Below are 143,612 nucleotides of genomic sequence, written 5' to 3'. Positions count from 1 at the left end.
AGGAGGAAGAAGAAGCAAATGCCATTAATTAAGTGGAATTTCTAAATTCTTCTTGAAACTCTCCTCTCAGTATTTGGGAAGATAAGATGTTTGTATTAGAAAAATTAGAGGAAATTTATTAAATACTTCTTTCTTAAAAATATCTTAAAAGTGGAAATATTCCCCCAGGGTGTTCGGACGTGCTTATTAAAATTTCAGTGATTCATACATATTGGAGGAGTTGACAAATGACCCTAAATTTGAATTTTAATTACTCATAGTGTCGATCAAAGAAGCCAGCGCCCCTTCATTAAAGGTGATCACAGACACACTTCCCACCGGCACCTCCAGTGCGTTGACCTGTAATATTTTGGGTGTGGGTTTATGCTGCACGTGCAATGATTCCCTTGGAATCTTTTGTGGTGTGGTTCCTGCTCTAGTACTTTTTTTCATCTTATACACCTTGTTATTTGCAAATATTTCTAGGACACACTCTCATCCTTAATTATGGAAATAGCAATTCAAGGGGGAATGCCTGAAGTTCTGTTCAGTGAAGATGTGGTTTTTTCCCTGTTTTCCCAGAGAAGTGCGTATTCCTGGAGTGGAGGAAGACACTGGGTGTTTTCCCCCAGGCAAGAGGAGACTTGTTTTCTAGGTGTGTCTGGAGCAAAAGAACATGTAAAAGAAGAAAATAACAATTCTTCCCTAGGCTAGAAAATCTCCAACATTAAGTAGAGTAGTGGTTATAGTTATTACCTCTTGGGTTATTACCATGAATAAACAATTAGTTTGAACCATATGAAATTTTGACAACTTTTGATTTACAAAAAGTAATTTCATATGGTTCAACCTAATAAATTGCTGTGTATGTGCAGGTTGAGAGATTTTTTTTTGTCCAGGTGTGTCTTCAAACAGATCCTTGAGAGTGGCGCACAACCATTATCGCATCCTGGGGTCCTCCTGCAGAGGGCAGGTGGTGGGCTTCAAACAAAGGCTGATGATACCTTAACCTACATGGTCGTGGTAGAGAAAACCCACTTAACATGGTGTGTGGCAAAGAGAGTGGACTTTGGAATAAGACAGTGTTCAACTTGTTATTCTCTTCTTATGAGCAAGTCATTTTACCTTTCTGAGTTTGTTTCCTCATCTATAAAATGGAAAGAAAATAATAGAATGAAATGAGATAATGCACATGGAGAAAAACTAGCCCAGGGCTTGTGGTATAGTTGGCAGTTAATAAGTGTCCTTGACCTTCCACTTCTCCTTTGAGAGATGGAATCAGTGCTGCCTTGTGTGATGGAAAAAGTGATCTTGCATGAGTTGTCCTTGGTGAGAGCAAGGGCAGCCTCTCTGCCTTTGTGAAGGCCCTTTGCCCACATTGCAGCACAGAGATTTCCCTTCTAAATGTGCTTCTCTCAGCCACTCACTCAGGTTTTACTGACTCCTTTGGGAAAGGCAGTTGGCCTATATTTAGAATAGCCTCAGCTGCTTTCTTAAGCATTTGAGCTAATGCTTACTTACAAGTATTAATCAAAAACATTTTTAAGCATTGGCTATACGTCCACATTTTGTTTCAAACAATCTTTTAAATATCTCTAGGGTCTTTTTACATTTGGTTTGAAGGAGGAGGATATAAATAGAAGTATATGAATCTATATGTCTGAAAACAAGCCTCTTTATAGGGAATTCAGTTGCTACAAAATATACCTTATAATATATAGAAATAATTATTAGTAAATGAGTCATATTAGTGGGTTTCGCCTTCAACTTTGAACAGTCCAGTGAGGTAAGGATATCAGGTCAGGCATTCATATAGTTCACTGAGTAAAAATTGGAAGTTCCAATTTCTTGTTCTTATGTTCCAAGGCATCTGTGAGTTGGCCTTAACCTACATTTCTGGCCTTAATCTTCCCTGCTCCCCTATTCCCCAGGTGTTATGGGCTGTGTCCTCCCAAAATTTGTATGTTGAAGTCCTAATCCACTTCAGAATGTAATTGTATTTGGAGATAAAGCCTTTAAAGAGGTGATGAAGTTAAGGTTTTTAGGATTGTCCCTAATCCAATCTGACTGGTGTCCAAAGAGGAAATTTGGACACACAAAGAGATACCAGTGCAGCTCGTGCACAGAGAAAAGACCATGTGAGGACACAACAAGAATATGGTTATATGCATGCTAATCTTGGACTTCCAGCCTCCAGAACTGTTGAGAAATAATTCTCTGTTGTTTAAAACACCCAGTCTGTGGTGTTTTGTTGTGGTAGCCTGAGCAGACTGATACAGCGGATAACTAGACTACTCATCAGGTCTCATAGACGTGCCAGACTTTCCTTTCCCTGTGATTTTCCTTTCACCTACTGTCTTAGCCCATTTGGTCTGCTGTAAGAGAATGCCATAGATTAGGTGGCTTATAAACAACAGAAATTTATTTTTTTAACAGTTTTAGAGTCTGGGAAGTCCAAGTTCAAGGCTCAGCAGATAAGGTATCTGGTGAGAACCTGCTTCTTGGTTCACAGATGGCTGTTCTCTTGCTGTGTCCTCACAGGGCAGAAGGGGCAAGGGACCTCTGTGGGTTTGCTTTTATAGGGGCACTAATCTCATTAATAAGGGTTCTACCTTCATGATCTAATTACCTCTTGAAGGACTTACTTCCTAATACCAATCACATTGGGGGTTAGTTTTCAATACACGAATTTTGGGGAGACACAAACGTTCAACTTACAGAACCTACCTACCCTAAACTTCCTCTTCCTGTATCTCTAGCTTGGAAATCCTCCCTCCAATGCTTCATATATACCCCAGATATTTTCTTTTTTCTTGAATTATTCTTCCTACCCACCTTCACTCCTCCAAGGTAGAAAAGATCTTCCTCCCAATTCGATTCATGCATGTTTATTTTATAATTTTAAGTCATTATTCTTGAAAATAAAGACCAGAGTTTCCAGAACATGTGCTGGAGATGAAAAAGATGAAGGGGCCATGGGATCATTGGAGGTAACTGTGGCTTGCTTTTAGGATGAAGGAGGCTTATGCATGATTTTAGACTGGGGAAATGATTCTAGCGGAGAAAGAAAGGTTGAAAAATTAGAAGAAAATTTGCTGGAACCAGGTATCAAAGGAGACAGAAGAGGTGGTCAAAGAACAGACAGGGAAGTGTTGACAGTGAAAGGAGAACCAGCTCCTGTTCTGAGACTGGAGGAGAGGATGTGGGAAAGAGGATGGTTTTGCTAACTTTGTAGTTTGTCATTTCTAAAATCCTTGAGAGTATGAGCTCCTGAGCCGGACTCCTGAATTCCTCCTGAATTCCTTACCCATTATGCTGGATCTATGACCTGGATGGCTTTTAAATTTCATTCAGTCTTAGTGTTTTCATGTCTACAGTGGGTAAAATCATCAGTCATCAAAGAATTAAAGGGATCACACATGTAAAGCACATGTTAGCACAGAAACTAACAAAAGTGATAACAATAAATCTTATTACTGTTGTCAATGACAAAGACCAGCAAGGATATGCCTGTATTTGAACAATTTGGGGTGATTGTTCCTTGGAGAAAGAAGGCACTCCCGTGGGGAAACATGGAGTGTTTCAGGAAAAGAATGTTAGAAAGGATTTATTATAAAATTTGGCCTGTGTTAGGTTCTTTTGGGAAGTGTTAAGGGACTTTTCTCTAGATTGGATGCTGTCAGGAAGTGGGGTAATTCTATGATTGGATATCTTCATAAATTTTATGCAAGGCTAAAGTTGTAATTGGTAAAGGAGCAGCTGTCATTCACATAACCTAGGAGAAGGGGACATTTGGTTTTTACCACATTTTTGTGGGTTGAACAATGCTCATATTTTTTCTGTGTTCAGACAAAACAGAGTAGTTTTGTTTTTTTTCATGATCCACCCTGAACACAGAGTGGCCTTTTCCGATGTCGATGTTCTGTGAAGTTGTTTATGAGAACAACAAGGCCTGGCTGTGAGTGTCAGGCAGTAGCAACACAAAGACCTAGCTGATTAATGCCTAATGATCTTGGTTCCTGTAGGGCATCTGCTGAAAATGAGGTGCTTAGAGATGGATGTTGACAATTTTTTTTTTTTTTGGATAATCAATGAAGAGACTCACAAAGGGCTGGTGGGCAACACTGAAAGCCGAGGTCGGAGACGGTGGATTTGTTGTAACCATTTGCATTGTGATTGTGTGATTCTCACCCTTGGTGCTTGGCCACACAGCACAGGTATGCAGAAGGCACATCCTAAACTGGTCCTGGCCTGGGGTTTGCAGAGAGACCAGGACACAAGAACAGGAGTTCAAACTCAAGAATGCAAGCGAAAATAATTGTGTTGGTTTGCTGTGAGGTATGGGCAATGCAATGAATAAAGACAGACGATGAAGAAATTAACCACCAAGAGAAGAGAAAACTGAAAGTCTTTTAGAGGACTTTCTTAGTAGAAGACCTTCTGGGTAGTGAGAAGATCTTTGGCTGGAAAGAGTCCAGGGTGTTGGAAATGAAGGGGTTGGGAAAAAAAGCGGAAAGCCTGCACTTCAAAATAGACCAAGCAAGTAGACTTTAAAGTCTCCTTGGGCCATTTTGGATTTGTCAGACTTTCTGCCTCTTTCAAGACAGGATGCAGGCAAGGTAACAAGTACTCCTGCCACCATGACTCTCACCTTTCTCTCATCTGATAGATGACATTCTTGTATATCCCATTTTTAGAATCTGTTCCACTTCACGTGAAGATGCTAACTTTTGGCACTGCCTCTGTGTTGCAGTTTGCAGCGTGGGCTATGAAGCAGCTTTGCCATTGCCCCAGTGTTTTAGATATTTCTGTGACGGAGCACTTTATTTTTGCCTCCTCTCCCCAGGGCTCTGGTACAAGTTCAAGGAGGAGAAAAATCTAGTAAGCACAGAGCCACAGTTTTTACAAAACTCTGTCTCTATCAGAGACAGATTGTTTTTGGAATAAACCTCAAAGTCCTTGGAAGGCTGCCTCTTAGGACCTTAGTCATGCCTGGAAAGATCTCAAGCTGTTTCCACCACCAGAAGACAGGTCTGTGTTCAACTCTGAGAATCTTGAGAGTTTCAAGGCAGGGCTTTGGGGTTGGTACATTCAAGGGGGTGGTAAGAGGAAAAATTGAGGGCTCCCTCATGGTTAAGTTTGTGCATCCAATTCAGTAGAATAATAGCCAGTAGCCCATGTTTGTTGAGCACATGCTAAAGGCCAAGCCCTGTTGAAAGCACTTTACATCCACTAATGCAGGAAGTAGGCGTGAACTGCCTTTTTGTATTTGCTTTAATTTCCCCTGAGTACACTTTACTGCTTGAAACTCGATTTTGTCTAGACTTTCCCTCTTTGGTCTTTTTTTCTTTTTAATTTACATTATGAACTTTGCTTTGTCTGCCAGTCCCTTAAATATCAATTTCTACCAAAGCGTGGTCCACCACTAATTCTAATTCTACTTATACTCCCTGGACAACCTCATCCAATATCATAACTTCGATTCTTAATCATACGATGGTATCTCTATATCTCTAGACTGGAATTGCATTTAAAGCATAGGAAAAGAGGCAGAACGTCAACAACTATGCACTTGGCGGAAAAGGGCGTATGCGTTTTTTCCTGAATATATTCAGGAAAAAACGCATACGCCCTTTTTGGCCAACCAAGCAAGCTTGCAAAGGAAATCTGCACTGCTTCTCCAGAATGTGGTGTAGTAGAGTGCTCTAAACAGTTAATGACTGATTGATCATTGACTGATTAATAGAGTGAATGAAGACTGATATGGCCAATTACTTTAACACTGATTTTCAGTTGATGTTTGTGGAACATTAGTCGTTCTTTAGAGGTTCCTTAAAGGCATCCATGCCAGTGAGCAAGGAGCTGGGCACACAAAACCCTGTCTTCCACATCTTTCTGTAACCAGTCTGTTTTTTCATTAAAAAACAGACTCACATAGAGAACAGACTTGTGGTTGCCAAGGGGGAAGTAGGTGGGGGAGGGATGGACGTGGAGTTTGGGATTAGCAGATGCAAACTGTTATATATAGGATGGCTAAACAACGAGGTCCTACTGTATAGCACAGGGAACTATATTTAATATCCTGTAATAAACCATAATGGAAAATAATTTTAAAAACCACTGTTTTTCTTCCTGATTTTAGCCTACAAGTAAAGTGCATTTGGAGAAAGGTTTTCTAATCTTTAAGGGAGAGAGAGAGATCATCAGCTGAAAGAATAAAGTTCTGCATTTAATCATGGAAATCTGGTCATGATCTATTTTTCAAAGCTCATGTTCATCTGTTGCTTACATGAATTCTTTGTCTAGTCCAGCTCATCCAATGTATCTGAATATGCCATTTCCAGTCTTTATACTTTTGCTGCCCCGATCTCCAACCTTCAAAATCAGCTCATTGCACATCTTCCCTGATCTCCATGGCGGGATGTTCCTGCTCCTTGGGCAGAATTCCACAGCCTTTATTATGCTTCATGGTCCACTCTTTATGTTGCCTGCTTTATTTCTCCAACCATATCGTTCATTCATTCAACAAGTGTTCATTGGTGCCTGTTTATGCACCAAGCATGGTGCTAGGTGCTGGGATTCATAATGAATAACACAGATACCTCTGTCTGTAGAATATACAATTTAATGGGACTTGGGGAGTGTATTAGTCACAGTTCAACCAGTAGGAGATATATATGAAGAGATTTATTACAGGGAATTGGCTTATATGATTGTGGTAAGTCTGACATCCTCAGGGCAGAGCGTAGGATGATCAGGGTGAAACTCTCAGGCACAAACTGAAGCTGCTGTTCACAGGCAGAATTTCTGCTGCTTCTGAGAAGCATCAGTTCTGCTCTTAGGGTCTTCTAACTGATTGAATCAGGCCCATTCAGATTATTTAGGATAACATTCCATACTCAAAGTCAGCTGATTGTGTCTTTAATCACTTCTACAAAGTACCTTCACAGCAACTGCTACATAGTGTTGGATTAAATAGCTGGGGACTGTTGCCAAGCCGAGATGACACATAAAACTGACGGACCATCACAGGAAAGAACAGGAGACAAATCACTGAAAAGTATCATGATAAGATTCAGGAAGGAGAAAAAAAAATTTCTATATTCCTTTGTCTAGCTGGAAGCTTAGATTTCAATTTAATATTTAATTTTAAGGCTGAACTTAAAAGACAGCCTACCCCAGGAGCTTAATCAACTATCAAATTCTTGAGTGCCACACTCAGGCTCTTTAAAAAATACCAATGACTGGGCCCTCCTATGGACCAATTAAATCAGAATTTCTGGAGATTAGGGCCCTGGAACTGACGTTTTGAAAATGTCCTGCCAGGCGGTTCTACTATGTGGCCGGAGTTGAGAAAAACTGCTCTAAATAGATTTGACTTTTTTAGCTGTCCTGTTTTATATGTGTTTTGATATTGAAATGATCTTTTCATCACTTTTGGAAGTAGAAATAATAAATTAGAAAGAAATAATTATTTTAGTTAAAAAAATGGGATCTTATTAAAGCCACTGAAATACTTGACATCACCTTCCTGGACTGCAAGCCTACTGAGGGCAAGTATTATGTGTTAATCATTAATTAGAATTGATACCGGTGAGCTACAATGAAACAAAACCCCTCACTTCTCAGGAAGTTAATAAAACAGAGATTTATTTCTCACTTATGCAAAGTCTGCTATGGGTCTAGGTGACTCTCCAGGGCAGCTGTTCCCTTTGGATGGCTCATTAATAAGATCTAGTCGATTTGGTTTCCTATCCCTGCCCTGAGCCCAATAACTGGCATATAGTAAGGACATACTAAATATTCAGAGAGGTACTTCCCTGACAGTCCAGTGGTTAAGACTTCACCTTCCAATGCAGGGGGTGCAGGTTTGATCCCCGGTCGGGGAGGCAAGATCCCACATGCCTTGTGGCCAAACAGCACAACATGAAAAACAGAAGCAATATTGTAACAAATTCAACAAAGACTTTAAAAATGGTTTGGAGAACTCACATACCACGTTTTCTTTGTTTTTCAATGTGTGTGTGTGTGTGTGTGTGTGTGTGTAGTGGGTCGAATCCTTCTATCTGGGCAGGTGCTTCTCAGCTCATTAGCTCTGCAGGTCTATAGCTCCACGGACTTGTGACTTCTGGGTTGTAGGAGCAGAGCTGGGACACCCACATCTGCAGCCATGAGAGCTTTGTAATTCCAACCACAATGATAACATCAGTAAAGAAAAGCTCCTTTGATACCACAGAGTACCACTGACCCTCACCTCTTCAGACCCAATAAAAAAGCAAAAGGACCTTTCAGAGATTACCCAGTTAAAAAGTCAGTTTGCAAATAACCTGGCCAAGTTCTGTGGCGAATCACCAATGCAGTTCCCTAGTCAGATAAATACCACTGGCCAGCCCTCTCCCGAGCAGGTCCCAGATCTGCATAGCCCTGAAGAATGGAGGCTACCTGGGAAAGGGAAGATAGCCCTGAGGTCAGGGCCTGTCTAGGATCTTACCAGTGACCTGCGAGCTTCTGCAGGTCTCAAACCCAGCTGTGTGAGGTGTCATTTAATAGTATGTTTTCCCTTCAAGATAAACTCTTTTTCCTTTGAAACTACCCATCCTATATGGAAATGCTCGTGCTGTAGATGTTTGTATACTCAACCGAGTATCTGTTATCAAACATTTTTCCTAAGCCTACATTAATAATTCCCATTATAAAAAAGCATTCTTCTTTGAGTTCAGAATTTCATTAATTGAGGGCATTTTGAGAGGGTAACTTGAAAAATGTATTTTTCAGTATTTAAGGTGTATTCTAATTCTAATTCTATTTCCAGGGATGCCGGCCAAGCACCACATGTGGTATTGCAGACGTAAATTAAAGCACTATTGTTCTAGGAAGATTTGTTTTGTGAATTATGTTTTCACCAGTGATTATTAATAAATATGTCTGAACTGGTTAGAGTGGGAATATAGGAGAAAATTATATTCATATTTTGTCATTTGTGTCATCTCTAAACAATAAAACTTTTTGATCAATTATGAATTGATCAAAAAGAATCAGAGAATTACCTACTTTGAGGATATGGAAGGATTATCTTTTCCATTGGTTATTAAATAAGAAAAAAAATTATTAGTTAATTATCCCAAGTCTGTTTATGTCAACTTTGGAATGGTGTGACCAAGTAAGTCACTGCTCCCAGCCTGGTGCATCAGTTTTCTAAAAATGGAGTGAAGAGAAGAAAGAGAACTTACATTTCCAATTGCTTTGAATTCTCATGCAATAGTGTTGTCGATTTTCTGAGCAACTCTTGTCCAAATATTCCAGATCGTTTATCATCACAATCCTAATTGGATTGTGATTGGGATTCAGCTATATTTTTAAGTTACTGGTAATAAGGGAAGGAAAAAAATAAAGATATTTAAAATTGTTATTAAATATCTAATATGTGGCAAGTAATTTGTAAAGGTTGTTGCTTTTAGTCTTTACAGACTCCCTGGAATTTATGAAGCTAAATAACTGGCCCAAAATGACCCTGCTAGTAATGACAGAACAGGGATTTGAACACAAAAAGGCCTGCTTGGGCTTCCCTGGTGGCGCAGTGGTTGAGAGTCCGCCTGCCGATGCAGGGGACACGGGTTCGTGCCCCGGTCTGGGAGGATCCCACATGCCGCGGAGGCCCGCGTACCGCAAAAAAAAAAAAAAAAAAAAAAAAAAAAAGGCTTTCTTAACAATCTTGTATACTTTCCATTACACCATACTACCCCCATTAGTTAAGAATTACCCCTCATTTTGAAATTTTATATATATGGCCTCTAGATGCTAAAAAAGGTTTCAGATAGATAGATATAGAAATAGAGATATCTCAAAAACCTCAGTGTTAATAGTAATTGCTCAAATTCCACTGCATTTTTAAAAATCTTATATAGAGCTTGCATTTATTATTTATTTATTTATTGGCCACACTGTGCAGCATGTGGGGTCTTATCTCCCCAACCAGGGATCGAACCCGCACCCCCTGCAGTGGAAGCGCGAAGTCTTAACGTCTGGACCGCCCGGGAAGTCCCTCCACTGCAGTTTTAATCTTCATTTGAATCTTGAGTGACCTCCATTTAAAAGTTATCCTAATTATTTCTAGGAGTCCCTGGAAGTGTTTCTTGCCAGCTGAATTTACTCATGGTGTTCTGTTCTGGACTGCCTTGAATATGTCCTTGAACTTGAGGGGAGCCATCCACTCCGCAAATCTGCCTCCTTGGTACCAATTAGTGAGGACAGGTCACAGGTTGGTTTCCCAGAGCTTCCAAAGCTGCGAGGCCTGATAATGACAAATGGCCTTCTGCTTATATCCCCACGCCTCACATAGTTCCCTGTGGAAACAGTTCCTTCAACTTTAATCTGCAGACTCACCCTCCACAGGCTTCGACATCTGATTGTGGGGCTTAGTGTGCGGACAGATATCATACTACTCTCTGTTCTCTTTCTCAGACCAACTCATAAACCTCTTACTTCTTGCAGATCATTTTTACTGAAATCAGAGTACTGCTGAGAGGACTACTGCATCAGGTGCTGTTGAACATGCCCCAATTTCTCCAGTACCTGTATAGCTAATATATTATAAAGGAAAGGTTCAAATATGTTTGATTTTGGCAGCTTCTTGTTTAAAGAATACATTTGGAATGTTCAGTTATGAGTTTTAATCTTCCCAACTCCCACTCAATATTCCTATCCAGCTTTACGCATGTTATGTAACTTTTTTCTGTTCAAATTTTAGCATCTCCATCATCTGGAAACTTGTTAAAATGTAGAATTCTGGACCTTACCCTAGGCCTACTGAACCAGAATCTGCATTCCTGTTGAAAATCCCACCACTTAACAGGGTACCAGATGAGTTGTATGTGTCTTAACGTTTGAGAATTCTGACCTCTCTTAGTCTACCATCCCCTGAATTTATGATTTAGGTAATGGTGAGCTGGGTAGTTTGAACAAAACCACCACTGAAATAAATAAAAAGAAATGGATAAGATACAAAGTGAACTTAAGGCAGGCTGGACTGAAAGACTTAGAAGTCTGACAGAGCAAGAAACAAATGCTTAGTGAACAAGCTAGAAAAATGGAAAAATAAAAGCAAATAAGCCCATTTATCCTGATACATCTAGAGTAGTTAGACCTTAATAGTCAATCAACCCTTGATTAACTGTCTAGGCTCAGTTGTATTTCAACCCCTAACTCAACCACTGGTGCCGATGAAATAGAAAGCAGTGATTGGTTTAGCCTAGGTCATATGCCAACCCCTGGAGGCTGGGCAGGTATTAGTTTCCCTTTAAACAAGCAGATACAAGGAAGGAAATTGGGAGTCAATGGCATGGGAAAAATAGAGGCTAGAAGATCCACTATCAAGAATTCATGATGGGAGAATGTATGTTCCAAACAGAGAAAACAGCTGGTGTAAGCTTCTCTAAGATCATGAATCACTTGTGGGGTAATGGAAAGGAACTGTTATGGCTGGAGTAAATAGTGTCTAAAAATTCGTGCCCACAAAACCACAGGAACCAGACCATAGCTGTGTCACACTGAAGGATGATTACATAACTGCTTCATTATCAACTTTCTTTCAAAATAAAACAGAAACCTGTATTTTCATGGAGCTGAGATATGAGACTTGGAAAATATAGGGAATAGGAGAGTATAAATGCAGAAATGTTACATAAAAGTTTTATTAAAAAAACTTGGAGACTTATGCTCTCCAAGATCTTAGCAACCGTACTTCAAGCTAAAGTTGACTACCCTCAATTACGGGTTCTATTCATGGGCCCATGGACTTGACAGTTGAAAGCTTCCCCTGAGAATCACCTGTCAAAGTATACTTTGCCCAGCTGAAAACTAGATTTATAAATACTTTAGCCTGTTTTAACTCTGTCTCAGCAGACTTCTATGTCATTTTCAAGCAGGCATCAATTGGTGCGACCTTTGCGAAATAGAATCAAGGATTCAGGAATTACATTGACACTGTACCTTGGATAGAGCCTTGCTGCTTACAAAGCGTGTTTGCGAGTGTTGTCAAATTGAATATTTACAACAACCTTGTGGTGAGTGTATATTGATGCTCATTTTATAGACAAATAAACTGAGGCTCAGAAAGGTTAGTGATTTTCCCAAAGATACACAGATGATCAGTGACAAATGAGTCTCAAGTCTAGACTCCCTTATTCCAAATCCAGCAGCCCTTCGGCTGTTGCCCTTTCCTATCATGAATAAAGCAGGCATTACCAGAAGCTTGTCATTTATTAAAGTATGACTTGAATCACAGAATCCATATCTTGCTTTAAGCAACTGGAATTTCAGCAATAATTTGCCTATAATCAGAATACTAGGATAATAGAAAATACAAGTAACCTACTTTCAGAACAAATGCACATAAAACACCACCTTGCTTCAATGGATCCTACATCTTAGTTGTACATTCAAGACCTTCCAACTTTTGGCTCCAACCACTTCCAAATCATAAGTACTCCATTCACCCATCTCTGTGTCCTATATTGTCTTGACTTTGAGACCCCATCCCATTGCCTACTCTCTTCCTTTTGCTTAAAATTATTTTCCCAACACCACTTCCATTTCTGCTTTTCCAAATCTGATCTGGGATTTAAGGCACAGGCCACATGGAACCTCAAAGTCATTATTCTCCAGCTGAACCCTCAAGCTATCTCACTGTAACTCTATGCCTATCCAATGCTATCTCTCTTTCTCAAAATGTGTGTGTGAGTGTGATGATAGAAAGGCAGATGGGAGCATCAAAGTTCTCTGAAGTTGTATTAGTCAGCTTGGGCTGTTGTAACAGAATACCATAGCCTGTGGGGCTTAAACAACAAATATTTGTTTCTCAAATTCTGGAGGCTGAAAGTCTGATATCAAGGCACCAGCAGGTCTGATGTCTGGTGAGGGGATGCTCCCTGGTTGGCAGATGGCCATCTTCTTGTTATATCTTCACATGGTTGAGTGCAGAGAGAGAGATTATCTCTCTCACGTCTCCATTATAGAGACACTAATCCCATTCATGAAGGATTCATCCTCATGATCCAATTAGCTACCAAAGGCCCTGCTTCCAAGTAGCATCACATTGGGGATTTAGGCTTCAACATATGAATTTTGGGAGGACAAATATTCAATCTGTAGCATTTTGCCTGTAGCGTCCCCAAATTTATGTCCTTTTCTCATGAAAAAAGATATCCATTCCATCCCAATAGACCCAGAAGTCTTAACTCATTTCAGCATCAACTTTAAAGTCAAAAGACTAATATCTCATCTAAATATCATCTAAATCAGATATGAATGAGACTTGAGGTAAGATTCATCCTGAGGCAAAATTCCTCTCCAGCTGTGAACCTGTGAGACCAGACAAGTTGTATGGTTCTAAAACACAACGTTGGGACCTGTATAGTATAGACATTTCTGTTCCGAAAGGGGGAAATAAAAAAGAAGGAAGGCGTGATGGGTCCCAAGCAAGGTCAACACTTAACAAGGCAAACCCCATGAGATACTAAGGCTCAAGGATGGTCCTCTTTGGCCTAATGCTCTGGCTCTGGATGCACTGGATCATGTAACCTGGGCAGTCACACAGGCCTCACACTTAGAAAGGACCTGCACTTGGTTTAAGGCTCTGCTGTTGCAATCTTGAAATTTTTAACGATTTTTGAACAAGGTGCCCTGCATTTTCAGTTTGCACTGAGGCTTGCAAATTATGTAGCTCGTCCTGCTTCTTTGGTTTTAATTATTCCAACAAGTTGGTGGAAGGGAGGGAGAAGGAAAGGAACAGTCATCTCCTGCTTAACTGGCCAATTTTGAAATCCTGTCTCTAGAAATGAGAAAAATTGATCTCTAGAAATGAGAAGAACATGGCTTCAGAGCTGTATTCCTCAAGCCACTTCAGCTACCCCCCCTCTGTTCTTGGCTGCATGACTAATGGGTCATCAGCCTGTGCTTTTTTCGATGTCCCACTTGTGTGGGGGGGTATTTTTCCTTCCCTTTCCTTGAAATCACAGGAGGGGGCAGCAAGACTAACCAAGATCACCCTGTAAGGAAGGGATTCTGATTTACTTACTTTTGAATGGCTGCCTGTTTGGAAAGCTGATTAGATGATTTTACCCAAAGCACATCTGAATGAAGAAGAAAATTCCAGAAAAGACTCAGCTTAGATGAGAGAGGAAGAGGAACAGCTTCGGTGCAGATAAGGTTCTTACTGTTCGGCATGATGAGTTTGCCTAAGTTTATTGCAGACATAGTGGTAGGTGACTGTGCTTGAGCTGTTTTGATGGTACCCTACCCATGGGGTTGTCTATTGGGTAAGAGGTATTGGGAACCAAGAGCAAGAGGCTTTGATGGGGGCCGGGAAGAGAGAGGGAGAGGGAGAGAGAGAGAGAGAGAGAGAGAGACAGATCACATGGGGGAAGGCCACTGGCTGCAGGGAGAAAAGGTAAAGCTGAAATTATAGTTGTGTCTTCTATTCAGAGGCATATTCACAGTGACCCCACAGGGCTCTCCAAAACACTCACATATGTATCCCATGGGGAGAGGAGATGTTTGTGTTCCTGCCCCAAAAAGGGTATTATCAATAGGGTGATATTAACTAGAGAAACAATCATAGTCAACAGAGCGTTGCAGTTGAACTCCAGATAAAGAGAGAAACATTTGCCCTGCTTCCTTTCCATCCCCCAGTGCCCAGCATTGGCAAAGACAGAACCAGAAAAAGTAGGGGAGGAAGAACAAAAAAATAGCAGACACTGTCTGTTTTCTAAATTCAAGCTCCTCAGGCCAAAGCCTAGCTGGGGCTTAGCAGAAGGGAATAAGAGCTTTAAATCACACACAAGAGCCAGGCTACAAATTGGATTAGACTGGCTGGAGATTTTAGTAATGAAAGAGAACAGAGACTGTGGGATCTGCCCTAGATTTGTAATAGGATGGCAAAAAGATATTTGACAAAACACAGTTGGCCTAGTAGTTGAAGAAACTTAAAAATGCATCATGTTTTTGTTTGTCTCATGTAATTCAGATTGTTTAATAAACCATTCACATCGGCAAGTTGGCTGCCAGAAGCAGCCAGGGAAATGCTTTCCTGTTCAGTTTTTCTTGGGAGCTGGAGAAAGGTAGAGAGAGACAGAGAGAGAGAGAGAGAGAAAGAGAACCCTCTATACAATTGCTTCCCTTCAGTTTAGGCAATTTAGGTCCCAAATCTACCCTTGAACTGATAAGGATTCTAATAAAGGAAGGCTGGCCCCAATGGACTGTCAGGCTTGCATTCATCCAAGCCCTGGGGTGGAATGTGGAGGAACATGAATTCCTGCATATGGTCAGGTAAGAAGGAGAGGAAGGCTGCTGACTAGGCCACCAAAACTCTCCACTACATTGGGGCCACCATATGTGATAATCATCTCCTTCCATTTGGCGATGACCCAGGTTGCCCTGGGCGGTGTGGACAAGTTTTCTCTGGGCTGCTGCATGCCAAGGATCTTCTCCATTCCTCACAGTCAGTGGAAGTTGCTCATGCCCAGATAAGGAAAGGACAGGTGTCACTTCCAGCATGTAATGGGTGACCAGTAGGACTGTATGCTGTGGTCACTCAATCATGCCTACCCTTCTCCTCACGGCCTGCGTTAAGAGAGGTTCCTCTAACCCCCAGACCCATCATGAGTCAGCCTTGGCATCTGTTTCTTTGAAAACACTCTTATTTTTTTTCTTGCCATCTTCTGGAGTCAAGCTCTAAAAACAGAATTAAAAATTCATCTCCCAGTGTGTCTCTGTGATGTTCATTCTATCCATGCTGAAAATGTGGCTGGCACGCAATTCCTCTGGGCTCCATTGAACAATTCTGCTCGTTAGCTCACTAACTTTTATTTTGAACAGATGAATCGTATGGCATTATTGGTTGAGAATGTTTAATATAACATTTTAAAAAGTTAGCTATAACATAACATTTAAAAAATGCTTCTGAAAGCGCTGTGAGAGAAGCCAAATACTTTTTGTTTTTCTTTTTGGTGGTTGAAGAGAAAATTTTATTGCCATTTTAAACTTTTGGAAAACATCTTATAACCTGGTGTTTATCCAGATTGAGGACATCTTTACATTTTGCAGTTACGTGACGTCTTTACCTGGAGGAAGCTTGTGTGAATGATCTAGAAGTACAGTCTCCTTGCATGGGGTACTCTAAATAGTTAACCCAGATTCTTGAATAGTCATCAACTCCACTTTCCCAGCCTTAATTTCTGTCAATGTCAAGTAAGTAACACGGAGTTTTGTTCGTTTGTTCTCTCTTTATTTGGGGGGCATAATGGTAGCTGAGAAAATATATGATTGAACCGACAAAGGATGACTAGTGGTTTGTGACTCTGCTTCTTTTTCCCTCTGCCTTGTCCGTCTTTTGACCTTTCTCACTTCTCATGCCTCCAATTTATGCCAATTTAAAACCTTGCAGCAGAAGTTGAGTGCAGGCTCTGGAGTTAATCTGACTGGGATGAATCCTGTTTCTAGTTCTGTGACATTAAACAAGCTAATTCTTCTTTCCATGTTCCAGATTCTTCAATAACGAAATGATAATAACAATACCTACTTCATACGGCTGTTGAGGAGCTTAAATAAGTTAATATACGTAGAGCACTTAATGTGTGTCTGGCACATGGAGCAAATGCTATTTTTCTTATTATTCTTTGATACCTTGATTAGGTCCCCTCACACCTCTGAATCTCAATTTTCTCACCTGCAAAATTAGGGCCATAATTTTTTTCCATGCGCAAATGATTTACATGGACCTGAACAAGAAAGAGAGAGGGAGTAGTCATTAGTAAAATGTTGGTGAATTAGCACCGGGGAGCTTAATGCCAAGGCTGCCCTCTGTTTCGAGAATCATAAGTTGAGGCTCAGACTTCAGTCAGATGCTAGTGGACGTCTATCCTCCAACTTAAGGGCTTACCCAGACCTCCAATGTTGAGTCTGGAAAATTTATTTTCTCCCAAGGATAAATTCATTTATTTTTAAATGTTATATATTCATTAGTCAGGGAGTTCTGAGGATGACGGTATTGCCCTTGACATTCTAAAAGAGGAGGCTCCATGCCTCAGGCAACAGTGTGCTCACGAGTCATCCACCCATGGGCTGAAGGGCAAGTAAATACAACAGGTCGGGATGGGGGTGGGCGCAGCAAGAGCTGGACACAGGTCAGAAAACGCCAGGGTGGCATGTACTGAGATCTTAGTTGAAAGTGGAAAAATCGTAGTCTGAGAAACATGGGGGTGAGAGGAAAAACTCCCCAAAGAATAGGGATATATTGGCTCCCGTCAGACTTCTCCTTTTAAAAAAAAAATTTTCTTTTTAAAATTTTTGTTGAAATAGAGTTGATTTACCATGTTGTGTTAGATTCAGGCATACAGCAAAGTGATTCAGTTATACATATATATGTATATATATTCTTTTTAATTCTTCTTATTTTTTTAAATTTAATTTTATTAAAAAAATTTTTTTTTGGCTGTACCACCTGGCTGGTGGGATTTTAGTTCCCCAACCAGGGATCGAACCTGGGCCCTCAGCACTCAGCAGTGAGAATGCAGAGTCCTAACCACTGGACCTCCAGGGAATTCCCTATATATTCTTTTTCATTATAGGTTATTGCAAGATATTGAGGATAGTTCCCTGTACTATACAGTAGATCCTTGTTGGTCATCTATTTTATATATGGTAGTGGTATATGTTAATCCCAAACTCCTAATTTATCTCTCCTCCCCTCTCACCACCATGCTATCCCCTTTGGTAACCATAAGTTTGTTTTCTGTGTCTGCGAGTCTGTTTCTGTTTTGTAAATAATTCTGCTCTTTGGAGTAAAGTTAACTCTTCAACCCTGTTCTCACCGTCACCCAGTAGAGGCATTTGTCAACGTTGTGATGGTGACAGGTTAGCTCAGTATCTCTCAGTTGCTGAAGTGTAGACAACAGCTGACTTTGTCACAACCTCCTTACTTAGTACAAAAATTATGTGTTTATATTGATCAGTGAGTAAATAAATGGTGAGGAAACATTTCAAGTGATAATATTCAACTTCTTTAAAAACTTGCAAATTTACCTAAAGAGGAACTTGGAACCTCTGGGGTTAGGCATGCTCTAAACGGATACTTTCCATCACTCTTTAACTCTCACTCTGCTTTTTAATTATGTTTTTCTGGCACTTTTCACTGATGTTATATGCTCAATTAAATTTATTTTATATACTTATTTTTTTAAATTTTTTTCTTTTTCTTTTTTTTTTTTTGCGGTACGTGGGCCTCTCACTCTTGTGGCCTCTCCCGTTGCGGAGCACAGGCTCCGGATGCGCAGGCTCAGTGGCCATGGCTCCCGGGCCCAGCCGCTCCGCGGCATGTGGGATCTTCCCGGACCGGGGCACGAATCCGTGTCCCCTGCATTGGCAGGCGGACTCTCAACCACTGCGCCCCCAGGCAAGCCCTCTTTTTAAGAAAATTTTTGGCTGCTTTGGGTCTTTGTTGCTGTGTGCCGGCTTTCTCTAGTTGTGGCGAGCGGGAGCTACTCTTTGTTGCGGTGTGCGGGCTTCTGATTGCGGTGGCTTCTCTTGTTGCAGAGCACGGGCTCTAGGGCGCACGGGCTTCAGTAGCTGTGGTGCGTGAGGGCTCAGTAGTTGTGGCGCACAGGCTTAGTTGCTCCGCAGCATGTGGGATCTTCCCGTACCAGGGATCGAACCTGTGTCCCCTGCATTGACAGGGGGATCCTTAACCACTGCGCCACCAGGGAAGTCCCAATATATACTGTATTTTTATTATGGCTTGTCATCTGTAATCCTTGCTAGAATGGAAATTCTAAAATGCCAAGGAACTAGTCTTTCTCTGTTGCATTTCCTTGTGTCATGTCTAGTCCCAAATAAATATTCGTGGAATGAACACCTATCAGAATGCCAGACATTCTGCTGGATTTCTTTTTCTTGGCTTTCTTTTCTGTGAGTTGGATACTGGGCCTAGAAAGGCCTATGATGGAATGTCAAGAAATGCTTAGTTCGATACTAAGAGGCTGTTACGGGCATAAGAAGTTACAGCTTATTATTTTTTCAGAGCTATGAATAGGAGTTCTGTTGTAACTGATGCATTTTTTGAATGGTTTTTTTATTATGGTAAAAAATATTAAATTTACTATCTTAACAATTGTAATTGGTGCATTTTTAATGAAAAGTAATACATTACATCTGCTTTGAGTGGCAGGTGGTTAAAACTGTGATCACTGTTTTCAGCAAATCTACATGAAGGAAGAACAAATTCACATGATTTGATTGGGGGATTAACATCAAGCAATCATCCCGTAGGAGCCGAGGAGAAACTAGAAGCTCTTGGAGTTGAATGGACACCTCTTTAGGAGCCATGAATGGGGCCCAGGGTTTTCGCTGAAGCGTTAAACAGCCAGTGTGAACATTTATTTTGTTGTGTATTAGCCATGACATATGTTATGTGAACTCAACTCTGTACTTCTGCTGGATTTAGAATTTTACTACTTTAAAAGTAGTAGATTTCTTAAAGAGTTATATAGATTTTTAAATTCATTTTCTCTCCTGTCCTTCCCCTTCTTTTCCCCTTCCTTCTTCCTTCCTCCCTTCCTTCCTTCCCTCCCTTCCTCTTTTTCTTTCTTTCTTTCCTTAACGTGCACATATTCCATACAAAAAATGTCTTTAAATAACATTTTCTGAGGTTAGAAGCTGAGTCTTTTATGGGTTTTTTCTCAAAATACATGAGTTCCTAGAGGATGGGGTTTCTTTAAATGAACGTGTATTAAGGATTGCTTAGACACCATGATAGATTAGGCACCAGAGGGAGGGTCTAGAAGCTGACAGCAAATGGAGAAGACATGAGCTCTACTTTCTAGACATGTGGAGTCTACAGCAGGATTATGAAAACTGCATCCCCCCAAACTGTGCAGGTCGTTCATGCATTGTGTATGTGCACTTTTCCTCAGATTTTCAGAGAAGCCTGTACCACAAAAATGTTAAGAATAGGGCTTCCCTGGTGGTGCAGTGGTTGAGAGTCCGCCTGCCGATGCAGGGGACACGGGTTCGTGCCCCGGTCTGGGAGGATCCCACATGCCGCGGAGCGGCTGGGCCCGTGAGCCATGGCCGCTGGGCCTGCGCGTCCGGAGCCTGTGCTCCGCAGCGGGAGAGGCCACAACAGTGAGAGGCCCGCGTACCGAAAAAAAAAAAAAAAAAAAAAATTTTAAAAGGAGATGCTGATGTCAAAAATTAAGAAAGAAGGAAATAAGTGAACTAATTTGGTGAAGCTTTATTAGACATCTCTGTGGGTGTCACGAAAGGTCAATATGTGGTCTACTGCCTTTTTCACTAAAAATGTTGCTAGGTTTAAATTAATTGTCCCGTTGTTTGAAAGAGTAGGCGAGAGTAACCTTCACAAATGGCATACGTGACCATGGAGAAGAATCCAGTGCACTGAAAACTAGAGGCCCTCCTGGTACCATCCATCTTTATTCTATCTCAACAAATGGTGATTTGATTCATTCTGCTTTCCTCTGTAAGAAGGAAAACAGAATGTATGCTCCTACGTTATCTGTGCCACATGCTACTGTTTGTGATGTGACAGAGAAGGAAGGGTTGTGTGTGTATAAGGATTTGGGCCAGGGGTTCAGCTCAGACACAACACAACCTGCTGTGAAACAATCTTTGCACCTGGGTTTTGTGGCGCTCAGAGCATCATGGTAGAATCTGGAGTTCCTGCAGCATTCTGTACCAGAAACAGGCAGAGCAGGGAGTAAAGCAGAAAACGGGACAGAGTTCAACAAAGCAGTGGGAACCTTCCAAAGGCAAACAAATAATTGTTGATACATATTAAATGAAAAGCCATTCTGAAGGACAGAAGGGGAAGAAATAAGAAGGAGATATGAAAACTGAAAAGAAGTGAAACTGGGTATGAGGCTTTGAAGGGGCATTTCTGAGGGGATTATTTCAGAAAATGAAAAATTTAAGTGGTCAAAGGATTCTTGCAACAATAACAGTGGATTAGCACTTTTTTTTTGTTTGAGCGCAGACAGTATTTCTTGATAGGAAGGGAGGTCCAAAGATTCTTCCTCCTGTGCATTTTGTTCAGATCTGTCTGCACTCAATTGGCCTTCAAGTCTTGCTGATAATGTCCTGGATATCACTTAAATTCATCCCCAAACCACAGAAGGAAAACATTCTCCTTTCTCTGATCAAATGTTCTAATGCAACTAAAATAAAAGGCAAGTATTTTTAGAAAGTTTCACTTGCATGAGTCCAAAAGTAATTTTATAAAAAGTCTTGAGACTCTTAATAAACCAGGTCTCTGGAAAACTAAGGAGAACATTAAAGTAAAATTGTATTTCTTGAACTAATGGTTGAACATCACTAGATGTAAACCAAAGCCTCAGTTACCCAAGGCCCATTAGCTTTATCAGTTCAATTAGACATCTGCCTTGGACAAGGCATTGTGTTAGAGACTCTGACCAAATCCACAGGTGAGTTAAAGATGGCTCCATCCTCAAAGAGCATACTGTCATCTATGGAGACACAGGTATTCAACTTACCATGCTAGAAGGCAGATGGCGATGTGCTAGTACAGGGAATGGTTAACCTGGGAGGCCTGGGTGCTCACACCCTGCACACCTCTTCCTAAAAGAGGTCTGTTTTCAGGTCTTGCCTTTGACTGGCTCCTAGGAGTTGAGCTCTGAGCCTCGGACTCATGGATGCCCCCTTTGTTCACAAAGACCCTCCAAATTTCCATTCTTTGTCTCATAAATGATTAGCTGAAATATTTGCACCCACTGGTCAACTAGAGCAAAACGCTTGTTAACCAAACTTTAGTTAAGTTTCTCCCCTTTCTCCAGGCTGCTGAAATTTAACCCATCCTCAGCTTGGTCCAGCATACAGCCTCTCCTTAAAGAGCCCCTTTGGGAATAGGCTGAGCCCAGGATAACATGTTCTCTGATCTACTGTCCCATCGTGCCCGCCACCTGCACTGGTTCACCTTGTTCATCTCACTTTCCACACCTGGTTCTCTCTAGTCCTTTACTCTGCTCTGTGAAAGAAAACCGCTTTTTTGCCAACCCCCGAGACACTCTTAGATCTCCCAGCTGGAGCTTATCTTTACAATAGACACCAGTCCTCCTTCCTTCCTGCTGCAACAGTCCCTTTCCCCTTCTTGTAATAATGCTTTCCAATAAAGTCTCTCCTTATTAATGTCCAGAGTTTGTTTATTTCTTTTTATTTATTATTATTTCTGGCTGCGCCAATGCGGCTTCCCCGACCAGGGATCAAACCACTGAACCACCAGGGAATTCCCAGAGTCTTATTTTTATTTGACATTGTCCTCTGGCTGACTGGAGAATCCTTTACCTAAGCATATCCAAGCCTTCTTATTAGTGAATAAAATAAAGTGCTCAGGAATCTCAATACTTTCTATAAAATCTAATACTTTTTGAGATTGAATATGTTTTTATTTATGTGGGCTGGTGTTTATAATGAGTGTTTCTGTTTGCAAGCATAATTATCCTATAGAAAAAAGAAAATATATTTGTTTTATTGTCTAAGTTTCTGAATATCAGTACACACACATGCTTATAGTCTCATACATAAATTAATCTCAATAAAATAATTTTGATTTTAAGAGATGCATTGTGATTTTTACCGGATATGACTTTGTACTTGGAAAACATCAGATTGTAATTAAAATATTGACACAATTGTTCAGCTATGTCTATGCTATCGTCCAGTTTTCATATAGATATTAGGAAAACAGACTCCACTTTTGCCACTCATTGTTTTAAGCATTGTAGGGATGATTTAGGTTCTCTGTATTTTAGTTCTCCCTTTTGGAAAATCACCATAAAAATGGCAATTAATGAAACTGTTAAGAATAGTAGATGTGTTATTATCCTTACTGTTAATTACCTGAATAATATTCCTTTTTTTCTTTTTTTGCTATACAATATATCCTTGTCGTAATAAATTCTATTGAGTTCAAAGAGCACTGGTCCATTTACTTCTAAGACTGAAAATTTACCTCTAGTTTACTTGCATCTAGGTTGGTTTACCCCGGGTCTGTAGACTCCTTTTTGTCTTGTGACTCGTTCTCCTGTTGTTAAGACTTACTGTAAAGGCCACAGACCATCAGTCTTGGGAGGGTAGGGGGAGAATGCCTGGTTCTCATGTTCCTACTGGGGTTCTCCACACTAGGGGCTACAGAGACCTCGTCCTTTACCTTAACTCCTCCTAGAGCCTCAGGCTCTGCCTCTTCAAGGCATTATTTACACTAAAGGTCCTCAACCTGTGGTGATTTTGCCCCACAGGAAATGCTATATTAGGAGAATTTTAGAGACCCGTGAGGGGGAGTTACTAAACATCCTACAATGCTCAGGACAGATCCCCACAGCAAAGAATTATCCAGCCCCACATGCCAGTAGTGCTAAGATTGAGAAATGCTGATTTACATAAATATTACTGATCCTAACTAACTTGGTCAAAGAATATTTTCTTTTTTCATTTGTTAGTTCACTTTATTATTCATTCAACAAATATTTATTGAGTACTATGTGCCAAACACTCTTCCAAATGCTTGGGATACACGTTATTTACACAATGGACAAAATTAAATTTCTTCACCCACTATGCCTAGGTGGTAGCATGCCTCAATACAGTGGGGTGAAATATTCTGCTAAGTGGTGTTCCTGCTATCAGTTTTGCACAAGATAACCCAATGCCCACAGAACAGAAAAAGTAAGTTTTAAAAGTCAAATTTAAAAAATATTAGTCCTTTGCTACCTTCAACTGTAACTTAGCCATCTACAAAGCTCCCAATAATTTGGCCCTTCTTAGCTCTTAGCCTTACTCTTTTTTTTTTTTTTAACATCTTTATTGGAGTATAATTGCTTTACAATGGTGTGTTACTTTCTGCTTTATAACAAAGTGAATCAGCTATACATATACATATATCCCCATATCTCCTCCCTCTTGCGTCTCCCTCCCACCCTCCCTATCCCACCCCTCTAGGTGGTCACAAAGCATGGAGCTGATCTTCCTGTGCTATGCAGCTGCTTCCCACTAGCTATCTATTTTACATTTGGTAGTGTATATATGTCCATGCCACTGTCTCACTTTGTCCCAGCTTACCCTTCCCCCTCCCCATGTCCTCAAGTCCATTCTCTGCATCTGTGTCTTTATTCTTGTTCCGCCCCTAGGTTCTTCAGAACCATTTTTTTGTTTGTTTTAGATTCCATATATATGTGTTAGCATACGGTATTTGTTTTCCTCTTTCTGACTTACTTCACTCTGTATGACAGACTCTAGGTCCATCCACCTCACTACAAATGACTCAATTTCATTTATTTTTATGGCTGAGTAATATCCCATTGTATATATGTGCCACATCTTCTTTATCCATTCATCTGTCAATGGACACTTAGGTTGCTTCCATGTCCTGGCTATTGTAAATAGAGCCACAATGACGACTGTGGTACATGACTCTTTTTGAATTATGGTTTTCTCAACGTATATGCCTGATAGTGGGATTTCTGGGTTGTATGGTAGTTCTATTTTTAGTTTTTTAAGGAACCTCCATACTGTTCTCCATAGTGGCTGTATCAATTTACATTCCCACCAACAGTGCAAGAGGGTTCCCGTTTCTCCACACCCTCTCCAGCATTATTGTTTGTAGATTTTTTGATGATGGCCATTCAAAGAATATTTTCTTATTCAAAAATTGAAAGTGGAACTGTAACACTTGTCTAAGGGATAAATCTACCTTCACCCAATTTCACTGTGACTATTTTTTTCTCTGAGGCGCTTAAGCTCTTGGAGAAAAAATGATCAACCATTTGGCAACAAAAATTTATTGATTAGTTTGCAACTTTAGGTACAACAAATATAATTTCATCACATGATTACAATTCAGTATTTGTGCTTTGTAGGATAAGTAAACATTCATTTGAGCACAACAAAAATCTACACAGAATATTCTGGGGTTGTGTAAAAAATAAACATATCCTTTTCCATTTAATACCATGAAGAACTTTCAGTTTGAGATGGTGGATAAATGTTAAGATTTGACATTTGTTTAATGTGTCAAATTAAACATACAATCTAAATTTGGACTATTTTTAATAATAAATGCCTAAAGAGTCCTGGAAAGGATTCCTGGCGTGGGTGGTAGGGAGGAAATAGAGTTTCCAATGAAGCTTTCTTGACATTTCAAGAAATGTCAATTTCTTGTCAATGTGGATGACACACAAGGCCAGCATTGATGGGGTGGGGTCTTGTTCACATTTAAAATTACTTCACAATCTTAAAAATAGTGTAAGAGCATAGTATCTCAGGAAATCTTTAATAAACACTTTCTTTGATCAAGAAGATAAAAGCCAGTCTAGCTCATTTAGTTGAAGGGAAAGAAGACTTACTGGGGAGAAGTTAGATGCCTTTATTTTTCAAAAGAGTAAATCCCTGTTTTTAAAATACTTAAATGTGATAATATTTTCTTTCTCTCAAATTAAATGCTAGTATCCTTAAATCAGGAAGTCTATGATCCTAACTGGTTATGTCGAATCCTGCATCCATCATTATAAATGTCATAAGACTAGCAAGTCTGCCATACGGGTACTTTTATAATGAAACCACAGAGCTCAAGAGTCAATATATGACTTAAGACAATAATCTCTTCATATTTTATGAACCTCTTAAGGTTAGCTCAATATATTATTTAAGATAACAATCTCTTCATAATTTACAATAAAAATAAAATGAAAGTTTAGATTTTATATAATTTAATATACAAGCAGATTTAATCTCAAAAGATGCTCTTTTGTAAGAAAGCTTCTTCCCTTTGGGTAAGAGTTCTGTAATCATTTTACTCATGTAATATATAGAAGGAAACAAGACAATCTTTGATCTTTCTCTCTCTCAGCTGAACACCAATCGTTTTCTGATTAGCTAGGAACCCAGATATTATTGGGAGATGTGGAATATTTATCAGTGGGCTGTAGTGGATAAATGAAATCACCTTGGTAGAGGACACTGATAATACTCTTGCATTTCTGTTAATAACCACTGATAATGGTCTGAAGCTGGAAAGCTTTTATATCAAAGTTTTGGAAATGTCTTGCTCATATCTTAAGTATTTACCTGGGCTGACAGACCCCTTAATCTGCTCAAAAGAGTAAAATAAACATTACAGCAGAGTTTATAAAATGATTTTGACCAGTGACTTTGTTTCCAGTCGATTCACATAATTGGAGACATTACATAACATTTTATATTATTAAAAATATGTAAGTGCAACTTTCCTGGAGTTTGGGCCTAGTTATAAGTTTTTCATTTGGGCCCATTAAAATTCTGTTTTTTTCCAGCCATTCTAATACAAGCTCCTTTGAACTCACCCACCGGTTGTATTGATTTGTACAGACTGGTATTTTGCTTTTCCTCAGATTTATTCGCTGTGCAGCAGACCTGAACAGCAGATTTTTTCATAGCTCTGTTAATGTGATGTGATGTTTTGAGAAAATTTAGAGCAAACCACTGTGATCTAAGCTGGAATGAAGGAAGGGGTACCCTAAAGGCAGAGCCGCCTTATCCCAGTTCCAAGAGCCAGTCAAAGAGACTCGGGGTCCCATCCTTCTGCTCCTCACGCATTTTGTAGTACTGAACAACTGCATGAAAGATATCTCCCACTTTCCAGGCCTTCTGATGAACCAGCTGCACGACATCTAGAAACTAAAGTAAAGCACAGGGTTAGGCTCACATATCACAGAGGGTCCTCAAAGTTATATCGTTCAAACGCTCTTCCAAAGCCAGTGGCTCTCCAGGTTATTTTTTAATATCTCTAGTGACAGCACACTATATTCTAGGACAGTCTATTTTCTTTTTAGACAGTTCAGATAATTAGCGAGTTCTTTCAACTGAACTGAAGTGTTCCTCACAGCAGTTGCCATCTTTCGATTTTGGGAGACTACATGGAATTCTTCTTGCCACGGTCTATCTTTTAGATATTTGAAGAGTTTCCTCAGATCTGCTTTCCTCGGGGTTGGACTCTCTCTAACAGGACTGTAGAGCATGGTTCCCAGTCCCTTCTGTCGGTGTCACAGATAAGTTCTCATTGGATGTATACATTTAGGCCAAATAAACTGTGTTACACTTTTGGGTAGGGTTATTTACCGGTCCTCAGTCCATCTTGAACATTGCCCTCCCTCTTCATCAAGTTTCGAGAGACACTGGCTTTCCATTGGAACAGGAAAAGCACAGATTGAGGAAACATCTTAGATTCGTCACCTGGTGAATGGTACCAGCTTCAGCTGGCCACAACGTAGAAAGTTTATGACTACAGGTGCATTGTGAGTTGGGGGTGGGAAGGTGGGAAAAGCATTATAGATGGTTCCCTTCGTGAAACCGTGGGATGAAGCCCAGAATGAAGGCTTCTCAAACTCCTTAGTCAGATACGTATAAAGCAAACTAATGATTATAAGAGCCCAAACCTGCAGGAAGTATCTACTTTCATGCATGTTATCTCATTTAATTCGGTCAACAACCCTGTAAAGCAGGCATTTAAAGATGAAAAACTGTGGGTTTGTGAGATGAAAAGTTGGCAGTAGGATGCACGGTCTTCTAACACTCCAGCCCAAGCTCTTTCTACTATTGCACCACATGCATTTTGGTCGTAAGAGAATAAGCCATTGATATTTATTTGGAACACTGGGAGAAAGGATAAGCTGGGAATCCGGTATCGTTTAATGAGGAAGAAAAACCTATTTGTTAAAAAAGATGAGGGCTGTAGTTTAGTTACTATTTCTTCAATGTTTCCTTCTAGAATGTCTTTCCTCTGCTCATTTCGCATTTGTTCAGACTCTCAAGATCAGCCGGAAAGTGGAATGCTAACTTTTTTCTGGTCTTTTCCTCCCCGCTCTTCAGTTTGCATTTGCTAATTCATTTTCATTGCTGAGAAGTTGTCTTATAGAGAGCTACTGCTAAATTACGTGTCTTCTCCCAGCTGTGGCGGCACCAACTACTGCACAGTTACAGAAATCAGTGCTTTATTGTACTCACTCGCCTTGTGTTGGCTTAATCAGAACAAAGCAATTCTCTAGGCTGGAAAATAAAACGCTTAACTTTTAATACATGGAAACATAAACATCATCTAAAAGATGATGTAAAAAAGGAGACCAATGGGAAGCCGATGGCAACTGTATTACAGAGAGTAAATGTCCCAGGAAAGGACATCGTCTTAGCCACCTCTTTATGTCTAGTGTCTGCACCTAATAGGGGCTCAATAAATATTTGCAGAATGACAAAAGGGATGAACAACCAAATGTGAGTCAAATGCATTCAAAAAGATCAAGAAGGCTATTTGAAATATGGAGTGACATCCAGAATCATTGAAGACGAACCTTGTCTAAATATTCATTCTTGAGTTTTATATAATGTATTTGCACATATATAGTTAAAAATTAGCATGCACATCTTGGGGCTTCTTACTCAATAATTTTCTACTGATAGGATGCTCCAAAAAGATGATTGGGGGGCCATGGATCTAGGCAAAGGCTGGGCAGAGCCTAGTCTGGTGCAATGGTAGTAGGCAAGGAGGAGAGTCAAAGCTGGTCATGCGACAGGTGTCTCATCACACTGTGCCTGGGAGTGGGCATGTATATTGTGGGGGTAAGGTGCCTAGGACCTCTCTTCACTGGTCACTGTGACAGCCATGGAAGGTTAGTGCCAATCAGCTCCATCAGTCTCAGTGATAGAATTTCAGAGACTATTAGTTGTCTGGTTTCCCTCAAAATTCTGCCTAGCTTTCTGTCTGTTAGATCTGAAATTTTAGACAGCTTAATCCTTTAGGTTAAGGCTTTGCTCAAAACAGAAATCCCCTCAGAAAGGGGAACATTACAGGTGATTACTAGTAATTTACGGAGAGGCGTAAAAATAATTTTGTGAGCTGTTACTTGTTTCTTGGTGTGTATGAAAGATCCCAGGCATGTTTTCTATTGGACAAAGTGGTAAAAACTTAAGGCCTCAGGGAAAGGGGGAGAAAAGCTAGGATGTCTTTGCATGATTTGGTTAATCAGACTTTCCCAGCTCTTACTGGAAGTCTAGAAATTAGATGCTCCTAGTGGAGAGGACTTGAACATCAAGTTTCTGAGGTCTCACTGAGAGAGGCTCATAATTCATTGGCTTCAAGATTTCCCTCCAGGGTCATAAGTGGTCTTAGGCTAGACTCATCCCTTGAGGGTATTTGCTCTTCCTTAACATGTCTTATAAAGAAACAGTCAATATAAAGTAAACAGAAATAGAAAATTAGCCTTAGCACTTTTCTTTTTTCTTTCTATACACACTGGTTCACTGGGCCACCATCTTATTCCCAACTTTTATCTCGCAGGTATTGCTCTGAGAAAGAATCAAAATTCTAGAGCCGATGCCAATACTGGCTAAACCTTTCCCAGAAGGCTGTCTGCTTCAGACCTTTCTGGAAGCCCAAGATTAGCTACTTTCCATCTATTTGGGGCTTGCTGAAGCAGGGTCTCCCACTGTGGTGATGACCATAATATGTTGTTGACTGGCCAAAGTTGTCAAAGTGCCCCATCACCTAGGTCGAATGGTCACACACTAGAATCTGTCTCATGATTTCTAAATCCAGGCCAATATCCCAATAAAGCAATTTTCAAAAATGATCTGGCCCCACTAAATATAGCATGCTTTTAGGCCATGATGACTTCATCTCAGACATCGAGACCTTGAACCATCTGTGGGGCTGATGAGCAGGGAAGGTCTTACACTTTCTTTTCTTCCTTCATTTAAAAAAAATTCTAGACAAAAATGAAGCTAAGATTGTGAAGAAACCAGAAAAGGACATTTCCAGCTCATTACTACAGCCTTGAAAAACTGCATTCTATTTAGCAGCTGGTTCTAGATCTTTCACTGTATCTGTCCATGTTTTTGACTTGGGAATTTCATAATCAGCTTTAGTGTGTCAGAGATCTGAGTTTTTCTTTCCGATTTCCAATTTTCATTTCCTGCTATTTCACAATCAATAATAATTAGGTTCCCTTCCTGTGTATCATAGTTGGCATTTCCATGAACAAATGTTTCATCTTAGGTAACTAGAAGAATTTCTATCCTGTGATGGAGTATCATTGGTAGACTCATTTGAAGAAAAGTATCACATGGTAGATGCCTTGTATATTCTCAGGTGCATTTACTAAATTAGATTAATTGTTTACCAAATCATATGGTGGAATCTATGGGAGTTGTTGCAAGTCGTATGGATTTTTAAAAACATTCAACTTAGGTTTCTGAAAGCAGACACCTTCTTTTGCTCCAAGGTGAATTCCACTTGATTAAGCACGAGTGAGCTGGTCTTTATATTGCTCCTGCAATTATGGCCTGTAGAGTCGTGATTCTCAGCCTTGGTTGTACCCTAGAACCCCCAGGGACCTCGAGAAAACCCCAAAGCCTGGGTTTCATCCCGAGAGGAGAGTCTGATTTAATTGGCTCACCCGCTGGGGTCTATAAAAGCTCCCCAGGTGATTCTCGCACACACTGAATTTGAGAACAATGACAAAATATTCAGTTCAAGGCAGACAGTTTCTTACATTCACAAACGAAGAGACAATATCTGTTATGGACTGAATGTTTGTGTCCCCCCCCTTCCCCACTCCCATTCATAGATTGAAGCCCTAAGACACAAATATGGTGGCATTAAGAGGTGGGGGCCTTTGGGAGATAATTAGATTTAGATAAGGTCATGGGGATGGAGCTCCCATGGTGGGATTTATGCCCTTATAAGAAGAGGAAGAGATGCCAGAGCTCTCTCTCTGCCACATGAGGGCACAGAGAGGAGGAAGCCCATCACCAGGAAATGCATCTGCTGGCACCTTGATCTCAGACTTCCTAGCCTTCAGAACTGTGAGAAATAAAATGTCTGCTGTTCAAGCCACTCTCTATGGTGTTTTGTTAGAGCAGCCTGAGCTAAGACAGTATCTAATTCTTCCTTATTTTTCCCTCCTTTGTCATGTATTTTTTTTCAAAACTGAGACTTAAAGTGTAGTATTTTGGGGAAAGTTAGGTTAACAGTAAATGCCTTCAACGTTTTCTCTCTCATTCTCTTCCCACTGCTTTGTATATGGAAAAGAATAAGAAATTAAAGGCGAGGCCACTCCTCTCCTGACTCCCACTTTCTTAGGAAGGTAAGTTTACATCTGTTTCCTCTTTGCACATTCTGTTCTATGCACTGCCTTCAAGAAAAGCAAGTAATTCTCAAAATGAGCTTAAAGATGAGAAAGGCACCTGATTTATTGCAAGGCCAGTCATCAGCCCATTCTAGCTCACAGAAGCTCATTGAATTTAAACAGAAGTAAAAGAGCTAGAGAAAATAATGCTTTGGCTTCAAAAGAGCAGAACAGGGCTTCCCTGGTGGCGCAGTGGTTGGGAGTCCGCCTGCCGATGCAGGGGACACGGGTTCGTGCCCCGGTCTGGGAAGATCCCACATACCGCGGAGCGGCTGGGCCCGGGAGCCATGGCCGCTGAGCCTGCGCGTCCGGAGCCTGTGCTCCCCAATGGGAGAGGCCACAACAGTGAGAGGCCCACGTGCCGCAAAAAAAAAAAGCAGAACAATTAGCTAGTTGATATCTGTTTTTAAAAACAATTGCTCTCAACATTCCCCCCCATCCCTGCTTTGAATTAAGTAGATTAAATTTAATTGATGTCAAGGTCATTGTGAATTAAATTCACAAACTGTTTTAGATTTCAAGGTGTTGGAATTCTCAGCAGTCTTTCCTCTGGAATTTAGCATACTTTAAAGCCTCCTCAAATTCTGCCACTCCTTCAAGATATTTCTTATGGAAGGGAGTCTCAAATTTTGGTGTTCATTAGCATCACTGTACTTGAGCAAAGTTGTTAAAAATGCATATCTCTGGGCCCCACTCGTAGAAAGTAAGTTCCAAGAAGGGGTCTAGGAATATGAATTGTAAATAAGGGTCCCAGGTGACTCTGTGCGTTTGGCTCATGGTCACAGGGTGAGAAGTACCTTTTCAGTGTGCTTCTCGTTTTCCTTGTCCAGAATAAGCTCCCATCACTTTCACATTTGGTCTTTACAACCTGAGCCTCTTGGTTTATGTTCTCCCTACCTTGGGTCCTTCCTAGACTGGAATGTGAACTCCAAAAGAGTAGGATATTTTGTCTCTCTTGTTCCCTGTGTCCCCAGAGCCTAGAACAGTGGCTGGAATATTGTACATATTCGATAAACTTTTCATGAATGTTCCGAATGTACGACATTCAAGTGGACTTGGAATTTTAATGATTAGACAGAACACTAAAAGAGAAAGCTTGAAAAGGTGTCATTTATCGGAGAGGAGTGACAGTACAGTGGGGACCCAGAATGTTTGGAATTTGCCTTTTGAATAGAAATAAGGCTGGAAGTAGTTATAAGCTGACATTAAGTGCCCTTCAACTCCAAGGCTAAGTTCACCGGCAGTGGTGGGAAGGATGAGCTGCTTCAGTATTCATTCATGATATCCTGTCATTTTAGTTCATGCTTGAGACCACCATCAAGGGAGGTGTGTTGGCTAAATTAGTTTATCCAAAAAATTCAGAATTTACACAGATAGGGACTCAGGGTATGTATCTGTGAACGGTGTTTCATACTCTAGCGACAGTGGGGGAATGTCATTGCTGAACTTAACAGAGACATTTCTTTAAACTTCTCCAAGCCAATGAGGAGCTAATGAGACACTGCTGCTCTCAAGTGACACAGCCTCCTCGGTAGGAAGCCACAATCTCTCTTCCACACCACTTGAAAATGGCCACTTAACTTCCTGGCTAATTTAAAAACAATCAGAATGAGGTCTTCAAATGCGTTATCGGTAAAAGAAAGGATGTCAAAATTTTACATAACGGTTTGCTTTGTTTCACCAGTTCTGTCATAGAACTGGGCACAGGCAAGTGCCCTTTTACGGAGAAGCCACTATGTGTAGAGAACCCTAACTGACTCGGAAAAAAACTGTTAGAAGATTCAGTCCATAAAATTACATTACTTGGAAATAACCTCCTTGAACTGATGCTAAACAGGAGTGAAACATCATTAATGTTTATCTTGATAACACTAGTGGAACATTTATATTCTCAGAAAAATAGTTATGAGCAAAGACAGGCATCCTCTTTGAGAACTGAAAATCAGTGGGGATAAATAAATATTGTGTCAAAACATCATGTACATAATTAAGGTGTTAATGACATACTCCTTGTCCTTTCATCTAAGGGGGATTTATGAGACATATATTCACATAGAGTGTTACGTTGTTTCTTCAAAATGGTGGATTGTATAAAAATCTACTCCATTAAGAGACCACCTGAAAATGCACCAGGTAATGCTTTTATTCAGCGAGAGGCTTGAGATGAATTTGGAAACCAAACTGCCTTTCATTTTTCCAGGAAACTGAGAATGTACTCTGGCTGAGAATGTTCTTGTTCTCCTCCCCATGGCAGGGGGTCTTGGGATTGTGTATGGCAGGAGGGAGGGGTCAAAAGTGAAGTGCTCTTTCACCGCACCCTTTGCACTAGGCAGGCTGGATGGTAAGGTGGAAGGAGAACTTATTAAATAGCAAACCACTCATCACCTTGCAAATAAAGGTATGCCAAGCATAGGATCGTATCTAGATCCAGAGAGCGTAGAGCTGTAGGCAGTTCTAGGCCTGAAGAGAAATATGAATTACTGGCTAGAGAGAGAGGCTGAAGTGGAAGAGGGCATGGAAAATAAACTAGGTCTCCTTCTCGATTTTTTTCAGTAGCCAATCCCATTGGCTGGGGATGCAGACATAGGTACGCTGATCTAATTACCATGTGCCTGAGCAAAAGGTAGAGGACCTTTAATTTCAGGCTGTAGGATTCTGGCAGTGAGGGTTAAAATGCAGTTACACATTTTAAAAATCTAGATTGTAACTCAAAGGCAATCTAACTTGAGAGAGACACACTACTGACAGGTATCTGTGGAGAAAGTGGGGTTCTACCACTAAGCTCAAATATCACTATCTGAGGACTCTCTCATGGACTAGCTTTTGAGTACTGAGTTGCTCATCAGTAAAAAAGGGACAATAATATCCATTCTGCTCTTTTCACAGCGTTGTTGACAAACAAGTATAATGAGTATGTGGAAGTGACTATAAGACATTAAAAAAGGCACAGTGGCAGAGATAGGCAGTATCCTGAAGCAGCTTCCAAGATTTTCTGCCCTTATCCTCAGTACCATGAATAGAATGAGATAATTATGCCCTTATTATGTTATCTTAAATGGCAAAAGGGACTCTTCAGTTAATTTTGAGTCAATCAAAAGGGAGGCTATCTGGTGAACCTAATCTAAATGAATCCATTAAAAGCAGAGAGTTTTCTCTGGCTAGTGGCAGAAGAAGTAAGAGAGACTGACAGCATGAGAGCATGAAGGGACTGTGTGACAAGAAATTGGGCAGCTTCTAGAAGCTGAGAGTGGACCTCAGCCAATAGTCAGCAAGGAAATGGGGACTTAAGTACTACAACCACAGGAACTCAGTTAGGACAACAACCCTAACAAACTCGGAAGCTCATTTCTCTCTACAGTTTCCAGATAAGTGCCCAGACAGGCTGACATGTTGATTTCTGCCTTGTAAGTCCCTCAGTAGAGAGCGTGGAAGTCGCCCAAACTTCTGACAACAGAGCTGGGTATTGTTGTTTTAAGTTAGTAAATTTGTGACAGTTTGTTACACAGAAATAGAAAACCAATATAGCAACATTATTATTAATTTGAATTTTTTAAAAACATACTTTTAAATTATGGAAAATTGAGCTTGAAGACATTGGTAGATGGATTCTTGCTTTAATCTTAATAACTGAGATTCTACAAGAGTAAATGTCTGGTCTTAGAGAAAGGGAGTTAGAGTGAGAGTTGCTATTAATTTAGATGTTGGCTAGGGATCTATTTCTTAGCTTTATATTTCTAGGTGGAGAAAATAATGAGAAAGCCCATCCAATGCAAATCTGTCCCATAGGGAATTAAAAATGCCTTCTCTTTGACGCCATGCCATAGTTTAATTATCAGGACGGCCTCACATTGCTGATTATTGGCTGAGGTCCACTCTCAGCTTCTAGAAGCTGCCCAATTTCTTGTCATGCGGTCCCTTCATGCTCTCATGCTGTCAGTCTCTCTTACTTCTGCCACTAGCCAGAGAAAACTCTCTGCTTTTAATGGGTTCATTCAATTAGATTAGGTTCACCAGATAGCCTCCCTTTTGATTGACTTAAAATTAACTGAAGAATCCTTTTTGCCTTTCCTTCTCTACTTTTTCTTTAAATGAATGTTATGAAGAGATTGTTTCCAGAGTGAGGAAACACACACAAAAATAAGACTCTTAGAAAACTATCCTGTCTCCTCAATTTACTTTTTCATCATTACCAACTAGCTAAGACAAACTGACGGTCAAAGAATTATCATGATTATATTTATACAGGTGGAAGGTTTCAAAGTTCTAATCACAATTTTAAGGTGAAAAGTCAAGGAAAAAATTTAAATGGATTAACTGGGCATTTACTGAGTTTTAAGCAGGGATAAAACACAAAGCCTTAATGATATACAAACGGGGAACACGGTACCTTTTCGATTCTGTTTTCTTGAGATTTCTTAAAGTAGATAGTGGGGATCCCGAGTTCAGAGGCAGCTATCCACTGCAGAGTGGCTCGAAGCTCAGTGTCAGGACATTCTGGCTCCAGGTCAAAGTTGATCACCAGCAGGCTCCCCTGGCGGCTGGCCTTTCCCACTGGCATTCCAGAGGCACGTTCTGAATACAGACACAACTGCCTTACTATACTTTCCATACGAAGATCACAGGCAAATTGTGTCTCAAAATTATGGGAACGTGGCTTACCCTCTATGTTTTCTGACTGTCCTTTAAGAATCTCGTTTTCTTCTACTAATTCACTTTGGGAGGAAACAACAATATATAGTTGGTAATGTTTAGGAAGAGCAAGCTGTAAGTGCTAGATGAGGTGATGGGTCTTATTGATCTAAAAGCTTCTGAAGTTTCATATATTTATTGTTTTTGTGGAATAAACTAAACCAATACTAGGGAAATACCAACGTGGCTATTACGTAGGACTACTGGGTCTGCAATGAATAACACTACCCCTAAAATAAAGGCTAGATAAACTGCATGGTTTTAGTTGGGATAATTGGTGTGGGAGACTCTGAGAGATGCAATCTTTTCTTCTTCTTGACCTCCTTTCCATAAACCTTCACAGGTTTGAACAGTCAAGGAAGGATTTTGTAGGTATCTAGATCAGATTTGAGGACTTATCCTTCTTCTGTATTTGCTTGTCATTTACAGAACCATATATTTCCATCTTGAGACAATGATATTTTTCTATACTATGATAGCAACATAAACTTGCATTTTCATTTAGGAAAATATTTTTCTACCTATACTTGGTTCTTTGACCTGAAATAAGGGAAAAGACAATCACAAACTTTAGAACTTAAGAAGGGTGACAAAATATCTCAATTAGTTGAAAATTTTCTTTTTCTTTCTTTTTACTGGGAAGATGTAGTAGGCTGGGGGTGGTTTAGAACTAGATACTCATAATGGAAGTGAGGATTTCATTAAATATAGTCATGTTCAACATCTGAAGTGCTTTCACATAGTGAGTACTTATTAGGGAGATTTGTAAATAGTGGGAGGACTCAGTTAATGCTTTTAAAATAAGAGTATATGACCCAACAGCTGAAAGGAAGTGACCATCTTGGGAAGCCCATGGTTGTTCTGTATTTTTGTCTGGTCTAGAAATTAAACTGCAGGTGCTCTTAAAAATGTGTCTCTATGCGAGAGGATTCTCCCTTATATTCTCTGTTACTGCTAAGATCTGGCTAATCCCATTGTATTCCTGATGTCGAGAGAAAGTGTAATTGTTCTTTCATGAACACCTAATTATTTGTAGAAGAATGGCCAATTTCCCAAGGGTCTAGATTTTCTGCTAGATCTCTATCCAAGTGACATAAGTGAAATGACATATGGTAGATACAATTTCTACTACTATGGAGCTGCAGAATGCTGATATGGGTAGAGGTGGTCTTGGTTTTCTCTATCTATAGTCTGTGGGATCCTAGGCTCATACTGGGGAGAAAGATGGACAAAATACCTAAACAAATGTTTCCTGTAGGAGAAAAATAAATTTACCCAAAGTGTTTTTGTTTGTTTTGCCTCCTTTAAAAAACAAATCAAACCCAAGATAATGTTTATGTTCATCTCTACCTGTGAATGATGGCTGTGTGGAACAATAAAGAATGCACTGCAACCTTTAATCACTGAGAAATATTCCCGCAGGCAGGATACCTGATTAAATAGTGAAATAAATATGATTTAGCTATAGATAATAATTGAAAAAATAGATCAGGGAGCAACTTTAGTCCTATACTTCATTTTCATTTTTCTGAAATTTCAGAAATCTCCAAATAATAAGTCATAATGGTCAAAAATAGGTTTCAATTCATTTAATTTTCCAGGACAATCACAAACTCTAGATATAGTCCTGACTTCATGTTGCCCTCCCTTTATGCACCATATTTTAGGACACACATATTGTACTTTTTTCCCTTGGTCTTTTAGAAGGTCCTCATATTGTGGGGAGCATATATAAAAATGACACGTTCCACCACGGTGCCATTTGGTATTAGACTCATTAGTGGCAATAATCCCAGGTGTCTACAAGTAAAGGAAAAGCCATTCACACTATATTCTATTGAACAATAGTCTTTGCTGGTTGGCATAGTACAATTTAAATGGATTTTTGTTTCTCTGTGACCAACTAGGTAAAATGACATTATATGGATATATGTCCATATAATGGACATATCTGATTATATGGATAAGCTTTATCCAAAATGATTATATTATATTATATATACGTTTATATATATATATATTAACGATTATATTATAGGAGGCAGAATTGAAATCCAGAAGGCAGGTGGTGGGAAGGGTGAGGCTACTGCAGGCCTGAGTTCTTACTCCAGTGACATGAAACCATACATGTCTGGGAACCTCAGCAGGACAGACATGATGAAACCAGTGGTCGGGAACAACTTGAATGATCAAAATGGATGGCCAGATGGAATCGGAGTAGTGGTCTCACAATCACTGCATCTCAGTGGCTACTTACTTAATCATGGGAGAAGATGGCATGCTTTCCTGATAAATGTCCAGGTCCATAATGCCAAGACTGCTAGTGGCACTACTGTTGCCATTGCTGACAAAGCAAAAGTTTACACATTAATGCCGGTGTCCACCACCTGGCCACACTGCTGACACTGCTGCTCCACCATTCTAAGAGGTTCTTCCTTTGGTCCCCAGAAGAATACTGCTTAGTGTCTAGGACTCCTGAATTGATCTTTATTTCTGACCAAATCAGGGGAAAACACAACAAAAGACATTTTTGGCTCAAGCCAATCATCATCATCATCATCATCATCAACGTTTCATAATTTCTGCAGTGGTCATACCTGGTGGACCACACCTAGTGGGTGACAATCAGCATGACTCCTTTCTTCCCCATCCTAGTGACAGTAAGCATGTCTATCCATCAGCAAGAGACACCTTGAGTATACCTCCAGAGACTAAGATACTTCTGAGAACGCTGGCTGAGGGGGAAGATACGGGAATGCTTATCTGCCTGCTTCTTGGCTTTTGACAGAAACCAGCGATGCATGTTCTCTTTTCCCTTTGCCATTCGGGGGATTTTTGTCAGGGATATTCCATAGGACATGCATTTGTCTCATTTTTTTTTCCTGAGGGACTACAGAATTTACAAGTACAAAGTTGGGCAATGCCAGAGTTTTATAACTCTATCTTAAAATCTTTGAGAAGTAGCAACACCTGATGCTTTGTGTGTTGTAGAGAAGGAGGGATCACATATTGCAACATTTTTGTAGGATGCACAGTCAACATATGGTCTAGTTACTAGCCTGGAATTTGTTTACTGAAACACAGAAGAGTTGAGCCCATTTTTAGGTTCTTGCAAAATGGAATGCATCCAATTTCACCAAACTCACTATATTTTCTCATACCTTCTCTATTTTCCAATGACGTCTCTTCAAGTAAGGTTTTCAAAGAGTGAGTGCTGGGATATCGTGTAATGGGACAGTCTTCCGTCAGGAGTTCCATGAATAAGCAACTAAATCCCCTCATTTCAAATTCCTGTCTTGGTTTTCGTGTGGGGTACTGAATGTCTTCACTGATTGAAATCTGATGACTCAAACATTGCTCTGGAGGTAATTAACTGTATAAACTTATGCTAAGTCCAGAGATTCAAATTCTCTTTGCTTTCTATCTCTATAGGATAACATTTCCCACCAGTTTTTGAAATTTTAGATAAATCGCTTAACATTGTGAAATTTTCCTAAGTCTAAACAGACTGAACTGTCAGAAGTAACATTTTCAAGGAGCCATACAGCCAGATGCATCGGAAACCCACTTTCCAACTGGCCTTTCTGGAAAGTCTGTGGACTTGTTGGCCCAGTATCAAATAAGATTTTGGGTAGAAACATGAAGATTCTTTTCATTCTCACCTCACAAAGGACTAGTTTTTAGTTTATGTCTCCTGATTGGCTCAGGTCCTCCCAAATCTGATCTCTCTTTAGCACCTCTCTAGCTTCTCTAGAGCAACAATACAGAGGGGAGGAACAGTCAGGTCAAACAACACAACACAGTATGGAAACGCCTCATGTAAACCCAGCCTGTCTTGCATCTGAAATACAAATGAACCAGAAAGAAAGTATCACACACACCAGGTGTAATAGCAGCTCTTCTTTAAAAACTCACAGTTGTCATCATTGAATGCACTAGCTGGAGCTTGCAGAGAAGGGAACACAGATGACTCTCAACCTTGGCCAAGCTAGTTGAAACCATAACTGGATATTAAGATAGCTCTCAGCACAAATTATGACGGGCAGTCTTTCCTTTTTGCTCTATTAGGGACTCTTTGCAGAGAATGCTTAAAATGCATTTCTGGAATCTGTGTTGAGACCTGTTTCCCTGGTAAGTCATTTAAAGAGCAGGTACCTCATGGATCGCTCACTGAGCTGCAGGAAGCTGCTGGTGTCATCTGGGTTTTCTTCCTCATTGGCGAGCTGGGACCAGCTGTCCGTGCTCTCTCCACTGCTGCCGGGAGGGCTGGAGAACTCATCGGGGGCTCTGCCTTCTGTTGAGACTTCAGCCTCTGGTACATCTCTGGCATCAGGGCTGTCACTGTAGAGGGTAAGATATTACTAAGAGTGCAGGCACAAGACTGACCTTTTCAGGGGAACCTCACTGCATGCTCTGTTGAGCATGGATCTCTGCCATAGTCAGCAGGATGTCCTAGGACATAGATGGAAACTTTCTTTTAGGCTGATCCTCTGCCGATGCCCTAGGTCCCACTTTGCCTTTTCAGGATTACTCTCTATCAGCTTTCTTATTTCTTCATTTGATCTCTTTCTACTGACTCCCTCCATTCATTTAAAAAACATGTTGAAGCAACCTGGCCTGCATACATAAGAATTATTGAAGGGCAGTGGTGTTTAAAATAAATATACCCAGAGCATCCTTCCCCTGAGATTACGATTCAGGGGTTCTGCAGGAAGGCCCAGAAACCTGCATTTTAAACAACCACCCCAGGTGATTCTAATGCAAGTTCCATATGGACGATGTTGGGAGAACAACACCCAGCCCAGTTCTAGTGGTTTACAAAACCATTTTGCCTGTAAATGCCTCTATACGTATTTTGCACTTGCAGCTGCCTTTTTTTTTTTTTTTTTTTTTTTTTTACCCCATCCTCTCCCTCTGAAACCTCTGATTTATGTCAGCATCACTTTTCTGGATGAGCACCTTTTTATATCAAGCATTTAACCTTTGATCTGACAAGCTTTTTTCTTTGAAACCTTTCCTCGTTGGCTTCCCATGAATTTCTGCCTTTCTGGACACTCCATGCCTGGAACCTGGTTCTCTCTTTGTCCTTTAAACATAGTATAGCCAGCTCGGATTGATTCACTGCCCTCCTTTCCAGTCTGTCCCTATGCAGTCTCATCTATTCTGCCTGTGAAAATAGCTTCCAAATCTGAGCTCCAGGCAGGGCCCCTCTTCCTGATTCTGGGGCTCTTTTCCTCAGTTGGTCTTCGGAACATCTCCAATCTGTCTCACTAACATCTCAGAATCGACCTATGTAAAACAAATTCTAATTGCCCTCCCATCCTCTTCCTGTATTTCTTATTTCATTGACTTTTCTGAGTGTCCGGGCTTAAAATCTTGCAGAAAACTTCTGATTTTTCCTTGACCTTTACATTCAATCATTTGCTATGTTTTCAGTCCCATCTCTAAAGTTTCTCTCACATACTTATCTCTGTCTCTGTGCTCAGGTAGTTATGTTAATTGAGGTCTTTCTAAATTTCTAGAATTTCGATTTGGAAGGAACCTCACAGATTTCCTGTAGATTAGGATGCCAAAGCCCAGTGAGGTGGAATGATTTACCTGAAGTTACAACAAGAGTTGGTACCAGACATCGGATCTCAAGTTTTGAGACTCCTGGGCACTGAACCTTGACTTCTTGCCTGGACTATATTGTGTCAGCCTCCTAACAGTTCAGCCATGACTATTCTTCCTCTTTCAAAACCTTCTTCACACATATGCCAGGTTAATGTTAATTAACGTTCTCAAGGCATATCTTTGGCCTTTCTTGTCAAAAACCTTCAAGAACTTCCTAAAGCTAAATTCTTTCCTTCACGGTCTTGCCTTGCCTATCCAGTTTTATCTGTCTGACTCTAGTTCATTACTGAGTAAAAGCAGACTCTCTGCTTCTCCTCAAATGTGCCATACATTTCCTGCCTCTTGACCTTTGCCCCGTTGCTTCCTCTGACCAAATGCTGGAGACCAGGGTGCTTTGAGCACTGTTCCTGCAGTCCAGTGCTGTAGCTTCCACTTCTACCATGTGTCGTCTATTCAACTGGACAAGTTAATAAAACTTTCCAAGAAAAATAAGAATACTAACCTCATAATTGTGTTTGGAAGAAATAAGCTAGAAAATAAAATCATTTAATGCATTTATCTTAGTGCTTGTATGTAAGTATATATTATTCTTTATTAGTAAATTATATAATTCATTAAGAATCATATGTCTAATAACATTCTTTCCTGATCCTTGTTTCTTACTATTCCTTAGCCAAGATGCTCTCACCTCCCTGAAGTCGTCCTTAATCTCTCTCACTAGGGCCATCTCTCTCGAATGATCAAAGCAATTAGTCTGTCTTTCTTTCTTTTTGGTAGCACTTAATGCTTCCTAGTTTGCAGTCTAATGTATATACCATACATTATTAAGAGCTTTTTTACTTTTTTATGTATTTGGAGTAGAGCTGTGAACACATTAAATATTTTTTAGATGAATATGTTATTGTTAAAATTGCCTAGCTTCATAAGTACAACCATATTCAAATTTAGATAGCCCTACCTGTTAAGTCTTATGTGGAAAGATATGAGAAAGATCTTTCTTACACGCTAACGGCATTCTGAATAACTACGGTATTGAGGTGTGGCAGTTTCTATCACACTCTACTGCTAACACTTGGTGAAAGCAGGTTTTTAATAAGCTTGACTTTCCATTTGTTTGCCTGGCACAGTGACACACACACACACACACACACACACACAAGTGCTCTGGATTAGAGATCAGACCACTTCTTTTCTCACAGAGCAGCTTGCATTCATTCTCTGTGCCCCAATTCCCTACTGCACACTGCACCTGTAGTGAGGTTTGCACCACAGGAGGGGAACCTCAAAATTACCATGCCTGGACACATCTGCCTCTCTTTTTCTCCAGGGAGAGAGAGAGACATGATGGAGGAGAGAGCACTTTGCTCTAGATTAGAAACACATTCAAATCTTTTCTGTGGAGAGGAGGAGATGGCACTACCCTGGAATATAATTAAACAGCTCCAGGGAAATGCATCACTGTATCTCTTTAGAAGCCTCTATCTTCAGGGTTAGTATTTGATCAACCTTCAGTCCAGGTGCCAGTGCTCTTTGCTCAGAAAGCCAAATGTACAGAAATGTGAACAGATTCATGGAGACTTTTCTCCATAGGCTCATCAAAAACTAATAGCATAAAGAGAAGGACATTAATGTTTGCAAACAAAAAGCAAGAGTGTATTTCTCAGTTGACAATGAAAAATATGGTAACTCGGTGAGTGGAGACTGGAATGCTTTTCTTGGCCCTTGTGCACTGGCTGTAGAAAGTAAGGGCAGCTGCCAGTCCACACTGAGAGCTGTCCTCAGATTGGGAATTGCCTTGCCAGGGTTATACCCTATCCCAGTGAGCACCCCAAAGACCAGCTGACACAGAGATATAAAAGTCCACCCTTGCCTCAATTTGCACTAAACATGACAGACCACCCCAGCTTCAGGGTTTCCTATAGGATGCGCTGTGCCCTCAGGTGCAAACATATTTGGGGGGAACCATCTCCCTCTGTCCACTCTTGTCTTTCCTTCCTTCTTACCCATGTATGTACACTTTTCTCTGGCGAGCACTCCTTAACAAATTATATATATTTGCCTGAACTCTCCTTCTCAAGGTCTGTTCCCAGGAAATACAACTTAAGACACTTGATCACTTTTATGTAAAACATTTGATCGGTTACAGAAAGATCTACATAATTTTCCTCAATCTTAGAATTAGTGCTGTTATCCTTTCTCCAAAAATGGTTGTACTTTTTACAATATTTGCTAAAATGAGTTCTAGTATAGAGTTTCAAATGTATAATTTTTTTGGTGTGATTAAATATCCCCTTGATATGTGAATGAATTACATAGGTAATAGCACACCAAATATTGTCCCTAAGATTCCTTCTCAAAGTATCTGTACAGGTGCCGTTTTGAGGTGTGGCTGTTTCTAGTGTGATCTGTTGCTAACATTTGGTGAAAAGAGATCCTTAATAAGCTTGATTTTTCTTTCAAAAATGTTGAGATTTTTCTAAATTGAGCAGATAGAAAGGGGAAGAATGGATGTAGCCAAAGGAATATTCACTGAATTTAACTAAATTCAAATGAAAGATAAGTTAATTCACTGATGACAAATAGAAACAATATACATATTCCCCAAAGTGGAAATGAGGCAAATACTCAGCACAAAGGGGAGGGCTCCTAAACCATTTGTTTACTTGGTTAAAAAATAATTTCCTGGACTAATTCCTTACTGAATTAGGACCTTATGTTATTAAAAAATTCATTATAGGATATTCCTTACTAAATCAGAAGTTAAATCTCAATGATTGACATTAAACATCCAGCTTAAAAATGAATCTGTCAGTATATTTTATTTTATCTCAATTTCCCACTCTATTTACAGTAAATCTCATATCCCATGTCACATAACTAGGGATTCAGAATGAATAGTGATTATATCTAAAACACTAGTTTCCATTTTCTTTTGAGGGAAATTTATAGGTTTGTTCATTTTTCCCAGACTGAACCAGAAAGGAAACAGAAAATAAAAACAGACCACTCACAAGCACTGAATTTGAGACTGTGATTAAAAATCTTCCAACAAACAAAAGCCCAGGACCAGATGGCTTCACAGGCGAATTATATCAAACATTTAGAGAAGAGCTAACACCTAACCTTCTCAAATTCTTCCAAAATGTAGCAGAGGAAGGAACACTCCCAAACTCATTCTATGAGGCCACCATCACCCTGAATCCAAAACCAGACAAAGATGTCACAAACTACAGGCCAATATCACTGATGAACATAGACGCAAAAATCCTCACCAAAATCCTAGCAAACAGAATCCAACAGCACATTAAAAGGATCATACACCATGATCAAGTGGGTTTTATCACAGGAATACAAGGATTCTTCAATATACGAAAATCAATCAATGTGATAAACCATATTAACAAATTGAAGGAGAAAAACCATATGATCATCTCAATAGATGCAGAAAAAGCTTTCGACAAAATTCAACACCGATTATGATAAAAAACCCTGCAGAAAGCAGACATAGAGGGAACCTACCTCAACAAAATAAATGCCATATATGAAAAACCCACAGCCAACATTGTTCTCAATGGTGAAAAACTGAAAACATTTCCACTAAGATCAGGAACAAGACAAGGTTGTCCACTCTCACCACTATTATTCAACATAGTTTTGGAAGTTTTAACCACAGCAATTAGAGAAGAAAAAGAAAAAAAGGAATCCAAATCAGAAAAGAAGAAGTAAATCTGTCCCTATTTGTGGATGACATGATGCTATACATAGAGAATCCTAAAGATGCTACCAGAAAACTAGTAGAGCCAATCAATGAACTTGTTAAAGTAGCAGGATACAAACTTAATGCACAGAAATCTCTTGCATTCCTATACACTAATGATGAAAAATCTGAAAGACAAATTAAGGAAACACTCCCATTTACCATTGTAACAAAAAGAATAAAATACCTAGGAAAAAAACCTACCTAAGGAGACAGAAGACCTGTATGCAGAAAACTACAGACACTGATGAAAGAAATTAAAGATGGTACAAACAGATGGAGAGATATACCATGTTCTTGGATTGGAAGAATCAACATTGTGAAAATGACTATACTACCCAAAGCAATCAACAGATTCAATACAATCCCTATCAAACTACCAATGGCATTTTTCACAGAACTAGAACAAAAATTTCACAATTTGTATGGAAACACAAAAGACCCCAAATAGCCAAAGCAATCTTGAGAAAGAAAAATGGAGCTGGAGGAATCAGACTCCCTGACTTCAACTATACTACAAAGCTGCAGTAATCAACACAGTAGAGTGCTGCCACAAAAACAGAAGTATAGGTCAATGGAACAGGATAGAATGCCCAGAGATAAACCCACGCACATATGGTCACCTTATCTTTGATAAAGGAGGCAAGAATATACAATGGAGAAAAGATAACCTCTTCAATAAGTGGTGATGGGAAAACTGTAAAAGAATGAAATCAGAACACTCCCTAACACCATACACAAAGATAAACTCAAAATGGATTAAAGACTTAATGTAAGGCCAGACACTATCAAACTCTTAGAGGAAAACATAGGCAGAACACTCTATGACATAAATCACAGCAAGATCCTTTTGACCCACCTCCTAGAACAATGGAAATAAAAATAAAAATAAACAAATGGACCTGATGAAACTTAAAAGCTTTTGCACAGCAAAGGAAACCATAAACAAGACAAAAAGACAACCCTCAGAATGGGAGAAAATACTTGCAAATGAAGCAACTGACAAAGGAGTAATCAGAATTTACAAGCAGCTCATGCAGCTCAATATCAAAAATACAAACAACCCAATCCAAAAATGGGCAGAAGAACTAAATAGACATTTCTCCAAAGAAGATATAAGATTGCAAACATGCACATGAAGGAATGCTCAACATCACTAATCATCAGAGAAATGCAAATCAAAACTACAGTGAGGTGTCACCTCACACCAGTCAGAATGGCCATCATCAAAAAATCAACAAACAATAAATGCTGGAGAGGGTGTGGAGAAAAGGGAACCCTCAAACACTGTTGGTGGGAATGTAAATCGATACAGCCCCTATGGAGAACAGTTTGGAAGTTCCTTAAAAAACTACAAATAGAACTACCATATGACCCAGCAATCCCACTACTGGGCATATACCCTGAGAAAACCATAATTCAAAGAGAGTCACGTAGCACAATGTTCATTGCAGCACTATTTACAATAGCCAGGACGTGGAAGCATCTGTCCATCAACAGATGAATGGATAAAGAAGATGTGGCACATATATAGAGTGGAATATTACTCAGCCATAAAAATCAACGAAATTGAGTTATTTGTAGTGAGGTGGATGGACCTAGAGTCTGTCATACAGAGTGAAGTAAGTCAGAAATAGAAAAACAAATACCGTATGCTAACACATATATATGGAATCTAAAAAAAAAAAGTTCTGAAGAATGTAGAGACAGGACAGGAATAAAGACACAGACATAGAAAATGGACTTAAGGACACGGGGAGGGGGGAGGGTAAGCTGGGACAAAGTGAGAGAGTGGCATAGGCTTATGTATACTACCAAATGTAAAATAGATAGCTAGTGGGAAGCAGCCACATAGCACAGGGAGATCAGCTCAGTGCTTTGTGACCACCTAGAAGGAGGGTGGGAGGGAGATGCAAGAGGGAGGGGATATGCGGATATATGTGTACATATAGCTGATTCACTTTGTTGTACAGCAGAAACTAACACACCCATTGTAAAGCAATGATACACCAATAAAGATGTTAAACAAATAAAAAAATAATAAAAAATAAAGAAAAATTTCTTTCCTAAGCACTTTAGCTGTATACATACGTTTTTATATGGTATGTTTTCCTTTTCATTCAATTAAAAATTTAATTTCCCTTGTGACATTCTTTGACCAACTTATAATTTAGAAATATTTTCAAAATTTTTTGGGGTGTGGATTTCCCAGGCATCTTTTTGTTACTGATTTTTATTTTAATTCCATGTGGTCAGACAACATATTCTATATAAGTTTAATTCTTTTTAAATTTTTTAAAAATTCTTTTTAAATTTATTAAGACTTGTTTTATGGCCTAATGGTCCATCTTGGTGAATGTTTCAAGTGTACTTGAAAAAAATGTATATTTTGCCATTTGGTGGCGTCCTTAATACATGTTAATTAGGTCAAGTTGATTGAGAATGTTACTCAAGTCTTGTAGTATATCCTTATTGACTTTCTGTCTACTATTCTATCAGTTACTGAGAGAAGAGTGTGAAATTTCCAACTGTAACTGTGGATTTGTCTATTTCTCCTTCCAGCTCGATCAGATTTTGTTTCATGTAGTTTGGAGTTCTATTATTTAGGTGATTACATATATACATTTTCCATGTGTTCGTGATGAATTGGCCCCTCTATCATTATAAAATATCCCTCTTTACTCCTGATAAAATTCCCCTGACAAAATTCCTTATCCTGAAGTTGATTCTATCTGATATTAATATAGCTACTCCATCATTCTTATGATATTTCTTTTTCCATTCATTTACTTTTAACCTATCGGTTATTTTATATTGGAAACACATTTCTTATAGATGGTTTATGGTAGGGTTTTGCCTTTTTATTCAGCCTGACAATCTCTGCTTCTTATTGGAGTGTTTTGATCATTAAAAAATTAATATAATTATCAATATACCTGGGTTTAAATTATTATCTATTGGTCCCATTTATTCTTTGTTACTTTTTCGCTCTTTTCCTGCATTTCTCTGGATTAACTAAGTAATTTCTACCATTCCATTTTATCTCCAGTATTGACTTATTGGCTTTTTGTTTTACTTTTTTAGTAGTTATCTCAGGGTTTACAGTATGCATCGTCAATTTGTTACAGTCAATTTTCAGATTACATTATACAAATTCACTTAGACAGGAAGACTTTTACGCTTCCATTTCCTCTTCCTATCCTTTGTGCCATAATTGACATGTATTTCAGTCCCACATGTCATAAAGCAATATTTTTTGTTTTAAATAATTATCTCTTAAAGAAATTTTAAAACTAACAAAATATTTTGTATTTACTATTTGTGGGATTCTTTGTTTCTTTGTGTACATCCAAGTTCCAATCAGCATTATTTTCCTTCAGCCTAAGAACTTCCGCTAACACTTCTTATTGTGCAAATCTGCTATTGGCATATTCTCTAAAATTCTGTTGCATAAAAATTACTAGTTAGCTTTATGTTTTAAAATAGGCTTTATTTTTTTTCAAGCAGTTTTAGGTTAACAGTAAAGTTAAGCAGAAAGAACAGAGAGTTTCCATGTCCCCTGCCCACACGTGTACATAATAGCCTCCCCCACTATCAACATCCTGTACCAGGTGCATTTGTCACAACTAATAAACCGAAATCAATGCACCATTTTCACCCAAAGTTCACCATTTACATTAGGGCTCACTTTGGTGGTGTACATTTTATGGATTTGGACAAATATATAATGACACGTATCCACCATTATAGTATCATACAGAATAGATTCACTGCCTTAAAAATCCTCTGTGCTCTACCTATTCATCCTTTTCTCCCTCCTAAACCCCTCGCAGCCACTGATCTTTTCACTGGCTCCACAGTTTTGCCTTTTCCCAGAACGTCGTATAGTTGGAATCATATAGTATGTAGCTTTTTCAGATTGGATTCTTTCACTTAATAATGTGTATTTAAGTTTCCCCTATGTCTTTTCATGGCTTAATAGCTTATTTATTTTTAGTGCTGGCTAACATTCCACTGTCTGGATGTTCCAGAGCTTATTCATCTATTGAACTACTCAAGGAGGTCTTGGTTGTTCTCAAGTTTTGGCAATTATGAATAAACCTGCTATGAAATCTTGTGTGCAGGTGTTTTGTGTGGGCATATGTTTTCAACTCATTTGGGTAAATACCAAGAATCATGATTGCTGGATCATATAGTAAGAGTATGTTTATTTTTGTAAGAAACAGCCAGGCTGTAATCCACAGTAGTGGTACCATTTTTGCATTCCCACCAGCAATGACTGTGAGTCCCCGTTACTTCACATACTCACCAGCATTTTGTGCTGTCAGCGTTTTGGATTTGGGCCATTCTCATAGATGTGTAGTTGTATCTTATTTTTGTTTTAATTTGCAATTGCCTAATGACATATGATATTGAGCATCTTTTCATATGCTTATTTGCCATCTGTATATCTTCTTTGATGGGGATTCTGTTCAAGTCTTTTGCCACTGTAAATTTTGGATGACAGTCCTTTGTCAGAGATGGTCTTGGGGAACATTTTCTCCCAGTCCACAGCTTGTCTTCTGGTCTCCTTGACAGTGTCTTTCACCGACAAGAAGTTTCTAATTTTAATGAAGTCCAGTTTATCAATTATTTCTATAGGTCATATCTTTGGTGTTGTATCTAAAAAGTCATTGCCAAAAGCAAGGTAACCTAAATTTTCTCTTACGTTCCTTTCTAGGAGTTGTATAGTTTTGCCTTTTACATGTAGGTCTATGATCTATTTTGAGTTAATTTTTGCTAATGGTGTTAGAGTTGTGTCTAGATTCATTCTTTGCATGTGGATGTCCAGTTGTTCCAGCACTGTTTGTTGAAAAAACTATCTATTTTCTGTTGTATTGCCTTTGATCTTTTATCAAAGATCGGTTGGCTATATTTGTGTGGGTCTATCTCTGAGCTCTGTATTCTGTTCCACTGACCTATTTATTTACCCTTTTACCAGTATCACAGTCTTGATTACTGTAAGCTTTGTAGTAAGTCTTGATGTCAGGTAGTGTCAGCCTGATTTTGTTTTTCTCCTTTAATATTCTGGTTATGCTGGGTCTTCTGCCTCTCTGCATAAACTTTAGAATCATTTTATCAACATCCACAAAATAAGTTGCTGGGATTTTGAAAGGGACTGCATTGAATCTATAGTTCAGATTAAAAAGAATTGGCATCTTGACAATATTGAGTCTTCCTATTCATGAATAGTCTTTATTTTTTACTAGGTAAAAAGCACTAGGTTGGGAGTTTTTTTTTTCCTTCAGCACAGTAAAAATGTCATTGTTTGTCTTTTAGTTTATATTTTTTGCGATAGAAAGCTGCAACTTTTATTTTTGTTCTCCAGTATGTAAGGTTTCTTCTTCCTTAGGCTGCTTTTAAGACTATTCCTTTATCACTGGTTTTTAATAATTTGATTGTGATGTACACTGATGTGGTTTTCTTTTTGTCTGTTCTGCTTAGAGTTCGCTGTACTTCCTGATTTATAAGTTTATCATTTTCATCAACTTTCATAATCATGTGTACTTTAAAATTTGAAGCATATTTATAATAGTTATTTAAAGTCTTTGTTGGTTAATTTCATCATCTCTGTAATTTCTAGGTATATTTATATTGAATAATTATTGTCTCAGTTATGGGTGACATTTTTCTGCTTCTTTGAATGTGTAAAATCTTTCAGCTTAACTGGACGTTAAGCTGAAAATTTATATTGTTGAGTGCTGAATTTTGTTGTCTTTCTTTAAAGACTATTGGACTCATTCTAGGTTAAATTAGCTTCAGTTCAGCCTGATTTTTCAATGTTTCTCTTCAAGTTTTGTTAAGGCAAGTTCAGATCAGTTTTTATTTTTCAGGGATAGTTTAGCCCTAATTCTACGGTATGATTTCTTTCAGGGTCTCTGCTAAATCCTGCATATGTTTAACATGGTTTCTCCACTGTGGCTGGTTGGAACTAAACTTTTCCTAGTCCTGTGTGAGCCTGTGGCATTGTTAGCTTACAGCTTTCTAGCTTCATGGGGTTTCACCTATACATGCATGGCTTAGGGTTCAGTAACAGACTCGAGGGGAGCCCTCTACAGACTTCTGGAGTTCTTTCTCTGATAGCGCCCTCCAATCTCTCAATCTTCAGCTGAGTGACCACTGAGTTCTGCTCAGATTTGTCCTCTTTGTACTTCTGTCTGAAAAGGGAATCCAGGGGCTTCCCTGGTGGCGCAGTGGTTGAGAGTCCGCCTGCCGATGCAGGGGACGTGGATTCGTGCCCCGGTCTGGGAAGATCCCACATGCCGCGGAGCGGCTGCGCCCATGAGCCATGGCCGCTGAGCCTGCGCGTCCGGAGCCTGTGCTCCGCAACGGGAGAGGCCACAACAGTGAGAGGCCCGCGTACCGCAAAAAAAAAAAAAAAAAAAGGAATCCAGGCAGAAAGTTGGACTATTATAAAGCTCACCATGTTTGTTTTCCTTATCTCAGAATGCTGCTTGTTATGAAATGTCTGACAACAGTTGTTTCATATATTTTGTCCACTTTTCTAGTTATTTACAGAGGGAGAACAAGTTCAGCTTCAATTACTCCATCATGGGTGGAAACAGTAGTCCTTTCACATTTATCTTTTGTTATAGTTTTCTCTGCAGATATGCCATTAAAGTTTTGATTCCAATAATCTAATGTTAAATAATTATGTTTATATCTAGCAATGTTTAATTTCAATGATTATACTTATCTCTTGTAGTAATTAACTGACTTTTAACTCTACCTCATTCTATTTTCTTTTTTTTTTTTGCGGTACACGGGCCTCTCACTGTTGTGGCCTCTCCCGTTGCGGAGCACAGGCTCCGGACGCGCAGGCTCAGCGGCCATGGCTCACGGGCCCAGCCGCTCTGCGGCATGTGGGATCTTCCCGGACCGGGGCACAAAGCCGTGTCCCCTGAATCGGCAGGCGGACTCTCAACCACTGCGCCACCAGGGAAGCCCAACTCTACCTCATTCTATTTTGATTGCAGTTTTTCCCACTCCTGTTTTGTATACCTTAATTTTTCAAATATTTAAAATATGTTATATTCTGTATCTGAGCATCCCCTCATCTGCAATCTTTGCTAGCGATAATTCTACTTTGATATTTGTGAGTCTTTCTTATAGTGCCTTGATTCCTGTGTATCTTGAAATTTGAAGTTCTGAGCCTATATTTGATAGGCATTATCTATCGAAATCCTTTGAGACTTGGGATTAAATATCAAGAGATTTATTTTTGCCTCTGCCAAGGTCTCACAGTGTTGTTAACCTAAGATTGCTTTAAGGTAATTTACCAGTTTGTGGTTTCCTACATCACGCAGATGGTGCAAATTAGAATCCCAAACATGCATTAAGGCAAGCTTTGTTTATAAATGCTCAGGGGAATTTCTCTTCTACTCTGAGCTCTGCTCAGAAAGATATGTTTTCTTATCATGTCCTTTTTCTGGTGGGTGGACTAGTTTCTAGCTAGAACACCACAATGCTAGAGATACAAGTCCTTCAGTTCAATTCTTCATTTCGTTGGCACCCTTTGTCTCTTCCTTTAGGTCTCGTCTCAAATGCCAACATTCTGTCTTAAATGGCCACTTCCCCCAAAAGGTAACTCTCTACCACATTCCTCTTTTTATTCTCCTCTCATCACACTCTACATCACACACTTTTCCCAAAGGGTTTTTCCATGCATCTTGTCTGTCTCTCGCACTGGTGTGCAGGAGCCATGGAAACAGACACTAACTCTCTATTTTCTTCTGTGCTTGCAGCCCCAAGGGCAGTGCGTATCACAGGTGAGCATGCACATATTTGTTGGATGAATAATTATTTTTCTTGAAGCAAATATAAATGAATACACGACATAAAATATATTTCTAAAAAAATTATGTTAGGTCTGTGAGTGCAACATGGGAATGCTCAAAATTCTCAGTCTGGTGTTTATTACCTTGTGGTCTCAAATTATCAAAAAGTTAGGTAAGTGCTTTTCAAAAATCTCAGAGACGGTGGCTGAGTTAAGAACACATCACTGCTCACCAGTAGGATAATATTTTCCCCCAAATCAAGAACTGGGTTATCCTAAATCACCCTTAAGCTCTTTATAATTGATATAATTTGGTACTTGGACAAATGCGCTAGCCTAAAATATAATAGGTATTTTTATTTGGGCCTGCCATGAGGAATTCTGAATTCTGTTTCAAATAACAAAAAAGTAAGAATGTGATTTTTATTTCATCACGTTGAGATTTTATGAAGTTTTTAGTAAGAATTATGAAAATGTCCCTCAGAGAATAGCCTAAAAATATCTTCAGGACATGACACCTCCCCACTTCCAAACAATCAAGAGTGCCTGTATCATTTCCCTCTCTCTTGTGTATAAGAGGGTAGGAAGGCTTTCACAGGGAATTGAGTTCCATGTTTAGCTATTTTGACGTGTCAAATCCCCTGATAACAACTCTGAGCTTAGAAAATGTGATCTAAATATAACTAATTTCCCCTTTTGCAAATCCTGAGAATTCTGTAGTTTTAATAAAATTCTCACGGCGTTCATAACAGGTTTCTCTTAGGAAAAAGATCTCCTGGAATAAAGGCAACCATATACCTTAACCCCAAACAACAACAACCATAAAGTAAACATTTATTGAGTGTTTATAATGGCCTAGGCACTGAGGTAAGGGCTTGTGTACATTTCTTTATTTAAACCTTAAGAATCTTCTTATGATGTAATTATTACTATTATTCCCCCCAACAGGTGAGTAAACTGAGGCAGAGATCAGCAAAATTGCTTAAAGTGATGGTTTCAAGGTTATTTAGTGGAGATCATGTTTCATAACAATTCTTTATATTGCTCCACAAAGAAAAATATATTCAATACTTAGTCCTTATGTTTTGGAAAAAGATTCAGCTCTCAAATTTCTAAGGCTGATGATGTTGTTTTGCACTTATGCTACCATGGTATACCATGCATCTAAAGGGCCAGCACTCTGGGACATGGTGTCCTTGCAAAGACCTTTAGAATAAGACAAAAAAGAAAAACTTGAGAGACCCTGGAGAAAAATGATACCAAAATATTTAATGTCAGATTCCAATATTAAAATTTATTTACATTTAACTGTTTTTAAATGGACAAGTTGATGTAATTTTCTTATTTTGCTTGAAAACTGCCATGAATTAATTTCAGAAGGTAGCATTCTATGGGAGATTAATTGTAATGGGGAGAATGATACCTCATTTCTTCTGTTATATACATAAATCAAATTTGTTTTAGAGATTATTTAAAAAACCTTACATCTTTCTATTATAAGTGCATAGTAACCCAGGGAGGTCAATTACTATCTCAGAAATTCAGTTCTTGTGTCAGTAAGCCCCTAAGATTTAGAATAAATACTAATTAAGATGCAAACTCCAGTCCCATGCACCCTACCTCGTCTAAGAGGTCATTGACTCACCTAGGGTTTTGGCAGGAATTCACAGTAGTGTCTCCACCCCTCGCCACATGTGGGACCTTTTCTTCTTTCAAACACTCTTCTGCTTCCTCTAGGGGGCTGCGTTTGGAAAGGACGTGTTCAGGTTCTCCAACACATTCTTCTCTCTGATCTATTTCAATCTGAATTAAAGGCACTTCCCTTGAGCAAAGTGATCGCCTGGTGTGGCTTAGAAGGACAGCATCCTGGCACGAGGAAGTTTCCTTTCTAGAATCTAAACTGTTGTGATTTGCAAGAGGCGCAGCTTTGCTTGGAGACGACAGTGGGGGATGTTTGCTTTCAGTAATGGAGTTTTTCCTCGGGTAATCAACAGGTTCCCGAACAAGCAGAGCTGGCCCACTTTGCACTCTACTCGAAGCCAATCTGCTTGCACACTTCTCCACCTGCAAGGAAGAGTCACCGGAAGCAGGCTCAGCATCAGCTGCCCGGGCGTCGTCCACTATAATTTTGTTCTTCCGCATGAGGGCTTCGATTGAGTTTGCCCACGTCTCGTGAATTAACATGTCTGTGATCTGGTCGGCCCCACCTCTCCGATACAAGCAAGAGTCAGATTTGCAGAGACCCGATGAGGAAGAGCTACTGACCTGCTGTACGCTGAGGAAATCTTGTTGGCTGTTTTGAGCAAAGCCGTCTAAGGAGTTGGCTTTGATGGGCACGTTCACCGTCAGCCGGGCGCCCAGGGATCTGCTGTTGGGCACGGATGACTGTCTGTAACACACCGGGGATCGCAGAGAAGGCGACAGCAAGCCAGTCGTCCAGTCCTGGCTGCTTCGTCCGGAGGAGGCACCGTCTTTGTTCTCTCGTTCAATGTCCCTCAACATGTACCTGTAGAACTCCTCGGTGATGCTCTCGGTGCTGGACTGCTTTGAGGGACAGCTTGGCCTCACACTGAGGTGGTCATTTTTCCGGCAGGCCTGTTGCATAGCTGAGTTCAGGATACTGCTGGCATTCTTGCCTGCGTAGTAATCCAGCAGTAACTCAAACCCTCTTCCTTCATTTTCCATCTGGTTCACCATGAACCTGGAAAACTCATCGGTGATGCTCTCACAGCTCGACTGCTTGGAGACGGAGCTGGCCCTGCTAACCGGCTGGCTTAGGGTACTCATTAAACCCAGGCTATTCACATACGCCCCGGCGTTAGAGTCCTCCTCTGGAATGCTCTCACAGCTGGAGGCCTTCAGCCGGTTCCACCTGTCTCCACTGAGTAACCGACTCCGAGGATAGCTCTGGGCTTGCCAGACACCGTCCACCATACAGAACTCTGTGAGGTTCACGATCTTGGCTGCCACTTCGTCTGCAAAAGTGTTTACAGAATCTGGGACGTCCTCAAGGTTCATCGACTCGTCCACAACCCTGTTCATCAGCTTCTCTTTAAGTTCCGGGTACTCATCTGTTTTCCTCTTGATCTCGCTGAGTCGTGGTGGCTTGTGTTTCCTCACAGTGGCCCCACCGGCCTGGCTCTCTTTCTTCCTCTTCAAGGATCGGCAGGATACGTTGGGGGTAACCAGAAACTCATTCCCTCTTTTCCATGCACAGAACCAGGGTTGTTTTCCATTGGAGTTGTCAAGGCAAATCGCTGCTATTTCAGTTGCCATGGAAACAATGGTCTCTGCTAATTCTTCTGCAAAGTCTGCAATGCAGTATATGTCTGGGTGTTTTGCCGGTAGCAGGGATTGAGCAGGAAGCAGCAAATTGTTCCCTAACAAAGACAGGTTACCTTGAACTTCATTGTTTAGAGGTGAGGCACAACTGTAGTTTTCTGGAGCATTTGGATTGATGCTGTCCTCAACGTCCTGGGAACTGATGTACTTGCTGACGCTCGGTGTCATTTCTCCCTCTGAAGGGGCTCTGCATTCATTCTCATTGTGACTGGATTGTTGATGAGGGATTTTTGTATCCTCTTCCACCACTCCCTTCAGATATATCTCCTTGGGGGATGTTTTAACAGACTCTCTGGGAATACAGGACAATTCAGGTTGCAGTGTGGGGTTCTGGAAGAGGCCTGGCTTCTCTGGGCTCTTGCTTTCTTGCTTTGGATGCTCATCATCTACAAGATCATTGATAACAAGACTGGTGCTCTGCAGGTTGCTAAGTGGATGGCTGCTGGCGTAGTCAGTGGCCTTTGTCCATGCTTGACAAGTGGCCTGATCAGTTGGCTGAGAGTCTAGTTCGGTTTCCCTCCCTCTGACGGTCTCCTTAGAAAGGATGGTGGGACATTCACCAAGCTGTACAAGGCGGCTCATCTTCTTGAAAGTGACGCATATCACATTGAAGAGCAGCTGATTTGTACTTTCCATTAAGGCGTCCAGGGTTTCAGATGAGTGCCTGCCATTGCTGGGGTCGATTATTTTATTCTTCTGGTGAACTTCATCAATGGAATGCTTCAGGATAACATTAGACAGGGTCTGTGCCAGTTCATTCCCAAGGACATTTTCTGAGCACAAGGTCTGAGGCTTTGAAACAGTTTCTGTGATTCTCCTATGCATTGATTGCATGAGGTCTCCAATGCTGCTGTAGGCATCAGGTCTTGTTAAGACCAGAGTGGCCTCCTTGAGCAATGCCTCTGCAATGGCTTCATTCCCCAGCTCCATGCTCTTCCTGGTCACTGAACCACAAAGTGGGGGGACTGCTGCAGACACCTCAGCTGCAGACAAGAAGTCACTTGAAGCCATAGGGCACTTCGCCTCTCCTGCTTCACCCAGGCCACAGACAGCAACAGCACTTACCACCTGAGTCATGCCACACAGAGCAGATGGGAAGGAATATTTGCTGATGGAGTGTTCCTTGAATACTTGAGATGACTGAGTTTGCACCGGTTCATTTCCTCCCAGTGGATGGTTTGAAACCAGGGATTCTTGCTCCATTTTGAATCTTTCTGTGGCCTGTGGACTGGAGATGGTTCCAATCACAGTGGCCGCACAAGCTAATGCTACTTCTAGAGCACTCTGGGGGTGTTTGCTGGAGCTCTCTCCAGAGAGGATGCCTGAAGTTTCAAGTGAGACTTGTGTCTTGGGCCCTGAGGAGATACCTGGCTCAGGGCCAGCAAAGCTGCCTTCTGAACTCTGAACAATGACAATTTTGGGGAGTTCATTCCATGACCGAGGGACCACGATATCTTCTGTGGAGCAACCACTGGGGAGCAGTGCACTTCCTAGAGAAACACTGACTGCAGAGTCCTGGGGTAGCGCAGGCTGAGACTGAGATAATCGAATAAAAGCATCTTGCAGCACAGATTCTGCTAAATTCGTAGCATACTCGCCGGTTGTGGCTTCTCCATCTTTTATGGGAAGAATAGAGTTTGTCCCGTCTTCATGGTCTCCTGGGTCTAAACTGCTGTCATGCTCAGAGAAAGTACCACATGCAGAAGGTCCATCTCTCTTAACCATCCTTGAGAAATAAGCATTGCCTGGAATACATAGTGCCTGTGATTCTCCCTCTTGACCTTTAAAATTTTCTGAATAATAATCATTTGTGGTTGGCTTATCATTCCCCACAACTTCACCTTTCCACTCTGATGGCTTGGTTGAGGGATCTAGACTCTGCAAACTTGTATCTTCTGCCACGTTTCCCAGAGATCCTTCTGTTTTAATCAATGGTGTATGATATTTACTAACATATTTATCTTCCAAAGCATAAAGTAACTTTTCCTTTTTGTAATTCCATTCCTCCTGAGTGGCTTCCTTTGGCTTTTTATTTTCCAAAGCATTGTCTGAGACATTTATATTTTCATAACCTAGTGAAGAGAAAATGATAGCCACTATTACTTTTTATTTATTTTCTTTTTTAAGACTTCATTTTTTTTAAGAGCAGTTTTAGGTTAAAATTGAGGCAATATACAGAGATTTCTCATATATCCCCTGCCTCCACACGTGTGTAGATTTCTCTATTATGAGCTCCTCCCGCAAGAGTGGTACATTTGTTACAATTGAAAAACCCATAATAACACATCAGAATCACCCAGAGTCCACAGTTACCTTAGGGTTCATTCTTGCTGCTGTACATTCTATGGGTTTAGACATGTATAATGGCATATATCCATCATTACGGTGTTGTACTGGTTTCACTGGCCAAAAAATCCTCTGTGCTCCACCGATTCATCCCTTCGACTACCATCTGCACCCTTGCCAAACTCCTGGCAACCACTGATCTTTTTTACTGTATCCATAGTTTTGCTTTATCTAGAATACAGGTTTTTCAGATTGGCTTATTTCATTTACTAATATGCATTTAATTTTCCTTCCTATCTTTTCATGAATAGCTTGTTTCTTTTAAGTGCTGTATAATATACCTGCTATTACATTTTAGATAGCAGGTTTCCATGAGTCTAAAATAACATTTAATTCCTAAAGATGCTTTACAGAATCAGGTATCTTTATTTTTTTTTAAATAGCATTTTGAATGTTTCTTTAAGAAAAATGAATCCGAAAAGTCTTTTGAGTTTCATTGTGGACTGCCGCTCAACAAAGTGGCTTTCAATGCGGGGTACAAATGCAAGTGCTACCTAGAGTGCGGGAGGGCATTTGGGAGCTGAGGGCTGGTCACCATGTTTCAGGGAGAAAGTAACACAGACAATTGTGTCTTGAAGCTTCCCAGTGGGTACAGGAGGAGAAGGGAGGACGTTCAGGTCACCTAAATCATGGCCTTGTTGAAAGAGGTATTCTAAAGTTGGCACAGGATTTGCCCCAAGGACAGTGGCAACAGCATATGGGGTATCCCTTCCTCTGTGGGAAGAGGAACCCATTGTTCACTGAGCTACAGACATAGACGTAGAGAATGGACCTGTGGACACGGAGGGGAAGGGGAGGGTAGGACGAATTGAGAGATTAGGATTGACATATTACACTACCATGTGTAAAATAGATAGCTAGTGGGAACATGCTATAAAGCACAGGGAGCTCAGCTTGGTGCTCTGTGACCACCTAAATGAGTGGGATGGGGTGGGTGGGAGGGAGGTCCAAAAAGGAGGGTACACGTGTATACATATAGCTGATTCATTTCATTGTACAGCAGAAACTAATACAACATTGTAAAGCAATTATACTCTAATTAAAAAAAAAGAATGAATAAATGAAAGCTAAGCACCTTCCTGGGTTATTTCCTTCTGTACTGACAACAATAATAGTTAAATATAATAAATATGTATGGTTAAATGATATATATATATATAACAAACATATGGTTAAATATAATAGTGCTAAGAGCACTGCTATACTCCCAAATTGTGGACAAGGAAACAGGGGCTCAAAAAGACTGGATAACTGGCCCCAGGTTTCACAGCCTCAAAGAGGCAGTGCTAGGATTCAGGTCAATCTAACTCAGTTTCAACTAATACATGGTTTTAATGGAAAATTTAGGGACGTTAACTTTCCTCCAAGTGATAGTCTCCATCTCTTGGCAGGCAGGAGGATTTTGTTTTAAAACACATAGATTTCCTTCAGCATCCCTAAGGCATCTTTAGGGAGAATGGGGCCATCTAACCATTAAATCTGTTAAAGTGCCTCTGTCAGCATCCCCACTAGTGTTTTCTTACTCTCTCTCCCTCTTTACACTCCTTAAGTGAAGGTTGTGATGTGTCAGCCAAACTGATGTGGCCTGAAACTTTTCTGAAATTTAACCCAGACATTTTTATAGGGTGACTAATTTCAGGATGCACATTCGTTTTATTGGAAATTTCTCACCGTTCCTATATTCTTCCACATCGCTTTCCTCCTCCAAGTGCTCGGATGCGGTAAGAAAGTCTTCTTCAATTGAAGACAAGGAACAGTTTGTGTCATCCTCCACTTTTAAGATGTTTGTTTCCAGGTGGAGCTGCCGCTCCTGCACCAGTTCCAGACCAATCAAAAATTTGTTGATTTCAAAGATGATGCAATTGGTACTGTTTGGTCTGTTCCCTCTTGCACACTGGACCAAACAGATATCTGACAACCAAGGACACTGAAAGCAGAGAGAGAAAAAGGCATTTGTTAAAAGAGAAAATATAAAACCATTCCCTCTGACCTTTCTTCTTCTATCAGTCTCTCCTGTTAGAAGGAATGGGGACCTTTAAAATATTTGGAATATTTTCTGGGCTTTTATTGATGAACTGCTTGAAAAAAATTCAAGTGGTGCTTGGGGAACACAGGGTACCCAGGAGAAAGTTTGACTTAGTGGAAAATAGACTAATTATATCACATATTTTTGTTCTCTCCTGTCAAAGCAAAAATTGCCCTGGGCAACATTTACCAGGCACTGAAGACCTTACTCAAAGTTATTAAAATAGGAGAGAGAGGCCAGAACAGAGTTGGACCACAACTCCACTGAAACAAAAGGCAATTGGGTTTTTAAGAGCTGGCATAGGAAGATTGACATCCATCTGTGTTTGGTAAGGAAAAGTAAACTTTCTTGTATCTTCATGCTGAAAGTAGTCTTGCAAATTGGAGCAAAGTGCCCACAGAAGTCAGGCTCCCACCCTTCCACAGAGACAGGGACACTAGCTTTGCTGATGGTTACATTTCAAAGAGATGGGTCCTAGGTCCTTCAGAAAGACATTCTTGGGTTGTAAAACTGGCAAAAGGCTTTTAAAACAATTTACATCTCAATGGGGCAGAGAACTAATTTATAACGATGTTTTCTAAAGTAAATGTTCTGAGAAAAGGGAGGTTTAGGGCCTGGAGTCAGGAGGAAGGCTGTCTAAAGTTTAACCAAGCTGAGGGGAAAGTTCAGGCTGTCTTGGGCACCCCTCTTGATTAAATTGAATCCCAGGTTCTCAGATCAATATCTTTTTCTGCCTTGGTGATAGTCAATACAACTTCTGCCAGTATTTCAGACGGGTAGCAAGTATTTTCTCAATTACAGTTAAACTTTATAATTTGTATTGTTCATTTGAAGAAGTAGCCAAAATGAGATTTAAAGAAATCCCCTGGAAGTGAACGAATTCTGTCTAAAGGATGGGCATATGGGGACAGCAGTGAAGGAGGTCAAATCATTGGCTGGTGTCCCACCGAGACCTGTTAATTCTGTTCAGTTCCAGGGTTACAGACCCTCTCCCTATTCTCTGCGACACATTTTCACTCTTCATAGTGTTATTCATTAGAATAGCAGTAAAAAAAAGTTTCGATTGCCCACGCACAGATTACTAGTAAATCACAGACATGTCTTGTGCATTACAAAAATGAAAACATTCCTGTAAGAGGAACAATATGCTTATCTATAGTAATTTTTAAGAGAAAATTATCTGAATGGCAACAACAGTTAGTGGACAAAGGGAAGCGAAATAAACTTATCTCAAATGGAATTCAAAATGTTTGGAAATATTTTATGTCCTAAACGGGATTATTTAAAACATGCTGACTGTGGTTGGGGTTACTTAGGTCTCATCCTGGTTAACTTGACATTTTAGAATCCTTGAGTCTGAATGTATGTGTGTGTGTGAGCGGTGAGGTTGTGTATATGCAGAGGAACACATACACATAGACATTTATACTGTATTTCTGGAGTTTATCTTTTTCTGACATAAATATCATTTATCAATCTCTTTGATTGCATATTATAATTAGAGTAATTCTAGGACAGATGATTATAAAATGAAAAATTCAGTAATTCTGTAAGGGTCCAGGGATCCCTAGGGGGCTCAGAAATAGAACTTATCTCTGTGCTTATGTGCTTAGGTCTGTTCTCAAGGAAGGTGGTCCATAATCTTGCCTTTCAAAGTGTGGGTAGTGTACTAGCAGCCTCAGCATCACGTGGGAGCTTGTTACAAATGTATAATCTCAGACTCCACCCCAGACCTACTAAATCAGAATCTGCATTTTCAAGGAATCTTTTGGTGATTCCAACATGCATTAACATTTGAGAAGTATTGGTCTATATCTTTTATGAAATTCACGAAGGATCTGTGCTCCCCTAAACGGTGAGGACCCACTGCTATAGAGTAATGAGAGCTGGCTTGATTAATTTTCTTTCCACTGAATTCAGACATAATATACTAAAGTGAAATTTGATAGATACTGTCTGAGTGCCTATTATATGCAAGGTATGCTGGGAGGTACAAACATGAATCAAATAATTACCCTAGGGGTTGGAGCATAACATACTCCCAGTAGATCAGACATGAATAAAAATAAAGTTGAACCTTGTAAGAAGTTGTCAGATTTGCAGGTCAAGATTATTGCATATTGTCATTTCCTATCATTTAGCCTAAATATAAATAACAAAGTGAAATGGGGTAGGAATCAAAAGAAATGTTAAGAAAGCAATATGAGCAGTTAAATAATACTTCAAGATAGGCTTAGGGAAAGGAGGTTGTTATTAAACATTCAATGTTACACCGCTGTGGTACCCTTAGGAAGAAAATGTATTTTCTTTACAATCTTCTTGAAAGTAAATAACCATCCTGAGAGTCTTAGGTAAATGATGGCAAACAATGGAGCCTGTAAAATAATGGCGGATATTATTATATAATTTTTATGATAGTCTACTAGGTGTCTGCATACCTTATGACCTTTAATGCGAACAATTTTCTATGAGGTGTCTGTTGCTACTGCTCTGTTACAGATGAGAAATCAGAAGCACAGAAAGGCTGACCGATCCTTTCAAAGTCACAGAAATATAACGTGGAAGAGCCAGCAATGCAATCCAGGTCTGCTGGACTCCAATTCCTGTGTTCTTTCCAACTCTCCTCACGGAGAGTTTAATTAGAAATCGTTACTGACAGGCCTGGTGCCGAAACCACTCTTAAAACTAAGCTTTGAAAATTGCTTTTGGTTATCATGGTTTTGCCTAGTACAAAGAGAGGATACTTAGAGCTGTTTATTCTCTTTTCCAACAATTCATTTTTCTCACTAAGGAAATGTGTCATTAGATTGACGAGGAAGAATTTTGTTCTAGGCTTGATGAGCAAATTGTAACAGGCTGTGTGTAGATTTTCATTAAGTATCTGGAGTACGGCAAGAAATAGTGGATGGACCTCTGAATTTTTTGATATTTTGAAGGATTAAAGAATAAAAGAAGATTTAGAAATGTTCCAGCAAAACTAAAACACAAGGAAGAGAAATTTGTTAGAGGAAAACACATGCTCATTATTTTAAACTGGAGCTATCACTATCAACATACCTTATTTGAGAAAATTTGCGATCTTTTATACAGTATGTCTTTAGAAATCTTTCATGTGTTTTTCTGTAAATTGGTTAACCAATTTAAAATTTTAAAGTTTTCTTCAGTGTTATAATGATATATCTAATAATGAACATTAGTAGATTGAGTGATAATAATAGTATTTTAAATTCTACTTTATTTTCAGTAATCTTCTTTTATTCTGGGAACTTCATTTCTGGGCCTAGGAAACTCCATTTCCATCTTTGGGGCTGCAATTTTTTTTTTTTTTTTTTTTTTTTTGCGGTACGCGGGCCTCTCACTGTTGTGGCCTCTCGCGTTGCGGAGCACAGGCTCCGGACGTGCAGGCTCAGCGGCCATGGCTCACGGGCCCAGCCGCTCCGCGGCATGTGGGATCCTCCCGGACAGGGGCATGAACCTGCATCCCCTGCATCGGCAGGCGGACTCTCAACCACTGCGCCACCAGGGAAGCCCTATCCTATATTTATTAGCTTGGCTGGTATGATATATCCTAAGAAATAAATAGTATCTGGAAAGAAGAAATTGTGCGATTCTAGGACCACAAGGTATGAATTAGAATTTGGCTATTGTTCCTGAAACAGAAGACAATTCTGTTTTTGATTATCCGGTAGATTTGTAGAAAACCAAGCTAACCAACCAATGCCTAGTGTGTCTGCTTTAGTTTAAGTGCAACTCAGCACCATAAACTTGAGAAGATAACACATGTCAGGAGTTGATGTAAGGAAAACTCTGTCAAGCTATGAGGGGCAATATTTAAGAGAAATACAAGTAAAGCCTATTCTTGAATACAAGGACATTTTTGATTCTTATGCTATGAGAGTCTATGTATAGCATCTATTTGGGCCTTGTACTGATTTGTGTCAAGAGCTGACCACAGATAACTTATTACTAGTGAATAGGTTATCAAGAGCTTATATTTCTTACCTGCGAAACTTCAAAATCTGCCTGGAGATTTCCAGATGTTAACCCACTTAGGAGGACAATTTCATTTTCTTTTGGCTTTTGGACGTTCATGGAGCTGATAAGTTTTGGAAGATCTGGTGAGACATTGACCAATTTCTGTAGAACAAGAATCTTTATTAGCTTAGATGTTTTATTTTCACTTCCAAAATACTACCCCAAAATTATTTTACTTGCAAAAATAATATACTCAGTAACAATGCATAATATAGATTACTTAATCTATTAAGATTATTACTAGAAGAGATTGTATAAAATTGAAGCATAAGGTTTAGACGGGAATAGAAAATTTCCTAAACATAAAGATTTAAACATTTTTACTTCTAAGTTTTCCGAAGTAAACACTTAATGATTATTGTGACACCACAGTTATACATGATAGTTTGGGAACTTTTTCCTTTAAATCCTTGAATAAGAAACCCGTTAACTAATAATGATGTGTTCTAATAAAGTCAACAATAATATTAATAATAAAATAATTACTAACATTGATTTTTCTGTATGTATTGATTACAAAGCACCATTAAGGACTGTACATATGTTACATTACTATCTTCAATCACTGCAACACCCCTATATGGATTGTACCACTATTACTTTCCTTTCACTCATAAGTAGCCTCAGATCCAGAGAAGATGAGATGAGTTCCTTGAACACCTTTATGTAGCTTATTCAGTTTATGTATACCCTTAGGCATAGCAGAAGGTGGTCTCAAATCACACCTAAGTGCGTTAAATACAATGTTCTTTTTATTTCTTTTTGCTTTAGTCTTTTATTGTGGTAGACATATATACTTAATTTTCTTTTACATATCAAACAAAAGAATATCAAAACCTGAGAACACAAGCAGGGAATACTAAGAGAGTCATACACAGCACAGATTAATTAGAAATACACATCTACATATGCATTTTATAGATTCTAAAAATGTGATTTCCATAATATTACCAAATTTCCATTTCACATATATTTAAAAATTAATATCTGTAATCTATTTGCATATTTAAATACTGTAATAGCTGTCCCAAAGATCACTGCTGAAACAGTTTTGTTTTCATGAAGATCACATTAATCAGAGAAATGAGTAGGAAAAAATGTTGTTAAGTTATAATGCGTCTTTTCTATGTCATAAAGTTTGATGGAAACACAGTTCTTAAGATGTCAATTGCTTTGGTCCTTCCTGCTCTCTCTTTGATGTACTCTGCACCATAATTCCATCAAATGAAATTATATGTACAATTTCTTTTGACGATCTCTCCAGTACTACACTGATGAGTGCTATTTTGGAGCTCAGTGGAAGTCAATAATAAATAATCTGTATGGGCAATTGAGCTGGAGAACTTCAGGTGCAACATCATCAAGAAGAGAACATTGCGGGAGTAACTGAGTAACTGCAGGTCTACCATAGTGTGATAATCAAGTGGCAAATGGTGTGCTTTTATTCATTAAAGAGTGTTACACCAAATAGTGAAATCAAACCATCTTCATCTTTGGGAATGAATCCTTCCCACTGTAACCACAGGCTCTAGTTCCGAAGGATTGAGTGGGCCTTCAAGTTGTTGCATGCTGTCAAGGATTTACATCAGGATCTTACAACCTTGGATGAGCTTGGAACATTTAGCTGCTGCAGAGTGCAAAAAGTTTGAGTCCTAGATGAGTGTAGGGCTAGGAAACTGAGGTTAGATATAAAACATTTGATGAAAGCAGCAGGAAGGACAAAGCAGAGGGAAGAGCTAGCTGGTATCAAGCGGGTTTTGCAAAAACCTTGGAAAAGTCATCACAGACAGAGTGTTTGAGAGTGGAGAAGGGAAGAGTAGAAAAGCCACTCCTAGGCACTGGCAGGCAGGAGAAAGCATCTGTCTACTGGGGAAAGCAAGTTTCACAAATATAAGGAGGGCAAGCTGTGTAGGAAAGTGACAGGAAAGGGGTCAGGGAGATGGGCTGTGATGAAACCACCTAATTAAAGAGTCTCCTACAAAGTGAGCATCATTTAAGTGGAGTCATGTTAGTTCTCTCATCAGTACAGCCAGTCCTTGAAGTGAGTTCCCAGAGAGCCCAGTTCCCAGTGCTACCTGCTGCAGGTGCTCTGTACTGCATGCATCCTTGTTCACGTCCAGGTTCACAAAGCAGACCTGGGAAAGAGGGCAAATATTGTCAATTAAGTGAAAAACATGACAGTCATTTTTTTTTTTAAAAGATGTTGGGGGTAGAAGTTTATTAATTAATTAATTAATTTTTGCTGTGCTGCATCTTCGTTTCTGTGCAAGAGCTCTCTCTAGTTGTGGCAAGCTGAGGCCGCTCTTCATCGCGGTGCACGGGCCTCTCACTATGGCGGCCTCTCCTGTTGCGGAGCACAGGCTCCAGACGCGCAGGCTCAGTAGTTGTGGCTCACGAGCTTAGTTGCTCCGCAGCATGTGGGATCCTCCCAGACCAGAGCTCGAACCCGTGTCCCCTGCATTAGCAGGCAGATTCTCAACCACTGCGCCACCAGGGAAGCCCCATGACAGTCATTTTTGAAGAAAGCAGGAATTAGTTTGGGGCAAATGATTAGAGAGTCGTACATATCTTGTGTAGTTGATCTGGCCTAGAGACAGCCATCTTACCTTTGGGCGTCTGCACCCAATTCCTACTCATAGTTCCAACTGATCCCACCAAATGCCCTCCGTCTTTCATGGCCCGACAAACAAAACAAAGTCCCTTTGTATGGAACCAGTGTAACAGTCCCAAGAAAATCTTCAGGTTTATAAAGTGTTGTCAAATCTCATGAAATAGGAAAAAGATTTGTAATACTCTCAACCTCTGTTTATAATTGCAACAAACACTTCTTGCTGTTTCCCTCTTTCCTCTTATTTCCTGCTCCCTTTCTCCACCACTGTTCATATCATGTACGATCAATGGCTTTCTCTGTCTCATTGTTTTAGTTAATTTTAATGTATTTCATCTTGTTGTAGAGTTTACCTCTCCTGTAGCTATCTTAAATAAGTGTTTGAATACGTAAGAGTATGAAAACAACAGCTACAAGATTAAATAATAATTCAGAGCAACAGTAAAAGAATTGTACAATTTAAACACATCACATAGATTAAACAAACCACCATGGGCATTCAGATGGGAACGGTGAGAAGAAAATTTTAAGAAAATTTGCAAAGAGACGAGATACGTTATTGAGAGATGAATAGGATTTTGGTGGGTAAGGAAAGAGGCTGACGTCCCTGGGAGGTCAGATAGTATGAGTAATATTTGGAGGTAGGAAAGAGCAATGCCCTGTAAAGAAGCAGGGAGGGAGTCTGGTTGCAGCAAAGTCCTGGATAAGAAAAGTGTTAGAAATAAGGTCTTGGAAGGTTCATGTTAAATGAGGTCATGCAAATGAAGTTTTAAAATATTTTACTAAAAATCATTCAAAGGTTTTTATTCCTAACATGTCGATTTGATCATACAAAACTGGATGAGAACATTAATTATCTGGGTATTTAGTCAGACGTTTGGACTTAAGTAGATGCCTGCAAGTATATGGGGGTTTCTGATTTCAGTTAGTCGTTTGAGGTCATGGTTTCTTAGAGTCCATTCTTTTTCTTTTTGAGGGAAAAAGAACTATAATTGAAAGATTTTGGGAAAGGCCTTAAAAACTAAAATGGTTATATACTGCTGAAGTGTAAAGATCTCTACTGTCTTTATCCCAAGTATTGGGAGATTTCTTCAAGTTTCCTGGGCTCAAAATATCTTCGCAGTGCATCCTACAGTATTTCTTCTTAAGAATAACTCAATGGGCATTTGGGGCAAGGAAGGGCATGAAATGCCACCCTCACTCTCATTCAGAGGTTCTCTTCTTTTGGGTTAATAAGATGGGTAAACAGGGAAGATTCAGGCCTGAGTCCTTTTGCAGACAATGCAAATGGAAGCATAAATAGTAGGTGATGCTTGGAAGGGGTTCATGATCTAGAGGAGTTTGAGAATATTCATATAATGATAGTTACTTTGCCCTTGGAAAACTGGTTCAATATCCATTAGTACTCAGGGACTTTTCTTCACATGCAGCTGGGATGACAGTTATTGAATTGATTAGACAATTTTCCATTCACCTTAAAGAAAGTTGCATTACCTGGCCCCTGGGCATCACAAAGCTCTATTATCTTATTTCCCAGTGGGAGAGGGCAAAGCAGAGAGACCAAAGAAAAGCATCTATAATAACCACTTATCTGCCCTCCAATATTGTCTTTAGTTTCTGAAGATGAACAATTTTTTCATTAATTTTCTGCTACAATGTGAAACTCTACCTATATTCGGAGGAAACCGTCCATACTTGCTAGCTGGGCCAAGACCAAAACAAAGCAAGACATAAACCAACCACTTGCTTTTATTTAGTTTGTATATATTTCTGCAGCTTGGTGGTAGGGGAGGTTTTTAGGGCCTGATGTACATCCAATTTTAGGAGACCTTCTTTTAGAAAAAGAATGATGAAATTCAAAATTCTAAATTAGATGTGAACGTGAATATTTATTTATTTAGAAGGAGAAAAGAAATCACAAAAAAATCTCAAATTTAAAAAGACTGACAATAGAAAGCCCAGAGATAAACCCACACACATATGGTTACCTTGTCTTTGATAAAGGAGGCAAGAATATACAATGGAGAAAAGATAACCTCTTCAATAAGTGGTGCTGGGAAAACTGGACAGTTACATGTAAAAGAATGAAATTAGAACACTCCCTAACACCATACACAAAAATAAACTCAAAATGGATTAAAGACCTAAATGTAAGGCCAGACACTATCAAACTCTTAGAGGAAAACATAGGCAGAACACTCTATGACATAAATCACAGCAAGATCCTTTTGGACCCACCCCCTAAAGTAATGGAAATAAAAACAAAAATAAACAAATGGGACCTAATGAAACTTAAAAGTTTTGCGCAGCAAAGGAAACCATAAACAAGACCAAAAGACAACCCTCAAAATGGGAGAAAATATTTGACAATGAAGCAACTGACAAAGGCTTAATCTCCAAAATTTATAAGCAGCTCATGCAGCTCAATATCAAAAAAACAAACAACCCAATCCAAAAATGGGCAGAAGACCTAAATAGACATTTCTCCAAAGAAGATATACAGATTGCCAACAAACACATGAAAGGATGCTCAACATCATTAATCATGAGAGAAACGCAAATCAAAACTACAATGTGATGTCACCTCACACCTCACAGAATGGCCATCATCAAAAAATCTACAAACAATAAATGCTGGAGAGGGTGTGGAGAAAAGGGAACCCTCTTGCACTGTTGGTGGGAATGTAAATCGATACAGCCACTGTGGAGAACAGTTTGGAGGTTACTTAAAAAACTACAAATAGAACTACCATATGACCCAGGAATCCCACTACTGGGCATATACCCTGAGAAAACCATAATTCAAAAAGAGTCACATACCAAAATGTTCATTGCAGCTCTATTTACAATAGCCAGGACATGGAAGCAACCTAAGTGTCTATCGACGGATGAATGGATAAAGAAGATGTGGCACATATATACAATGGAATATTACTCAGCCATAAAAAGGAACGAAATTGAGTTATTTGTAGTGAGGTGGATGGACCTAGAGTCTGTCAAAAAGATTGAAGTAAGTCAGAAGGAGAAAAACAAATACCATATGCTAACACATATATATGGAATCTAAAAAAAAAAAAAAGTCACGAAGAACCTAGGGGCAAGACAGGAATAAACACGCAGACCTACTAGAAAATGGACTTGAGGACACAGGGAGAGGGAAGGGTAAGCTGGGACGAAGTGAGAGAGTGGCATGGACATATATACACTACCAGATGTAAAACAGCTAGTGGGAAGCAGTCGCATAGCACAGGGAGATCAGCTCGGTGCTTTGTGACCAGCTAGAGGGGTAGGATAGGGAGGGTGGGAGGGAGACGCAAGAGGGAAGAGATATACGGATATATGTATATGTATAACAGATTCATTTCAGTATAAAGTAGAAACTAACACACCATTGTAAAGCAATTATACTCCAATAAAAACGTTAAAAAAATTGTAAAGCAACTACACTCCAATAAAAATTTAATTAAAAAATAAAAATAGACTGACAAATACCACAAACATGAGAGCTTTCAGAAAAATGATATTTTAATTAGTAAACTGCCCAGTGCACCTCCATGATCCTTTTTCTCTACATTTTTGGCCCCATAGTCTGATCATCTCTTCATATAAAAGCAGTTTTACGACATCATTTTCTCTAAAGAGAATCGAAAGATAATTTAGTCTTTAATACTGTTGATTTAAGTTTTTTCAACTTTGCAAACTTTTATTGATAATATCTTATACATTTTCCAGGTGTTGTCAAATTTAGTGAGAAACCACTACATAATTTCTTTCCTATATGGCTTGTTATATATTCATTCATTTTAATACCATTACAAGTTTGTGCTCTACAAACATAAAAATTTGGGTAAATTCTCTTTTGTTTGAGTCCTGTTAAAAAAGAAAAAAAAAGTTCATGGTTCATTTATAATTTTCAATGCTGTATTATCCAATTTCCCACCAGGAAAGGACTTCTGTGTTTTCTAGGCACCAAAGAGAACCCCGTCTCGTATTTATAATTTTACATGTTTGGTGACTGGAAGAGTTCTCCACAGACTAGCTTCTGGCACATAAACCTTCTTTTCTCTTCACTATTTTATGTTTCTGGTATTGGGGATGGTAGGACACCTCATATTGTGAAACTGTCTCTGATCTAAAATCTTCAAGCAGCAATGTCTGGCTGAGTCCATGATGGGGGCATTCAGGAAGCCATTCCTACACGTGGATGGCTAGCAGTCACTTAACTATACATGAAAGTGATCTCAAGCAACATAAATATATCTCATGTAAACACTAATCTACTCAATTTCCCTTAAGCTAGACCACACACATGTCTGTGGTCACTCTGATGACCCTCCACACGAGAAGAGATAAGATGTAGTGAGAGTCTGAATGGGAGGAGACAGTTGCAGTTAAAATGTCTTCACTTTGAAAATCACATAAACATACAACCATGTGAGTACCTGGGAGTGGGTTCTATGCAACCAAGGAGTCCTAAATTTTAAGCTTTGATAGTTTTACAGTAAGTGCACTTCATGGTGAAATGTGCTCTGTGATGAGAATGCTCTTAGCTTATGCTCACCCTCTATGACCGTGGGCTGTTTACTTGAGATTTAGCCATCTTCCGTTGCTGAACTCCAAGTGGAGAGTATGACAAGACTCTGTCCAGAAGGGCTGGGGAATGGTGGGTATGGGGTAGCGGTTGTGTAGGTTGATGAGGGGACTACGTGCTCTACGTCTCCGAGGTTTATGGCTTGGTGTCAGGTGCTGAGAAGACAAACAAGTATTTTTCTTTCTCTCAGGGAGTTATGGTCTGCTGAAAGCAGAACACATCCCTAACACAATGAACATGAAGTGGTACAGAAGTGACAGGCCTGTGTGCTGGTAAAGGAAGTTGGGAAAAGGGGACCCATCACAATGGCATCTCAGAGAAGCTGGATTTGAAGTAAGCTTGGAAGGCAGGCAGGACACATTTAAAAGCAGAAGAGGGAAAATGACACAAACAGTGCATGGATGGTTTTCCCCTGATCAGCACCTGTTGGGTAATGCTAAGAGGCTCTGTTTTAAGCACAGGCTGAGTAGAGGGAGAAGACAGAGGCTGTGAAGTCCAAGGCGAGAGAAGCTTCCTTGAGAAACTCCAGAGTGAGATCAAAGTGGGTGGACAAAATGCTTTTCTTTCTGCACAATAAAAGACTCTGGTAATAATAGCAGACTTTTTAAAAAGAGTCAAATGAAAGAGGAAGTCATAATTTTGTGATACAGTTCCTGTGCAGTAAGAATTGAGGGAGACCTGTCGGTTAGAGTTAGGTATTTCCTTTCTTACAAACGAGGCCGCTTCCATGTTATTACAGGAGGATATAAGGAAACTTGGTAATGGGAAGTTAAAATTTCTAGAGGCTTAAGGTGAGTGTTATGTGTGATTAAAATATTAAAGCCTGGGACATTATTCATTACGGTTTAATGGGCTGAGTATTGAAAGGGGTCCCTCAGGGTCTGGAAAGAGCACCGTGGGCAGGGAGGTTGAGGCTGTATGTCTGAGACATCAGCCAATTAGGAATAAGACGTAACTACTCTGTGTTGATTCTGTCTCAATCTGGAGTGATGTTATTGAGTTAACTGTAAAATGCCTGAATGTGCAAATCCAAATATGTCAAATGATACAGGGATTTTTTTTTAAAGTAGGCATGTTTGTTTAATTACCTTTGCTTTTAAACACAGTTCATTTCCTTCAGCCTTGACTGGATTATTAGCTCATGAGGGCAGGTCCTGGTCATTACTGTATTCTTAGTGCTTAGCATAACTTGGCACTTGATAGGTGCTCAATAAATCCTTGCTGATAAATGTACATGCATGAATGAAGTGAAAGCACTGTCACAGGTGATAGGTGTAATAATTTTATTACATAAGTAATAAATTATTTTAAATAAATATTTTCCTTATTTATTACATAGTTTTCTTCCAACAAGTATGCAAGGGATTAAATAGAGAAGTTATCGGATAATTAACTGGGCTAATATTAATCCAGCTATTGATATTGTTTAAAGTGCTTAGATTGGCTTCTTTATCCCGTGAATAAGGATTTGCTAAAAAAAATAGAAATAGGCAAAAAGTTGAGAACCATAATTGGTAATAAATACACATAAAAGATAGTAACGTTTTTCTTGGACTGAAAGTTCCTTTCTCTTCATATAAAGTACATTCCACTCTGTGTCTGCACACGCCCTTGTTTAGAGCATCTGCAAACATATTCAGCCGTAGCAGATGAAAACACAACATCATCACCGAGAGAACACAAACATCTCTTTTCTTGCCTAAAGGCTAATTTTGTGGTTGTCCATAACTTTTAAATTCAAAGCCTCTCTTCTGTCATTATTATGGTTTTAAAATGAAATGTTATTGGAATAAGAATCACTGAGAAAATGATGCCACTTTATAATTTTGACTTTTAAATAATCTAATAAAATATTCTTCAAAGGTATTCATAAATAGTTAACATTTTAATGTTTGTAGGCAATACATTGTTTTCTCTGTTTAGTTTTTATAGATTATTTAGTCAAGGAATCTCAATTGTTTATTTTACCTATAAGTCTAGTTTCATAAATGGAGGACCACGTAGACCTGTTTAAAAATAAAATTTTACTATGACGGTTTATTAGTGATATAAGATATATTTTGGTAAAAAACTACTATGAGAAAGAGGTTAACCTTATTAAAATAAGAAACAATAATTTTAAGTGGATTGTAATTCATAACAACTTTTGTAAGTTAACTGTATTTAATGGTTTTATTTCAATACAAATTAAGTCAAACAAAAACAATACTATATGTAACGTAAAAAATTCATGTTTGACTCTTTGAATTGACCCACAGAAAAAGAACTGGTGATGATTGTCAGACTCAAACTTACATTGTATGTGGACAGTTTTATTTTATCATGTATTCATTTCAGTCAACATTTTGGATTGTTCAGAGAGTCAAATGCAACAGTTTTATTTTATCATGTATTCATTTCAGTCAACATTTTGGATTGTTCAGAGAGTCAAATGCAACAGTCGAGAAATGCCATTGCATGATGCACTCACTAAAGGCAAATCCTGTGCAAAAGGATATATGACAATGGAGTTTTAGCCCAGGATGTGGGACCTTTGATTTTCTTTCCCAGGTATGTTTTCATCTCTCCTGATTTCAGCTAAAATCTATTAAGGAAATTATTCTTATGGAGATCCTGCTTAGAAAATGTTAAAAAACATGATGTCAAATTGCCTTTGGCATCTAGGCATTTGAATGTTTACTATGACCAATATATACATATGTATTATCTTAGAAGAAAACCAATTCCTTATTTCTGCAGCTTCTAACAATGCAACCATCTGGCCATGTGGCAATGATAAGATCTCTTAATTTGGTGGTATTAAAATGCTGATCCACAAATCTTTCAAAGTAAAAATTGCTTCCTTTCTTCCCCCAACCAAAAGTCTTCAGCTAGATCCAGGACCAAAAGCATCTTTTCAAGAATATGGCTTTTTCCCTATTAGTACTTTAGGCTGATGATAACTAAAATGACAATTTATACATCAATGTTGTTATGTCACAGAGCTGTCAGACATTTTGGGACAGACTTGACTATTTGGAATGATACTGCTTTGGTATCCAGTTATTATTGCTTTGAAATGATTGAAGTAATCACACAAAATGAAATATGAAGTTTTATTTACACTTGAGACAGTCAAACCTTTCTGCTTTTTTCACTGTCAATATTTTTTAAAAATAAATTTGAAATGCTGTTTGGGGGTAGCTATTCAAGCAGTTTGTGATAAGAGACACAGGAAAAGGCATAGAGATTTCTGAACAGTGACAGATATTTTAACTAGCCATACATCAAGCCAATTTTATTGCTAACCTAAAAAATTAAAAATAAGGATGCTACTCAAGATTAATTGTTTATTTTCCCACAATTTTTGTTGTTTTAAAAGACATTGCTTTTGGAGCAAGAGGATAAACTGATATGCAATATCTGATATACATTTACCAGATAAAGAACATATGGTATTTGTTTTAAATTTCCATTTTAAAGATACTCTTTATTGAGATAAAATTCATATACCATATGACTTACCCATTTAAAGTGTACGCTTCTATGTTTTTTTTTTAATTAATTAATTTATTTTTGGTTGTGTTGGGTCTTCGTTGCTGCACGTGGGCTTTCTCTAGTTGTGGCGAGAGGGGGCTACTCTTCGTTGCAGTGAACAGGCTTCTCATTGCAGTGGCTTCTCTTTGTTGTGGAGCATGTGCTTTAGACCCACGGGCTTCAGTAGTTGTGGCATGGGGGCTCCAGTAGTTGTGGCTCGTGGACTCTAGAGAGCAGGCTCAGTAGTTGTGGCGCACAGGCTTAGTTGCTCCGCGGCATGTGGGATCTTCCCAGACTAGGGATTGAACCCGTGTCCCCTGCATTGGCAGGCGGATTCTTAACCACTACCACCAGGGAAGTCCCACTTCTATAGTTTTTAATATATCAACAGAGTTGTGCAACCACCACCACAATAAATTTTAGAATATTTTTATCATCCACAAAAGAAAATGTATTATTAGCAGTCAATCTCTCCTTCTCCCCAAATACCCTCTCTCTAGCCCTAGACAACCAGTCATCTACTTTCTATTTCTATATATTTGCCTGTTTTGGACATTTAGTGTAACAAGAATCATGTGTTTTAGAAACAAAATATATATTTGTTGGTGACTGATCAACATAATGTTTTTAAAGTCCATTCATGTCATCGTATGTAAAAATAGTTTGCTTTTTATTGTTGGATAATATTCCATTGTGTGTATATATACATATATACACATATATATATTACATTTTATTTATTCATTTATCAGTTTATGGATATTTGGGTTGTTTCCAAGGAAATATGAATTTTTCACAATCTCCCCTGGTAACTGAGGACTTGGGAATCATAAGATAAGATGATTTTTGACTGTAATTTTTTCATCTCTCATCTTGGCGATGAGAACTTTCTCCTGTCACGTCTTCCGAATAAAAAGGAGTGATCTTAAGGAAAAATGATGCCCAAAGATGGTGGGGGCAGGGATGAGTCAACTTTCCCTTAGAACAGGGTTTATCTGGAAGTTTTATCTTTTTTTATGTCAGATTGAAAGGACAAAGAATACATTAGACTTGGTTCCATCTTGCTTACTTCTTCTCTCACAGAGGTTATTTAGATTATTAATACACAAAGAGCTGAGATACATTCCTGAAGTCTCAGGAGTCATGCCCTGGGATAATGCAGGCAAAGAAGAGTCAAATGCTGATCAACTATCAAGTAGATGAATTATTATAGACATCTTGGTTGATGGTGGTGTATCTTCTACTCATCAGCACACTTCTGTTTTCTTTCTGACCAAGATGATTTCTCAAGTCTTCACTTTGCCTACCGTAATTAAGCCAAGTTTCGGAGAGTCACACAGCAATCACTAGCATGTTTAATAGGGAAAATCTTTTTTTCTGGGGTACATGGAACATGTGTAGAGGAGGGGAGTAGTCAGAGGATTTATGTCTTCTGATAGATGAACAGCACCTCAGGAGGTGGGAGATGAGATCTGTTTGCTGATCCTAAAACATGACTAGAACATGAAATTCTTACCTGTAATCAAGTTAAATATGATGGTTCTACACATCTCACTCTTTGAAATTCATTGTGCTCAAACTGCTGTTTTTTTGTTTAATAAGTTCTTACCACTCTCTTGGATGCCTTCAGTTCAAAAGGTAACTCTACTTAATCTGGATAAGCATCCTCTAAGCAAAAGAATGATTGAGGGAGCAGGACAGTTCCTGAATCATGGAAGCCAGGAATAAACCAGTTCCTCTAAGTCTATGAACAGCCATAATAAAAGAACTAACAACAAAGAACTGAAGAAATAAGTAAGCTATGCAGCAGAAAGCCACCTAATTTTCAAAGCTTTCAAAACAATCCTGTTTTCATGTAGAGGACACAGTCATTGTTCAGAATCTTAAAATTTTATAGGTTTCACCAAATAACAATGGAGGAAATTCCAGACACAGTAAATGGGACAATGTGCTCCCCATATCTGGCTGGACCATTCTCTCATCTTTGAGGCACAGTAGTGCAGAAATGACAGGAGGATGTGCTCTGCCTACAGACAAGCTTAGCTTCAAATCCTGGCTTCACCCCTTAACAGTTTGTAGTCTTAATAAGCCATAGAAAAAATGGGGATAATAAAATATATCTGATTTGCAGAATTTCTGTGAAGATTAGATGAAATACAAAATAAACAATATCGGAGCAAACTGGATGACACTTTATTGCTTTCTGTGTTATAGTCTGTAAGGGTGAACTATTTGAAATTGTTGTTCTTTAATTTTTTTCATACAAAAAAAATTTCATAAGGTCTAACCTAAATAATTTGAGGTAGAATACTTATAAAAAACAGCTATTTATGAGTGTGAAGCAATGAAAATTTGGTTCCTTGCGTGTAGCTACTTCCTCTGCTACCCAAATCTTATTTACTTGATATAAATGTTTGTTTTAGTTCGATTATGTAAACATTATTTATTGATGAAAAACATTAAATTATTTTTCTAAACCTTTATTTCTTATGTTTGGAACCAAATATATACAAGTACAGTGTGTTACCTTATTTTTCAGGGCTATAAAACATTTAATTAAGAAATGCCTTCATTCTTGTTCCCAGAGGTGTTTATGACTTAATTCATCTGAATACCTGCAACTGTTATGGTGATGTTGTTATCATGTGTCATAAAACCAGTAGATGATTGCAACAGACATGAAACAGGGAACCATTTCATGAATATGAAAGTAAAAAAAATTATAATTTACAGCAGAAATGTAGACATGTTAAAAACATTAACCACTGCTTAATCATCATCGCTTATTTAGTTCCTTAATAAGAATAGTGCTGTTTGAGAGAACTTATAGATCTAGAGAGAAAACAGCCTCTATTCTTAGAAATAAAGATCTTTAATGAGAATGAGTAAACACAAACTTTTACACATACAGGTCAACCATTTGAAGCCAATGCATGATTTCAGTTTCTCAGTACAGCGTATAAAAGGATACATGGCTTAGCTTTATTTTAAAACATTTAAAAAGTCAGTTGAGAATGTGCTTTTCATCAGTATTGAAACATTAATCAGTTAATTGACAAAAATCTTCCTCCAGGCATGATGAGACAGTTCAACTTTGACTATGGCATTAGAATGAAATGCTATAGATTTGATAAACTGAACATGAATTGTATACTGAAATATTGCATGGTTTTAAATTTTGTAGAATTTTATGTTTTAACTCTTCAACTAAACTTCCATAAAATTATTTCTCATTTTTCACCTTTAAAGTAATAAAGTTACCTTTTTCCTCTTCATAAAGTCATACATATTTGCACAAAGAAAATGTAAAAAGTGTAGAAATTGATGTTTGTAGTCTTAGTAGCTCAATTATTTTAGAGTAGATGAAAGGCAATTTAAACACTTAAAATCACTGGGAATAAATGATAGTGAACCTAATTTTAAAATGCAAATAATTAAACCAAACTAATAAATAACTCCAAACTTTACCTCTCCAAGATACTTCAGGGATACTTTTTTTTTTTTTACATCTTTATTGGAGTATAATTGCTTTACAATGGTGTGTTAGTTTCTGTTTTATAATAAAGCGAATCAGTTATACATATACATATGTTCCCATATCTCTTCCCTCTTGTGTCTCCCTCCCTCCCACCCTCCCTATCTCACCCCTCCAGGCGGTCACAAAGCACCGAGCTGATCTCCCTGTGCTATGTGGCTGCTTCCCACTAGCTATCTATTTTACGTCTGGTAGTGTATATACGTCCATGCCACTCTCTCACTTTGTCACAGCTTACCCTTCCCCCTCCCCATATCCTCAAGTCCATTCTCTAGTAGGTCTGTGTCTTTATTCCTGTCTTACCCCTAGGTTCTTCATGACATTTTTTTTTTCTTAAATTCCATATGTATGTGTTAGCCTACGGTATTTGTCTTTCTCTTTCTGACTTACTTCACTTTGTATGACAGACTCTAGGTCCAGAATTACTTGGTTGTCTGGTAAGTGTATGTTTAACTTCTAAGAAGAGGCCAAACTGTTTTCCACAGTGACTATAACATATTTTATTCCTTGCTTATTCACTTCTGCAATTTTTTAATGTGACTGAAAAAATGATCTTCTCCAAGCATTTTCTAAACTGATTTATACAAGTGGCAAGACTGAACTGCCATCATGGTGTTGCAAAAGAAACTGCATGTGCTGGCTACGTATTCCAGCCAGTGAGTGCAAAGGCTGGGAGAGAAAAGAAAAGTTTTTTCTTGTGAAAAGCAGAATCTGAAACATGGGTTCATTATTAGCTACTTTATCCTCCAATTCTTGTTGTTAGATGAGATGAAACTTAAAATACAGCAAAGAACATTCATTCAGGTGCTACTATATGGACTGGATGGTAAATTTTATCTTATAGAAACTGAGCAGGAACCACCCACCCCCTTGTCCCCTGCATCCTGTGTATAGAAAACCTTTAGCCTTTTACAACTTCCCAGAGTTCCAAAGAGCAAATTTAATCAGAAAAGTGAGAAAATGCAGAAACAAAGGAAAACAGTCAAGCAAGACAAAATAATAACAGTTTAGTCATAAAACAAAGTCAAGGACCTTTAGTTCCTCCTCAAGGTCTATAGGTAATTTTCTGAGCATATCCTTGAGTTGTTTTGCAGATACTGAAACCCCACCAGGTAGAAGAAGTTAAATGCATGCTGACCACAGCCTACTGGCGTCAATGCTCTATACCACATTAACACACTGCAGAATAAAAATCATATGATCATCTCAAAAGATGTGGAAAAACTTTTGACATTATTTAATATCTACTTATGGTAAAAACTCTCAACAAAGTGGTTATAGAGGGAACATACCTCAACATAATAAAGACCGTATGTGGCAAACACACAGCCAACATTATACTCCATGAAGAAAAAAGCTGAGAGCACTTCCTTTAGGATCAGGAATGAGACAAGGATGCCCACTCCCACCACTTTAATTCAACATAGTATGAGACACTGGGATAAACTGCTCCCATCCAAGGTTTCTGTTTTCCTTTTTGATGTTAAAAATAGTTCTTAGGAAGAAGGTGAATTAAATTTCTACAGAGCTTCAAACATTGATACTTAGACATAACTTAATTAGAAAAAGAGTTTTTTAAGCAATTTATACAGGTGTCCAGCTGAGACCTTCACAGCTAATGCGGTAGCAGACACTTTCATTATGCAACTTCTCACGCAGACATTTCCATGGATAAAAGCTTAAGTCAATTAGCTTTATTATTGTGTTATTATTATTTATTAATATTAGTACTTCTAGTTGGAGTCTCAATTTTACCCTTGACCTGGTAAACAGAAGTTTACAACATGTGATCCAAACAAGGATTTTTGCTTGGCGATAGCTGTGATATTTGGGTCAAGGTATTTACATTCTGAATATCCAAGGCATGAATTTTTTGGAAAAGAGTATTAGCTGTGGCTTCTATAAAAAAGAAAAAGAAAAGAAAAAAAATATTTTCCTTAAAAAACTAATGGATCTCATAGTGACCAAATCTAGACTCTGGCCTTATTAGCCCTGGTATAATGAGTGTCACCCAGTTCCGTTCACACGTTGCAAACTGGTATTTTCACTCCAGAATTAGACAATATAGCCAGGAAATGTGTTTAGTGTGCATTGGTAGTATTTTAAGTGAACTCAAAGTAACACGAAACAATTGAGTGATTTCTCCTAAAAACTCTGGATTTCCAACCTCTAGAGAATCTCTGGGACAAAAGCTTTCATTTCCATATGACAGTCTCCCCCAGATCCTTTTAAGTGTGGCGAGTCTTCCATCACTTCCTATTGTATCCTGAACAGTGAGGTAGCATGGTAAACGCCATGTCATTGGTTTTTGCATGGTAATTTTTTTAAGAGTAGAGAAAATTATCTCTGTACCCATGTCTTTATTAAAAGTGGGGAAATAAAAATGCCAAGACTGTGAGTTTTCAGAAAAATGGTAGAGAGCCCATTTCTTTGTGAAAGTTAGTGCTAGATCCATGTTTGATATGCAGAGTATATCCGTGTTTAAAAGAAACAAAACAAAATGATAAAATAATATTATGAAACATCCATCATAAAGAGCTACACAGGTATAAAAAAAGATGCGTGATGAAACAACTGGTGATCTGTTAAAACGCACTGAAATTTTTAAGGCATTTGCTTTGGATGTGAGTAAAATAACTGATGCTTCTGTGGAATTAGTTACGCATTAGGGGAAATAACTTGTCTGGGCAATTGCTTTTTACAGATGACAGGTTTATTAAATAGTCTATTGAGTGTAGCAGAAATCATGTGTTCTGAACAGAAACAAGTTTTACAAACAGAAGTCTAGCTGGAAATAATGTTGCTTGGCATGCTGAAGGACAGCTATTTTACTATATAATTTACATGGAAAAAGTTATTTGTGGCATCTGCTCAAAGCACAGATTGATTTCTATCTATCTATCTATCTGTCTATGTATCTATCTATCTGTCTATTTAGTACCAACCAGTTAATTCTATTTGTTCTCGGTATTGATCATTTTGATTTTATGGAGAACTTTTGGGTATAGTTCTCCTGATGGCATAATACCAGGAAATGAGCTACTTTACTGAGAGAAGTTGAACAGCTTATTGTAGACTAGTCAAAACTGATGAGACATTAGAAAACTAACATACCAGGTGGTAACCTTTTTCAAGAATGTAGAATTTTAGTTCATGTAGTACATTATGAACTAGTTTTTGCTTGTCTGTTTTGGTTAAAAAGTTAACACTAGATGATGTTATGAACATTGCAATTAACTCCATCAACTCAATAAGCTCCCATTGCTTGAGTCAAGATGAGATTTCTGAATGAACTGGACATGCAGTACTACATGGTTCTGATGGCTTCATATGACAAAGTGCTGAGAAGTTTAACTGTTCAAAACATCGACTTATTCATGGGTTCATGACTGTGTTAAAGATTTGGCCATTTAAGATGCCAGTACAACTCTTCCAATCACTGGATAGCTACCAAAATGCACGATTTCACTGCTCCAGTAATCCTGAAAGTAGGTATTTGCAGATGCCATTTGGGAAGGAATAACCTGGCCCACTTTTTTTTTTTTTGCGGTACGCGGGACTCTCACTGTTGTGGCCTCTCCCGTCGTGGAGCACAGGCTCTGGACGCGCAGGCTCAGCGGCCATGGCTCATGGGCCCAGCCACTCCGCGGCATGTGGGATCTTCCTGGACCAGGGCACGAACCCGTGTCCCCTGCATCGGCAGGCGGACTCTCAACCACTGCGCCACCAGGGAAGCCCAGTAGGATTATTATAATAGTTCTCCGGAGAGAGGCAGCATATTGATTTGAGGAAGGAATGCTCTTTGGATCTGTGGCAAAGCTGCCTCAGGGGACCCTCAGGAGGAATCTGTCCCTGAGTAAACCAACCCCAGACTATAGAGATGACTTCCTTACTTGCACTCAAAATTCTCACTGTGAGTCAACTAAGTACCAGGAATAGTACTGGGTGACGATACATGGGTGTAGAAGGTACAGTTGCAGACCTCAAAGTTGCAGAAGCCTTTCAGGGAGAGATAGATAGACGCTGACTAAGCTGAGACATGAATAATGAAGAGCTTATTAGCCACCAAAGTAGGGGAGAGAGGGTTTGGAGAAGTGTGAATAGTTTGTGTAAAGACTTTTGAGTCAGAATGATACATGCTGGAGGGGCTCAGGAGCAGAGGCGTGAAGCTTCGGATAGTATCCTTTATCCCAGGAGGCCCCTGCTGCTTAGGTTGGAAGGGCATAATTCACAGCAGAACTTAAATATGCCTTTAGAGGCTAAGAACAAAAAAAACCTGTAGTAGTACCAGAAAGAAGGAAAGAAGTAGGCTTAACTATTTTTTTTCTAGTAATTAGGCAATTAAATAAAATCCAGAGAAGCTCCAAGTGGTTCTTTTTCATTTATCTCATGTTTTCCCTTGCATTTTGTCCCCAATTGATTTTCTAATGAAATATGGTTTAACCTCCAGCTGAAATATGCCTGTGTCCAGAAACTTCCAAGACTGTGATCCCAATGCTCACAGCTGACCTCGTCATCATGCAGAGGTTGCATCCTTTTTGCACCTTCCATTCTTGTCTCTCTCCCGTGGGTCTCACCTTGACACAAGGTAATTCATTTTCTAGAAAATGATCATTTGTGTCTCTTGGAAGTTTATCCTTTTTTAAAAAGGTTATCCAAGGGGACCCTCTGTCCCCTTAAAACCACAGTCAACCTGTTTGAATCTGTCCATGCAAAGTTCCCCTCCACCTTCCAGAGAAAATGCCTTCCAGGCCAGCTGGTGCCACCCTGAGTCCCACAGTGTGCGCGGGCAGCAGACTCAGATCCCAGGGCTGTGATGAGCACACCATTTCTAGTTTCTAGGTTGCACATTGCTCTGACAGAGACTAATCACACTCATTTCTGCACCCTTGCAAAAGAGAGCATGTTTCTCGGCTAGTAGGGCTGTCTGGAGCGACAGAATGATCCGTTCTGCCACGATGAATTCTCATGATAACACAAACCGACCAGAGAAGATAATTCTCAGCCACTCTGGGAGTGATTCTGATATATGTTACTTTAGCAGGTACTCCTACCATCATCTAAAATCTTTTTCTTTTTTTGCATAAAATTAATACCTTTGAATCTGAAGTTAACAGTGATGTGGTGTCATGGGAAAGACCAGAGGACCATTTCCAGTGACGTATAGTTAACTTAGGAGAGAACAGCTCTATGAAATAGTAGAGACAATGTTAAGAAAACTAGGGAAAAAAATCAAGGCAGACATCTTGTTCAGTTTGCAAAAATGACGCTACAGCTGGACAAAGATAAACTTCTGGAGATTAACCTTAAGGCTGAAATTTCTATAATGTGCCCCTATGACCTCAAGCCAAGCAACGGTCTGCACTGAGGCAGGTGGTATTTTTTGACCGTTTGAAAAGAGGTGTTAGCAATGCAAAAATTACTGTAAATACATGCTGTGATTAAAAAGTGTATTGAAATGTAAAAAATGTTCTATAATGGGGTAATTGATATAATCTCACATCCATTATCTATATTCTATGTTAATGTCCATGAGAAGTTAATCTTGAGTTATTGACGTCTTCAGAAGTACCCCCTATAGTATATGACTTTGCCTTCATTTTATTTGAGCCTGCCTGACTGCTTTATTTCCTTTCTCTCTCTCCCTCCCTCCCTCCCTTCCTTCCTTCTTTCCAACCCTCCTTCTTTCCTTCCTTCTCTTTCTCTCTTTCTCTTTCTTTCAACAAGTATTCCTGCCAGTCAGTTTCTGTTCAGCATGTTATAACACATGTTATCATAAAAAATGAGGCCATTCTATTCCAAAGCCAAGAAAATTTTGGATCCAGGAGGGCAGAGACTATGTCTATCTCAGTCACCACTGTGGTTCCAGGGAGTAGCACAATGCTCATTAAGGTAGGAAGCACGTAATTATGGAAGTAAATTCAAATTACAGAATATCATCAATAAAATGGATCTCAAAGGTGAAAAGGTTTCTATAACACCTGCATTTTTTCTCTTATGCCATGGATGTAGTAACCTTTTAGTACATTGTCTTTTGGTACACACAGATATGTCTGGTTTTCAAATTAATAATGACTTAGGTAGGGCTCAGGTGTGTATGCGTATGCCCCTGCTAACTTACTTCATGAAATCTGAGGCCCAGAAGTAGGGAAATGTATCCTCTGATCACACCCTCTTTGAATTACCAAGGACTTGCTTTCCTTTTCTAAAGAGCTGACCAGTGTTTGTTCTTTTTTCTGAATTGCCCAGCACACATCAAATATTTCTCAAAGACCATGACCATGGCTTTTGTGACTGCTGGTAGGTTGTGATTAACAGGCTACAGTAAAATGGGATGGTAAATTAATGTTTACAGAACTAAAAATACGATCAGTAACTACAGCTTTGAGAAAAACAAAAGCTAGATTTATGCAGGAAGCAATATTGTTCTCCTAAAAGATGCCAGATTACTCTTCAGAGGGAAAAGAAAAGGCAATATTTCTGTCTAATTCTCAAATGTAAGTCAGGAGAAAATGCTATGAAACATGTAATTTCTTAGGACACTTTGAGTAGTCAAGTTGGAAGCCACTAAGAGGTCAGGCACAAAAAGGCTACACTAAAGTGAAACAAGAATAAGCGAGTTTGTGGGAAACAGTCATGGAAATGTCATTTTGATAAAAATTTCAGAACATTTCATGGTTTTAAGTAATGGGAAGCAGAGATCAATGAATTAAAGTCTTGATGGTGAAAAGTAATATCCTTCAAATACTTGATGTATAACAGACCTGAGAGATTCCTCAGATAGAACAGAAATAGTCTTGTTTTTATCCGTACTAAACCAATAATGCAAAGCAGCAGTATTTATCTTGCAAAAGTCTTTGCTGCATTTCCTCACCTCTTCTGTGATGGTGGGGAAACAGCCATAGACAATACATAAAAGAATGGACGTGACTGTGTCTCAATAAAATTATTTACAAAAACAGACAGTGGGCCAGATTTGGCTTGAGGACTGTATTTTGTCAATTGCTTCTCTAGAAAATTAAGGATATGAAATCATAAGACTTTACTTTCCCAGTTAATTGTTGCTTGGCAAATGTAATTGGAAGACCTGATTTCAGGCAATAACTCCATCACTCTATGTTCCTGGACAAACATTTAACCTTTCGACACTCACACACCTCTCTTTACTTATAATACCTACTCTGGCTATTTCATAGGGTTTCTGTAAAAACTCAGTGAAATATTATTATTTGCCCTTTTCATCTTGCATGGGCAGCGTGTATTATTAATGGCTTCCTGGCATGGATAATTAGTATTAAAAATAAAAAAAATTTAAACAAGAGATGACGTTAATAATAGTAGGACTACAAATAAGAAGGCAAGTAAATGTCTGCACAGCTGATTTGAAAGGGGCTTAAAGCCTGCATGAATTTTTCTCGTAACCATCAACACACTAAGAAAATGTCAGTCTTTGACCTACGGGGTTGGGATAGGGAGGCTGGGAGGGAGGCTCAAGAGGGAGGGGATATGGGGACATGTGTATGCATATGGCTGATTCGCTTTGTTATACCACAGAAACTAACACAGTATAGTGAAGCAATTATACTCCAGTAAAGATCTATTAAAAAATAAATAAAAGAAAAAAAGAAAACATCAGTCTGTTAGTATCACATTTTTAAAATATTCATACATAAATATTATTAATTATAAGCTACTCATATTTTTGGTTTTGTTTTCAAACAAATGATGTGATGTAAATTTTCATGCACCACAGGAATTCATATTTTTGTGTCATCTGAAATGTCTTGTGGGGCTTCATTTTAGGGAGTTTCTAAAATGTTCACCATTGATTAGTTGTGAAAAGTGCTTTCATAAACTAAAAACCTAAGTGGACTTTGCCTAAGCAAATCAATTCTCCCTACAGTTTCCAGGCACATGAACAGGGCTCAAGTCCAATTCTTTGCTTTCCCACTTTCGAATAAGTTCTCTTTAGATCAAAGAGATCTCTGCCCATATGAAGCGTGAGAAAGGGTTGTGATGGATAGAGGGAAGAGGGCATCTTTAAGACAAAGTTACTGAAGGAAAAAAAAATAGTAAAATTGAGTTGTCATAAGAATAGCTCAAAGCCTGTGACACTGATTGACGAATTCCCTTTGCAGTTACTAACGTAAACCAAATATACATCCCTAGTTCTTTGCCTCTTAAGAAATTCAGCCGGAATGTGCTTTCACAGACTAAAACGTTAGAACAGCAACACTCTGCTGAGTTAATAGAACACCACACTGACGGTCAGTGCAAAAAAGTAAAGGTAGGAAAACTATGCTGCTTTCACTAATCAAGCAAAATATCACTTTCTTCCAATACTGGACTGTCAAGAACAATGAATAAGCATTTGAAAAGAGGCTTCAAAATTGGAAGGAACCTTTGAGGTCACATAGGCAAGTCACTTGAGAATTTGTTGTGATAAGTAAAGTATGGCCCTTAATTTTAATATCAGTTTTTGTAGCCTGCACCAGCCTCATATTATTAATGTTATTAGATGAAAATTGCAGGGACCAGAGAATTTTCTTTGATATAGATATATCTATCCATGATAGAAAATACACAAAATTCTGGTGATTTCAAGGATACATGACTAAATACTCTTGTAGGTTGATAATATAATTTATTGGAACAAATGAGTGACATAAATAGACAACTGGGTTTGCTATGCAGTCAGTACTAGAGAGAACGACTCAGTTTTAGCTATTTGACATTTATCATCCTTTGCCAGACCTCATTTAATGTCTAAGTAGCTTCCAGCCAACAACTATATTGTGAATCAATTCATGCAGTATCAACGGTAACATTTCACGGTCTATTTTGTGGGCTGCTGATGAAATTATATTCCTTAAAGTTGAAAAATCAATGCTATTTAACAAGCTTTTTTTTGTTTGTTTTGGGTTTTTTTGGGTTTGTTTTTTGGTTTTTTGCTGTACGCGGGCCTCTCACTGCTGTGGCCTCTCCCGTTGCGGAGCACAGGCTCCGGACGCGCAGGTTCAGCGGCCATGGCTCACGGGCCCAGCCGCTCCGCGGCATGTGGGATCTTCCCGGACCGGGGCACGAACCCGTGTCCCCTGCATCGGCAGGCGGACTCTCAACCACTGCGCCACCAGGGAAGCCCTGGCTTTGCTATTAATTTAATCTGTGGCTTTAAGCAATCTTCCTCCTCATTGCTATTTTGTTTTCTCACCTGAAAAGTGAATGGAGTGAACAATATATCCTCTCAGGTTTATTCCAGCTCTTGGGCTCTGCAATTTCACCAATGGAACTTTAGTCACTTAGCTTGGCAGAATAGGAGAACTCTAGTACATTTTGTTTGTTTAACATGTGATGTAAATACACTCACCGAGAGCTATTTTATTTTGGTGCTACCGCTAGGCTCTGTCAAATCCATACTGTGATTGTGTTCCCAGTGTCAAATAGTACCGACGTCAAAGTGCTTCTTCATTGGCCTGTCATTTAGCATAGTACTTTAAAAACTAGGATAACAGTGGTGAATCATATTCATATTCCCTTGGAATTCATCTTTAATTCAATTAAAAATTAGAGTCATGGTCTTGAATTAGCTACTGAATTGACTCAGCAGTCCCTGGAGGAATTATATGACGCTGAGGGTGGTAGTAGGGGACTGGTAATGTAATTATTTGTACCACTGGAACCTTAAAGTAAGTCTAGACATTTGACGCTACAAAGGAATTCAGGAGAAAAAGATACCAAGTTATCAGTGGACCTTTAAGGCTGCTAAGGACTTCTTTGTTTTTTTGATTTTTGCTTTCGTGTTTGCTTTAGATTTTTGCACATTAAATATTTAGAAGAAATATGTGGGGCATTAAACAATAGAATAGTGACAGTGGGGCTGAAAAGGCACAGCCAGAACTGAAAAATAAAAGCAACTTTTTTTTTTGTGTGGTACGCGGGCCTCTCACTGCTGTGGCCTCTCCCGCTGCGGAGCACAGGCTCCGGACGCGCAGGCTCAGCGGCCATGGCTCAAGGGCCCAGCCGCTCTGCGGCATGTGAGATCTTCCCGGACCGGGGCACGAACCCGTGTCCCCTGCATCGGCAGGCAGACTCTCAACCACTGCGCCACCAGGGAAGCCCAAAAGCAACTTTTGATAACCAGTTAGAGATGAAGCGTGAGGGAGAGAAATAAGATGAGTGTGATTCGGAGGATTATAGCTTGGGAAAAGGTGTAGATTACAAACCCATCAATAGAAATTTTGGGAGGAGGAACATATTTTTGGATAATACCCAAGTTATGTTGACTATGGGTTATTTTTTAGATTTTCAGGTGGGTGTACCTAACAGGCACTTAGAAATAAGTCTGTAGTCCTCAGATGGTGGTCATTGGTATAAAAATGTGGCTGAAGCCATGAGGTAAGGATGAATGATCCAGTGAGAGGCTTTTGCAAAGACCTTTGGGAAAAGCCACATTTAAGTGCAAGGTTGTGGGGAGCAGAAGTCCAGGAATAGGACAAAGAAGAAATGATCCTAGAGGTAAGGAAATAATTAAAAGAGAGAATGATGTTCCTGAAGCCATGGAAAAAATAGCCAGTCTTCAGAAGCTGGGTGGGTATATGTTTAGTTAGTGTTCTGCTCAAACCTTAGGAACATAAGCAGTGACAACACGTTAGTGGATTTGCTGTCACAAATAAGAGCAATTTCAGCAGAAAGGTAAGATAGCCAGATAGTAGCCAGATAGTAGCCAGATACTAGCCAGGGACAATACACTTTTTGTTAGTTTTTAAGTCTGGTGGCCAAGAGAAGAAGGAACATAGGGTGAGTGGTTTCACAGGGAGCTAGGGTCAAAGGAAGTGTTTTGCTTGTTTTAATATTTGCTTTTTAAAGAGGATTTGGAGTAACATAAGTATTTTTAAGGAAGGAGGAGAAGTATATATGTAAATATATGTGTACACGTAAGAATGCTGTGGAGAAGAGTACTTTCATTAAGAATGATGACATTTGTTCTCTTTTAAGACAAAGCAATTTTGAAGGAATACAATATTGAAATAATTGACAAACTAACTGTCAGTTCCCAGTGAAGTCAGTAATGCAGGAAATTACAGTTAAGTCCCCCAGGAATTAATCTGAAAGACATAATGCAATATTTTTCCCCAAATTGTCCTGAATAAGTAATGATTAAAAGTTGACAAAAAATTTGAAATGACTGTTTTGTATAAACACAGGTTGACTGACAAGTCTGTAAGAATTTTTGAGGCAGCAGGCTGGTTCCAGGGCAGCCTGGGGTACAGAAACAGAATGGGCAAAGGGACATAGGTGTTTGAAGAATGGCAAGTATTCTAATGAACCCAGGGAAAGGGTGGTGAGGGAAAGTGAGGGCTGACTGAGAGGCAAATTTGGAAAGGGCAGACGGTGGAGGACCTTGAATTGGATGTTTGGGTGCAAATGTACTTACAGGATTGATTTTTATCTTTTGGACCATTTTTTCTTTGTTAGGTCTTCATGAAGTCAATTGCTTACTTACCAGAACAACATTTCAACAGAATATATATATATATATATATATATATATATATATATATATTATATATATAATGTGTATATAGTGTATATATGTAATGTGTATTTATATATATATTTCAATAGAATACACATTATATATTTATATACACATATAAATAAATTGGTATAATTCATGTCCACTGTCCTTTATATTCCAGGTTAGGTAAGACTGTATTTTCTAAATCATCCTCTGAGAATAAGGCCACAGAGGGTGGTATTGTCTGCTTGTGGAGAGTGGTAACATTTTGGATAAGCTAATTCAGGTAATGAGAAAGGAAGTTCTAGTAATGTACTTGGTCCTGGACTCATACAATTTTTGAGCTGGAAAGCACTTAAGAGATTGTTTAGTGACAGGGATCCTAAATTCAAATGCAAATAGAAGTTAGCAGGTAACAAGGATGAGGCCAGGTGGACACAAGGTGAAATGACAGATGTCAGAAACGAGTCCCACGAACTGATTCCATCTGATACGGGTGGTCTGTTTTGAAAGAAAATTTTATTGCTGGCCAACATTTAGAAATCAGATTTCCTGTAGAAAACTAGATTTCTGACTTATTTTGAAATATTAGAAGATCTTCAACACAAGACCTGTATTAGCATTTGAAATCAAGGTGAATTGACATGCCTGATCTTTTTAGCTTGTGGGGAAAAGTGTGGAAGGAAATAACCAGTGTCAAGAGTAGATCCTTTAACTAGTAGAGTTAGGGAGCTTTTCTTTCTTACTGCTCTCAAATGTTCTGTTTTGAAATTGCATTATATTTGATAAAAGAAAGAAAATAAGTTATAAGTAAAAATGATACATCCCAGTCTAAAAACTGGTTGCCTGGGACGTCCAAGTGGTACTGAATTCTGTTTTGTGGTAGAAGCTAGGGCCATAAACTAATTGATCTTGACCTACAGGCAGGTGTCCTGAAGCGGCTTTGACTGTCTCGTGAGCCTTTCACTTTCAGTCCTTCCTCCTAGTGCACATGGCCTTTGATGAGAGCTACAAGAAGACTGGGATCTTTTGGGGGAAGCAGAGGCTGTTTCCTTTCCATGTCTGTGCAAGAGTGAGGCGGCAGCTCAGTTTGAAACACATGAATAGGAGGTACCTTAGGGGAGACTAGAGATGAAAATTTCAGAAACTTGAGAGCAGCAGTTGCAACTGGGTGTGATGCTGCCCCTTGCCCACCTTCCCCAGCCAGGGGAAGTTGGTGATACCTAGAGACATTTTTGGTTGTTACAACTGGAGAGTAGGTGCTACTGGCATCTAGTGGGTAGAGGCCAGGGATGTTGCTAAATAGCCTATGATGAACAGGAAAGCCCCTGCGACAAAGAATTATCCAGCTTAATAGGGCAATGGTGCTGAAGGTTGAGAGACCCTCCCAGAAGAATTCATCCCTGGGTACTTAGCAAAACTATCCTACTCACTGCTGACAGACTGTCTGCTAAACACATTGTATACTATTAAAGCAAGCCTGAGGCATAACTTAGCAATGGGCTAAGTTTCCTTCACTCGTTTCAGCCAATTCAGATGCTTCTGGCAAGTACATTGAATGACTCCAGATAATCCAATTAAATTCCACCAACATCACAGATGCTATGGACCAGCGGACATGCCAGGTACTGTCTGGAATATACAGTGAGGGCTGTCTCTGGCCTTCAAAAGAGTGTAATATCCAAGGATGGAAGGGCAGGAATTCTGCTTGCAGCATTTTCTCATTTCCTAATAAAGGCTTAGGGTGAGCTTGTCTCATTGTTATAAAAGAGAGGAAATAGTACTCCAGAGGCTTGGAACTGAAAACAGACATCCTATGGTGGTCATTAGCCAGGCCCACTTTTGTATTTCTTCCTCTTATTTATTTGTTTTTAAACTTCAGTCTCTAAGTTATGAAAAAAAAATTAACGCTATTACTTCTAACTAGTTTTCCTGGGACTTTGGAAAAATGGATTAAGAAAGACAAGTTAAACCAAACAATTCTGCTAAAAAGATATCTAAATTATGTAGTCAACATCCTTGAAGCTTAAAGGTACTTTAATGAGAAACACTGTTTATTGCTGTTGGTTTTTCTCGACTGATTGGCTTTCAACTCAAAGGAAATTTGCCGTAATTGCAGAAATTGTATGAAAATGGAAACTCAAACCAAATCTGAGCTATTATAATAATGCATTCTTCTGTCAAAAGGAATTTTAAAAAATTTGAAAAATGGTTTGAACACCCAGGTTTAAAATTACACTCAGGTCTATTCATCTGTCTGTACTTTTAGTGGCAAAAATACCACTAAAATACTTCATTGTGTACTTGAAACTCGACTCACGCGCTTAACAAATAATCTCTTGCTTTTGAGGGGACCCTGAAAGATAGAGATCCCTGTATGTGCGCTTATCAGAACCCCAGCTCTCAGTTATAAGCTCCTTTCTTTTTTTTTTTTTTAAACATTTGAGATAGGAGATTGTTTTAATGCCAATTTTTGCAATATACTAGAAATCCTACCTCTTGCAAAAATAATCAAACATTTGATAAAATATTTATGTTAACTTGAAAATGTGCAAAGATATACATATATTTACTAAATATTTATTTATTTAAATTAAAAAAAATTGAAGTATAATTTTTTTCTAATAATATATATATTTTTAACATCTTTATTGGAGTATAATTGTTTTACAATGGTGTGTTAGTTTCTGCTTTACAACAAAATGAATCAGTTATGTATATACATATGTTCCCATATCTCTTCCCTCTTGCGTCTCCCTCCCTCCCACCCTCCCTATCGCACCCCTCCAGGCGGTCACAAAGCACCGAAGCTCCTTTCTTCATCCACACATTCTTCCTGGTGTGACTGATCTTCTCTACTTTCTGAGGGTCACCCTGAAGACCCTCAAATCTCTTCTCCCTCCTCCTGATCTTGCCAAAAACTCCCACTTGTAATCCAGCTACCAGGCTGGATTTCCACTTGAATGAGTGAGAGACACCCAGCATCACCCCCTCCTCCTACCTCCAACCAGTTCCCCCCCTCCTCAGTCTTCCCCATCACAGTAAATGAAACTTCCATCCACCTAGGAGCTTATGCCAAAATCGTAGGACTTATCCTTGACTTATCTTTCCTTCATTCAATCCATTAACATGTCCTGTTTTGTTTTGTTTTTCTAAACATCTTTATTGGAGTATAATTGCTTTCCAATGGTGTGTTAGTTTCTGCTGTACAACAAAGTGAATCAGCTATACATATACATATATCCCTATATCCCCTCCCTCTTGCATCTCCCTCCCACCCTCCCTATCCCACCCCCCCATCCCACCCCTCTGGGTTGTCACAAAGCACCGAGCTGATCTCCCTGTGCTGTGCAGCTGCTTCCCACTAGCTACCTATTTTATATTTGGTGGTGTATATATGTCCATGCCACTCTCTCACTTTGTCCCAGCTTACCCTTCCCCCTCCCCATGTCCTCAAGTCCATTCTCTATGTCTGTGTCTTTATTCTTGTCCTGCCCCTAGGTTCATTAGAACCGCTTTTTTTTTTTTTTTTTTTTTTTTTAGATTCCATATATATGTGCTAGCATACGGTATTTGTTTTTCTCTTTCTGAGTTACTTCACTCTGTATGACAGACTCTAGGTCCATCCACTTCACTACAAATGACTCAATTTTGTTTCTTTTTATGGCTGAGTAATATTCCATTGTATATATGTGCCACGTCTTCTTTATCCATTCATCTGTCGACGGACACTTAGGTTGCTTGCTTCCATGTCCTGGCTGTTGTAAATAGAGCTGCAATGAACATTGCGGTACATGACTTTTTGAATTATGGTTTTCTCTGGGTATATACCCAGTAGTGGGATTGCTGGGTCATATGGTAGTGCTACTTTTAGTTTTTTAAGGAACCTTCATACTGCTCTCCATAGTAGCTGTATCAATTTACATTCCCACCAACAGTGAAAGAGTGTTCCCTTTCTCCCCACCTTCTCCAGCATTTATTGTTTGTAGATTTTTTGATGATGGCCATTCTGACTGGTGTGAGGTGATACCTCATTGTAGTTTTGATTTGCATTTCTCTAATGATTAGTGATGTTGAGCATCCTTTCATATGCCTCTTGGCAATCTGTATATCTTCTTTTGAGAAATGTCTGTTTAGGTCTACTGCCCATTTTTGGATTGGGTTTTTGTTTTTCGATATTGAGCTACATGAGCCACTTGTATATTTTGGAGATTAATCCTTTGTCAGTTGCTTTGTTTGCAAATATTTTCTCCCATTCTGAGGGTTGTCTTTGTCTTGTTTATGGTTTCCTTTGCTGTGCAAAAGCTTTTAAATTTCATTAGGTCCCATTTGTTTATTTTTGGTTTTATTTCCATTTTTCTAGGAGGTGGGTCAAAAAGGATCTTGCTGTGATTTATGTCATAGAGTGTTCTGCCTATGTTTTCCTCTAAGAACATGTCCTGTTTAATATACAATATGTACAGTTTTGAAGCATATTTTAAATTAATAATTACATTGTGAGCTTTCATTTCTATTATAAATTGTTGGAAGTCTCAATCCACTTACTTAATGCTTAGATATACGTTGTAATTCCTTGAGACAGTAAACAAAGTCAATGATCTTAATTTTTATTATGTAACATTTTACCTACAACTTATAAGATAGAATTTGGACTCAATTTTCAATCAAAATAAACTTATAAAATGTTTCTCTTTAATAGTTTCAGGATCTAAGACATTGATAAATGTTATGGACTAGGTCTAAGACCTACCTCCAAATTACTACTGTACTATTTGTCCACACACTTTAGGTTCAGCCCTCAAATTATTTATCAAAAGCTCCTTCTCAGTTTTATTGATCACTTTTCTAGGTTTTGGTTTCTTCCATATGGCTTTCGTGGATATAGAGCCACCTAGTTTCTTTGGTGGCAGACTCTTTGCTCTACCATCCCTCTGTGTCATGCTTCCCAATAAAGTGTCCTTTCTAATTTATTGGCTTCTAGAAGCTTGGGAAGGTTCAGTGGAACTCTCATTTGACTGAGACTCAAAAGTTTTCTCTGGAACTCTTGGATTTTTAAAATGTGTCCAGAGCTACTGCCCAGGGTGAGATGAGGTCACATGGACCAGCTCTACTGCCTCAGTGCAGACTTGCTTTGTCTGTTTTATCTAGAGCTTCTGTTTTGTTCAATCTGGCTGACTCTGCCACCATTGTTTGATGTTTCACTTTTATGCAGGCAGCATTTAGCTTCTCTTTGAAAATCGTTGAATAAATATTTAAAGAATATTGCTTAGATCTACATTGTAGTTCCTTGAGGCAGTAAACAAAGTCAATGAACTGAATTAGTAGCCTAAACAAGGGTTTCTGCAACTCTGGGCTCAACCTGAGTTTAAAATATTTACATTTCACATTGAAGTATGTAGAGATAAAGGGGTATCATGTCATTCTCAAAAGTTTTAGAGAGGAATCATATATGTGTGTTTACACACAGATGTATCAATGAATGCATGCACAAAGGAGAGGGTAAAGCTAATGCAGTAATATTTGAGCATTTAGGGAATCTGGGAATTCTTTGCCCTCTTCATGCAATTTTTCTGTAAGTCTAAAGAATTAAAAAATAAGTAGAAAAGTTGATTTTTTAAGGAAAAAAAACTTTAAAAGTTGTTTGAAAACTTGGTAAATATCTGGACTAGATAATGTAAATGTCTCTTCACAGTTCTATAATTATATATTTCCTTAATCATGTAAATCTAAATTTTTCCATAGACCAGCTTATCAAGTGGGGTGTTTGTCTCTTCTTTAACTTTTCTATTAAGTTTCAGAATAGACTAGGTCCCACTGAACAGCTGTCAAATATCTTCATAGTTTTACAATATCATGTATGGAATGTTGAAGGCTGCTTGAGAATCTGATTCATTTACTTACAAATTTATGGTAAATGTAACACATTTTCAAATGCCATGATTCATCGATTAAAATGCAGTCTAGAGGCTATAATTTACTTGTGGGGTGATGATAGCCAAAAGTCTTAAAATGATCAGTAAGGAAAGAGTCTGACTGTAACTATGAATAGTAACTATACCCCAATTTTAAAAAAAAGAAAACTATATGTTCAATTTCTTTTTAAAATATGTCTGTTCAAATTAAAAAAAAAAAGAAAGAATGTGAATTGTCAAGGTAATTTTAATGAAGCATTAAACCAAAAGATGGTTCTTGAAATATAAAAAATTAAATTCTAGTAAAGAGCAATAGGGGCTTAAAAAGTAATTATATTAGTTTTTTTTTTTTTTTTCTTGCGGTATACACGCCTCTCTCTGTTGTGGCTTCTCCCGTTGCGGAGCACAGGCTCCGGACGCGCAGGCTCAGCGGGCATGGCTCACGGGCCCGGCCACTCTGCGTCATGTGGGATCTTCCCGGACTGGGGCACGAACCCATATCCCCTGCATCGGCAGGCGGATTCTCAACCGCTGCACCACCAAGGAAGCCCTAATCTAGTTTTTAATTTAAAAAAGTCAAGGGTCCTGAAAAGTCCAAATCCTACCACTCATGTTAAGGACCTCTACTAAGATAATGCTTCTGCTGTTGTGTTTGAACAATGGCTTCCAATTTCATTATCCTCCTCCACATTTCCCTTTTAAATAATTAGGTTAAAAAAAGAACACGGTGAAGGTTGGTATATGATTTTTTTCTCAGAATGGCAAATCAGAAATAAAATTGTATAGTTTGATTGGAGAACTCTATTTACAAAAACAAAACCACAGTTTTCATATTTGATATCTTTTGAAAAAAATTTAAGGGTAAATTTCAGGGGCCTTCTAAGTCAGACTTCATGTTTGGCTGGCCTATAGCATTTCTTTTTTAAAAATTTTATTATTTTAAAAAATTTTTTATAGGAGTATAGTTGATTAAAAATGTTGTGTTAGGGCTTCCCTGGTGACGCAGTGGTTGAGAGTCCGCCTGCCGATGCAGGGGACACGGGTTCGTGCCCCGGTCTGGGAGGATCCTACATGCCGTGGAGTGGCTGGGCCCGTGAGCCATGGCCGCTGAGCCTGCGCGTCCGGAGCCTGTGCTCCGCAGCGGGAGAGGCCACAGCAGTGAGGGGCCCGCGTAAAAATGTTGTGTTAGTTTCTGCTGTACAGCAAAGTGAATCAGTTATACATATACATATATCCACACTTTTTTAGATTCTTTCCCATACAGGCCATTACAGAGTGCCCATTTCTGACAGCTTCAAACTGCTCTTCACTAAGACACCTCATTTTACCTGTGAAATGAAAGCAGTTCTTTATTGAGATAATGACCAAAAGTTATTTTTGAAGCTTGTTTGATGCTTGAGAACAAACAGCTGTACTGACCCATGCCCATAACACCCTGAAGGGTTTCTATGCCTGAGATTGTCCCTCAATAAAAATTCTAAATGAACATCTTGAATTCAGAAAACATTGGTCCTCGGAGGCACTTAGTTCTAAGAAACCGCAAATCCAGATACTTGGAGTTCAGCATGATGGATACCAAGCCAATCAAAATTGGATATAAAAAAGTTGGCTACTAAGTTTGATCAGGAAGAAATGAGTTAAAGAATGAACATAAGAGTGGGGTACCCCAGAGTTATGAATAGAGTATAAAGCAATAAAATATGGGAAAGATTTGCTACAGTTTCCTCAGAATCTGTTGTGATTATTTGTTAATAAATTTAGATTTGGGATTATTTCCTAAGACTAATTTTTTAAATTAAACTTTAATGAAGATATTATTTTAAAATACAGTTCTATTTTTTTTAATTCAAATTACAACTTCATTGTTATCCTTTTGCGGATAATTTGTTTTGAAAAGGAATTAAGCACTTTTTCCCTGACCATTTTAGTGACTCCTTCCTCGTGTATGGCTATTTTGATCAAGAGATCCTTGTCCTGTCAAGCATTGCTGTTGATCAACTCTGTTTTCCTCTAGATAATAGCTTCCCCTCAGCAATGTCCAGCTCTGGATTCTGTTTCTTCTCCTCACCCTAGAAATCTGTGCCCAGTAAGAAAGAGAGAAAGGACTCAGAAACTAAGAAAAAGTAACTACAAGATACTTTTTGAGAGATTGGTGTTCATTTTTCATAGGAATTCTGAAATTTTTTTAGTTTAGAGTCATAGACAATTTTTAACATTTGTGTCAGTTTCATTTATTATAAACTCTTGCAGGAAAACTAACCTTCCAGTATGCCTTTTACTTGTGTTTAGATTTTTCCCCTTTGGGGAAGTATAGAAAGAACCATAAGGGCAGTATGAATCCGCTAGCTCAAGCTCACTGATGTCATCTGAAACTATAAAGGGACAAAGAATTAAGGAAGAAAGTCATACAGTTTTAAGTTCAAATTTGAGTTCATTGGGATTGGGGGCGTGTGAGTAGAGTTTTCTTATACTTAGGAAAATCCAATGGTAATCTTAAATTTGGCTATAAATTTACCATTTCTAATTGTAGATCTGCAATATAGATTCCAAAAATAAAAAGTTTAGAAAAGACCTCTTTGCCCTTTATTACACCATTTTTTGTGCCCCAACTTTGGTGCCTTCTCCAAACGGCAGACTCCTTAATACAGGAGCCGCTTTGATGACAACTTTGACTAGAGTGTAGATGCTGATAGCTTTTACTCTCCATTTCTCTTCCTTTTACAATTCAAAGCTGTGTAATTAGAGATCCATATCAGCAAATGCCTGAATTTTCCACCTCGTCTCAGAATTGAATTTGCAAAGAAGGTATCGCTGTTAAATTACTTGCCACCTAAATCCTTTTTCGTTTTTCGCCAAAGATTTTTAAGCATCAACTGGTTTTCTGGACAAGGGATTGAAAAGTCCCCAAAATAGCAGGATCAAAATCATTTTGCCTAAACAAAGAGATTGAATTAAGTCTGTTGAATGGACTCTGCTTTCCTTGTGCTATGAGACTGCAGTGTGAAATGTTATACATCCTCTGTCTGCCAGTTCTGGTTCTGCTCATTATATATAAAAAGCTCCTCCATCGCATTTTCAGCTTCCTTTTTTCTCTTTTTCTTTTTCTTTTTTTTTTTTTTTTGCGGTACGCGGGCCTCTCACTGTTGTGGCCTCTCCCGTTGCAGAGCACAGGCTCCGGACGCGCAGGCTCAGCGGCCATGGCTCACGGGCCCAGCCGCTCGGCGGCATGTGGGATCCTCCCGGACCGGGGCACGAACCTGTGTCCCCTGCATCGGCAGGCGGACTCTCAACCACTGCGCCACCAGGGAAGCCCCCTTTTTTTTTCTTTTAACAGAAATGCTGGCATGCAACTCACCTCCAGGAATAGCTCAGAGCTGATGCTCTCAACTTAGTCATGAGAATTACATTTCTCTCCTCTTTGGAAATATTCTCCCCCAGTCTCTGTAATCATGACCCCATAAGAGCTAGGCGACTGCAGTTAAAATGAAACATATAGTTTTGTAGAACATATAGGAAGCAGACTACTTCATATAGGAAGGAGAAATCACGTTGTTGATTTCTCATATCAACAATACACCCTTACATTCTAAGCCACAAGAAATATTTATCTATAAGGACATCTCTTCCCTTGAAAAGGAGGGTTTTATACGTAAAGCTCAGATCCAGTATATAACATTAAAAAGCATGCCTGTATATTTCTTATGTTGAAAATGTTTTCAAATAATGACTATAACTTATAAGAATGGTAGAACATTTTTACACAGTTTTCATGTTGAAAAATACCTACTAGTAGGAGTTATAAAATATATTGAAAAGAATCCAAGAGTGCTCTTGAATAGGCTTTTATTTCTCATCATATGATGCTATTTCTGAATCTTTTACACAGTCAGTTTTGAAAATGAAAACATCGTTTTTCCTTTTCAGAGAAATGATAAGATTAATTTACCTGTTGAAATGAGCAAAACAGAAGAATCATGAGCTTCTGCCTGTTATTTTGTTAACACTGTATAAACCAGTTATGTATTTTCAAAAGGATGCTTTCCAAATCTTGTACTTAATGATTACGTCCTTGGTAGGAGTACATATGCCCGACTCCCCACTTTCTCAGCCCGCATCCCCAGAGTTGTGTTTACTTACAGAAGCGCAGTTTTCAGACTTGTCTTCCACAAAACCAATTTGACAGGGCGTCCTCTGATTCTGCAGCCAGTAGTCTGTAGATTCCAGCAGGCTGTTGCTGCGGAGAACCTGAGGGAACCAAGACAAACTTCTCAGTGTTATTGGCAAGATTTTCTATTTAAACGAGGAACTCTTGTCTGAAGAATCTGTAAGTGTTTTGTTTGCCTCAGAGCATCTGGATATTAGAAAAAACTTCCAGGATAACAGCACCTCTAGAAGGTATAAAATATTCAACCAGGAATCCAGTTTAGAGGGATACATTGAAGTGAATACTGTTGTTTCTTCTCTCATCTAATTCAACATCTGGAAACTTCAGTGTACCTGTGACTTTTGCATAATTTGCAGTGAAGTGATTTTTTGGGGTATGGTTCAATTGGCAATAGGGAATCAAACTTCATTGAAGTGTTGGAACTCTTTTACATTCTACAATATGAAAATTTTCGATTAAAAAATGTAGTTTCTCCATTTGGTGCAATACTGTTACCGAAATTATGATTCTTTAGCTCTTCAGCTTTGATAATATATCTGTGAAATAGGGCACAGCTCTTCTAGAGCACTTAGGATACTATATTAAATTTTAAAATGATTAGGAATAAGTAAGTGTCTTACAACAACACTTGCCCTTGTAGAAGCAGTATGGTAAAGCAAAATCAATTTCAATACATAAATGAACAACACCAACTGTGATTTACAAATGCCTTGTTTCTGGGCTTTGATTTTAAAGCAATGAAGAAAAATTGCATTTCTGAGCCAAAACATTCTGAAGATTCAATCTCATAAACAAACAAATGACTCAACTTCTGATGTGCCTTAACTCTATTCAAATATTGTATAGGATTTTTCTCATCTTATATAAGATCTCCAATGCTCTCCTGGTACCCTCTGCTTTATTAAGGTACATGTCCACTACTATTTGACAACTACCTTCACTTAATTAATATAACACATTTAATCAGTTTGGTTAATGCCACAAAAATAGAATGACACTTCAATTACATTTCATTTGCACAGTGAAGGATTGTCTTCTTTTGTTCTATAAAGATAAAAGTATATTAATTTTTGTCTCTGCATGTTGAGTTAACCAAATATGTCTGACACATTTTTCTATAACATTTTTGTTTCAGCTAAGTGATATTATTACTTTTAAAATATTTTTCCCACTCAATGTTTATTATTCCTGGAGATGACAAATTTTCATCATTCTTTTCCAGAACAGTACAAAGAGACACTTTGATGAGAAGGTAATTGAATGACGAACTTCAGTTATCAGTGCAGACTCAAGTTGGCAATGCCAAGATTTTATCTAAACTGTGGTTCTTAAAGTGTGAGCTGGGACCCCCTAGGGGTCACTGAGATCTTTCAGAGAGTCCAGAAGTCAAACTATGCTTGTTATAATACTAAGATTTTATTCACCCTTTTCATTCGAATTATCTCACGAGTACTCAGTGGAGTTCTCCAGGGTCCACACGAGGTGTGATGGTGTAACAGGCTGACTGCAGAAGCAAATAGGAGAGTCTAGCTGTCTTCTTTTAAGTCAGATATTAAGAAGATTTGCTAAAAATGTAAGATGAAATTACTCTTCTCATTAAAGTGTTTTGTTTTGGAAAACATAGATATTTTCCATAAAAATATGTATGTTAACATGTAATGTGTTTGTTATTATTTTAAAATAATTTTAAAATAATAAATATTGTTATTTAAATTGTTACTGTTATTTTAAAATTACACATATTTAGAATTTTCTTAGCTTTTTTCTATGAATTATAACTTTATATAGCTTCTTTAAGTTTCAGTATTTTCATTTCTTTCTATGTGGCTTCAGACTTCATCAAAATATGCTGAAAATACAATTTAGTATATAGCAAAAGCTGTTTTTTATAATTTTTATTTTATATTGACGTATAGTTGATTAACAATGTTGTGTTAGTTTCAGGTGTACAAAAAAGTGATTCAGTTTACATGTATCTATTCTTTTTCAACTTATTTTCCCATTTATGTTATTACAGAGTATTGATATGTCAACCCCAAACTCCCAATTTATCCTTCCCTGCCACCTTTCCCCTTTGGTAACCATAAGTTTGTTCTCTAAGTCTGTTTCTGTTTTGCAAATAAGTTTATTTGTATCATTTTTTTTTTTGATTCTGCAAGTAAGTCAGACAAAGACAAATATCATATGATATCGCTTACGTGTGGAAATTTTCTTAGCTTTAGTTTATAATATGGAAAATATCAATAAGTATAAACCCTACAATCAGAAGCTTCATGAGGTCCCCCAACATTTTTAGAGTGCAAAGGAATTTTGATTCCAAAAAAATAAAATTGAGAACCATTGATCTAGACTAACTTTATTTAAAGAAGAAAAAGCTTCTCAGTCCACCTCCTCCACTGCCATTCACTTTTACTTTCAGCATATTTAGAGTAGAATTTAAGACTGGACATTAGTGATCTAACTGCATTGAAATCTAAACCTGGTCATTAGTAGCAGGAAGACCTTAGGTGGTTGCCTAAAATCTTGAGTCTAGGTTTCTACACCCGTGAATGGAGAGAGTAACACCCACCTGGTGGTGGGATCATTGGGGTATTCAGTGAGATGACAAGTGTCAAACACTTCAGCATGCAAGATGACAAGTCATCCTCTCAATACAATACATGGTTCTCATTGTTACTATTTGATACGAACTTCAAAGGAAAATAGAAAATTGGAAGCCTTTACCTGAAATTAGTGGATTGAAAGCATTTCAGATGGATGAAGACAAATTTTCTTCAGCAAATATTCTGACCTAAGGTGTAACTTCAGTTCAACATTTTGTAGTATTACTGGTTGCAGCTACTATTTTTTGCGTGCTTAGAATGTGCTGGGAAATGTGTTAAATTTTTCATATATTTATTTATTACTTTTAAATTTAGTCCTTAGTGCAGTACTATAAGGTAGGAATTAAAGAGAAGGATCTTCATGGCAATCGTCATTTTGCAGATGAAGACCTTGAGGTTCAGAGAGATTTGAGTTCCTGCCCCAAGCTGCTTAGAGCTGGACTTTGAATTCGGTTTTGAAGGTACCAAGTCTGTGAGTGAAATCATTTAACAATGTTGCCTTGCATAACCGCTACAGATGGGTGTGATTTGGGGTACGTTTCTGAAGCGTTATGTGCCTCTAATTTTTGTAAACATAACTACATTTACTCTGCATCATAATAATGTTAGAGATTTTAAATGGAAGCACCAAATGAACATACCAGTTAAGAATACTTTGCAATGCAGTTTAATAACTCCTCTGACTAAAAATCCCTTCTTGGCCATTTCAAAGCTCACTCCACAGAAATTAGGCCCTGGACCTTTTCTGTATTCTAACGTATTCAAGGCACATGTAGCATGGTTGCAACAAACTGTGTGTCAACAGGAGAAAACAACTGCCACTGATCGGAGCTTATGAATTATTCCTGTCTTAAGTCAGCCCTAAAGGGGGGCAGAGTTCAGACACAATTCAGTTAGGTCTTCCAGAAAAGTGGTGGGCTGGACTGGCATATTTTCCAGGTGAAACGCAGAGAGTCAGAGATGCAAATGCCGAAAGGCATCACCCTGACACTTCTACACTGCAAGATTCCCAAGGCCATGAAAAAGACTGTCTCATGGTGAGGCTGACTGAGAGAATTGTCAGCTACCTAACAGATTTCTCCCGTGTTGAACTTCTCTGATATAGGGAAATAGCACAGAAAGATTAATATGTTGAGTCTTCTACTATAAGGGCATTTTTTGCACCTATTTTAAACATAAATAATAACTAAACATATACAAAGATCTTGTTCTTCCCTGTCCTAAGAGGGGGGAAAAAGTCGACAGCTTTATGGACCTGCTTACTCAGTGGAAAATGCTAGAAAGACTTCCCACTTGGCTATTCCATATCCTTTGGATCCTGAGTGTCTTCTCAAAGGTCCATCTTTGCTTTAGAGGAAACAGAAATGTCAGAGCGAGGAAGTGAAATTTAAAGTGCCACCTAAATCTTTCAATTGCTTAAGAACAAATGTTTTGAGGAGAACATCTTTCGTGAGAATATTCATTCACGGTGTAATTTTAAAATGTGAATTTTATTCATCATAATTTAAAAAATAGTTTATTTGATCTTATCAATAATTAAAATACATTTCATTGATATTTAGAGATTATTAATTATTTAATACTTATATTCCTTCATGATTGACCAAAAAATAATACATTTAATTGAGAACTCTCTGGGCTAAGGCCCTAATAGATGTTATCTGAATTAAACTGCTAGACTTACGAGGTAGAATTTGAGGGCTAATATGTGAAATGCGCTTAAAACAGTGCTTGGCATATAGCAAGTGTTCAATAAACATTTGCTATTATAAAAATTATTATTCTGTTTGCCCAGACTTAGAGGGGTCAATAATTTTCTTGTTAGTGGAGAGCTAGCATTTGAGCCAGGCTCTCTGGTCCCAAAGCCCCCATTAGGCATGGCTCCATTGCAAGCTGGTAAAATCACATAATTTCTCATCCTTGGATTCTACCAAACATGTCTATGCATTTATCCACCTCTCCCTCACGGGCCTGGACTGGGTGGTCAGGAGCTTTGAGCTCCAGCCTGACCCTACTGTCTGTGTGGTCAGGCTACCCAGCAGCTCCCAGCCTCCGTTTGTCCTTTGTATACAATTAAATCCTGTGATCTGAAGGGCCATATTCTACATGGAACTTCAGTAATTCTCTGCCTTCATACTCCTTTCATTCCTTCTGCTGTTCCAACTCCCAAATACATTAAGAGCCAAATAAGCAAAGAAAATAAAAATGCAGGTTTCAATAAACCACTTAGAATCATACGTTAAGCAATTTTAACCCGTGAAAAGCTTTCGGTGTAATGGTTTAGCCAAGCCATTAGAAAAAGAGGAATGCTTGAAAGAAGAATATGTGCTTGAGAATTTAATGATTTTGAAGCTTTATGAATATTATCTCCCTGCTGAGACAGTCACTTTCTGATGGCGGGGAGGGAAAGAGAAAAACTCACCAGGCTCTCAATGGCTCATTCATTTATCTGCTATTTTTAGCTGCAGGTTCAATTATTTCAGATGAAGAGCTAATAACAAACAAGCTGTGCATTCAATAGTTTGAAATAACAAGGGCACATTTTCTCTTAAAATTTCATGAGTGTCCTAAGCGATGGAGAAAGAGTGTTCTGCTCTCTTCTACAGTGACTTTCCTCTTTTATCTAGAGAAGCAAGTTGTAGGAATTTAGTATTGATATGGCATGGGGAGGGAAAATGGACTCCTGGTAACCTGGACACAGCTCTAAACATTGCTGGGCAGAAAAAAATAATAGTAATTAGATTGGAGAAGACAGTAATTTAAGGTTAGTCACAGAGGTTTGGAGGCAGAGCTGATATTCTCTTCCATCTCATCACTTACTGAGTGATCTTGGGCAAGTCATTTAGCTTCTGCAGGACTTAGTTTTTGCATTTATTACAGGAGGATGATTACAGGCACTTCAAAAAGTTATTCCCAGTCTCAAATAAGAGAAGGTTCATGAAGGATCTACCCTCTTACCCGAGTAGGCAATTGATAGGGGATGGCTTTTATTATGAGAATGCAATAAAGTTTAGAAAACACATTTTCCATCTTAGCATTTTCTTGATCTCCGCACAGCACCTGGCGGTTTCTCTTCATTTGTATTTGTGGGGCTGCATTCGTATTTTACCCCTCTCGCTTCTCTCATCTCCTCCTTCACTCAATATTCGGTCAACAGAGGTTCATTGAACTCTTTTGATGTTTGACACTGGGAATATTAAGATGAACGAAATGACTGCTGTGCCTTGGGAATTAAACTCTAAGAGGGGAGAACAAGCGCTGACTGGCCCGTGATAGAGAAAGCAGGTGCTATGATCAGGACGATCCGTGTCAGAGATCACCCAGGATGGAGTAGCCAGTTCAACCTGTGGAAGGTTGAGACTGTGCACTTGACCCTCATGTCAAGTTGAAAGATGCGTCTGAGTTGTCTGGGGATGTTGGAGAAGGTTGGGAGAACATATCTCTCTTTCTAACTAGCTTTCCTCTCTGATGCCCTAAAAGGGAGTATCCCCTCTGCATAGGGCCTCAGCGTGTTGCTCGTTCCACCCCTCACAACCCTTTTCCTCGGAGATCTTATTGACTCTCTGGGTACTAATTCCCGCCTGGGGGGATGACTCACTGGTCTACGACTTCATCTTTGACCTTTCTCTAGAGCTTGGCTTTTCACAGTTCTAGCTGTTAGTTATTTTTCTTGGATCTCCTGCTGTCACCTTGGACTCTTTGTGTCTAAACCCCAATTCCAGCCCTTAAAAGAAACCTGACTCCCTGACTTCTGTATTTGCAGTTAATGGAAGAACAATTCTCTCCTACCCTGGCTTGAAACGTCTGTGCCATCTGGAACGCCTCTTTATCTGTTTCTAGTCTTATATTTTGCTCTAATTTTTTCTTTAATTCACTTAACATTTAAGTACATGTTATAGACTAGTCTCTGGGTAATACAATAGTGAATAATGCAGACCCGATCTCCACATTTATGGAACTTAAAATCTGGCATGGAAACCCAGCAGTAAATAAAGGAGCACTGAAATACACTTCATACACTTTTAATTATAAATCGTGGTAGGTAGTATAAAGAAATTCAACATGGTGCAGCGATAGAGAATAAAAGAGATGGGATGATACTTGGGAAGGGCAATTAGGGAAGGCTGGACACCCACAGGGTCCTTAACAATTACAATTGTTAACGTTATAATGGTCTGTCTCTTCTATCTCCTTCACCCCTTGCCTCTCAAATCCATCTAGCTTACTGAAACCAGAATCAGAGATAAGTTCTAGGCTTTGAAGACAAACCTGGTTTCAAATTCCGGTTTTTCCATTAATTAACTGTGCAACCTAAGGCGGTCACTTAACCTCTTTGAGACTCAGTTTTTCCACCTACAAAATGAGGTCGGTGTTGCACTCACAATGAGGAATTTTTTTAGTAGACATTAAAAATACGAAACAGGGCTTCCCTGGTGGCGCAGTGGTTAAGAGTCCGCCTGCTGATGCAGGGGACACGGGTTCGTGCCCCGGTCCGGGAGGACCCCACGTGCCGTGGAGCGGCTGGGCCCGTGAGCCATGGCCGCTGAGCCTGCGCGTCCGGAGCCTGTGCTCCGCAATGGGAGAGACCACAACAGTGAGAGGCCCGCGTACCGCAAAAAAAAAAAAAAAAAAAAAAAAAAATACGAAACACACACAGTATCTGACTACTTTAGGTGTTCACAAACAGTGAATAGTGAATAATAAATAGCTATTATTATCACAAATATGATTACTGATGTTATGTAATTCTCTCCCAAGCCCTTAACCTCAATTGATTAATTGACCCAATAAACATTAGCATTGTACCATCTATTCCTACTGGAAACCAAACCAGGCCCTGGGGAACAAGGAAGGACATATTTGCTCAGTGAGCCCCAAATTTTATGGGCTTATTGTCAAACTATGGCCTAGTATTCAAGACAGAACCTAATTCAGCTCCCACCTGTTAGCCATTTCATGAATAGGTATTAAGCTCCAATGTTCAGGATACTGAACTATGCCCAGTTTAGGTGTTTTCCCGGCTTTGTCGCCAATACTTTCTCTGCACACACCCTGTGCTAGAATCTCCCACTTACTAAAAGAACTCCAACTTCTAGACTTTATAATGCACATGCTTTTCCTCATATCTTTCCACCAGCTCCCTGAACTTTTTCCCAGAAGTTCCTTCCCAGCTATCAAGATATAATTGAAACCAACCCCTTTTCCCTATCAAATGTTTCTTCTTCATGATGAAAACAATTTTTTATCTCAGAATTTTGGAATGTGCATGCATGTCTTGTCCTTCCCATTAGATGATATGAGTATTATTTCTGCAAGGCTTTTGTTTTCCTCAGAGATTTTATGGAAAGGTTACAAAGAATTTTTATGTTGAGCAAATTCCCATTTTCTACTTCTGTACTATCAAATATTGTCAGATTTTATTTTCTGATAATTGTAAGTATAACGATGTTAAGAAGCATCAAAGCCCTTAAAGAGAAAAATTTCAAACACAAAATGCTACATTTGCCTAATGCATGTATCATGATTAATGATGGAATGGTGCTTAAAATTAATTGAATAATGTCATCAGAACAATGAACTCATTCTTCAAAAGCAGAGATTTTTTGTTCCCCCAACCCCAAACAGGTAGACTCAGAGAAGTTAAGATGTGTTGGGATTTTGAGACATTGACTCTCTCAGCTGTCTGGAGGCTGGAGAGAACCTGGGTTGTCCATTCCAGGGCAAGCGCCTCTGGCCATCTGCTTATTCAAGAGTTCCAAACAAATATTATTTTTAAAAATACGTATAATAATGTGGAAAAGATTTGGAAACACCGTCTAAAGAAATCATCCTTTCAAATGTTGCACTTCATTTTCATGAATGTGTGCTGGAGATGAGGAAGGAAAAAGCAAGAGGAGCGATAAAATGAAGGAAGCCAGAAAAGTGCATTAATAGAGTTCTGAGCAACCCTCAGAGAAGAATCTCCAGGCCCCTATTGCTGTTCTAGCCGTTTTCTAGGAAACTCAATTAAATTTTTCTTACACAAAGAGATTGTAATGTGAGCAGGGCAATTAGATTTGCATAGTGAGTGGTAAAGATGGCAGAGAGTTGATAAGAATGATGTTAGGGAAGAACGAAGGCAGCTATTCATCAGACATTATTACCTATTTGCTCTGCAATAAACAGTGGCATCTCTACTGCTGGTAACATTTTCTTCATAGAGATATCACATCCCTATAAAATTCACCCTTTTATCAATTACAGGAAAAAATCTGTAAAAAATACAAACACATGGAGGCTAAATAATACGCTACTAAATAACCAAGAGATCACTGAAGAAATCAAAGAGGAAATCAGAAAATACCTAGACACAAATGACAATGAAAATACGATGACCCAAAATCTATGGGATGCAGCAAAGCAGTTCTGAGACGGAAGTTTATAGCAATACAATCCTACCTCAAGAAACAAGAAATATCTCAAATAAACAACCTAACCTTACATGTAAAGCAATCAGAGAAAGAAGAACAAAAAAACCCCCAAAGTTAGCAGAAGGAAAGAAATCATAAAAATCAGATCAGAAATAAATGAAAAAAAATGAAAGAAACAATAACAAAGATCAATAAAACTAAAAGCTGGTTCTTTGAGAAGGTAAACAAAATTGACAAACCATTAGCCAGACTCATCAAGAAAAAAAGGGAGAAGACTCAAATCAACAGAATTAGAAATGAAAAAGTAACTTTTCATTTCGTTTTCAAAAGTAACAATGGACACTGCAGAAATACAAAGGATCATTTTGTGTAATTTTACACACTTATTTTATGTTGAGTTAATCTGTGCCTTAGCGAACTTTTTGGAGAACTCTGTAATCTTTTGTTTTCCACTCTGGGATATGATACCTTTTCACTACCTCACAGCGAAACTCTATTGCTTATTTAAAGCAAACTGAACTCCTAAAAAGAGACAAGGAAACAAACTGGAAATTAAATTATTGTGTGGAGGGAAAAAAGTGGCATAGAAAACTCAGTGGTTTCGTCTCAGTTTCTCAGAAGGTTGAATTAAATGTTAAGATAACATTTTCCTTTTAATGATGATTCTTCTGGCTGACTGCCTGACGTTTTATGTATTTAGCCTCCTTTGACAAAAGGGGGAAACTGTTTCCAAAGTATGAATAATCATGTTTGATTATTCATAGGACATATTCTGCAATGATCATCTGGTTGGATGTGAAACATTCTTGCATTACACGAATGACACCCAGTACAGTTTGGAAATCTTGTAATTGATTATTACAAAAGTATTGGAAAACAATGGAGTTCTTTTAAGGCCTTGGAACTAGCAATTCTCCACTGTCAAGGAGCAGATCAAAGGCATAGATGGTTTGGAAGTTTGGGAAGGAAATGCTTAGCAGCGGATCTGCAATTCTTTCTCTCTTTACTGTGGAGAATGGTGGGAGGGAATACCCCCAGAGAAGAAAGAAGGTGACATTCTCATATCTCGTTATAAACATACTAACCTCAAGATAAACTGTACTCTTATAGCGAGAGAGTCCTTATCTATGGGATGCTTTTAGCAATCCTGGTCGAACTAAGCTTGCCTCTGGGAAATAAATATGAAATATACTGATTTATAAATATTTCTGACAAATGTCACACATGCAAGTAACTGAGTATAAAATGGAAATGTTTCACGAACAAAAGGGCTCTCTTCTTTGAAATTAATGTCCCCATGTATGTAATCTGAAGACTTTGTATATTAACCAGGCACAGAGTTTACCCTAATGTGGCAAGAAATGAACTAGGTAGACAGTTTCAGATCTCTCCCTGCTTTTCTTGTGCCACACAATTACTCTGTCCTGGAAGCTACATTGTATATCAATGCAATCACAAGAAAGGTATAAGAGCACAGAGGGCAATTCAGCAGTATCAAGCCATGCTTGTTTACTTCTGCCACATCACACTTCAGCCAGTTGGCTGACTGAAGAATGCTTTGAAAGTTGATCAGCGCTTTCTCCACATGAAAAGGAAAACCAAGTTTGAGTCTCAAGTATAAAATACAAGAGTTTCAAACACAGATATACTCAGGAAATGCTATTATAGTATAATTTATGAATGGTCTGATTTAAAGAGAGTCAAATTAGACATACATGGAGGACAGCTGATTAATTGCTATTTAATTGCTATTTAGATGCAGTATAATGCTGTCACGTTGATATGACCAGTGATGGAAATGTGATTTTTAATGTTAGGAGAAGCAAAAGATAAGAAAAAACGCACGTATAGGAAAACACATGATGTGTATCTAGACCTACCATTGACTTTGTATGATTTTTCTGCAAAGTGTAAGTAGCGCGGATTTTGCTGTTCATCAAAGGGACAGCGGATTTGGCCACCTATCCCTTGAGTACTGATGTGTACCTTTGGCCTTTGGCAATTATAAGAAAGTGACATTTCTCATGTCTTTACTCTTCCTTGGAAGAAGCTGCTGGGAACAACTACCTTCTAAGATGTCAGCATATGGACTCATGATTTGCTAAGGTTCACACCTGCTTCTTGGATAGTCCTCATTCTGGAGCGTGTGAGCCCTCATCTGGACCTTTTAGGGCAGGTCTCCTTCTCAACATGTAGAGATAAGCCTGGTAAATGTGGGCATGCACATGACAGGGCTCGTTTTCAGAGATTCATGAGCCAGAAGGCCCCTACGGAGGACTCTTCAAGTTTATCTGAGCCAAGTCTTTCCGTCCCATTCTGGCAGAATTGAAAAGTGGGCACTTTTATCAGAAGGGTGAGCCTGGCCAGATACAGGGAAGGTGGATGCTGTTAGGACTGGTGGGGAACATGGTGCTTACTGCCGGCTACAAGGCTGAGAGGGTTGCTTACATGGAGGATGGAAGGGAAAGAGATGAGAACCTTAAGGCTAGTGACGGGGAACCCTGGGATGGTAAGATATTCTAAAGGCCCACAGAGAGAAAAGAGAGTTTTGAATGCCAGATTAGATATTTAAAAAAATTGAGACCCCCTCTCAGTTTTGGATAGAGATATTGAATACCTAATATAAAGGTTTGGTGTAATTGCAATAATTCAGGAAAAAAGATCACTTGCCTAGTTTCAATAGTGCAACATCACTCTCAATTCCACAAAATGTTTTCAGCTATTCTGGGTTTTCAGAGTCCTACTTTTTGGTTAAAAAAAAAAAAAAAAGAAAGAAAAGGAAAGGCACTGCAAAATCCTTCCAGGAGTTCTTCACACACAGCAAAAAGGACGCTCAAGGAACGGAGCTGTAGAGAACAGAATAAGACTAGCATATTGGAGTCTCAAGTACTCTATATAGCAATTGTTGGCAGGAAAGAGAGGTGGTGTGGAGTCCTGAATAGAAGTCTTGACTTTTGAAGTAAGAAGCTGAATCATATTCAAACTGCAAAGTGAACCATAATTGCTGGTTTTCAATAAAGTTTCCCATGTAAGATTACTGAATTGACATTTTCCAAAGAATAAACTCGCCATGTAGCACATATAGCCCCACCTCTCTAAAGTTCAGTGTGGACCAGCCTGCTTTAAAGGCAAGAGAAGACATTCATCATTTCAACCTGCTTTTGGTGAAGGCAGAGGAAATTAGTCCCCACCAGAGCCCGCATCATCTTTGTTCTGGCCTCAGTGCAACCTTGAAGCCTCTGGGATGTCAGTGTGGCTCAGCACATGAGGAAGTTTCCTTAGGCAGTCAGCGAAATGGCCCCCAGAGGGAATTCTGTGGCTGGCTCTTTAGATGCAGCTTGGCTGAATCTGAACCTGTGAACTCGCTACCTTGTCTCCTAGCTCTTCTTCCTAATGACCTCAATGACACCACCACTCATGGACGTCTTGGTTCAAATAGTCAGAGTTCGTGGTTCTGTTCAACTCTCAATGTCATGGAGACCTATTGACCTTGACTTCCAAATGTGTCTCATCAGAGTTCGTTTTTCCCTCCTCCCACTGCCTGTACACAGATTCTGCCTCTCTTTTCCCTGCTTCCCTATCCATTTCAGCTATGCTTCCCCTGGCATCCCAGACTCCACTCTCCCTTCGCTCTAAGGACTTATCTTTAGAACTACTATATTAACCATCTTCAAATACCACTTTTAGTAAGACAACTATTTCTTTTTTTTTTTAAAGGTTGTTTTATTGCTGGACAATGCACACTTTTCTTTTTAAAAAATTTATATATATGTATTATATATACATATTATATAATAGATACATATTTTATTTTTCACCAGCACCACCCAGCATGTGGGATCCTAGTTCTGTGACCAGGGATCGAACCCGTGATCCCTGCATTGGAAGTGCAGAGTCTTAACCACTGGACCGCCAGGGGAGTCCATACTGTCTAATTCTTTTCTTAAAAATCTCCCTGTTTCTTCAATGCCCCTGATTACTCCTGCAGGAGGGCAATACAACAAGACACCTAGCAGTTTAACAAAATTTGGATAGGCCATTCTCTGGTATCAAAATCTGAGCCTGAAAATCACTACCAGGTTGCTTGATCAGAAGAGAGTATTTATAGAGCTCTGAGTAATTTACATTTCAGAGGGAAAAGCCTTGTGTCTTCCTTCTATAGAAAGGTGGCTATGGCTCAATTATGCTGGCTTTGTATTAAATTTTATTTATTTAGTTATATATTTTTAAAAGTCCTTCCTTCCTTTAAAGAAACACTTTCTAGGGCTTCCCTGGTGGTGCAGTGGTTGAGAGTCCGCCTGCCGATGCAGGGGACACGGGTTCATGCCCCAGTCCGGGAAGATCCCACATGCTGCGGAGCAGCTGGGCCCGTGAGCCATGGCCGCTGAGCCTGCGCGTCTGGAGCCTGTGCTCTGCAACAGGAGAGGCCACAACAGTGAGGCCCGCGTACCGCAAAAAAAAAAAAAAAAAAAAGAAACAATTTCTACAAACACAGAATATTATAGCTATTTTCCAACATGTACTTCCTAGAATTAATACTGAGCCTTTTGGCCAAGAGCAGTATAATTCTGACTAATAAAAATGTCTTTAGAGATATGGATCAGATTCTGAAAAAGCTTCTCAGTTTGTATGCCCATGCCTGCACACATTAATTGAATTGCTTTTGTTAATTACATGTCATCAAAATGATATGGGCTTAGATGAAAATGTATATTACAGAGTAGGATGAAACATCAAGGGGCTTCCATTCTGTTCTTCAGATGTATCTGTGCCACTGTTGACAGCAAATTTAAGTCAGTTTGAAGGAGGTCAGTCACACCAAAGAATGCTCTTGAAACTTCAGAGAGCTGATCAGATGTCATATTAAGATCAAACTTTGCCTCTGGGAAACTGAAATGTTATCAGCCTGCTGCCTTTGATAAGTCAAAGTTTAAGGTGGATTTAATTAACATGACATAAAAAGAGAAGGCTTTTGAGGTATTGATTCTTCTCCAACAATTCTTTCCTCACATGAATCCTATTCAGAGACTTGGTTCCACTATATCCCAAGTTACAAATCTTCAGTCCATCAAGTAAAGCATGCATTGAAAATGTCCAGCTATTGTGGAAATACGTCATTGACTATAATGCTTTCAAACTAGAGGAAAGTCTAACAGATACTCAACACAATGAAGGCACAATGCATGCTACGTCCAGATTCGTTTTTAAATTTTACTTACATAAATTTTGCCCTTGTATAAAGATTATTTACTTGGAACTAGTAATTATTGAGCACCAACTATGCGCCAAGGACTTACACAAAACTTTCTGTATATAAACGTCACACCAACCCTAAGACATCTGACTCAGAGAAGTTACATCACTGGCCTAAGATCACACAGTAAAAAGAGAAACCTGGAATTTAACTCAGGACTTTGGATTCCAAGTCCAGCTTTGTTACACAACATTTCACTACCTCCCTTTAGATAACAGATTTTGATTTATTATAGAGAAAATATAAGGACCTTTCACTTAGTGTTTAACAGACATAAAAGGATAACATTTATAATAATTTAGCTCATTTAATGGAAAGTCCCTATGATTCAGTTTCACAAAAGTGGTTGCATTTGTCTTGTAAGGAAGAATTGTCCTATGAGAGGAGGAAACATCAGGGAATGTCCGTGTGAGATACAATTTTAAGAGATGCCACGGAGAGCTCCAGTATTCCCTCTCCACCAGCAGCTCTGTTTCTTTCTCTCAATTTTTTTCTGGCAATATTTAGAATTCTATCATTTAAATGCATTATTTTACATACATTAAAACTTCCCCTGGGTCTTGGTGCTCATTAAATTAGGGTGACATAGGGGTTAGCTTACATCCCAACTTGGATGGATTGATGCTTTGTGATGAATGGAATTCTGAAATCATGTCCAGGCTCAATGAGCTCAGTTGTCAATGTCAGTTAAGGGAGGGGGCAATCGAACTAGTTTAGCAGTAGTAGTAGTTAAATAAAAATAGATTTTATTTTTGCAGTCACTATTTTATTGTGATTGCGATTTTTTTGCTTTATTTTAAGCAATCACTAACACCTCAGTGTGAATTTATCTGATAACTTTCTTAGCGCTTAGAGGAAGGGGAGAAGGAAGAGAAAGAATAATTCTGAAGCTAGAGCTGGGATAATGGTATAACATTGTGCATACCAGGGAACTTTTGAGAGCAAAAGGGGAGTCTATCCACAAAATTCCAGGAGAGTATATATAGACTGTGACTAGATGATATGGTAATCTTAGCTCTGGGGAAAGACTTACTGATAAAAACATATATTAAGCAGTTAATAAGTCCTTCAAATAAGACCACCAAAGTCTTTTTCCTGATGATATGGCTTTTTCACTGCTATGGTGGCCAGTGACCATTTTTCCCTAACAAGAAAATTGCACCTGGGTAGGATTCCCAAAAACCTTAGAGATTCACTGTGAAGCACACGGCACATGAAATACATTTGGTCAATTTGCAATTTTTCAGAGGCTGATTATTCAACTAATGCATTATCTTCTGGAGCCTTGTTTCATTTCTTCCACTGATTAATTTAACAATATATCAGTTCTGATAAGAAGGTTTGATGGGGAAGAAGATGAAGCTATTACATGAAATGAGTTTGGGGAATTACCAATAGACTTCAATTATCCATGTTACTCTTATAGAAGGTTGACTGACTGTGAAGAGTGGTGATTCAGCTGGACAGCCTTGCTATTTCTAAGACAGAGCTGCCCTTATTCTTTTTGTCACTTTTGTATAGTGCATTTGTGAACATATAGATCCTCACTTCCCCAATTCCATTATCTGTGAGTAATGCAATTAAAAATATAATCATGATCACTTAAATCAGCTTGCAGTAATATATAATAATAAAATAAAGGAATTAAGTCTCAATATTCATGCCTTTCACTGAAGGCCCATGTTCCTGATACAAAGAAGAGAAGAAACACAGGTGAGCTACTTTTCTGAAGGCAAGGAAAACAGCTATAGCCCACATGGTGTATGACACGTGGCATATATGGCTACTAAATTGTCTTAAAATGCAATTAGTATGTAAGCTTAAGAGAATATTTAAAATGAAAGGAATGTGCTATGAATATTAGAAAAATATTGCCAGTACTCAAAAGTATTGACTTCTCCTGCATTAATTTGTAACAATCCTTCCTAAATTTAGTTGGATAATGTCTTTACTCATTCAAATCTTAATCATACCTCAAAGTCCAAATTAAGATGCACTCGTCTATCTTGAGATATGCCTGTGTAGTTACCTCACATAATTATTTAACTTATTAATTACTGTTTGACTTTTCACATGAGAAACCAGTATTATCTCCCACACTAGACTGTAAATTCTTCCAGACCAGGGGCCATTTGTGATCTTGTATCTTTCCTCAGGATGTAACAAAGTTTTAAAAGTATTTGGCTTGGACTGTATGGAATTACCCATATTTGATTTTTTTTTTTTCTTTGTGGTACGCGGGCCTCTCACTGTTGTGGCCTCTTCTGTTGCGGAGCACAGGCTCCGGACGCACAGGCTCAGCGGCCATGGCTCACGGGTCCAGCCGCTCCGCGGCATGTGGGCTCTTCCCGGACCGGGGCACGAACCCGTGTCCCCTGCATCGGCAGGCGGACTCTCAACCACTGTGCCACCAGGGAAGCCCCCATTTGATCATTTTTGATCCATAAAAAAGTCAGTTTCATATGGTTCAACCTAATACTAGTTGTTCTAGAAATAATTGTGGAATGAGTAGAATTATATTTAAAACTTTAAATTCATATATATATATATATATATATATATATGAAATCATTTAGAATAGATGACTGAATTTTTATTTTACTTTTTCTAGCAGCTGTCCAGTCCCAAACTGTCCAGTCCAGTTCTATTAGTTCATTAACTTCCAGACAAGATTTTTAAAAAAGGAATATGACTACCTATTTTCTAGGGAAATAAGCATAATTGAGATAACAGATAATAAAGTACTAACTCTCTCAGCACAGTAATGCCAATATTGAATTTTTTTTCTGGCACTGCTTACTTGTTGATAAAATCATTCTTTAGAATAATATTAGTTGTAGGTAATCATTATTTTGAGTGCTTACAATATGCCAGGCACTGTTCTAAACATTTCACGTCTATAAACTCATTGAATCTGCACCTCAACTCTGTGAAGTGGGTAATATTATCTTTTTTCAGATGAGCAAATTGAGTCATGAAGAGGTAATTTGCTTGAAATCACACAACTAGTAATTATAGAACTGGGAGTCAAATTCAGGCAGTCTGGCTTCAATCTTTCTTTTAAATGCCGCTGGAATTCTAATCAATAGAAATAGAGTTATTTAAAAATTAGAATAAATTAAAAATCATTTAGCCATATGAAAGACATAGCATCCAGTGAAGACTTTATAATTTAGAGTTACAGAGTTGAATAGACCATACCTAGGGCTTGAAAACCTGCTGCTTTAGTTCTTTCATAAGTAATTCAAAGTCATTTTGAATTGTAGTGCCTCAGTTTTCTACATTAAAAACTGGAATTCATAGTACGGAATCCTCTATAAGAATTTTATGAGGATCATATAACACATGATAATAAGAATCCTTAATTAATCAGGCAGGTATATTTTTATATTTGGTTATGAATATATGCATAAAAATATTTTGTAAAATTATGTTTAATGCTACATTTTTTATAATCAATATATGTTTTCTAATGAAGATATTTGTTTTCTTTGGTACTTAAAAACTACACAAAATCACACAAGCAGAGAATACATAAGGCTGCTTAACTGGGTACAGTAATCAATAAATTGAAATATATATACATATATAATGCACATTATGTATACGTAATTATATCTACTTATACAATATGATTAGTAAAAGAATTTATCTTAATTTATAGCTATAAGTACTTTTTATAATTGAACTTTGTTTTAACAATAAATGAACTAATCCAGTGTAATTTCCTCTAAGTTTTCACGAAAAGGAACACACTTTTCTCTGGAATTCAGCATCAAATAGTGATAAAAGCATTAGATGAGGAAGTGGGCATTTGGCTTTAAATTTCTGGGCCTGAAGTTGGATTGGCTGGAAAAATCGGACAATTAAATTAGATGATTTTATGTTGTTCAAATGACAACTTTCTGCAAGTGTCTTAAAGCAAGACTTGTTTATCAGTTCTAAAATCTATACTCCAGGAAATGCAATTCTGTTCCTAATAAAATAATCAGGCATACCGTTCCCTTTAAGAAAATAGCAAAAAGAGAGGAGCCATGAATTTTTCTTAGATATAGACTTAGGAGCTTAATATAATAAGTTGGGCCATTCAAAACCTGTGAAGGTTTTTCTACAAGGAGATCCAAGAAGCCGTCAATCATGGCTATGTTTGGAAAGAGTTACTAGAAAAAGTTGGAGGTGTGGTGAAGCACTGGAGGCTTAGAATTTTTAAATCAGACGTTTCTGAAATGCTTGAGTTTTCCAATCATTTCCATGAATTAGATTTTTGAATGTCATCAGGGGGTTGTCCTGGGGAGCAAATTGTGGGTGATTTTGTGGTGTGTTTTTGTTGCTGTTCCTGCTTTAGAAGAAGTGCTTGAAAAGTCAAACTAAAGTAGTGTTCAAGTTCAATCGGTGAGAGGAGAGTGGTGTTAAGCAGTGTTACCTTCTTACACGCAGTGATGGAGCTACCCAAGCTACTTCCCGAGCTGCCGCTGGCGCTGCCCTGCTGCAGTTCCGGAACCTCATACATCAGGGGTGACTCCAACTCGCTGTTTGTGCCCCAAAACACAAAAGAGAACACATTCTGGTGAATCATCTCCATATTCAGAAAGAAAGAAGCATGATGTGGTTTTATGGAAAATCATCTTTTCAGATTGTGCTGAACACTGCGAACCCTCCTGCTGACATTGATGCTTGCCTCTTCGTTGGTTCCACTTTTGTAATTGGTGGAAGCACTATGACCTATTCCATTGTGAATATAAAATTGCGACCCATCACCTTCCAGTGTAGGTGGATGGACACAGTGCATCTGCATGACTTCTAGCAGGGTTGACATCTTTTCTTAAGCAAGCAGTTTTAAAACCCAAGTAATATCCTTTCAATTTTCACATTAATTCTGCTCGGCCAAAATGGACACATAAAAATTACTTATTTTGGGCTTCCCTGGTGGCGCAGCGGTTGAGAGTCCGCCTGCCGATGCAGGGGACACGGGTTCGTGCCCCGGTCCGGGAAGATCCCACATGCCGTGGAGCGGCTGGGCCCGTGAGCCATGGCCGCTGAGCCTGCGCGTCCGGAGCCTGTGCTCCGCAAGGGGAGAGGCCACAACAGTGAGAGGCCCGCGCACCGCAAAAAAAACCAAAACCAAAACAAACAAAACAAAACAAAACAAAAAACAAACCCAACTCATTTTATTTTTTAAAATGAGGGAAAAACATAATTTTAACTGGGAGGTAGGGTGGTACTATGAAACGAACATGAGCTTTAGAAAACACAGGTCATCTCTTTATAATCTCTGTGGCTGGGGATGGTATCTTAACTTCTCTGTCTCCATTATTCTAGACTTATATCCTTTTCCCCTATTTCTGTCGAATCTTGGTGGGCTTGACTACATACGGGGCTGTATAAATATTTTAAAAGATTTGAAATTATTTCTGCAGCCTCAAGATGTGATATAAATTGAAATTATTTTTAGAAAATATTTTTAGAATATTTATAAATATTAAGATTCAGAGGGTTGTTTTGTATTTAAATTAGGCTAAATATTTTTCTTCTGAAAATATGCAAATTTGGGTTTTTAAAAAAATGTTATCTCACGTCTACACATTTTATTTTCATGGTTGTTTGCCACATAGAATATATACAATTCATTGCAATACATTTTTTGGAATACTGTCTAATGATTCTTTATGCAATTATCAACCCAAAATATAGAATTTTTTTCTTAAGAGAAGCACAATAGAAAATCAGTTAAATAAACAATGTATTTCTGAATAACATATAACCCTCATGCTTTAAGTTCTGAATTAGTCAACTTTCACTGCATTGCAATTAACCGTAAGTCAAATATTGCATGTATGTAGTCTGTTTGTATTTCTATTATTAATTATAACATTTTTACATGACTGCTGATGGTGCTATGTAACAGATCAGAAATTTGGGTAAAAATTTCAAAGAATAATTCAAGTAAGATCTGCTTTATTTTAAACTTTAGGTATTATTTTCTGAGAAATTGCCACCTTGAGGAATAGAATGAGTATTATTTAAATGAAAAGATAGCACCCATGTTATTTTTGTTGAACTGGTGAAAGGTTGCAAAAGGAAGGAAGGAAGGAAGGAAGGAAAGGAAGGAAGGTGAGGGGAGGGAGGGAGGGGGAAAGGATGCAAAAGCTAACTGGCTCCCGATACTGGCTATAACTTCTTAGCCAGGATACTGCCTAGCTTTTCAGGGTCTGTCTCTTCTTTTATAGATGACATGTTTGGAGTGAAGTCTGTGGTCCCTGCTAGCTATGGACATCACTTTCAAAATATCATAGAGAGTCTGAGTTTTCAGCCGTATTTTCACAGGCTTCCCACACGTGAGGTTATAGCTTTTTACGCTATTAAGTGTGATTCTCCCTCAAACGCAACTGCAGATGTCCCTCTGAATGCTTTCTTGGCCACAGGAAAGTTTGGCTTTTACACAAACACCAAACAGGTGAGGTTCCAAATCATCTTCACATGGAAGACAGGACCACAGACCAAGCTAACTTTGGGCTGTAATAACTTGGCCCATAAGTCAGAGAAATTGTATTTCTTCTAGGAGCCAAAGCTCCATGTGCAGGAGTTCAGGCTGAAGAATCTACAAAGCTACATGTCCTGTTTGCTACTGTGTCCCTTAGGCAACTCTGGTGAGCTGGTGGATCACTTCCATCCAGGCCACCAAAGGACTTAGGTTCACTGTTAGGACACCTCCCATGTCTCTTTGCAGGGTTATCGGTCCTGAGAGTGGGAAGTAGGCAGACTGAGAAGTAAGGTGGAGACAAGCCTGATATAAAACAGAGTAGAAACAGAGCTTCAACAATCTGTGATCGTTCTAAAGGGGGATCACATCTAACTTAGGGAGAGTAGCTCCAAAATCAGGGAGTAATGGGAACATCGGGAAAAGTGAAAGATCACCCATGGAAGTTCCTTGTTTTCCCATGAAGCACAATGTATATGACTGCAAGTAGCCGCGGGTGCTATAGTAATTACTATGTACATAAAAGTTTAACTGCTGATCTAGTCTAATGGGAAGAAGAAATGACAAGTCTACCCACATGTATCCTGAAAGCCCTTCTGCCTTTAAGATGATTGTGAGATCCTGGCCTGAGATGAAGGTGAAGAAGGGAATTTGAAACTGTTGCTTGCCTGTAGGGTTCACTCCATTTGTTCTAAGGCTAAGCATGTATAGCATTAAAAAAAAAATATATATATATATATATATTTGTTTATTGTTATAAGAATTAAATGAGGCAATAGAGTCACATAGTGGGACTAAAATCTGTGCATTACTTCACAATAACTGTGAGGCAACTCCTTGCACCAAAGCCAATGCATCTTTCACTCTCCTGAAACACATTATGAATCAATTTATTGACACCTATATCCAAAATATATCTAGAGAGGCATATCTTTTAAATCATGTGACATGGATGTAAATTTCCAGTAGGTGGCTACAACACAGCCCAATCTGTTCCCATGTCTTTGGAATGGAAATGGAATTTTTAGAGTATTTGCAAAAATGTTGTCTCTAGAGAAGCAGAACATTTGCTGCTACAGGATGAGACAGAGATGGCAAGAACATGAAACTCATGCATTTATTAAAATGAGTTCAAACTGACATTAAAAGAACTGCTATCAAGATACAGTACAGCCTTATACCTTGCTCCTAATGGGTATGGCTGCAAATACTTTCCTGGGACATTTTCATTTGATTTTGACAAGTGTTGACAGTATTTATTAAGCACATCCTTTCAGACTGGTTTCGTGCTGAAACTGCTAAATACATTTCAGTGAGGAGGAAGACGAAGGTAGGAAAGAAGGTACAAAAGCAGAATTTAAAGTAGTGACTTTAAAAATATTATAGGAAGAGAAGCAGACTCCTTTGTAGAGCAATGTTATATATGAATTGCCCGAGTCCTGAGCTGTCACCACACTGCAATCATTAATGATTCATGCAGTGTGAATAAGTAGGTCACATCAGAAAATAGCTTAAGGAATATTCAGTTATTTCACCAGAGTGAAGTGTCCAGTTACTGGAAACTGAGTTGTTTATATGCTGCTACTCAAAGTTTGGTCTATGAACCAGCAGCATTGATATCTCTTGGAAGCTTGTTAGATACCCAGGAGCTCAGGTCCTGCCCTAGAACTTCTGAATAAGATCTGTATCTTGACATTAAACTCAGGTGATTCGTATTCTCATTAAAGCTTGAGAAGCATTTATCTAATGTATTAAGTTAAATATACATTCTTTTTTGCCCTTGAGCCATTGCATATGATATTACTTCTTTTAGAAACACTCTTCTCAGTCCCCTTTCTTCTTCCTGGATAATTCCTTCTCTATCATTTGAGTCTCAGTCTATAAATCACTTCTTGCACTTTCTCCCTTCCCTCTTTCTGCCAAAGAGGCCACTACTCCTCTCCAACCTCCATTGTCCAATGCACAAACACAAACATACACTCTCACCTCTTCCCACCCTCTTCCCAACACTCAACCCAACCCAAGAAATGAGATCGATACTCTTCTTGTGTGTCCCAACAGCACCCTGAACCTTATCCTGTTTTAGCCTTTGTCAAAATGATATATAATTATGTAATGTTTGTCTGTATCCCCCTTTAGGCTGTAAATACTGAAGGATTAGGGACCCCTTACAACCTAGGACGGTGCAAATGTCTTGCATTTCTAACAAGTGTCTGGTGCAGTGATGGGTGCTCAATTAGTATTTATTAATGTTGTTTTTTCTTATCTTTCTGAGCATCCTGTTTGACCTCAAAAGATTATGCACAAAAGAGTGTTTGAATTCAATGCTTAATTTTCTGCAGTGGTGACATATGGTGAGATAAGCCACACCTGAGAAGATAACCTAAAGTATTTCCCAGGATAATTCTAACGAAAAGGGGTCCTGCTGCTATTGTTGCGAGAGTCTAGTAAACACAGTGAAAGTTAGACAATTGTAAGATTCTAAAAGGTAAGATTTCTTATCTTCTTCCCCAGTTAAAGAATGCTTTCAGTGAAATATAGTAATTGGTTTGACTGTCTCAGTTCTGTTAAGGATATCCACTCTTGAGCTTTAATACTAAATCCTCTAATTGCGACACTTGGAAAAAAAATAAAAGCTCACATCTGTCAGAAGGAATTTTGAGCAAAGAATCAAGTTGCTCTTGTTAAAGCCAGTTTAACAATGTGTCACAACCTAGAATTTAGAGGATTTTAAAATACACATTTGTGTGGTTCAAAATGAAAATTTGCTAAAGTGAATGTCCTTCTTTTACCCTCAGCTAAAGGGATTAACTTGTTAGATGAAGCTCAGGGGTTTAGGTTAGTCTTTCAAAAACTGATTTGTTTTTGGAAACATAAAAGAACTCTGAAAACCCACAAGAATCTTGAGAAAGAAGAACAAAGCTGGAGGCATCACACTCCCTGATTTCAAACTATATTACAAACCTACAAAATCGTGTGATACTGGCATAAAAACAGACACATAGATCATTGGAATAGAATAGAGTCAGAAATAAATGCACACATATAGGGTCAATTAATTTATGACAAAGGAGCCAAGAATATACAATGGGGAAAAGACAGTCTCTTCAGTAAATGGTGTTGGGAAAATTGAGCAGCCACATGCCAAAGAATGAAACTGGACCACAACCTTCCACCATACACAAAATTAACTCAAAATAGATTAAAGGCTTGAACATAAGACCTGAAACCATAAAACTCCTAGAAGAAAATATAGGCAGTAAGCTCACAGATAATTTTAAAAATCTGACACCGAAAACAAAAGCAAAAAAAGCAAAAACAAACAAATGGGACTGCGTCAAACTAAAATGATTCTGCACAGCAAAGGAAACTATCAACAGAATGGAAAGACAAACTACTGAATGCGAGAAAATATTTTCAAATCATGTATCTGATAAGGGGCTAATATCCTAAGTATGCAAAGAACCCATACAACTCAATAGTAAGAAACTGAACAGCCCAATTAAAAAGTGGGCAGAAGATCTGAATACTGATGGCCAATGAAAAGATGGTACATGAAAAGATGCGCTACATCATTAATCATCAGGGAAATGCAAATCAAAACAATGATGAGCTATAACCACATGCCTGTTAGAATGACTATTAGTAAAAAGACAAAATAACAAGTGTTGGAGAGGATGTGGAGAAAAGGGAACACTTGTGCACTGTTGGTAGGAATGTAAATTAGTACAGTCACTATGGAAAACAGTTTAGTGGCTCCTCAAAAATTAAAAATACAACTATCATACAATCCAGCGATTCCACTTCTGGGTATTTCTCCAAAGAAACCAAAACCACTCGTTTGAAAAGATATGTGCACCTCATGTTCATTGCAGCATTATTTACAATAGCTAAGATATAGAAACATCCTAAATGTCCATCAATGGATGGGTGGATACGCACACTCACACACCCACACACACTGGAATATTATTCAGCCATAGAAATGAATGAAATCTTGCCATTTGCAACAACATGGCTGGACCTTGAGCGCATTATGCTAAGTGAAATAAGTGAGACAAAGAAAGACAAATACTGTACAATCTCTCTTATATGTGGAATCTAAAAACATATACATATGTGCGTGTATATCTATATATATATCTATATCTATATTTATATCTTTATCTGTAAAACAAGAGGGAGAGGTAGGTGGGAGAAATAGGTGAACTGTTTTTGTTTTTTAAATTTTAAATAAATTTAATTAAAAAATGATTTGTATTAAAAATCACATATGTTAGTTTCTTTTACCTTCATCTTCTGACCAATCTATTGACAAACACTCCCTCCTTGACCAAACTCTAGTCAAGTTCCTCTGAACCATCTTTTCAACTAGATTTTGACCTTAGTCTGCTGAGCCCAGTTTTAGCAAAGAATCCTGCTAAGTCAGTTTAGTAAAATTCTCCCCCCTTGATATCTACTTAAGTTCCTCATCCTTCACCCTTAATATCTACTTAAGTTCCTCATCCTTCACCCTCAATATCTAAGTCCTTGGTCAGACTCTAGCAAGAATCCTGGCAGGCCATTTTAGCAAGGATCCCCCTCCCCTTGATATCTCCTCCTAGTAATTTTCTATCCAATGAACCCCCACCCTGCCCAATGGTTATAAATCCCCAATTGTCCCCATTGTATTTGGAGCTGAGCTCAGTTCTATAAAGAGTTATCTCTCTCCCCTACTGCAGTAGCTCAAATAAAATGTCTTGCATTTCTAACAAGTGTCTGGTGCAAGGTTTTTCTTCTACGCCGTGTAACCTTCTGTTCCATCTCTGGTAAGAAATTCACATGTTTTTCCTTCTGTACTCATGTTTTTCTTTTCTGGGTTGGAGACATCAGAGCATGGCTTTCTCATCATGTCATCCATGAGAATTAAATATGTCACCAGCTTATCAGTGACTAGCAGACCTACAAACTCCTCATTAATTTTGTAGGATTTTACTAAAAGTATTACAGGAAATGACTATTCAACCCTGAAAATATTTTAAAACCACCATTATGCCCTGTTTTAATTTTTAAAGGTGACCAAAGAACTGTAGAATGGTGAATTCCAGACTTTTTTGATCTCCTGGACCAGTAAAATAACAATAACAACAACAATAATATTATAAAGCAACCAAGCTTTTATTTTCCCAAATAAGGACGTTTAAAGAAAATCCTTTACTACCTCTCTCTCACATTCATTCTTCAAAGAAGGGACATTTAAACAATGTAACGATACTATGATACATTATCTAAGAATGAAGAATATTTCTTTTTAAGAAAAGATGGTTGACAAACTTCACTATAATTTTTTTGTCCTCAGATCAGTGAAAATGTGGCAGACCTGAGTTTGTGTACTTTTTGTGAGGTACTATTAAAAAATGACAATAAAAAGAGTATAAACAGATCATTTATTATTAATCATAAAACAAGGGGCTCAACTGAACAATATTCTGTGGGTCAGAATACTGTGCTTTGCAAATTCATATATTATCTCTGAGTAAATAGGTGACAACAAATAATGGCCTCAAGAATTTTTTTTTTTTTTTTGCGGTATGCGGGCCTCTCACTGTTGTGGCCTCTCCCGTTGCGGAGCACAGGCTCCGGGTGCGCAGGCTCAGCGGCCATGGCTCACGGGCCCCGATCCCGATGCTCCGCGGCATGTGGACCGGGGCACGAACCCGTGTCCCCTGCATCTGCAGGCGGACTCTCAACCACTGCGCCACCAGGGAAGCCCTGGCCTCAAGAATTTAATCACTACCTTAGGAGCTTATTTTTGTACCTTAAAAGGTGGTTTCACAATCTCAGCCTTCACCAAGACGCCCAAGAAATAATTTTGAAATATAACTCCTTGTTCAGAAAAGAGGATCAAGCCAAGTGAAAGAACAAGATAGCTTAGCTTTTTTCCCCCCTTCTGTTAATGAGGGCTAGGGGGAGACTTTTGAAAACATATGCCCTACAAATGGTGTGTGCAAAAATATTATTTTAATGTCAGACAAAAAGTGTTGCTAAGTTAGTGTTGCATGAACATGCATTTATACATGAAGACCATTAGACGCTTACTATTGATATATTTATCCCAAAGTGCTTTATTTCTAAAAAAATGATTTAGGTGATATTTGTTTGGAGGGTCAAAACACATCATATATGTCACTGCAGTCTGCTGCATCTAGAGTTTAGTTCAGATACTTAATAATATATGTTACAGTAACCACCTCCACTCCCAGCTAATTTCTGTTCTTCCACCAAACCACCTGGGCAAGTGCCTCATTCTGTTATGCAATCTTCTCTATGTTACTTCTGAACACATTACCATCATTTAATGTAGCAGGGGCTTAGCATCTATGGAGTGTTTTACACAGTCTTTTAATTATATCTGTTTTATAGATGGGAAATCAAGGATTAGAGGTAAATGTAATCCAAGTTTATTTCACTGGTAAATAAGTGATCTGAGACTTGCCCTTTTTCTCTTATCTCTACACCATGCTTTTTCCATTGTAACTTCTAATTTTCCTTCTAATCCTTTGCTTCTATGACCATGACCTCTAAATGAGTCCCGAAGTAGCCAAATTCTAGTGCTTTAGTATTCGAGAAACATAGGTTCAAGTTTCTATTTTTACCACTTGTTAGCTGGATGAAATTAGACATGTGACTTAAACCTCTCTGAGCATTCGTTTCCTCATCTGTAAGATGCAGATTATAATGCAAGCTGTGTCATGGAACTGTTCTGGTAGTTAAATGGGGTTCTTCTTGTAAAGCAGTAGCATAGTGTTGGCATAGGGAAAGCACTCACTATTAAATTGGGAAATGATACCGTGCTAAGCCCTGTACATTTACTTACTCTTAAGAGTCTCCTTATTAGATTTTAAGTACATTTTGATAGTAAGTTAAACATAATACATGCAGGCCTTTTGAATAAATGCATAAATACTTGTTATAGTGACATTTCTCTGTTCTCAGTTCTGAGTTTCGAAAATATATATATACTTATGCTGACTCTTGACTATTACCATGAGGTTATAAAATAAAGAATGATGAAACTTTTTTAAATCCAAGAGAACATAAAATTCGTTCAATTAGTCTAAGGCTGTACAAATATATGGCCTGTTCAGACACACAGTCTTATGTTTGTCAACATGGGGAAATATTCAGATCATTGAAGCAAAGCCCCAAAGCTTACAGAGGACTAGTCTGACTTCAGTGAAAATTTGAATTGAAAGTGTTTCCTGAGGAAAGAAGTTGTATTGCTTAAATGCTACTTTAATTGAAAAAATGTAATAAGACTAATAACTACATAAGAATGATTTTTCTAAAGCATTTAATATATATTTTCCTCTGTGTTTCTGTTTGCCCCCTTCATTTGCTTGGCAAACCCTTTCTTCTGAGATGCTGGGAGTTAGGCTTCTGTGAAGCCTCTGCTTCAGGTATCATCAAAAATCACATTGAGGAACTGATGTAAGAAATGTTAAGAGAGGGAGGAAAAGGGATGTATTCTGGCTTGAGCCATGCATGTTGGTCATTTACATTCAAAGTCAGTTATATGAAAGTGGGTTAATGAAGAAAAAAGGAGTGAAAGAAGAAAGATAAGAAATGTAGCTGTGTGTGAAAAATATGGGCCTGTGTCATTCTGATGTGTCTAGTGATTGTTGTACAGTATAGATTTTAAGAAGTCTTTGTTGATAAATAAGTGAGTGAATGAGTTTTGTTGGTCTCCTAAGTTAGGAAAACTCGCGTACTATTCTGTCAATCAAGATAATATGTCATATTTTACATGTTGCTTCTGAGGGTATAAATGTACGTGGCTTTTTTGAAAAACAATCTGGACATATGTTTCACAACTCTTATTCATACATGTTACTCAGTACCGCCCCTTACAAGAATGTATTCTAAAGAACAGGCACTGAGATAAAGACTCACGTACCGGATGTTCAACTCAATATCATAAGTAGAGAAAAATTGAAAATAAATAATACATTCACTAATAGGTACATTGGTGGAATTAGTATGCAGATATTAAGATGATGCCTCTTCCCCATAAATACAAAATGACTTGGGAAAATGCTCCCCTGTTGAATGAATACAGTTGAACACAAAATGTTATACAGTATGACTCCTGACGTAGGTGGCATCCTTTTAAAATGTAAGATTAATCCGGTCATTTCTATGCTTAAAACCTTGCCATGGGTTTGCATTTCACTTCGAGTACAATTGTAAGTCGTTGCCACGGACTACAAGGCTCTATATGCTTGAAATCCCATGACCTCTGAGACCTTGTGCCCTTCACACTCTTCCTGCCTCTCTCCACTCTGGCTACACTGGCCTTCTTGCTAGTCCTAGAACAGGACAGACACACTGCTGCCCCTCTGCTCTTTGTCTGCAAAATCCCTTCGTATTACCTCCTTCAGGTCTTTCCCAAATGCCCCTTCTCACTGCGGCTTTTACTGATCATCCTGTTGTCACCCAGGCCCCCCATCCCTGGCGTTTCCATCTCTCCTACCCTGCCTTATTTTTCTCATTATCAACATCATCTTCTAACATTCTATAGGATGTATTTATTTACTATGTTTATTATTTATTGTGGGTCTCTCCTCCCTGCGCTCCCCTGCAGGTTTATTACCTGCTGGGTATAAACTCCAAAAATGTGGGGATCTTTTTCGGTTTTTCATGAGGCATTCTCAGGCCAAACATAATACCTGGCATATAGTAGGAGCTCAGTAAATGTTTGTTAAATCAATGAGCTAATTAAAACAAATGTATACATAGTTTCATACGCATAGAAACATATGAAAATGTTAACAGAACTTATCTTTGGGTAAAGGGATTACTTGTGACATTTTCTTTCTTGTTCTTTTCTACATTTTCTAAATTCTTTACATTCTTTACACGTGTGTGTGTGTGTGTGTGTGTGTGTGTGTGTATGACTCAAAAGAATTCTTTATTTTAAAATGTGTGATCTCTGTAAACTCTGAAAATCTAGTGCTTTTGAAAAAAACTGGAAATGCAAAATCTATTATACTTACAGTCATAAGGAATTTCCCCGATTATTAAATAATTCTTTTCCTTCAAAATCAAATGAAATTTGCCATCTTAACATATAGGTTACCATTTTAGTGATGAGTTCTCATGGGTTCCACCAAAGCTACTACAGTGAAAATGGATTAATGTGACTGTTAGAAGTAATAAAACAACAAAACAAGCAAATGCTGCCTTTAACCAAAGGTAACCTCCATGGCAAAGCTTTTATGCTGAAGAGTCCTTTGTCATGGTCTGCTGTATATGAGCCTACATCTGGTTTTCCTTATATCTCTGGGGGATAAGGCTGTTGAACGGCTTCATAGTTGGCTGTATAAGCAACTGGCCAAATGAAATTAAACTTCGACAGTCCTATGGAGCAAGTGCTGATTCTGGATAATGAGATTTTACTTAGATCAGGAGCAGAAGATCCTGGAAGCTGCTGGATGGCACGACCTGCACAGTTTAAAATAGCATCATCACGCCAACATACCGATCACCTCAAAAGGAGTAGCTCCTGCTCTCCTAATGCGTAAGGACAGCCAATGCTAATGGCTTCATCTTTCTGAAACTATCTTAATAGTTTAAAGAATTTTTATTGAGGTCTTTTTTGGGTATATTAGATTATCTTTTAAAATATCCAAAGCCTGTAGGAAGCATCTCATGTGTTAGAATGAGGTTGAATAACATTCCTTTCAAAGGGGCAGGGGGGATAACACTTCCCGGAACATTCCTGCTCTCGGACATGTGGTAAGCACAATAGGATTTATACATCTAAGTCACTATGGAACCCTACAAAATACTTAGCACCATGTCTGCCAATTAATCAGCACTCAATAGTATGACAGGATCAATAAATGCACCCCCAAAACTTTGGTGATTTATCCCCAATTGTCAGATAAAGGTGAACATGATCTTTTAATTCTATCTCTATGCTTTTGTCTGTGAGAGTCTATAGTCCTGAAATACAAATGTTAGTAAAACTAACATTTAGCTAGAAATAATGGATATACACCATAAGTGGAACTGTCATATTTTTATCAAGAAAAAATTCATGTAAATTATAATTGCAATATTTGAAACCAAGAGAATGAAGAAACATATAAGAACATCCACACACTAAACAATACGCTATATGAGAAGATTTGTGATTAATATAAATATATATGTCAAAATTAAAAAAAATATCCTTATGACATGTGAGGTAGTGAAAATACTACTATGTGCTGGAAGTTGGAAAACTTGAATTTGGGTCTCAACTGTCACTTTACTAGCTTTATATTGGGAAAGTTACTTAATCTCTCTGAGCCTCAGTTTTCTCATCTGTTAAATGGGACTAATATTATTTACTTTACTGTACAAGGTTTGCTATTAATGAAAGGAGAAAATCTCAGTCAATGTTAATAGGTACACTTGTCTGAGCACCCATTCTATCCCAGTTGTTGTGACAGGACCTTTACATTTGTCACTTCATATCTTCAGAGTAGGGGAAGTGTTATTACCCTATTGTATTCATAAGAAGACTGAGACAAAGAGGTTCGGAGTTTGCTCAGAGTAACAGAGTTAAGTGGCATAATTTGGGATCCAAGCCTAGATGAACCTGACCCCAGTCTGTGCTCTTTCCCCGAGGCCTGATGTCTTCACATGGTGCCGCTTGCTTTGGTCACATGCTAACTTCCTTGAGAACTGTGTTTTTTCAGGGTGCTCTCATTTCATGGGGACCCTGGGGTCCAGAGAAGAGCAATGCGGACAGGGGTGAGGGTTTGCAGGAGGAGATGTGCTGCCTCACCAGACTGGATGGATGGTCCTCTTGAGGGAAGAGGGGGACTTGAATCATAGAGAACATCACCAAACACACTACCAGGCCTAGACCTCCCTGAAAATGAAATAGAAAAACATCCCCCTTTTGTGAGTGGAGGGATGAGGAAAACTGTCCAACTGAAAATATCCACCACCTGTCTAATCTTGATGATGGAATCCCTACTAATGACTTGGAGTCAGTCATTTAAACTAGAAGAGCATAGCAAGAACCCAAAGGGATGGGGCACAGAAAGGGTGAAATTTGATGTTAAAAAAGAGGTCAGGTGCACAGCACAATTTGCAGTTTGGCACCATGGACCAGGAAGCCTGCAAAGTACTGGTCAAAATCTGAGGGTTGGGAGCCCAGGGGGCGGATGGAATGCTGGCATGAAAGAAGAGGCCCCGGTCATGACTTGGCTGTATGTCCTCCTGGACACCACCCCCCACAACCAACCTGGATTCCTGGGAGTGTCTCCTGGCAGACAAGGCAGCAGAGAGGTAGGTGGGTGAGTTTGGTTCAACTACCCACATGGCTGATGGAGAGGACCACACCCACAATAAAGGAGTTACAAACAGGAGCAGATTTGGAGAGGAAGCAGGAGAGGAGAAGGATGGGGGGGGGGAAAGAAGCCAGTTTTAGTATCATTGAAGGGGAAAGACAGAGCAGAGCAAGCTGTCTTTAAAAAGAACAAAAATAGCTAGATGATGAAGTTGTAATAATTTTTAGAAACTCAGAAAAGGGTTCAAAGGTTGCATGCATATTTTCAGGTAGTGTCTGTCCTGGGTAATACCCTGGATGTGTGTCTGAGATTGGGCTCCACATCTTGGATGAACCAAAAGGTAAATTAATCTTGTAGATAAGACTTTCAGAGACTTCCAACCTGGTTTATGGGTATCTATAGGTGAGGAGCTCAGTTTGTGCTACTCAAACTTATTATTTTAATATTAAGAGAATAGTGGAGCAACAGATTTTTATGGACATTTGTTACAGCTTCATTGAAAGCCTTGTAATTAATTTTCTGTACAATGCTTACCTGTAGGCATGCTCTAGCTCTTTGTTTTTCAGTCAAAATGAATAGTATATTACCTCAAATCTCAAAGGCTATAAAGCCATTATAACTATGAAAAAACCAATAATATCACTATATGTTGGAGCACAAAATAAACCAGAAGGAGTCGGTGAAATTATCGTCACATCTCCATTGCTGGTAGTTACTGGTACATAATTAGAATTCAAGGAAATTTTCCTGTGTGGATGAGGATGCCAGAGAACAAAGGCGGTAAAACATCAAAGATATCACAGCAGGAGACACCTGATTTGGGGGCATGGGGTAAAAGGCGTGAATGAGTTACGCCCTCCCTCTTGGATGCCCCCATCCCGCTTTTAATGTAACTGCTTGATATATTTAAAATGCACTACAATTTTCCTTTTAGTGAGAAATAGCATTACCAGTTTTTGTCTGTAAGAAAATATTTGTATTTATTCTTGCAGGATATTTTCACTGAATATAGAATTCTAAACTGGCCATTATTTTCCTTTATATATCAAAGCTATCACTTCATTATCTTGGGAATCCCAGTTATGCTTTTGTGAAGTCAGCTGTCAATCTAATTGTCAATTTCATTTAAAGGCATTGTATCTTCTTTTCTGCCTGCTTTTAAGATTTTCTGTCTATCTTTGATGGCCTGTTGATATTTAGCTAATAATTTATTAAGTTATCTACTCTTCAATTCTTTAATAAATTTTAAAGCGATTTTAGTCATTTTAAGTAAGAGCAATGATGAATAATTTTAAAAATATCACTGGAGTTAAAACTGATAGGCCTTGGGCTTCCCAGGTGGCGCAGTGGTTGAGAGTCCGCCTGCCAATGCAGGGTACACGGGTTCGTGCCCCGGTCCGGGAAGATCCCACATGCCGCGGAGCGGCTGGGCCCGTGGGCCCGTGGGCCGTGGCCGCTGAGCCTGTGCTCGGCAACGACAGTGAGAGGCCCGCGTACCGCAAAAAAAAAAAAAAAAAAAAAACAAAAAAAAACAAAAAACTGATAGGCCTTGAAAATTATCTCATGGTGTTGGGAAAGACACAGAGAAAGAAAAGTATTACCAAGAGATTTCAAGGTTGAGAAACATGAGAGTGGGACAAGAGAGATCTAATAATGTTTGTGAGCAGACGAGAAGATCAAATTAGGAAAAACTGACCTATCTCCTGAAAAGCTTTTCATAAAGAATTAGAAGCAGTTGGATGGAGAAGGAAGTAGATAATTAAGTGACCCAAATGTACCTACTTACTCAGTTAAACATTTCACGCGATAGCAACAAGCTGTAGCAATAAAAATAACAACAATGGTAATAATTATTACCACGGATAATTAATATATAATACTATAATTAGGTAATAATAATTATATGTTCCCCTCAGAAGTTAAATAAAACCATCTTCATTTTAAAATAAAGTTGTGTATAGCTAAAATGACTTCCGTTTTTCAAGATGGACCTGATTTCAAATCATTTGCTGAACTGTACTTCAAAACCACATACTTGGTAGAGTAGGTGTCTTGATTCTTAGTTTGAAAAACATGGTACTTATATATAGTTATGAATAGCACACAATCTCTTTCTTGGAAAGCAAGCATACTTTAGAGGTTTACTTCTACACGATGTATCAAACTGCTCAGGCAGAGAAAACACAATATGTGAATTTATTAATAATCTTATTAAATCTTATTTTTTTGTGTTATAAATTCATTATAACAATACCTTGTCATTGTGTTTGTAGATTTCTTTTTGCAGAAAAACCTTAATAAAGTGACTCACATACAAAATTCAAGTAGCATGCATGAGGCCTCCCCACCAGATCTGAATTGCTTTCCCTACAAAAACGTTTTTACCCGAATGGAAGCTGAGTAGCACAGCCCAGCATATTAGAGGTGGCTCTTCACTCTAGTTCAGTTTAAAAAAGCAACTTCAAAATCATCAGGTTTTAGAATGAGATGTAAAAATGGAGGAAATAATCAAACATCTATTTTCTCTTTTCTCATGGGTTCATTCAACTAAAATAATAGTGAATGAAATAATATAAACAGAAAAATGAAGCTCATTATATTAGGTCCCAAGCTATAATGCTTAAATACATTGAGATTTCAAGAGAAAAAAATATGTCTACATTTTCCACTTCATGAAAAATAGTATGTGAGCCAAGCGACATGTAAACCATTCTCAATGTGCAAAGAATATTAGGGAGATTTTGATAGTATACCTCTAAGCTTTTATATTTAAGAGGAAATTTTTAGTTAAAGTTTTAATTTAAACAACACTTCAGAAATTGTAATAACAGATATTACTGGCTAAATTATATCTTTGCACAATTTATAGATAAAATTTGAAGCCAATTATACCAGCATCTCTGTTTGAAGGTTAGCAGTGAATACTCTTCTCAGTCATTCAGCGGTAGCTATTTCTGAGATAAAACTTGGTAAGAGTAAAATTTTTTGCTTTCTAAAAGTAGATGATGAGAATAAAGCAGTTGGAACACAAATTATTAAATAGCTATAACCTATATGCAACTATTATTAATGAGAACCTCAAATATTAGGCCACATATGAATTATAGCAGCATAAAAAGGTTGTTCACTAAAAAGACCATAAAATATGATATATATACAAATATGCATTTCAGATTTTATAACTCTGTAGATGCTCAAATAACCAAGATTCAAGAAAGTGTGGCTTGTTCTTAGAAATCACATTTCATCCTTTCTAGGGGAAGTGGAGCACAGAATTCTAGTGAAGCTGAGCAGATGAACAAGTTTCCTCATTATTAGGACAATACAGCCATTGGCACAGTAGATTTATACTATTGCTTCGTTAGATGCCACTGAGAAAAGTGAGCTGAGAGCAGACAGTGAGCAAATCCAGCTAGAGAGGTTATGTAAAGAGACGTCCAGGCTGCTTAGGGGCTTAAAACAATTAGTCCCTATTTCTAAAGTGTTCAAGAGTGCTATAAACATATTTCTGAGAGAAATCCTGTAAATTTAATATTCATAGCAAATTCTAGTTGCAGACAGGAAATAGGACTTCTATGTGGTACACACAAAAAGGGCGAAGCAAAGGCTCAAAGTTTAGGAGCACTTGTTCATTGTAGCTCAGGGAGGGAACTCAGCAAGCCATCCAGTTCATCAGTCAGTTTCCTGACAGAGCAGAACTGAGCGTGTCCTATATAGAAGATCACCACGGCGAGGAATGTCTTCCCTTGTGAAAGAATTAAGCTAAGATATGCCAACTAAGAGAATAAGACTTCTTTTTCCCCCTCAAGACCTATTTTGAAATAAGATTACTCTCTTTTATCTGTACTGTCATAGAGTCTACAGTATGATTTCCCAAAGAATGACATGCATGTCTCAAATGTAGCTACATGTCGATTGTGAGAGAACTACAAATGGGAATTATGAAGAAGCTTTACTTATATTGGTATTCCTGATATATTCTTCTCCACTGCAGATGGACTTAAGCTTATCCCACCAACCAAAATTACAAGCACAAGAGCTAATTAACATCAATAAACACTTATAGTTATCTATTCCAGACCTTCTGGTCATTGACTCAGATTTACTTCGGAAGTTCTTATTTTCTAAGGTAAGATCTTCTAGAAACACACAAACATTTAATTTCTTCTGAAATTCAATCAAAATGAGATTTCTTTCTAATGATATGTTAACAGTTCCATTAGCCACTTTGTAAGCAGAAAAAGCAGAAGGAACATATTCATTCTGAACAATTAAAAAACTAAGTACAAATCTGCATTCGCTTGTTTTTATTCTTTCAACAAATAGCTGCTGAGCACCAAGAATTGTGAGAAGTGCTCAAGATACAGCAGTGAATAAAACATACAAGACTCCTCACCACCTTGGGGTTTATGCTGTATTGGAGGAGAAAGACAAAAAAAAATAGCAATATATAGAAGTAAAAATATGTAAGAGACTGAAAAAATCACACTTGAATATTACTTTTATATAGTGAATATTTTCACACAGCTTGCCTAGTTTTTTTTTTTTTTTCTGCACACAAATAATGAGAAGTGATTCAGGAAACATTAATACAGAAGTTCAGGATAGTTAAACAATTTTGCCAAAGTCTCACAGTATATCAAAGAATATGCTCTTAACTCCAAGTCTTCCAATTCCACACCTTGGGATTTTTCCATTATGAAGCATTGTCTACACAGCAACAACAACAAAAAAGTAAATTAAATGTTCACAAAGAGTTGTGTACTTAATATCATGGAAAGAGAATAGCCAAATGAACTGAACAATTGAATATATATCTGAATATTTCAGGGCTCTCCACTCACTGTCTCAAAGAAAGCTGGACAATGAGAAAAGAATAAAGCAGCTGGATAACTTGCAATAAAACACCTGTTATCCTCTTTTCACATTTTTTTTAATGGAAATTGCTTTCAGAGGATTTCTGAGTTTATTTGCCTCATTGCATATGCTTCTATTACATAGGCCTATTAATATGGGGGATAAGGAGGTATTACTTGGGGGGAAGGCAATGGAAGAAAGCTCAGGAGGAGTATATGTATGTAAGGACAGGGATAGCCAACAGAGACCCTTGGAATTTGGGTGAGTTTGGTTGTTTTACAATTGCTAGGACAGCTTCATTGGGTAGGCTTGGAATTAAACACATAGGCTGAAACATTTTCACAGACTATTTAGATGGTCACAGATGGGCAGTAGTTGTTTTGTCTAGGTTGAATAGTTATGATTCTTGAAAGGAAAGTAAAATTGCCAAGAAAAACGAGAAACCGAATTTTAAATAGAGCTGCCTTTTTTTAAGCCATAGTTATTAATCTGCTGCAAAATGCACAAGACTGATGTGGAAATGCCAAGGACACAATAAAATGCCAAACTTACTGAAACTAATTATGACTGATGTGCTTGCAAAAGGTCAGGAGTTATGCGATAGGATGGACAACACACCCACGGATTTGTCTGTGACTGCACAAAGGCAAAGCAACAGGGAGACTGTTCATCAGTGCTAATGTTCAGTGTTGATTAGCCAGGCAACTTCCTATTTATTGTCCAAATTGTCCACTAACTACATTCTTCACCTACTTTCTTCTTTTTCAGACTTCAGATGGCTATGTGGAAATAAAATATGCACAAGTAAGATCATTGTGATTGTATTTTACTTCCTTCTTTTCCAGCATAATCTGTATTATTTTACCCCTTAAAATAGGACCAAGAGATCAAACACAGTCAGTCCCGGTCTGGAGGTGGTGAGAGTAGCCAGGAGTGGGAAGAACCAGAGGCCAATTTAAGGTATGTCCTAAGTAACATGAAAAGTCAAAGTCCAAGAGACTGAATTCTATTGCCATTTCTATAGAGTGAAACTGGGACCCACCAGGAAAATTAAAGTATATATATTTAACAAGATATTAAAAATTCAGGAGGATGAGAATTGGGAGTGAGAAAAGGAGAGCTATTCTTACCTAACCAATTCACCCAAGAGATCTCATGCCTCTGATACATTGGTCTAGATTCATTCTCTCACTCCAGACTTCTCCTCGAGCTTCAGATTTGAATACTCAGCAGCCTGTGGGATATCTCCATCGATATGTTCTGCACCTATCTCAAGGTCAACTTATTTCTACCTGATCTGCCTTTCCCCATGAATTTTCAGCTCAGCTTTTTCTGTTACAATCAACCCCAAATTTCCAAGCTAAAACAACCTGGAATTTATCTCTGAATCCTTTTCCTCTCACCCCTCATATCTAATCGATTATCAAATCCTTCCAATTTTACTCTCTAGATACATCTTGCATCCTATCCCCTTCTTTCCAGTCTTATTATCTCTGAAAGAATTCAATGCCTTCTCGTGTGTCATAGATGAAGAAACAGACTGAGGGGTGAAGTAATTTACAAATGAGAAGTGGAAGAGTCAGAATTCTAGTCTAGGTTGTAGGACCGCCAAGTCTGAGCTCTCCACCACTGTCCTACTAACAACTTAGACATAATCAAGATTCCTAAGCATAATCTCAAAGCAAATTTGTACCAAAGTTAAACAGGTAAGAAAGACTTTATTCAAGGTGATTACAATAGGGGAGAGAGACCAGAATTCAGTGTGAACTCAATTCCATTGAAACAAAGAGTGGAGATTTTTTAAGAACAGGGATGGTGGTGGTTGGTGGGGGGAGCATAGGCCATCATTTTTGTTAATCATCCTTACCCAAAGGAAAAAGAAACTCTCATATCTCTGTGACATGGGATAGTTTTATAACTTAGAGCAAGGTACCCACAGAATTCAGGCTCCTACCCTCCCAAAGAAATTGGAAGATAGACATGTTATGTCCCATGAAGTTTATATTTCAAACAGAAGTCTTCCAGGTCCTTAAGAAAGACATTCCTGGGTTGTAAAACTGGCAAGAGGCTTTTGAAAAGATTTATATCTCAGAGGGGCAGAGAAAGAATTTAAAAGTATAATTTATCTAGAAAAAAAAAACCTCTAAGGAAAGATAAGTCTGGTCTTGGAGTCAGAAAGATGATGACTAAAGTTTAGTCAAGATGAGGGAAATGTTAAGTCCATCTTGGTCAATGGACTGTGGGTCTTTCATCGTCGAGCTCTTGGCTTCTTCTCCATCCTCATTTCTCATCACAGACCATGTGCCTCACTTCTATGCCATCCTCACTATATCTGAGGAAATAATTTCCAAATAAGTGTGCGTTTAAAATCTCTCTCGAGACTGCTGCTGGGAATGTGTTCTGGAGCTAGGAGCCTGAAGCCATTAGAGTCCTGTTCATTAGGAAAGGAAGCAAAGGGAAGTGACATTCACTACCTTCAGCTGCAAGATAAGGCTTTTAATAAAAACCATCATTTTAGGGAAGACAGAAATGAGTCAAAATATAGATTGGAGAGGAGGAAATTCAGCTTAGTGTGATGTTTTGAATGAATCTGAGAGTTGATACTGTCAGTGGAATCTGTGGGCTTGGAAGTAGGGGAGGTGGAATACTGTATTAATCATGTTAGTTTTCTCCATAATCATGACATTCAAATGGTCTTTAGCTGGATCTGTGTGAACCTTGTAAATGAAATATTGTAATATACAGGCATACTCATTTTATTGCACTTCGCATATATTGCTTTTTATTTTATTTTATTTATTTTTTTTACAAATTGAAGGTTTGTGACAGTCCTATGTCAAGCAAGTCTATTGGTGTCATTTTTCTAACAGCACTTGCTCGCTTCTTGTCTCTGTAAAATTTTGGTAATTCTTGCAATCTTCCAAACTTTTAAATCATTAATATATTTGTTATGGTGATCTATGATCAGTGATCTTTGATTTTACTCTTGCAAAAAGATGATGACTCAATGAAGCCTCAGATGATGGTTAGCATTTTTAGCAATAGTGTTTTTAAATTAAGGTGTGTACATTGTTTTTTTAGACATAATGCTACTGCACGATTAATAGACTATAGTGTAAACTGTGATCTTTAGAGGAAGGTTTGAGTTAGTAAAGGGAGCCCAGGGAAAGCTTCACTGAGAATCTGGCTTCTAAAGAATGACTAGGAATTAATCAGGTAAAGAAGAGGAAGGCATCCAGGCAAAGAGACCTGGTGTGTAGGAATGACCAGAAGTAGATCAACGCAGCTGGTGCTTAGACAGTGAGGGAGAATGTAAGCCAAGGAAAGATTGGATAGGAAGGTAAGGGTGAGTCTATGTGAGACACGGTCGGCATTCTCAGTAGATGTAAGCGAGAGGCTACTGAATTGGTCCAATCTAGAAACAATGCTATTTTGCTTCCGAATGATAGTGATTGAATTGTCACCTGCTACATGAATTTCAGCCATCAATGAGAAAAAAAAAGGTTTATGAGATATTTGCTCAGAAGCACAAATCCTCGTGACACCTAATCCAATTTTACAAACTTCACCTGATTAGAACCTTTGATTCTTTGTTCTTGCCACCTTTACCTCCAAGCTTTTGTGCCCTTCTATTAAGTATGTGTTCATCAGTTGCAATGTCTTGTTTGTAGGGTAGCGAGTACCATAGGCAGAAATGATTCTGGGTTTGCTATTTACTGTGTTGTATTAAATCAGAGCATGGTTCAAACTCATATTCCTTCAGAAGTACAATCCGTGAACAAAAATGGTGAGCCAGGGGAAGGAGTCAGTAGAAGATCAAAGATGTTTAAAAATTACTCAGAATTCTCTCTGTTTTTATTTTTGATAGACTTTGGTTGTAAACCATTCATATTCTTTCTTTAAGAAATTACTCTTGAGCCATGTAGGGTCAGGCAGACTCTTCAGAGCCTGGGATTGGCTGTTTCTATGCACTTTAATTCCAAACAGATGAGGTTAGGGGAAAAAAGTAGGTCCCCAGAATGAGAAACTCTTTTCATGCTTGTTGCCTTTTAAAAATTGCATTTGAGAATCAGAAGAGTTCAGTTGGAGAATTTAGGTGAATTTCAGTAATTAATTATGACATAGGTACTACTTTATGGAAAAGTCTCTTAGATTTGAATTATACTAATTGACCAAATCAGTCAGATTCTTCCCCTTGATTATCTACTAGTAAGTTTTATCTTAGTTTAAGCTTGAACAAGACCACTAAACGGGCCATTTTTAATAAATTATATTCACGCATCCACTCAAAAGTTGTCAATATTTAGTGGAAAGAATTCAATAAAATAGTTGTTTACTGTTAATATTGACAATGGGAATTGCGTTGCACACATATATCACGTATTTCTATACTAACTTGACTTTGAGAAGCAACAGGAGTTAGGAAGGGTATAGAGGTTGGTAGAAACCACAGAGAGAGGGAACCCAGCCTTTCTTAGAGTAAGTGTCATGAGAAGGTGGTAGAACTCTGGAAGGAATGGCTATGTTGAGCTGACAGAAGCTGAGTCATTAAGTATTAGGGCTCAGAGATAAAGCAAAGATCCTGTTGTCCCACTTTTAAAGTGCACAGAAAGTGATTGCATGTCAGTGGAAAACAAGATATCATCAGAAACAATGAGAGATTGGGGAATTACAGACACTACCCAATTTTTTCTGGTAGGTTTGGATTCTTGTGAGATCATAGAGAGGGGAAGAGAGTCCCTTTAATGACTGAGATTGATTATTAAGCTGATTGAGTCATATGGAGACTAGATAGATAGGGATTGAATTTTTTAAAAAACAAAGAAAATTGTATTTATTGTACACTTAGCACATGTTAGGGGCAAAATATTTTTGATTGAATTCCATCAGCTTTTGTGCCCACCATGTAAGATGCAGCTTAAGGTACCTAAGTGACATATTCTAACTGCCCCTCCCCATTTTTTACATTTGTTTCTTCTCTCTCTCTGTTTATACCCCTCTCCTTCCTTTATTGAATAAGAGATACTGAACAGACAACTGTACCTAATTATAATGCGTATAATCAGTCATCATGAGTGTTTTCAAATGTGGGCAGTATTTTTTTCCAGCTTTTCTGAAATATAATTGGTATATAACAATGTGTAAATTTAAGATGTACAATGTAATGTGATTTGATATATGCACATGTTGACAAATAGTTACCACCATAAGGTTAGTTAACACGTCCGTCAGTTTACATAATTACCATTTTGTGTGTGTGTGTGTGTGTGTGTGTGTGTGTGGCGAGAACTTTTAAACTCTACTCTTGCAGCAATTTTCAAATATACAATGCAGTTGTCTCTCGTTATCCGAGGGGGGAATGGTTCCAAGACCCACTTCAGATACCAAAATCCACAGATGCTCAGGTCCCAGGGTTGGTCTTCCTTATCTGTGGGTTCTGCATCCACAGATTAAACAGGCTTTGGATCATAAACATAGTACAGGATGTGCAGTTGATTGAATTTGAGGGTGCAGTAGCCACAGATGCAGACAGTGGACTGTCTGTACTAAATAAATACATTAATGAATGTATTTTGTTTTTAAAGGCTTATATCTGTCTTACATTTGACTCTAATCCTCCACAAGAAAAGCTTGTTTCTGTGGTAGCATTTTTTTGCCCTCCTCAGAGGTATAAAGGGACCCATTATAGGGATTAGTGATTCGGTGACTGTGAGGGATTAGATGTGGATCTGTTTCATCCAGGCCTTGGTCACCACAGACACCATCAGAAGACCTACCACACGGTTTTAATCCAATTGATATACTTGTTGCCTTTTAGACTTTAATCAACACGGTAGTCTTATAGAAAGGGAGAAGAAAAGGATTGACATTTATCCTGGAACACTGTTTGGTGTTTTTCATTCATTCAACTTAAATTACTTCCTGTATATTAAAAATGAACTAATAATTGTGAGATATTTTGGAAACAGAAAGACCTCTTTAGTCTTAACTACAGTGGAG

At 38.5% G+C, this 143,612-nt stretch overlaps 1 protein-coding gene across 1 annotated transcript; it reads right to left on the bottom strand.

Moving 5' to 3' along the window:
- Positions 1–24,831: 24,831 nt before the first annotated feature.
- On the bottom strand, positions 24,832–119,532 carry SPHKAP (SPHK1 interactor, AKAP domain containing). Its single transcript, XM_060017069.1, has 11 exons — positions 119,374–119,532; positions 100,656–100,763; positions 66,914–66,973; positions 64,806–64,940; positions 60,449–60,704; positions 54,735–58,503; positions 40,059–40,244; positions 38,161–38,247; positions 35,874–35,926; positions 35,602–35,786; positions 24,832–26,712 (listed from the first exon to the last, which is right to left on the bottom strand). Exons 1-11 carry the CDS (start codon positions 119,530–119,532, stop codon positions 26,569–26,571), a joined length of 5,142 nt encoding a protein of 1,713 aa, XP_059873052.1. The 3' UTR covers positions 24,832–26,568.
- Between the last annotated feature and the right edge of the window lie 24,080 nt (positions 119,533–143,612).

This window comes from Delphinus delphis, chromosome 7, assembly GCF_949987515.2.
Source record: "Delphinus delphis chromosome 7, mDelDel1.2, whole genome shotgun sequence".
Lineage (NCBI taxonomy): Eukaryota > Metazoa > Chordata > Mammalia > Artiodactyla > Delphinidae > Delphinus > Delphinus delphis.
The sequence above is the reverse complement of the archived record's forward strand: the minus strand, read 5'-3'. Positions and strand labels throughout refer to the sequence as shown.

Excerpts from the sequence above, each read along its gene's own strand:
- SPHKAP (XM_060017069.1), bottom strand. The coding sequence starts at position 119,532 with ATGGAGATGATTCACCAGAATGTGTTCTCTTTTGTGTTTTGGGGCACA. Across the intron at positions 64,941-66,913 it reads GTACAGAGCACCTGCAGCAG|AAATTGGTCAATGTCTCACC; the intron begins GTAGCACTGGGA and ends CTTGTTCTACAG. Across the intron at positions 26,713-35,601 it reads AAGAAAACAGAATCGAAAAG|TTTCTAGATGTCGTGCAGCT; the intron begins GTACCGTGTTCC and ends GCTTTACTTTAG.